General features: G+C 44.9%; 4 protein-coding genes across 6 annotated transcripts; all 4 read left to right on the forward strand.

Moving 5' to 3' along the window:
• The first annotated feature begins 1168 nt into the window (after window positions 1–1168).
• On the forward strand, window positions 1169–28878 carry LOC140218620 (cytochrome P450 3A8-like). 2 transcript variants are annotated; one of them, XR_011894824.1, is made up of 15 exons: window positions 1169–1439; window positions 6757–6853; window positions 8253–8305; window positions 9467–9563; window positions 10079–10195; window positions 11933–12021; window positions 15885–16030; window positions 17852–17967; window positions 19648–19792; window positions 22057–22217; window positions 23582–23673; window positions 25653–25796; window positions 26363–26525; window positions 28420–28677; window positions 28763–28878. XR_011894824.1 is itself a non-coding variant. In XM_072288447.1 (14 exons), exons 1-14 carry the CDS (start codon window positions 1372–1374, stop codon window positions 28495–28497), a joined length of 1566 nt encoding a protein of 521 aa, XP_072144548.1. In that variant the 5' UTR covers window positions 1169–1371; the 3' UTR covers window positions 28498–28878. The 2 variants fall into 2 exon arrangements, 1 of the variants encoding a protein (XP_072144548.1); XM_072288447.1 differs by having other exon boundaries at window positions 28420–28878.
• Window positions 28879–42537: 13659 nt separating this feature from the next.
• Window positions 42538–56608, forward strand: LOC129385121 (putative cytochrome P450 CYP13A10). Of its 2 annotated transcripts, XR_008612700.1 has the most exons (5): window positions 42538–42762; window positions 47997–48093; window positions 51605–51721; window positions 53437–53525; window positions 56497–56608. XR_008612700.1 is itself a non-coding variant. In XM_055071198.2 (4 exons), exons 1-4 carry the CDS (start codon window positions 48085–48087, stop codon window positions 56540–56542), a joined length of 261 nt encoding a protein of 86 aa, XP_054927173.1. In that variant the 5' UTR covers window positions 47764–48084; the 3' UTR covers window positions 56543–56608. The 2 variants fall into 2 exon arrangements, 1 of the variants encoding a protein (XP_054927173.1); XM_055071198.2 differs by lacking the exon at window positions 42538–42762 and having other exon boundaries at window positions 47764–48093.
• Window positions 56609–63619: 7011 nt separating this feature from the next.
• LOC126532158 (cytochrome P450 3A8-like) lies at window positions 63620–103163 on the forward strand. Its single transcript, XM_072288448.1, has 19 exons — window positions 63620–65243; window positions 66481–66572; window positions 67301–67419; window positions 67537–67699; window positions 72056–74034; window positions 78474–78543; window positions 79027–79123; window positions 80494–80546; window positions 81698–81794; window positions 82387–82503; window positions 84233–84321; window positions 88176–88321; window positions 93472–93587; window positions 94463–94607; window positions 96842–97002; window positions 97999–98090; window positions 100055–100198; window positions 100761–100923; window positions 102822–103163. Exons 9-19 carry the CDS (start codon window positions 81759–81761, stop codon window positions 102897–102899), a joined length of 1287 nt encoding a protein of 428 aa, XP_072144549.1. The 5' UTR covers window positions 63620–65243; window positions 66481–66572; window positions 67301–67419; window positions 67537–67699; window positions 72056–74034; window positions 78474–78543; window positions 79027–79123; window positions 80494–80546; window positions 81698–81758; the 3' UTR covers window positions 102900–103163.
• Window positions 65103–67762, forward strand: LOC140218579 (cytochrome P450 3A19-like). The gene is made up of 3 exons (XM_072288378.1): window positions 65103–65243; window positions 66481–66554; window positions 67537–67762. Exons 1-3 carry the CDS (start codon window positions 65103–65105, stop codon window positions 67760–67762), a joined length of 441 nt encoding a protein of 146 aa, XP_072144479.1.
• Window positions 103164–111238: the final 8075 nt, after the last annotated feature.

A 111238-nucleotide genomic window follows, 5' to 3' on the forward strand; every position in this document is an offset into this window, starting at 1 on the left:
CCGTTGCAGAAGTGAAGTTACCCAATGCACAAAACGTATCGATCTTATAGAAGTCTTGCGTCTACCATTAGTCTTTAAAAGTACGTGTAGAAGACGCGCAGCGAAATCCAGATTTAGATTTCGTTTGGCATTATGCCTCGCTGCGTAATATTTTTCGGTAAAGGATTCGTTGACGGGAACACCAAAATGAATTTGGCCCCACTTTATTACTCGTAACGGCTATTAGACGCAGGATCTCTCCAGAATGTATTGTATAGGCTTTACGCATGCACTGAAGGCTTACTTGCTCTACAGCTACCGTATTATGCACAAAGTCAATAAAACAGCCAATCTGCGAATTTTGGTTATGTAATTCACTATTAGTGATTATCAGAGAGATCTTCACGTTTGCCACAGGGACTAAAGTTCTACAGAAAAACTTGCATCCTAATTCATGGTTCTTTGTGTTTAATAATCGCTACGAATCTTCCATGAGACATCCGATATAGGTAAGCCCAAAATAAGAAAAAGAAATCCTTGTAATTTAACAAAGGAAATGAGAAGCGAAAAGAATGTCAGTGTGTTAACCACATACTACAGATGTACATAGGTGAGGGCTACAGTAAGACTTCATTTGTACGCTATTTTATCACACCAGTTCCTTTTGGACCATGCTATAGGTTGCTCTAGATAAATGAAGACCTGCCTTATAACAAAGGTCTGTCCTGTCCTAGGAGATTCTAACGTATTATCCCACGGTATAATACTATAGCTTTAACTGCCCAAAAGTATCCCTACTTTTTTTTTTTATTAGAAAGGCTTTAAAATCTACTGTCACTGTCGTCAGTTCTTTCGTGCGATCGTATTTGCTTGTGTTTTCGACCTGCTTCGATACCCGTCGGAAGTAAAGGCTGTCGAAAGAGAGAATGGGTCAATATGGAAAGAAGAAGGTATAAATCAAGGATATTTCGACATGTTGCATGCAGCGCGCGTTTCACCCAGTGGCACGTAAACATTAGGCACGTGCCGATTCAACTGTAGGCGGCAGGCGACCTTGACAACTCGACTTTCGCATTATACGGGCTCCACTCGTTCACCCGCGATTCCCCCTCCCTTCTGTTTCCTCTTGCCAGAGAGAGAGAGAGACAGAGAGAGTTGCGTACCCAAGGCAACCCACACGCTCTCCGGCCGACGTTGCCTTCGCTGCCACTCTACGTAGCAGCGAGCGCAGCTGAACCAACGCGTCGCGAATTCTGAGCTCGGCCGTCGACGAGCGGCAACGACGCGACTTCCACCGGACAGCGAGCGGATCGTTCGGCGTGCAGGGGGCGCTGGGAACACCCCTGTGTATGGTAGTGCGCTCCCTGAGGCATCACGAATAGCGGATTGACCATGGCGACCTTCCTGGGATTACCGGATTGGATTATCTTCGCGGCGACGGTCTGTGTCCTCTTATATCTGTGAGTATATTCTTTCACTTTGCGAACTGTGACGTGCTACGCATCCTCTTGGCAGCCAGAGGAAGCTGCGAGCCAAGTGGCGGGTAGCTAATTAAATTAAGGATAGATAAAAGGAGGGCACAAGAAAGGGCACAAACGTACGCAGCGCATTCAATGGTTGTGTGTTCGAGGTGCATGCGCACATATACGTCCGTATAGGAATGCATGCTAAAAAAATTGGAAATCATCCTTTCAGTTAAACATAACTCTCTCTCTCTCTCTTGCGTCGCTGACAGAAGGCGTCTTTAAATGGAAATGGTTTCCACTGGCATTGCAGAAGTCTCCGGGTGAATTTTTTCGTCGCGACCAGAAATTAATTTTTTAAGGCGAAAGCCTTAAGTTGCTCATAGCCTCGATCGCCTTAAAAAAAAAAAAGAAAAAAAAACGCGTCGTCTGGTCCAATGTTACAAAAATTATCATCAGCAATGAGTCGTATCCCCTAAGCAAGCCAAAAACGCAATGGGTTATCCGTCTGGTAATGTTGAGGCTACAAGCACGCATCAAAACGAAGTGTACAGTGCATACATTCATTGAATCCCGCATAAAACGTTGGGAAACGCGGCGTCTAGTCGAGTGACAGTGACAAGAACTTTATTGGAGTGTCCTGAGGAACTTAATTGGGTGGAACCGAAGGCTCCCCAATCAAGCTGGTGGCTCCGCCCACGACAGGAATGGGAGGTGGTTACTCTCCGCCACGTCGCGGGCCCTCTGGACGGCCTGTAGCTGGTTCGTGAAATCCGAGCTCTTCAGCAAGGCCTCCCAGTTCGATATGTATTGAAGGTCGGAGCCCGCGTTGTACGGCCACAGTCAGAGCATATGGTCGAAAGAGGAGCATGCGTGACCGCACTTGGAACACGACTACGGGAAGTTGGGGTCTATCCAACTAAGCACTCTGTGGGTGAAGTAGGATCTAGTCTGTAATAGCCTGAAAATACCAGCCTGAGTCCCGTTCAATTTCGGGCTGTGGGGAAGAGAATTTGCTCCTGCTGTGTCTGTAATGCGACGTAATTTAGTGAAATGTGGGAAGAGGATCTTTGAAGGGGCAATCCTGTGGGAGAGCTGAACCGTTAGCTTGGGCGCGGTTCGTGAATTCGCGCGCCAGGCAGTTGGCCCGCTCGTTAGGGTTTCAACCCGCTTGGTTAGTTATATCGTTCAGGTGGGCTGGCAACCACGTTGTGACCTCCAGTTTCTTCGCCCGTAGTATTACGAAAGGATCTGTTGACGATGCCGACTGCGTGTTTAGAAACTAGAGCAGACGAGAAAGCCCTGACCGCCGTGCGCGAGTCAGAGAAAATGGTTGTCGGGCCTTTTGCGGCTTGAAGAGACAAGGCTATCGCGGTTACCCCCGCTTTGTTCGTATGTGTGGTGTAGATTGACGCGTCGCTGATAAGTGTTCCGCGCACGTCAACGACCGATATTGCAAACCTGTCTGGTCGAGTGGCAAAAGAAAAAAAAAAAACCGCGTGATCTTCTCAATGGCGCATACACCTGTAAGCAATGGCCACGGCTCATACCCCCGAAGAGTTTTGCGAAGCAATATTGACAAAAAGAAAGACAATGGAAAGCAGAAAAGTATAAGGTCACTATACAAGGTGTCCCAGAGTTCAATATGTGCCGATGCACTACTCGCCGTGGTTGCTCAGTGGCTATGGTGTTGGGCTACTGAACACGAGGTCGCGGGATCGAATCCCGGCCACTCCGGCCGCATTTCGGTGGGGGCGAAATGTGAAAGCAACCGTGTATTTAGATTTATGTGCGCGTTAAACAACCCCAGGGGGTCGAAATTTTCAGAGTCATCCACTACGGCATGCCTCATAATCAGAACGTGGTTTTGGCACGTAAAACACCATAATTTAATTTTCTTTAATACCGATGCACTCTAAGACGACGCGACCAAATGCATGTTGCTGACTACTGTATGTAGTAAGCCACACTATCTTTTTCTATTCTGCCTAATTACATAATTGGCCAAGATTAATTTAATTATCCAACTTCTGAAGCAACGAAATTAGGCAAAAAATTCCAACTAGAAAGTTTTGGAGCGCTTTGCAAAGCGTCCGATTAAACAGTGTCTAACTTTCTATCAGGTATAAGTGTTTTCCCGCTTATTGCACATGCCCGAGAAAAAGAATACCACGTGACATGCCCACTCGAGCGTCGCGATTGCAGCGCAGCGAACATACCATATAGCAGGGCGTACTGCCGCTTAAAAGGCGACAGGGCAGAGGCGTAAGCGTTGGCGGTGCGATTTACGCCACCGATGTGATTCCCCCGTGGCGGTTCATGATAGCGATAAGCAGGCGACGCGGCAGCACACAAGACTAACTGCTTTGTTCGTTTGTACGCGGAGCGTTTGGCAGCGCTGAAATCACCGCGCGCAAGCGGGCGTCTCACGTGGTATTCTTTAAAAATTTATTTTGCGGGCATCTGCAGCAAGAAGAAAAATCACTAATGCCTAATAGACAGAAAGTTGGGAAATGTTTAATCGGACGTTTCGCAAAGCGCTCTACAACTTTCCAATCCGGTTTTTCTGCCTCACTTTGTTGCTTCCGAAGTTGCAGTGGTTACTTAGTCTTGGCTAATTATTCAATCAAGCAGAATATAAAAGAATAGTGTGACTTACTCCGTACAATAGTAAACGGCACGCATTTGTTCGCGTCGTCTCAGAGTGCATCGGCATATTTTTAAGCTCTCCATGGCTAAAGTTAGCTCGGACATCCTGTATAGGTAGTGCAAGTAAAACAAAGAAAGCAAAGAGGACTAGAGATATCGCAAGCCTAACATGAATTAACGCAAGATATAGCTATTGAAGCCGACCAAATTCAATATTAGAAAAAGAAATAGGATTGGAGGATGCTTAAGCTTGGCCTTTTAGAGTGGAATGCGATAGGACTTAAAGATCCCTGACTGCTTCGCATGGTTCCCGGCAAGTGCAACTTACGTAACCTTAACGTATACCGGGAAACGCTGGCGGCGAACGCTATGTACGAAGGCTAGCTTTCTGGTAGAAGCACGGCCTCTTGCGTGGGCCGATTCTGGAGGTTTTAATACTTTTAATACTTAAGTCTGGGAAGGATTTAACATAAAAGGCATGCGCTGTCGATGTCTCGTTTCACGACATTTGTTTGTCGGCTGTCATTATACAAATTCCGAGGAATAACTTTGTCAAGACTGTAAGACATGGTCTGAGCAACTTTAGTGACAGAATGGCGTGGCAGTATAGCCGGCATATACCGCATGTACATAACCTAAGTATATACGGCACTTTACGCTCACGGACAACTCCGTCGACGCTGACACCGGATTTGCTGCGACGTGGGGCTTTTAACGCTGTCAAGTTAAAATATCGCCCCTTATCAACTAGCTTAAATGCGCAGTTTACTCGTGAGGAAGATCGATCGAAAGGTCCGACTCAGCCCTTAATCTATTTATTCCAAAACGTGTCCTATGCGCGACATCTAAACGGCCGCGGCTCCTCATTGGCTGTATTGTCGTGCTACTGAAAACGACGTAATGGGTTCGGTACCCGACTGCAGCTGCTAAATTCTGTTAAGGCCAACCCCAACAATCTTTACTCACGCACGCCTTCAGAGCCAACTCATCTGCCACTACCTCTATACTGTGCTCGTCCTGTGTTTCCTTCACACCGTCCGCCATTTTTTTTCGCGCTGTTACCACTACGAATGCTTACCAACCTGCCCACTTTCTACTTTATTACCTCTACTACACGCCCTGCTAAACAGATTCTCCAAAAGAGGAAATGAAAGGGTGTCTTTTCACACAATATATGCTTCGAGTTATCGACGAATTCGACTTCGCTCTGCCATTTGCTAGCCGCCTGGTTAGCTCACATGGTAGAGCGGCGGCCCTCGAAAAGCGGTGGTCCCGGGTTTGAATCCCGGGCCAGGACGAATTTTTCTTCAACTGCGAGGCTTTTCTTTCGAGGAACCCGTATGGGTTTCCTTTTTCGCAATTGCTGCGATTGGGCGGCTGTCTCATTTTCCTTTAATTAATACAATAAACGTATTTCGCTCGGCATTGAGAGACTGGCGCGGCAGCCACAGCTGTGTGTCTTACCAAACCGTGACTGCTTGATGACGTCATTAACCTGCGCCTATTCCGTCACGCAAACGTCAGCTTTGCCGTCGCATGACGTGGACAATCAACAATAAGGTGGTTCCCACGAATCAGCAATTTTGTCCCTCGTTTCATAAACACGCTGCTTCAAACTACTAACGGCGTTTCCCTGATGTGCCAATGTGGCCACTGTCTAAGCCTCCAAATTGTTAACACAAACATCTGGGGCCAAAATCACAAAGTTTATTGTTTGTAAGTGCTCTTTGTCATTGGCAGGCCGCCTTCGCTAATATATTGTCCTGCTCCTGGATTGGCCGGAATTGGTTCTTAGGAACAATTAGAGTTTAAGAGCTCTTTATGAATACCGGCCCTGATGAAGAGAGCGCTTTCTGCACTATTTGTTACTGCTCAGTTCATTGATGGAATTTCTGTGCAAGCTGCAATAAGGTTTCACGATACACCTTTCAGGTTAATATACCTATCGTAGAAAAGAGTTTAATTAAAGGTAACTGTAATAATATTTTCGAAATATTTGAATTACGGTGGCCGACAGTGAGTTATTAGCAAGCTGATGCGTTATAAAAATGATTTGTGTACATTTGCTTGACAGTCGATAAGTTCCACAAAGACAATACCACAACATGTCGGTAAGAGCAGCTCATAAGGACGGACTACAAGGTTCTCTCATTTTAAAGATCGTTTACCAGCTGTCACCAATGTCTTTACAGCATGTTATAAAAACGCCTAATGACAGTTAATAAACTCCATGCTCACTATCAATTGGTTCTACAAACGTAAATCTGTCTTGCAATTTACTGTTCACTAGAAATTTCAATTTAAATTTTGTCCTTCTAAAGCCCTGAAGCAGGAGTTCTTATGGATGCTTTGACGAGAGAAAAAAATAAATGCCGCTTGTCGATGACGTCACAATTAGCGATGTGTGCGTGCGGCTGTGCATGTACTGCATGCGCATGTGTGGAATGAGCACACATGCGATGCCAGTTGGTTGTACATACTTCTTGCAGATATCAGCGGAGTGCGACATCCTGCATTAGTTCTGCAGTTCGCAAGCGATTCCGTGGCACGTGAATAATAATAAAACAAGAAAACAGTGTCAATGTAAAGACGTCGTTTTTGAGGTTGCTCCCTTTACGCAAACAAACCAAACGCCCGACAACGGTTATTTGTGCAATCTTCGCAGGTATGCATACCGGAATCGCAACTACTGGAAGAACCAAAATGTCACGTCGGAGCCATTTTCCCTCATATTTGGCCCCACGTTGAAGCTCATGTTCCAAGTAAGCTATTATTTACAATTATTACAAGTTATTGTTACAACTTTGCCATGTACCGACGTGGTAAAATAAATAAACTTCATAGTTCCAATTTCGAAATGCTCATAGCTGCCCGAAAATTTTTTTTTGCTTCAGCTGGTCGCATACCCGGCAGCTCATTTACCTTTCAGACCGCATACATTACAACACACGAAGCATTATGACTTGAGGCAAGGCTTCATCGCGAAAAAAAAAAAAGAAAAGAAGAAATGAAAGAAAACAGAAAAGGAACAAAAAAGAAAATGTGTTTAGTAGCTATCAATTAATAGGCTCTTTCAATAAAACGTTGATATTATAGGCCATTTTTTGTTTTGTACAATACTTGTTTGTTCTTTATACCAACACTTCACAATGTTAAGACTAGTTACACAGCTGGCCGTTTGATGTTTCATCTGACTGCAGTTTGTTTATAAACAAATATGTGCATGAATTATAGCATAATGATGACTTATTCTATATATGCTTGAGCCGCATCATAAGGTGTGTTTCTGAGACGTGTGTCGAAAAATACTTTTTTTCTCATAATATCGTTGCCACGAAGTTGCGCTCGTGAATAAATAGCTTGTGACCTCCACTGCCCACAACCCCACCAAGTGTTGCACCTCACAGAACCCAGACTATACTATTATTCAATGGCACCTGTAGAAATACACTGGTTCCTATCCTCAGGCAGGATATAGTATTGCTGTCTTCTTACCAAAAGCTTAGCGCTTGACAACCGAGGCAACTTCGAGTAATCAAGATGGTTTCGCGTTCACACGTCGCCACTGCTATGCTGTGTAGTTTTACATAACAATATGATTTCATGGTTGCCTTCGTCGCATCGTCCTGATTGATGTGATCGTTCTCCTATTATTTCACTCTGCTGATCTAGGAAATGTTAGCGCCATTTGTCGTCTGACTTTCAAGCCATAACTCGTCGTCAGACGATGAAACGGAAACGACATGATGGAAAAAATAAAGCAGCAAGAGAACGAAAAAGTACAATTAACAAAAAGGGTGTCTAGAAAATATTGACATCACCCATAACGAAACAGTATAAAAATGGAAGGACTCGTATGTTTAATCTGGTGTACGAATTAACGGCGCAAGAATTATATAAAGCTTTGCAATAATCATTTTCCTAATAAACTACCGAGTGATATACCTGCGTTATGTGTAGCCATGCTACAGTGTTACGCAGGAGTGACGTTCGCTTTTGAAGGCAGTAATTGCCATGCTTAAAATAATCAAATATCCAGGTGATACGATGCGCCAGAGATCCACTCTTCATTTAAGTTTGTCGTACTGTATTTTCATTCATTACATCAATTCACGCATTCTATTTTGTTGATCTTGGCTTCAATGCCCTCTTACTTTACAGCCTATTCATTTGCTTGATACCACCCGGTACAAGAAGTATGGAAGATTATTCGGGTGAGTGCATGGGTCACAATTAGGTAATTGTCCAAAGCTAACCAAAAACATGTAGGGCACACATAATTTCAGGAGGTTTTTTTAGTTCATTGCATCGAACGCGAACAAGGGCTCGGGAATACTAGAAGTCACAGATATCTAAATGTAATGATCTTATTATGAAGCAGACGATAAAACAAGGGTTTTTTTAGGTTAGTCTGGTACACATGATATTGGCCGCTCGATACCTGGAAGTTCGATACCGGCAAATTCTGTTTTAAGCACTGGAAGCTTAAACTACCCTCAAAAGCAACGTTTTCGATGAGCTGAAGTGAGGTTTCAGTTGTGGACAGTTTAGCATGCCAATTACAAATTAATTACTATACTAATGAAGTTCTAGCGCAAAAAATATCATCGTCTTTCTTATATATGCCTTCTTATGTATCGTCTTATATCTATATATATATATATATATATATATATACAAATGTGTTCTCGGTGTGTGGAAATAAAGGTGAGCCAGTTGCCCGCAAACCATTTCACGTCAAAGTTCAAACTTGTTCACATTCATTTCTGGCGATGGAGGGTATTGCCGCTAAGAAAGCAGTGCAATGACAGTTGATTAAAAAAATTAACACACTAATTAATGAATTAGTAATTGATTTGCTGAGGTAACCACAACTTAAAACGCCCATCAGCACATCAAGAAAACTATTACTATAGGCACTACATTCGGTTTCATGCGCCTAAATTCAAGTTTTAAGCATCAATATCAGTGTATGAAAAACAATACGTAGGGTTTTGTGGGGTTAAGGAGAAAGGAAATGAACCCTGATTTCGTCCTCTGATTTATCGTGAGCGACACTGGGCGCTTAATTGGTTGTTCTGAGAGTGCAACTAAGAGCGGCCTCCGTCTATCTAAATTTCGTGAAGTATTCGTACTATAACACAAAAGTGGCTGTCAGTTACGCTCAGTCAGGTAACTGGAGAAACCGAAACTGTACTAGAACCTAACCATGGACTAACATGGCAAAGCTCCACAATATTATATTTCTTTATTGAGAGCGAAGGCATTTGGACAGCGTGGTGTTAGCAATCAGTTAAATACATGCCACCGAATGTAACTTTCCTCATTCTTATCACACGGTTACATACAAGGGACGACTGGTTAATTGCTTGCAGCACCTTTGAGACCGGCAAGAGCGTCCTGTTTGTCGCCGAACCCGAACTGGTGAAGCAAGTCATGGTCAAGGATTTTCCTGCACTGCCGAATCGAAGGGTACGTCGTGTAGTAGGGCTAAACCAACTTCCTCCTCAGTGGTGTAATCGAAATATGACGAAAAAAGAAGCTATGATGTGAATAAGATGATTGTTATTGCAACATATTTCACTTTTATTTCATAGAAACAACCACATTGCAAAACGAGACGTTCTGCGACAAACACACAAACAAACAAACAAACAAACAAACAAACAAACGAGCGAACGAACGAACGAACGAACGAACGAACGAACGAACGAACGAACGAACGAACGAACGAACGAACGAACGAACGAACGAACGAACGAACGAACGAACGAACGAACGAACAAAAAAGAATAGCTTAGCAGCGTTCGCTCACGCTATATACTGCTCCATTATTCACAATACGATGCCTTCATTTTGCGAAGCAACGGGTTACTGGTCTATTTAGTTTTGCTGAAAGTGCCCGAAATGACACGCAATCACTTTCTAAAGGGGACAGTGAAAAGGTCAATGATTCCCTCCTCGCTACCCGGTTTCTCCTGTTACAGACGTTCAACTTCTCCGACCCCATATTGGACAACATGATGAGCATCATTTCCGTCGATAGATGGCGAAAGATTCGACCGGCCTCGAGTCCTGCCTTTTCCACTGGAAGGCTGAGAAAGGTGATGAGCGTTGTTGCCTTCGTGATTTTTTTAAGCAGTAGATAGCCAGCACGTATTGACAGTGCCATATTATAGAACAGAGACGGTCATAGACAAGAAATATATTTTTTGAAGCTCCTGCATACTAAACGGAATGCTGAAGATGCATAGCCGGTGTGAAAGTAAAAACAAAACAAGGAGTTCACGAAAAGATGGAGGCGAAGTGTTGAGCCAATGGGCGAACCAAGAAAATATCAACCTGAGTCAATGTTTCATATACACGTCTCTTTGTCGAAACATTGGCTTTAAGCTTACACTTTTCTTTGTTCTGTCACTGGTTATCACATGAGTAACAAAATAAGAAATTGGAAACATCTTCTCTAAAGACAATCAATAAATGAGGGGTTCCTTAAACGAGAGTAGCTGCTTGTTTCAAATTAATGTTCTGCTGCATAGAGGTTTAGTGCTCTCGGAAGGAGTATGCTCACTTTTCTTTTGGTTACTAGCAGCGAACATAGCCCAGGAAGGAGGTAATTATTCCACGCCAAATAACATATAAGAAAGGAGTTGCAAGCTGCCTTTTTACTGCGAGATTATGTATCTGTACTGATCCTACTGCAGAAGGCTCGATGTCAAGAATATGTTCAGCAGTACAAAAAAAAAAAAATCGCTTTTAGTAGTTGAGAGAGGCTACATCGTTTACAAGTATTTGGGTATTATAACTTCTGTCTAGAGTGTTAAAAAGTAAAAAAAGAAAAAGAAAAAGGAAGATATTAAAAGGCAGGTATAGGAACACAGTAATGATCCATAAAATGTGGAAAAATACCTTTTTTGCTCTTCTGGAGGAAGAACTACAGAAGGCATTGAAATAGGAACCATCTTTTACAGTGACATATGGTATCAAAACATATAAGCTCGCCTTAAAATACCGATTATGATAAATACAAGAATAGGCAGGTGCGTAAGAAACAGCTTGGTGAACGGCATGATAACGAATGTTATTCCGTGAGAGCCCTTCCTTTGGGATTAAGGTGTCAGTCTTACACCGTAGTACAGATTTGACTGACCATGTCTGTTTCTTGGGGATGATTTCGAGGATAAACTTGTTTTTTTGTTCGACCATAGTAGCCAAAGAAATAGTTGGAAAGGCTGCAACACAGCGCAGTCGAGTTGAATTCTCAAGAAGTGCAGAGCCATGATAGACGTTGCGTGGAACTGCAATAATCGATCATGAACCCATGCTCAAATGTACCAGTGCCCTTACATTGTTGTATAAATTGTTTCCACCAATTACTGTCTTTTGTTCAGTAAGATAATTGTGTTTTATCTGTCTTTGTAACTTGTAAGAGGTAGTAATGCACAGAAAATCGTCAGAAAGTCGCAATATGACAGCTAAAGGGGTACTTATTAATGGGAAAATCCAGGTGCGCTACTTTAGTGGCTTGTACCAAGCAAATATTGCTAATGATAATTAGCGTTAAGAACACGCACGCACAGAAAAATAGTACGAACAAAAGTAAAGTATGCAGCAATATCACACGATGACGCTTGCACATCAAAGATGGCTGCCAAGCATTCACATTCAGAAGCATGCATTACAGCAGATGGCTCAAGTAAGCAGCATAATTATTTAGGGGTATTTTCCCTACACCGTTACACAACACAAACTAGCCCAAGTACTAGTACTGCTGGAGCAAATATTGCGTTTCAGTTGTCATAGAGACATGATGTATGATTGGCATCGACGAATTAACGCAGATGAATTCCTTGATTGAGGACTGCGCACTGGTGACAGCAGAACACCTGAAAGAGGCGGCTGCAAAGGAGGAGGACATCGACATCAAACAGTGAGTGCCCGTGCGTACTTTCCGAAAGAATGAATATCATTCCCAAAGTAGCTCCAACGCTCGTGTTCACAAAGACATCTGGGATATTGGCCAACGATTTTGCTTTCGGCAGCAAACAATATGGAAGCGAGCGAAATAGGATGGTTCATAATATCAACAGAAAGATTACCGAGTAATCGCTTTTGATAGCACCAGGAAAAGCGTAGAGAGTGTGGTAAAAGAGGCAATAACCAATTTACAGCGTTCATCACTTTCGTATGTGTCTTCTATCGTATCTATACGTGTCTCGCATCGTATCGTACGCACGCGTCTTGCCGGGCAGGCACTCGCTAGTGTGCATGGTTTTACAAGAAAGTGTCACGGTATACTGTGTTATTCTCTGGTTTTGCATAAGTGTACAGCTGTATACCTTCCTGCCTAAATCACACGTATATACACAGACCACTACCATGTTAGGTACAGGATTTCTATTTTCGACAATGAAACGGATGGACAATTTGTAGAATTATTGCTTCTGCTCATTTAAAACGTCTTGACAATCGAAGCAAGAAATCCTGTTCCTATCGCGGTAGCAGCCTGTGAGGGATGATGATGCTGAAGAGTAATCTATGTTATGAGGGTAGCATTGGTCCCGTTTTTTTTGTTGTTGCACCATGGTAAATATGTTTAACCATGTGCAGTGAACAATCAGTCGTTAGTAGCGCCGTGTCTTATTCCCCTTCTGTCGTCCTGCGTGCTCTCTTTCGCTTTACCTCAAGTTACGCACTACCAGATCTAACCAGTCTGTCCTTATGAACGTACGGTAACAATGCTTCGTCCGATGCGCACTACAAGAAGAATAAGATTACTTGCTTTTGAAGTTTCCGCGCTGTTAGTCGCGCCTGATGCCTAAAGAGGTCTGAAAATAGTCACTCGAACGGAAGTGATGTCCCAGAAGTGAAGCCATACTGCCGCCGTCTCAGGGGGCACTGGATAAAACATTGGCTTATAGTGAAGGAAGAGAAGCGCTTTTCTCACATTCCCCACAAGTTTAACATGGCTTATTTAGTCTTACACAGACACTTCCCCTCTTCCGATAAGAAGCTGCGGGAACTTCACTCCAGCAATTTTGTAAAGCCTGCTTGAAAATTTGCGGGCCACTAAGTCCCTCGTTGTCTTATGCATTGCGACGAAGTCGAAGTGTCTGCGAGCCATGACGCTATTCCTCTAGCTCACCTGTTTTCCACTGATTTCTGCGCACATCTTTGGAGAGCCGCCATGGTTCGTGGCGCGGATGCAAGTTGACGTTCCCGTGCCTCTGCCGGGGATGGCGACTTCAGCGATGGCAGCGTCTAGAAAGCGTACCGGCCTCCAGAGAGATACCGACGGCGATAACACCAGTGTCTACTCGCTCAGCAGTGAGGACTTCTGCAATGACGCATTCGAGCTTGTGCGGAGCCGCAAGGCAAAACCGAAGAAACACCACCAGGGCATCCATGTCTTCGAGCACATCAGCGGTAAGACCAACTCGGCATACCGCAGTCATTACCATTCTATATGTACCAGAACCCGATACCGACAACCTGAGGCAACTCAACAGACAGTCAGTCTTCGTGCAACTTGAAACAGTGGCACCATATCAAATCACAGACGTTACAGTCAACCCACGAAAATATGTGTTCGCTAATGATGTCAAAGATGAGACTACGCTGAGAAATTTGAGTAAATTTACAGAACTTTGCGGAATGAAGGTCCGCTTGTATATTTCCCTGGACAGTGAAACCACTGTTGGTGTCATCTACGAAGTGGACGTCGGTACCTCCAGCGCTCACTTGCCGATTCTAGTGAAGCCTGCCGTTCATGGCGCCGGCATAATCCTTGTGTATCGCCTAGACACATCCCACTGTGTGAAAATAATTTTCAAGGGCAAGACTCTCCATTCGCATGTTAAGGTGGGTCCCTTTAGGTACCCTGTGCGGCCATTCATTTAAAAGCCACTCCAATGTCGCAATTGTATGAGGCTGGGACACGTGAGCGCCGTGTGCGAGAACACGAGAGTGTGCTCACGTTGCAGCGAGTGCCACGCTGCAGACCCTTGTGCGACCACGGTTCTCAAATGAACGATTGCCTTGGCACCATGATGCTTCCTCGAAAAACTGCCCCAAACCGAAGAAGGAACAGGTGGCCTTGAAGCAGATGGCGAGAGGCCGCTCGTCTCGAAGGGAAGCTGTTGCGGTCGTTAGAAATCGACGCTCCCGGCGCCGTCGCACTTCAAAGAATGCTGATGCCTCTGTGAAAAGTACGCGCCATCCGACAACACATCCTCCTTTACCCCCGAAGCCTGGTGGAATCGAATTTAAATCTGACAAGGTCATAGTGGAGATCAATGCAACTTGGTCCGTACTAATAAAGCCACAGTCAAAGTCAGAGCCACAGCGGAAGTCATGACCGAAGCCACAGCCGATGCCGCAGCAGATACCGTAGCCGATACCACAGCCGATAGCACAGCCGATGCCACAGCCGATGCCACAGATGAAGCCGAAGCCATGGCAAGTGACACAGCAGCGCACCGCTGTAGAGTGCACAGCACCGGTTCCTGACGAATTGCCCAAAGAAGACCGGCAAGTGGTTATGACGATCCGGTCTCTGATGAATACATTTCGAAGTCTCTCGAATAACCTGCACACTCCGTCAGCGCGAAGTGCAATGGAAGTGCTGGATGCTCTGAATTCAGTACTCGCAAGTCTTGAGCAGGCATCGTAGCTCACCCGCAGCATTCTATTCGCACTGAAGACAAAAAGGCTGGGTTTTACTTTAACGATCTAATTCCACGTACTGCAACGTACTGCTGACGAGCAGTGGCTCCTTGGTCTTCACAGGTGGCTTCAACGGGCATCACCAGCTATAGGGAAGCGCCAAGATCAGCTTTAGGCAGCAGAATGACGGCAGCGTATTGTATCGGCGGGGCACTTGCTTCGACTTGACGGATCTGAAGGCGCTTTCTTGCGTGCACACAGCGTTCAATCTATCCCACTCTCCTCTTTCTGTTCCCCCTTTGTCGTCCCCCATTGCAAACCTGACGCTCGTCTAAATGACATACTTGCCTTTCCTCTCCATGCTCTCGCTCTCTTTCTCTCTCTCTCTTTGCGCATTGCGTCATGTTTATATCTCATATATAGCATACATTACAAAACAGGTGACCTGTAAGACTCGCCGCGCAACGTTACCTTTTTACGGCAGCCTTGAACAAGTGCATACGGAACACCGATGCACCTTTAACATCATGTTGTGCCAGCCGAGCCTTATATTGTCGAGTTTCGTGTTTATGAAACATAGCTGCTATAAAATATGCAGGACTTCAAAGCGCAAATAGAGAGGTTTGTGTCACTTCAGACGTAGGGCAATACAATTTGCTCTAAATATAGAAGTGTTTATAGTATCATCGAATTGTGCCTTTATTATTATATCTACGCTCTAAACTCATCGCTGTGCTTCACTCGATTTATTTAATTTGGATCTGCATGCACGTGGATGTTGCGTCCTCCTCATATAGCTCGAAGGAATGAGAAACTACAGAATAGCATCGACTGCTTCCTTTGGAAATTAACGGTCACACTCCCGTCAACGACATTTGGGGGAAGGCTGAACTAATAAAGAGACTATTTGTTATAACTTATATCTTCGTGCTGCTGGCTGGGACAGCATGAAATGGAACGAACATTGCGGCTGCTTGCGAGGTAGTCAATAGCTACAGTAAATCTAAAGTACTGCATTGACCTCAGCCATTCTCAATTTTCAACAACTACGAAGGGCCTTCATCACTTTTAATGTGATCATTTTATTACCTACAATGTACGGCCTACTTAATGGTTCCTGCCGTACAGGTTCTTCGGCAACTATGCAGTGGACGTAATTGCAAGATGCGCATTTGGCACGAAGTTGGACTCTCACTCGGACCAGACCAATGAGTTTGTCACCAGGTCACGACAGGCCTTCTCGGGACGTGTCACACCACGCATTTTTCTCTTTTGTGAGTATTCCAACGTGGTCATATCATTTTTTTTTCTGAGCTGGTTACTTAATCTTTTCATGAAGGTGATAATGTGTGTTATTTACAAGAAGCGTTATTTCCTTGCGCCTTATTCTATTTGTTTGTTCGTTGCTTCCGTTCTTTCACTACTGTGGCTTAGTGGCTACTGCATAAAGGCGAGGTTAAGGTCCCGCTGCGGCCGCCGCATTGGCGAAGATGGAATGTATGAACTTTACAGTGCTTTGGGTGCATCTTAAAGAACCATAGGTGGTCAAAATCAACCCGCAGTCCTTTGTCCCTCATAAAACACTATCCAGCTTCGTGATGTTAAGCCAACTAATCTAATGAGTTCATTCCATGTGTAGCGCGTAGTGTCTTTTTTTTAGCATTGTAGACACAACGAACGTTCCCGTTTGCCTCACAGAAACTGGTGCTTTCGAAAGTCAATAAATAAAATAAAATAAAGCTCGGTCTCTACTCCACAAATATTTCCTTATTTTCCCGAACAGCCTATTAGCATTCAGGGTGGAAACATTTCGAGAGCGTCTCCGTTATCTTGGAGTGGCTACGCCCAGTGTGGTCGTGCATTTTCGAGAATCATTTATTGCCGAACCTCTCTGATACTTATAGCTGGACTGCGGGCATAGCTGCAGTCATCGCGGTGTGTGCATAAAACATCCTGGAGCCTTAGCGCGTTATCAGATTTAATATGTGGATGGCTCATGCATTCTGACATAGTGTTGTGGTCGGCTGCATTTTTTTAAGAGGAAGATTTAGCTGGGGCCCAACTGCGATTCCGGCTTTTTAAATACATGTAAAACGCAGAAACGCTTTCCTGAGATAAACTTTGGGCCCATTTTAGTGAAATGTGCTGCATTTGGGAGAGAATGTTAAATTACAGTGACCGCTGGCAGCGCATTTCTCATTTAGGAACCGATTTCTTAAAGGGAACATTACAAAAATTGGTAAGATTAAAAAAAAATTGAAGCACGAAGTTTACAAATTCGAAGCTCTGCACTAAGAACAGATATCAAAGTTCTGTCAATTGCACTCGTTAGATCGTCCAAGGCGTACGAATTTCATTTAACAATTTTCAGATTACGCGAATTTGTTACATGGTTTGCAGGGGTTTTCCAAAAGTCTTACTCAAATAATAGTGATATATCTGAAAGTCATATATAATACATCAATTTTGTGAACTTTAGATGAACTGTTAGATACAATTTACAGAATTGTGATATTGCTTTCATTGCTGAGTGAGATTTGTAAACTTCATAGTTTCGTTTTCTTAAGATTTCTGAGTTTTAACAATTGCTATTAAAAGACTGGCGACGTAAATCGAAAATTTGATACCAACAGTAAATATATTTTAACTTTTTCTTTCCAATGCAACAAACCTCATCAAACTTAGTGCAGTGGTTGCAGGGAAAAACGATTTCCCCTTTTCATGTATTTAGATAAGAGCCCCCGCGCTAAAACTTCCTCTTAATGGCGGGGTGGTTAGCCCGTGCATCTTCCTCAGTATCAAAGAATACTCACAGAAAACTTATTTGCATGCATGTGCATGTGGCGAGTAGTAATAAACAGACTAAGTACGTTACGTTAAGATGTACCCAGTGTACGAAGCGTTGTAGCACTTAGCGCGGGCTTGGGCAAGTTAAGATATATTGTAAGAAAAAATTGGTGCTTGTTTTCATACGGATGCTGCGGATAGCTTTGACACTTTGCGTAAAGGCCGCAATTGACTTTATTTTCTTCCTTGGATAGATAAATGATGCGCTGAAATAGCGATGTCTTCAATAAATAATTTCTCAATTTCAGTTGTATTCCCAGCCATCTCAAGATTACTTGGGCTGCGACCATTTAATACGGACATATTTCTCTACTTCAAGGAGATATGCCTCAACATCATCAAGGGCCGACAGGACAAACAATTTGTGAGTAATGATGTGGCCGTTTTGTAAACGTTAATTGAAGATTAATACAGAAGCAAAGCTTGCGCACACCGATGCCGACACGGTCACCACATTCTTTTCCAGACATGACATTACGGCACTGCTCTCCTATGCAACAAGGAGAGTCTGCAGCATGCACTCCCTTACAATTTTTTATAGAAAGTCTATAGACAGTCAATAGACACTTGTCTATGAAGTCTGTATACTCTCTATAGACATTTCTTTATACTAGTCTATAGTCAGTCTATAGACTTATGGCCATACACTTTTTACAGGCTAGTCTACAAAAAGTCTGAGTCTATAGACTTCCTATAGATTGTCTATAGACTTATGGCTGTACGCTTTTTATAGACTAGTCTCTAAATGTCTGAGTCTATAGACTGTCTATATACTGTCTATAGACTGTCTAGAGAATAATGAAAATTCATGTTTGTAGACAAGTGTTTGCAGAATGGTCTATAGACAACTGTATAGGCTTATAGTTCTACATTTGTAGACTGAAGTCTATAGAATGTCTATAGACTATTCCAATAGACCAGTCTGTAGACAGTCTATAGGCTTACGGCCATACACTTTTTATAGACTAGTCTATAAAATGTCTGAGTCTATAGACTGTCTATAGGGTGTCTATAGCTTAATGAAAATTCACGTTTGTAGACAAGTGTCCGCAGAATGTTTATAGACAAAAGTGGATAAACTTATACAGTTCTATATTTGTAGACTGAAGTCAATAGTATGCCTATAAACAAGTGTCTATAGACTACCTATAGACATTTGTCTATAAACATTTTATAGACTTCCGTCTACAAAAGTATAAATATATATACAGTTCTATTTTTGTAAACTGAAGTCTATAATATGTGTATAGACAAATGTCTATATATAGTCTATAGACATTTGTCGATAGACATTCCATAGGCTTCAGTCTACAAAAATAGAACTATATACAGTTCTGCTTTTGTAGACAGACGCGGACAGCGTCACCATCGCCTCATCCAGACATGACATTACGGCACTGCTCTCCTGTACAACAAGGAGAACATAGAGTATGAACTGGGCCAATTCTAACTATCGCCAACGTTACCTTTTTACGCCAGACCTAGAACTGTGATTCAGTATTCCAATCTAAGCAACGCAAGTTCATACAGCTTTACCTCAGACTCAAGATGGCGTTTATTCGATCTTTAACTTCATAAGATGGGCCGCAAAAGTGACTCAGACGGTCACAGCCAAAGCCAGAGATGATCTCGCACATCCTCCGCGACGGCCCTCATTGCAGTAGAGAATGTTGGGCGCTTAATGCCGGAGTGTCTGGTTTGGATGACAGACCACTTTTTGAGCTGAAGATTATGGCGCCGTCGAAAAGCACAAAAAGTTCGTGGCGAACAAGAGCACCCTAAACTTTTTTAACGCAGAGCGGCCTCACCTCCGGGCTTTAGAACTGCATGACAGGCGCATGCGCATTGTGACGTGTTGTGTGCTGAACATATTTACAAATCGCATGCATAGGTAGTTCGCTATGGACTTCATGGCACACTGTCTCAATTGCCTCCCTTTCTCCCTTTCCGCTAAATATAATACCAGGCCAGAGAGCTCTTCCGGCAATACTCTTGGTTTTTGACATAAAAGATACTTATATATATATATCTATATATATCTTAGCGGCAGGAAGACTTTCTTCAACTGATGATGGACGCCAAGGAAGGAAAGCTTGCACCCGCAGTAGAAAATGCTTCTGAACGCGACAATCAACTCTTCAACCTTGGTTCCGACCTGAAGCCCGACACGTCGTTTTCGTCGAACAAAAGTATGGCTATCATTTACTAAATGTTTTTTTCAGGCTTAGTAAATGGAAAAGGTGTCTAGGTGTGATCGAGTGACACGTACAGCCACGAAGCTGAATATACATCAAGTGATGTTAAAGACCTCAGTGCAGCTTAAATATATCATTGTTAGCGCTTTCTGTACAGTGTGTTGCTCTTCAAGGTGCAGAAAAATGTGGCTGCTTCATTGAAAACAGGAGGGAACAGACGTGAATTACTTTAAATGAGCATTGTGTCATTCTGCTGCCGTAACCATACGTCGCTTACATTAGCCCATGCTTGGAAATTGAGAATATCCCACTAGTAGACGCGTTTTTTTTTTCGTTTGTTTCTACGTGTACACAAGAGCATTGGCCTTTTACACGTTGAACACAAGAATGATTCGGCACCAAGATTATTGTCGACAAGAGATTCTTCCTAACGTATGCAATGCGCGATTAAGCTCTCAACGAAGGAGAAAGAAATTGATGCTTTGCGCACCGCAAATGCTAAGCAAGCTAAATGTGAGTGTCTGTCGTAAACTTTTCTGGACGTTTGCAGGTAGCCATGGCAGAGCATATTCTCGATTGTAGTTGGTTTTCCGAAGTGATATTGGGGCAGTGTTCCCGATGGCGGCCGTCACGATTTTGTGTCTTCATTATTTCCCACTTGATTTCAGATTAGTTCAGCGCTACGTTTCAAAGCCAGAGGATCACTAAATGCAATTTCACAGTAGCGCATACAAAAATTCATTATGCAGCGTAAGTTCACACGGTAACAATTGCACGAAATCTTCAAAGCAACTCTTACGAATTCGAAGACTTTAATGTGAATAAGTTTAATGTCATGTGGTCCTGAACCCGGCATTGGTCTTTTTAATATAGCCGTTGTCAATGCTGTAGGTTTCTTGTAACTACCTCTTTGAGCCCAATGCACGGCAACAGACTTGTGTGTCACAACAAAGTACGGTACCTGCACAGAAAAAAAAAGTTTCCCACTAAAAGCATCAAAAATAACGATATAGGGACCGTAACACCTTTGCTCGGTCACCCCTTGTCGTCGCCGTGCCTTGTATTATACATGTTATGCATGATTATGTGTGAACGCATAGTAACGAATTTAAATGGTGCTGCATTGTCTCTTCGCGACGCTCTTCTTTTTTGCGTTCGCTACAGTGCGATTCTATTCTTCACAGCCTTACAGTCTCGTTGAACAGTCTTATGATATTATTAGTCTACAGAAAGTATGACTGTCATGCGCGATTACCATAGCACTTGGAACTTCAGTGGTACCATAGCTCAATCGTATGCGGTGACATCTTGCCTTTTTGTCATTCAAGAGCCGTTCCTGCAACTCGTTCGTCCTTTGGAGCGCGGAAAAATTGTCAATTCTGTAACAGAAAACGTATGCGCCAACCAGCACTGGAGTTAGCGCTTGCCTAGTGTCGTTCTCCCCACTTGTGATCGTCTTCGTTGGCGCTGTTCCTTCCTAACACAAACCGACGCTGCTAGCTTCGATATCACTTCTAAATTGTCCTACGCGGTGCCTTCCTTGAAACTGGAGATCTCAGAGGCATATGTCGCTGATCTAGGATGAATCTCGCTTCGTTCGATGGGGGTCCCGGAATGCGCTACACGAGATGACCGAGCAGTAAGGTTCATAGCCAGACCGTCGCCGTCATCTTCGCGATCTGTCGATCACATTTAGAAATTAAGGAGCTGGTAAGGATACTAAGGACGATAATGAAAGTTTGCATATTTTCTATAGCAATACAAGGAAAGGGGTCTCAGATGGAAAAGCTACAAGAGGTAGCTTCAAATCGTTTGACGCTAGGCAAAAAACGCCACAACTGGCAGCTGACCATCCAGGAAACGTTTCTTTACCCAGATGACGGGCAAGCAATAAAGTAAGAAAAAGCCGATTCTGGTTCATATGTACCCCACAAAGACGTCATAGAACGGCAATAAATCTACAGAGAAGAGAGGGTGCGCTGCCTAATGCGTTCAGTTAGCTACAAGTGCACTTCGCAAAGACAGCGGCGCATTAAAATCCAACTATGGGAACTTTCTATTTTAGCTACGTATTTAAGTCCAGCCTGACGAAGCTCATCTTCGTAACAATTACTAAAGAATTGAACTGGGAAAGAGTTAGAAGTTGTGTTTCAAGCTTGTTGTAAGGGCCAGGTTAAGCAGTTTTTACATAAAGGAGAGCAGATAGCGTAAAGCTGGTGCTGCGACGATATTTATAACCACCGATGTGCATTTTGCAGCACTGACTGAGGATGAAGCAATGGCCCAATGCGTGCTCTTCTTCTTCGCTGGCCAGGACACGACCTCGAGTGTGATCTCGTACACGCTTTACCAGCTGGCAATTAACCCCGAGGTGCAGGAAAAGCTGAGGGAAGAAGTGGACGAATGCTTCACTATGCACGTAAGCTGTCCAAGTCCATGCTTGAGTAATGCAGCTTGGTGGGTATAGTAGGTTGATGTTATAAAATCTACGTGCTTTCTTATATGAAAGTGTCCGAAGCAGTAACATTCAACAATCTGTTACTGCCTGTCACTTCCATAGCGTCTATATGCACTGCAGAAAGAAGGTCATTCTTCTTTCTGAAGACCTTCTTGAAGACCCTTTCGTCTGACGTTCCCTTCTTAGTAAAACTCGAGTGATGGTTCTCGGCGCCTTGACACTGATGCAGCACTGTTCCTACAACACATTTATTTATTTAAAGATACCTTACAGGCCCTTAGAGGCATCGTATAATGGGGGAAAGTACTCATAGTAGAATATTTTTGAGCGCACAATTGACGAGGGCACAGTGAAGGGGACACACACGAGCGCTTACTCACAAGTATTTTATTTTCGGAAAGATATAGAACGTATATACCCCAGCTATCAGCGCTGAGCATGTGCTGAGCATGTCAGTAAAACAGAAACAGATTAAAAAACAGATTAAGAAGGTTCAACCAGTATTTAAAAAAGCGAATTCATTTTCAGTGATTACAACCGATGGTTGGCTTATGCATCTTTCAGCGCACATTTTTATATGAAATGCTGCTGTGATTTCACGTGTTCGTTTATTTTTATCTGAAAACAAAATGTCAGTGTTAAAAAATACTGGATCACAGTGGCATAGATTGCAGTGGTTTGACAAGTGCGAATGATTTTCTTTACCAAGAGAACGTTCATGTTCTTTTACACGGGTGTTTATGCACCGACCGGTTTGCCCTATGTACATGTTGCCACATGTCAATGGAAGCCGGTACACAACACTTATTCTGCATTTGGTGAATTTTTGATAGTCTTTTAGACCGCAGTTACATTTTTTTACCCTATTGTCTAATTTGTTGGAAATAGCTTGGCACAGTTTTTTGCACATTGTTAGGAGCGCTGAAAACCACTTCAACGCCATACCGGCTGGCAACATTCTTTAGCCCATGGGGAAAATAACGTACGTAAGGTACAACTGCCAGGGGTTTTTGTTCGTGCTAAGCCTGTTTCTTGAATGTGTGGGTTGTACACCCTTCACTATTTTTATTACCTTTTCGGCCGCTCTGACTAATGTGTTCCGGGAATCTCACCTAAGCTAGTCTTGTTACCTGATTAGCAAAGCTTTCTTTTAGTCGGTGGCAACAAGATTTTAATAAAATCTTGTTGCCACCGAATGATAGATAGATAGCGGACATGACGAAACGCTCGAGGAAAAAAAAATAGTAGGTACCCCAGAGGCAGATGGGGTGGTTACTTTCCCAGAATATTGTCTAACATTTTGCCGTTTTCCATGTGCCACACAGGGAGAACATCCCGGCTTGGATGTGATTACTAAACTCAAATACCTACACGGTGTTGTCTCCGAGGCTCTTCGAATGTACCCTCCAGCTACACGGTAATGTCATTTTTTGTATGTGTTGCCGATATCACAGAGTATAAGCGGTACAAAAAGTTGCATTTTTCTCATCGAATACGAAGGCAGAGTTTTTAATCTGTTTGTCTCATCTTTGCGCAAATGGTTGTTTTATGCACGTTCAATATATTGTTGTTTAGTGTAGTACTGCATCTCTCTTTATTGTCTTCAGAAAAACTAAGGATTTTGGGTTGCTGCATTCTTGTTTTTCCGTGTTCCCTACTCTCATTGTTTTGTATTCGTGTGCCCTCGCACCAGTTCTTTAAACGCTTAATATGAGAGTTTTACTGCAGTGGCTTCACTTCAGGACCCCTTTCTGTACTTCCTTTGGCCAATCCAGTTTCTCCACAAATGTACAATTGCCGTACGATGTGTGCCTCTTTTTCCGTGGCCTTTCGAGAATGTATTATGGATGTGCCAAAATATTTACCTGTACGTACAAAAGAAAAAGAACCGAGGAACTCGATTATGTTAATCATACCCACATTAAGGCAACAGATAATGAAGCCAAGGAAAGCACCGGGTAAATTAACAGTGGTTGAAATTGGAATGTAGAAAATAATGAAGTAAAGGGAAATGAAGAAGGAAGAAACGATAGCTTGTCGCCGGTGGGAGCCATTACTTTATTATGTAGCATACGAGGGTTTATTAGCCAAGTGCCTGCTCTTCTAATATCAAGAGTTGCGTGACGCCATCGGGCAAAAAAGGATATTCCACGTCCGCCCACCCTGGCCCTGAGTGGCGCTGGCTAACACTCCTAGGGCTAGATCTTGTAAAACACAAATACCAAAGTTAGTGGACGAATTGATAGCCATGGCCGTAGCACAATTGGTTGTGCAATGCACGCGTAATACGGACGTTGTGGGCGCGGCTCCCAGCGGCGACAAGTGATATTTTCGTCAACTTTCATTTCCCTTGACTTTATTATTTCCTAAATTCCAATATCAACCACAGTTTATTTCCACGATGATTTCCTTGGCTTCATTGGCTGTTAGCTTTATGCGGTTATTACATGTATGCAGAATGTTAGGTTCATGCTCTTTTCAAGCTTCATTCAAGAAATCATAAGCACACGTCACCATTCACAAACCAGAAATATAAATATGATGCATGTGGCTAATCCAAGAAGCAATCTAATTTTACATATAAGTGCCACACTAAGTGGGTAGGAATAATGCATTTACTTCGCGATATATTTGCGTCAACTTTGCCTGATTAAGCAGTCACTGCTGCGACAGATCCTAACAGTTCACACAGGAAATTATTGCTTATTAGAAAGATGTTTCTGACTGAGTGAACTTACCATTCCGAACTAAAAGCAGCTAGTAGGTACGCACCACATTCACGGCGCCTTTTCACGTATGCACGCGATGCACTGAATGCTAGTACCCGGTAAATTCGGTCAAATGCCGCATTTTTCACGATACATGAATCATATAAATTCAAACCAAAGTCTTCCATTCCATTTTAAAGCATTGAATTATCACTAGACCCTTCGTTTCAATCGATATACTGAACATTTGAGCGTAATGTTGCTCAAATAATAAAAAGTAAGCACCGTAATATAGAAATATGCGGAGATATCGCTAATGTGCTCGCCTGCGTAAATCCGCATAATCTGAAATTTTATTTACCTTAAGTTTTCTCACCTTTGTAAAGTGGCACATAATAGTAACAATGGTACAGGTCAAAATGTCAAATTAGGTGGTAAGTTTCTGCTTCCAATGAAAGGCAGAGCGAGAGAGAGATGAAGAAGGAAATGTAAGGAGGTTATCCGTGTAGAAGAAGAAACGAAGACAGATTGGTAAAAAAAGGGGGGGAGTCAGTGCGAATATACTCATAAAGCCTATTGCATGAAAATGATAAATTTAGGAAGCGAGCTCAATGATATTTATAGGAAGCTAGCCTCAATCACAGTTATACGAATGACTGACATGCTACTGAACCTCTCATTGTGACAGAATTGAGCGATCGCCAGTCGAGGACTACGTTCTGGGAGACACTGGAATCAAAGTGAAGAAAGGGGATTTAATTGCAGTCCCCGTCTACTCCATGCATCACGACCCGCAGTACTTTCCTGATCCGTTCACATTCAACCCCGAGAGGTAAGCCAATAAAAAATGCATACGAAAATCTTGAATACTCTGTACTTAGAGGGCTGAAATGTGGGCATGTTGGTGTATCATGGTAAAGCGAGCTATAGTACGAAAAAAAAACGCCACATAAGGTCACCAGAAGACACAGAAGAAGAGACAGGCCTCTCATAAAGGCCGTGTGTATTGAGTGTAAAGGAGCAAGACACCGGGGACGTTGTCGACTGCAGGCTGATCTTACCTTAGAGGGCATGTCGGTAAGTGCTCTGCCCGAGCACTTTCTTTCAAACAGCTTTAGAAAACCCCAATGTTATAAGTATCTCTTAAAGTTCGTCATCGTTAAGAAGCGCAGTGCGAGAAAGCTGAACAAGACGACGCTCAGAGCGACACTTAGCTGGCCATAGTCACTGAGCTCCTGGCATTCCTCTCTCGTCGTGCTTCTTTTTTTTTATCCCCGGAGTTATGTGTAACTCGCCTTGACTGCATACTCCGCTGCCTCATGCTGGTACAGTCACCTAAGCTTAGTCTATTTTGAAATGAAGAAGGTCAGAGAGACACATTTGACCTACTTCTTGCAGGTTCAGCGACGAGAACATGGATTCCATCCAGCCGTACACGTACCTGCCGTTCGGTGCTGGGCCGCGCAACTGCATCGGCATGCGCTTTGCTCTGCAAGCAGTGAAGCTTTCTGTGCTCTACACTATTCGCAACGTCAAGGTGGTGCGCACGAAAAAAACGAAAGTGAGTTGAAGTGCTTGCGTCAACACCGTGCGTTTGTGTTTAACGGTTACAGAATACTAGGATCATGTGAAAGAAGCTACCAAGGTACCAAGGGAGGGGAGGGGGAGTAGTCAGAAGCGTTTGTGAGACACTCATTATAAACGAGAAGAAAGGGGGTTAACAGAGGGGCCCGATTTTTATTAGTAATATCATAAGAAGCCAACAAACACTGACACCAAGGACAACATAGGGGAAATTAGTCGTGCTTAATAAGGGAAATAAAGAAACGATAAATTAATGGAAATGAAAGTGGATGAAAAGACAACTTGTTGCAGGTGGGGAACAATCCCACAATCTTCACATTACGCTTGCGATGCTCTACCAATAGAGCTACCGCGGCGCCGTTTCCCCGTCCACTTTCTTGGGTATTTATGTTTTCCTAGTAGAGCCCTTGGAGTGTTAGCTGCAGCGCCACTACTCACAAACCTTGGCGGCGGAAGTGGAACATCCTTTCTACCGCAGGTGTCACGAGAACGTGATCTTATTTGGGTGAAGGCATCCGGTCAATAAACCCACACATGCTACCTGAAGGCATCAATGTTGCCGGATTCGAGACCATTGCTGATTCTAGACTCATCATAAAGTCACCTATTAGGTTTTAACACCACAAAATACCGCTCTGGAGCCTGTGAAAGCATCGCTTGGTGTCATCTTGTGTTACTGTGTTAAATGAGCTTATGTAGACATCGTATTGCATGCTGTGTGGCGTGCTTCGATGTTGCCATGTAAATGTGTACATTGAAGACGTGACACACAAAAATTGTAAGAAAGTGCAGAATGTGCATTTGTAGTCTCATCAAGAATCAGAAATAAGTAAATGATGCTGACTTTTATCGTTGAAATTGAATTTGTGGATACAATATTTTTTTTCTGCATTTGCGCATAATCGTTTTTCCGTGTTTTCTTTTGTTATCGTCTTCCCTTTGCTCTTGCGTAGAAATAACGGGGAACTAATGGGGAACAGCATTTATAGTTCAAAGCAACATTTTTGTTTTGAAAAATGGCTAAGAAATGTTTATGCGTATGTGTGTGATTTTGCGTTGTGCAAGTATACTCTGTCACTATAATTATTTCGGTATTCTTTGCTTCGAGTTCTTGCATCATTTCGTGCACATCTTTGAATTAAGACAACAGAAAGCCGGCGCTGTCTACTAGTTACACCATAAATTTGAAGATTAACAAATATATGGTTATCACAATAGAACATTGTAGCTAACTAAGGTTTAAACACTAATACTTAAACAAAATCCGCTTGAGAAACATGATGAAGTAAAATCAGTACCTAAAAAAAGAATGTTTTGGTGCATGAAAGCGTCAGATAGGTGCTGGAGACGACAAGGAGAGAAGCGTAGAAGTTAGGTTTATTTGCGTAGTGGAGGAGTATTTTACTGCAGGTTGTCGAGCTACAGGCACAGATAGACTTCAGTGCTGAGAACCGGTTGAGACAGAATTTCACATTTTGCTGATACTATCTGCGGATCGCTTCATTAACTTCGCCGAGAACTGCAGCCCGTTTGCGCACGCGCTTGACGGAGTGGAAGTGAAGTACCACCATAAGAAACAGTATGTTATGGTTCCATTTGTTTGCTTAAATCGATCACAATGTACTTCTTCATGATCAGCTAAGGCATGAAAACAGCAAGTAAGGAAAGCTTACCAAGTTTCGCTAACGGAGAGACCACTACGCCTTACATATTATGGCGCTCAGAATACCTTGCAATATGCTTACGGATCCTGGGCGGTATATAATATGTTTACCTGAACAAGGTCGCTAATTTTGACTACCTTGCATCCACGACCACATTCTTTTAGGGCTCGCAATACTATGGTAACTAAAATTATTTTTTATTTACAGGTGCCTTTGGAATTCCAAAACGGGTTCAGCGTCCTCACTGCCAAGGACATCACACTGGGAATCAGAAAACGGGACTAACAAGTGGGATGTTCTCTCAAGATATTAAACTCGTAATAACATCTAAAACTGGTTTCCACCTGACGAAAATTTCTGCCTAACCGAAACAAAGCGACACCAAGCTATTCTCTAGAAAGACAGCGTTATCAATGCAGGCGCAAGTTCCCTCCCGCATCGCAGTTCCTAATGTATATTAGCAACGTAAGTTATTATTAGGTTAACAGAATCAAGTACTGTCCAAAGAACAAAGGAGCACTGAATTTAGTAATTTGTTTTCTTTCCGCAGATACATGATGCGGAGTTGACGTACTTTTCATAAGATGCAGTTGCCAATTACTGCACGAACACAGACTGCATTGGAATGAAGAGTTTGCAAATAAAACATAGTATTTATTTTGCAAATTTCGAAAAGCGTTATTGAATTACCTAAGAGATCTTCACGATTTTCGCGTTGACACGTTACGTGTTAAGAGATCATCATCATCATCATCATCATCATCATCATCATCAGCCTGGTTACGCCCACTGCAGGGCAAAGGCCTCTCCCATACTTCTCCAAGAACCCCGGTCATGTACTAATTGTGGCCATGTTGTCCCTGCAAACTTCTTAATCTCATCCGCCCACCTAACTTTCTGCCGCCCTCTGCTACGCTTTCCTTCCCTTGGAATCCATTCCGTAACTCTTAATGACCATCGCTTATCTTCCCTCCTCATTACGTGTCCTGCCCATGCCCATTTCTTTTTCTTGATTTCAACTAAGATATCATTAACTCGCGTTTGTTCCCTCACCCAATCTGCTCTTTTCTTATCCCTTAACGTTACAGCTATCATTCTTCTTTCCATAGCTCGTTGCGCCGTCCTCACTTTAAGTAGAACTCTTTTCGTAAGCCTCCAGGTTTCTGCCCCGTACGTGAGTACTGGTAAGACACAGCAGTTATAAACTTTTCTCTTGAGGGATAATGGCAACCTGCTGTTCATGATCTGAGAATGCTTGCCAAACGCACCCCAACCCATTCTTATTCTTCTGATTATTTCTAACAGGCCTGGAGTGTGGCCTGATCCCGGTGACCAGAACCGGTAACACACTCCCTCACCAGAGCAGGATTGGCCACCCTGGTGCAGTACTTGGCCACAAGCTCCTATATGAACGCAACAATCAAACCTCCTAAGAGAGCAAATGTGTAATACTGGATAAGTGGGCCTCTTATACATCACTCTCAGATTTAATAAAGATGCTGAAATGATACAAAGAACAACATTATATCATTGTTTCAAGGCTGTGCTGCAGAGATGTTCTCCACCCGTGTTTTATTTTAAGTATACTATTTTTGTGTGCGTGGCTGTGTGTGTACGTGCGTGCGTGTTCTCACGCCACCTAATGCTGTTGAATACAGGTGAGAGAAAGTGGGTTGAGCGGTTAGGGTCATTTGGCTGCGTAGCCGTAAGGTATGGTGCAACGCAGAATGCGTTATGAATGGGTAAATATTGCCTTCTTGGTCGCCCTCACCAGATCAGCGCTGCAGTAGAAGGATTCGCAAAAATACTGCGCACCAGACGGCAGTTGCATAGAAATCGCTCTAAAGGAATGCATAGCCTATAACTGGAGCGTCGATCAGGCAGTAACAAAGTGTGTGATATTTATGTCGAAGACATCACACTTGGAAGATCAGCTTGGAAACCCAGTCAAATTGCTAAAGCGTAGCAAAGAGTTCGTGGCTATGACCTGAACTTATATTGACACCTTACAGATTGGGCACCTTCCGGCTAAGAATCGTTGTCAAGTATAAGATGCTGTCGCACTGTAGAAGGTGTCTGTCAAAGATGAAAATACTAACCTTTAACATGCAATACATGAATACGATCATTTGTTACTTAATAATTACGAACACGCTCTTTCGCATGACGCACCTTCCGAACAAGACACTGTCAGTCAAGAAGATTTTCAGAGCTAGTTTAAGTTGCTATCTGAAACTGAATGGTTTCTTGCCTCTATTTATATTGAAATAGTGTAATAGAACAGGTTCTTTAGATGGCACCAGCTATGTCTCGTCGATTGGCAAAGTCAAAATGTTATGACAAAATGTGTCCCGCAATGTATCACGCAGGCTTTTGAAGTGCTCGATTTCATTAGTTACTTCGCCCACTTTGAATGTTTACACGATTCCGAAAAATAAAGAGCGTAACATATGCAGCGACCCTAATTGTGTATATACTAATTCGCGTCACAAAGTTTGTACTGGCTCCTGTTTTGTCGAGAAGACAGCATGTGCCACTGTCTATGTGCCAGTGGGCGTGTCGGCACATACAACTTCGTAGCAACGTCGGCAATGCGTATGCGATATTGGTGTGTACCTATTATTTGACAATCCTCGAGAATGGATGTGCCAAGGCGATACAGGGGGTCATTCTTGGCCTTAGAGATTGGTCAGGCAATGAAGGGTGTCACAACAAAGTGTTTATTAAAGCTCAGAGAGAGCCAGAAGAACGCGCGTGAGTAGTAAGATAATTTTAAAATTGTCGCTCTGATACCATATTGAGATATATTCAGCGGAAATTTTTACAGTTGTAGTTCAGGTCATATATACGCACTGCTGCATGCGTTAAACGTTGGTTTCTTTTAGGGTTGGAAAACGTTAATCTCGGAGCGTGATTTGCAAGAATGCGCGCTTTCATGGTCGGTGACCCCGGAAACCGCTTCTCTGAGGGAGAATCACATGCTCCGCTGATGCCGGTGGATCCGCGGTAGCGCTTTGGTTGGCGTTCGGGAAAGTACGCATGTGACAGCAGAGGCGACATCACCAGTAAGATTTAGTATAGCGTATTGCAGCCAACGTAGCGACTTAGCGTCAGCGTTGCTCGACACACAACTGCGCATGCCCAGAATACACTGGGACGCTGGGGCTTTTCACAGCATACAGTGTTTACGGACGGGGGTCCGGTAGGGAGAAACATGGGGGGCTAGCATAAAATTGACTAAAATGCGCTTCGGATCTGTCGCCGTCCTGCACTCTTTAGCACATTCTATCTGAAATGATGCATGGATTTGCTTTAGATTTGCGTCATGATGCTTCGAGCAAAATATTAGGGACAATTGGGCGATATTTCGAAGATTAGTTTTTGATTTTTAGGTGATTTAAGCTTAACAGGAGCTGCGTGTGGCATCCCAGATTTTGCGCCACACGTCATAAACCACGCGTAAGGCTCCCTCCACGACGTTTACCGCCAACCCGCAACCACGTCGGTCAAGGGGCACTAGGCACGCGCACTGCAAAATCTCAGAGGCAACGCATTACCAGTTTCTTGCATATATGCTGTCATAACCTAAATTTATGTGAGCTGCTCCACGCTACTGACGTCGGTACTGTGCAGGTAATACGGATACAGCGTGTGATGAAGTTGATATTTGGTGCGTATTTGATTTGCGTGCTCGTAGCGAACCATTAAATCTATGTGGCGTGGCAGCTGTTTGCAGTCGCATTAGCCTTCCACTCGGTGCCACTGCACTAAAAAAAAAAAAAAAGCTTATTCTCACCGTGCTCTGCAGCATACGATAGCGTTACGTCACCCGCCAACGCACGAATTTTGTGCTATGTTCAAACAGTCTATAATGTTGCGATCCCGTCACACGAAACCACACGAACTTGTGCCAGCCTAAGCGGCCGTGAGAAATCGGTGTGTACAATTGAAAATTTTCAGGCATCGTAGAGTTTCCTGCAAACATTACTAGAGGGAACTTTAGCGCTGCAATCGTTCGATGGGTAGCAAATACATATATTCGCCTAAGCTTCGTGCTTCTGGTTTCAGACGGTCGCGGGGTGTTATTTTTACGTTGTTATTTTTCGATCAATCAATCAATCAATCAATCAATCAATCAATCAATCAATCAATCAATCAATCAATCAATCAATCAATCAATCAATCAATCAATCAATCAATCAATCAATTATAGTTTTTTAAACACTGCAGGTAATTATGTATGCATGCACGTGCGTAATGATTCCGAATGATTTCATTTATAACGCGACACTTCAACCATCAGTCGCATGCTGACTCAAGTGCCATGGCTGCAGCTCCTATAGATCGTACTGCCAGAGCATCTTCTTCTATGTTTTGATGGAAGCTCCTTCAAGAATATAATCTGATGAAAATGGCAGCAAGATTTAAAAGATGTAAGTTCTTTTTTTTTTTTTTTGCGGGAGCACGGTGCACTTCAAGGATTAAAATGCCCTATAAAATTGGTTTGTAACGGAGGCACACAGTTTCCGATGGAAACGGGCTGAGATTTCAATTCGTACAGTACACGTCCCGTCGGTGGTAAAAAAGTGAGCGCTTCGAAAAGAATTTCGTGGCACTCACGAATATTCGTCGCGTTGTTTATTTTTGATTAACAACTTTACGTGCAGGACCTTCGAGTTGAACAAGTTCATTCTGTTTGTCGCCGAGGCCGAATTGGTCAAGCAGGTTTTAGTAAAGGATTTCCCATCACTCCCAAAGAGAAGGGTAAGTATTTCTTCGGAAAGATGGTAAGCAAGTTTCTCGCTGAGCTTTCTGAATAACACCGCCTGAGAAAAAAAAATTACGAGGCAGCTTTAGCTCCGCCCCACCTCGAATGCCGTCTATTCAAATACATGTAAAACGCAGAAATGATTTTCTGAGACAACCCCTAGGGTTATGTTAATAATATTTGGTGTACTTGAGAGGGAAAGACAACATATTGCCGCCAGCATTGCAAGAAGAAAAAAGACGACCGACATATCCCAACTGCGTAGCCGCCACACCGCGAGCGTCAAGCAAAGCACCGCAAGGCAACGCTCGGCCGGTGCTGACAGGCCGGTGGCTCGTGCGCGAGAATCGGACGATTTGCACGCGACAGGAGGCGACAAAGAGGAGGATGACGTTCGAAGGAGGGAAGCTCGAGGGACGCTTTTGTTGTTGTTGAGTGCTCAGTCGATTTTTGTTGACAGGCACAGGTTCGCCCAGCATAAATCAGTTTTCGGTGAAACGGCTGTTGGAACTGTTGGTTACATATCTGGTGGAGGTGCTGGGTATGATTCCAAGCCCCACACATGCCAGCGAAGGTAGCCCGGATCCCCGAAGTTTGGAGCCAACAGAATTAACGCCTGTCCACCAACGCACGATTCGCCGCTTACGAGGTGAGGCCCCCGAGTTTGGTCCTCTCGCCGATTCACCAAGGGCAGTGGCGGCAGCCAGCCGAGGTACCAGTGCGATGGCTACTCAAGTAACCCCTTCTCACGTCGTCGTTGACTCACCCCGGACGCCAGAATCCTTCCACGGAGACACATTAGAGGATGCCGAGGACTGGCTCGAAAACTTCGAGCGTGTCGCCAGGTGTAACGGTTTGGACGAGACAAAGAAACTCCGGTATGTGTACTTCGCGCTGGAGGAATCTGCACGCACGTGGTTTCAAAACCACGAAGCGTCGTTATCATCGTGGAACGACTTCCGACGAGAGCTGCTAGCTACGTACCCGAGCACGGACCGCAGAGAGAGGGCAGAAGCCGGTCTTCAGGCGAGGAACCAGCGGAATAATGAAAGTGTGACCATGTACATTGAAGACATGACCCACCTCTTCCGCCAAGCCGACCCAAACATGGCTGAGGACAAGAAATTGCGGCACCTAATGCGCGGTGTGAAACAGGAACTCTTTGCCGGCCTGGTTCGTAATCCGCCCCGCTCTGTAGCCGAATTTCGATCAGAGGCGACGACGATGGAGAAGACGCTGCAGCAGCGTGCGCGGCAGTACAACAGAGATGTATGCGTCGCATCATTTGAAGTTGGGTCAGGAGCCCTCCCCAACAACATGGATATCCTACGCGAAATGGTGAGGTCCGTCGTAAGGGAAGAGCTGCAGGAACTGCAGCTGGCCCACAGCCCTCCTACGGTGTCCTCACTTGCTGATGTCATACGCGAAGAAGTCCGGCAAGTAATTTCTGAGCCAGAGCCTCAGGTACGGCCCCACGCACAGCCAGAGCGTCAGCCGCGGATATCGTACGCCCAAGCTTTACGTCAGGACCTAGGACGCGCCGACTTTGGACGAACGGCCACAATATATACCCCAGGTACTTCCTCGCAATGTGCAGCCCATGCCAGAAGGAAGCCCACGTAAAAGCGATGTATGGCGCACTGCAGACCGGCGTCCCCTCTGCTACCACTGTGGAGAGGCTGGTCACCTATACCGGGAATGCCAGTATCGCCGAGTAGGACTGCGTGGCTTCTCTGTGAATGCGCCTTGCCCTCGAAACGGTGAGCGTCCTTATGAGATTGAGGCATATTTATCTACACGCCAAACTGTTCGGAACCCCCAGCAACATGAACCTCGATCAGCAGCGCCTATGCGTTATAGGTCGCCCAGTCCGCGTCCCGCTTCCATTTCACCGAGGCGTCGCTCCCAAAGTCCGCGACGGGAAAACTAGAGCCAGCGACCTGTGGAGGCAAGGCCGCTGACGCCAGGAACACCGAAGGCCCTCCATCGCAATCCGACAAGACGACGGCAGTGACGAAACGACGGACAAGTGCAGTGATGACACCGTTACTTCCGAGTTGCGCGTCATCATCGACGACTTCGAAGTGACTGCGTAGGTAGACACTGGTGCGGACTATTCAGTTATTAGCAGTGTACTCGCCAGAAAATTGAAAAAGGTATTGACCCATTGGACCGGATCTCCAATACGTACAGCGGGGGGACACTTAGTCGACCCCGTAGGAATGTGCACAGCAAGAATCGGAATTAGAGGCTTTACATACGTCTGCACCTTTATTGTTATCCCTGAGTGTTCCCGTGATCTGATACTGGGCATGGACTTTTTGCGAACGAATGGCGCAATTATCGACTTGCAAGAATCACGCGTGTTGTTTTCCACAGAAAATGCTGTTACCATTTCTGATACAGAACAGCCACATATCTCCTCTCTCCGTATTGTGGATGAAGACGTGACGGTGCCGGCACGGTGCAGTATGACTGTCGTTGTAAGGAGCGACATGTTTCGTGACTATGAGGGACTTGCAGGCGGAAATATCGGGCTGCTACTAGAAAAGCAAATATGCGTGGCAAGAGGCCTAGTTCACCTGCGTAACGGGTATGCGGACGTCCTTTTGACTAACTTTGGCAATGAGGCACAACAAGTGGCGAAGGGAACAGCCATAGCGTCTCTTCATGACTATACACAATTTGCGGATGTGTCAACCCTCGATGCAGCATCACCAGCTTCTGCCACCTTAGACAGTGTCCTTACCTCTATCGACATTGACCGAGAGCTGTCATCACTACAAAGAGATGAGATTGTGAACTTGGTCACAGAGTTTGCAGAATGCTTTTCGACTTCATCGAAAGTCCGTCGTACTCCGGTCGCAAAACACCGCATTGTGGTCGAAGAACCTGCAAGACCAGTTCGCCTACACCCGTACTGAGTAGCTCCAAAGGAAAGAGAAGCGATAACAAGTCAAGTACAGGAAATGCTCAAGGACGATGTAATACAACCATCCAATAGTCCGTGGGCATCTCCGGTAGTCCTAGTCAAAAAGAAGGATAACACCCTACGATTTTGTGTTGACTACAGGAAACTCAACCTCGTCACGAAGCGGGATGTTTATCCACTCCCCCGCATCGACGACACCTTGGACAAACTACGCAATGCTTACTTCTTCTCTTCTCTGGATCTCAAAAGCGGATACTGACAGATAGAAGTGGACGAGCGAGATCGCGAAAAAACGGCATTTGTGACACCGGATGGTTTATACGAGTTTAAGGTGCTTCCATTTGGTCTGTGTTCTGCGCCAGCTACATTCCAGCGGATGATGGACACTGTTCTCTCCAGACTGAAATGGCAGTCGTGCCTCATCTACCTTGATGATGTGGTGGTCTTCTCCACTACATTCGAGCAGCACGTGCAGCGACTGAGAGCAGTTCTGGATGCTATTCGCACGGCGGGATTGACCATAAAACTCGAAAAATGCCACTTCGGCTTTCGCGAGCTCCGCTTTCTCGGACACATTGTCAGTGCTGAAGGCGTCCGCCCCGATCCTGAGAAGATCACTGCAGTAAAAATGTTTCCGAAGCCAAGAGACAAAAAAGCTATTAGACGTTTCCTGGGACTGTGTGCCTACTACAGGCGTTTCGTAGAAAATTTTTCTAAGATTGCCGAACCACTCACGCGACTGACAAAAGAAGATGTCCCTTTTGTGTGGGAGAAAGAACAAGAAGACGCCTTCTCTGAACTACGACGGCGTTTGCAGAGTCCTCCTATACTCGCCCATTTTGATGAAAATGCCGAAACGGACATCCACACCGACGCGAGTAACGTCGGTCTCGGTGCCATACTTATTCAGTGGCAGAATGGAGAAGAAAAAGTCATTGCATACGCAAGCCGTACCTTATCGAAAGCCGAGACAAATTACTCAGCTACAGAAAAGGAATGCCTGGCGGTTATATGCGCCATCAGTAAGTTCCGGCCTTACTTATATGGCAGACCGTTTCGAGCCATAAGCGACCATCACTCATTGTGCTGGCTGGCGAACCTCAAGGACCCTTCTGGAAGACTCGCTATATGGAGTTTGCGTCTACAGGAGTATGACATCACGATCGTTTACAAGACCGGTCTCAAGCACAATGATGCTGACTTCTTATCACGCGCACCAATCGAAGCTACGTCACCTGAATACGAGCAAGATTTCCCATTTCTTGGGGCTGTGAACACGACGGAAATGGCTCATCATCAGCGTACTGATCCGGAATTACTCCTGCTCATCGAGTACCTGGAGGGTCGACAAGTGAAAGTGCCTCGAGTTTTCGTTCGCGGATTGTGTTCGTATGTCCTCCGGAACAACGTCCTCTACAAACGAAACTTCGAGCACAGTGGTGAGACGTTTCTACTTCTCGTACCATCATCTCTGCGAGCTGAAATCTTAGAAGCTTGCCATGATGACCCTGCAGCTGGCCACTTAGGCGTTAGTAGGACTCTGGCGAGAATCCGCCAGAAATATTACTGGCCGAAGTTAATGAATTCAGTGCAGCACTATGTCAAATCGTGCCGAGATTGTCAAAGACGCAAAACACCGCCACTCAAACCAGCAGGTTTTCTGCAACCGATACAGCCACCAACAGCGCCATTTGAACAAATAGGAGTGGATTTACTTGGACCACTTCCCGTTTCAACCTCAGGAAAGCGGTGGATTGTGGTAGCAACCGATTATCTAACCCGGTATGCTGAGACCTCTTCTCTTACAAAAGGAACCGCCATTGAAGTGGCTCAGTTTTTTGTCACACACATAGTATTACGACATGGCGCACCTAAGGTACTCATAACTGACAAAGGAACAGCTTTTGTGGCCCGTTTGATGCAGTCTGTTATGAAACTAACACATACTGCTCATAGAAAAACCACAGCGTACCATCCACAAACAAACGGCCTGACTGAACGGCTCAATAGAACGCTCGCTGACATGATCTCAATGTACGTGGACGTCGAGCATCGGACATGGGACAGTATTCTACCATATGCCACCTTTGCGTATAATACTGCAGTACAAGAAACGACACATTTCACGCCATTTGAACTTGTTTACGGTCGGACAGTAACAACGACACTAGACGCGATGTTACCTGTAGACAACAGCACCGAAGACGACCCTGACGTTAGCGAGTACATAGAAAGGGCAGAAGAAGTTGGCAAGGCACCTGAACATACAACAGCAATACGTGGACGCAAACCGGTACAACCTATAGGGCGAAGAGAGGTACAGTACAACCCCGGAGACAAAGTGTGGGTATGGACGCCTATACGTACGCCCGGTCTTTCGGAGAAGTTACTGCGCCGTTGCTTTGGCCCCTACAAAGTACTCTGCCGGTTAAGTCCCTTAAACTACGAGGTAACTCCTGAAGGCCAAGTCTGCTCCACACGACGCAGGACTCGCCCAGAGGTCGTACACGTAGTACGAACGAAGCCATACTATGAAAGACATTGATGAACAGAAGTTGCACATACGATCAAGCCTAGCACCGGCCATCCTCTGACCACTGTCCTTCTAAAGCAGTTGGCCTCTCTAGGCCTTTCCTTCGCATCGGGACGATGCTTCTTGGGAGGGGGCTAATGCCGCCAGCATTGCAAGAAGAAAAAAGAGGACCGACATACCCCAACTGCGTAGCCGCCACACCGCGAGCGTCAAGCAAAGCACCGCAAGGCAACGCTCGGCCGGTGCTGACAGGCCGGTGGCTCGTGCACGAGAATCGGACGATTGGCACGCGACAGGAGGCGACAAAGAGGAGGACGACGTTCGAAGGAGCGAAGCTCGAGGGACGCTTTTGTTGTTGTTGAGTGCTCAGTCGATTTTTGTTGACGGGCACAGGTTCGCCCAGCATAAATCAGTTTTCGGAGAAACGGCTGTTGTAACTGTTGGTTACAATATAGTGACTGAAGAATGTGAAACATTGATTTAGGGCCTGAATTCTTTACAATAATTTCCGAAAATTGATAACTCTGGAAAAAAAGAAAACAGAGATACGAAGTTTACAAATCCATCGCTCTGCGACAAAAGCAGATATCGCAGTTCTAAAATGGACAAACTAGCTTTAATAATGTACAGCTTACGCAGAGTTTTCGCCATGCTTGCAAGAGCTTTGCAAAAGCAGTATTCACAAACAATAAATATATATTGCCGGGGCGGTATAATATTTCGATTTTGTCCACGTTTGATTTATTAATTAATGCAGGCTTCAGAATTGTGATACCCTTCTTAATTATTCAGCTGTAGAGTTGTAAATTAGATAGTTTCGTTTTCCTAAATATTATATTTATCAATTTCCATAAGAAGACTGATTGCATAAAGCAAAATTCCACTTCCAGGGACCACAAGAGTTTCACTTTCTCTTTTAAGTGCAACAAGCCTCATCTAATTCATTGCAGTGGCGGCCGACAAGAACGATTTCTCCTTTCCATGTATTTAGATAGGAGGCATGGAGCTAGAGCTTCCTCTTAAGTTCATTCTTCTCGAGCAGCGACAGAAAACGACGAGAAAAGAAGCATAAAGGTGCCGTTACAGGTAAAAGAAACAACTGACAAGAAAATTAACGTATAACCGAGGCAAACTTAAATATTATAAAGATAGGTAAGAAGCTGTCACTACGCCATCGTAAGAAGGACACAAGCTAAGAGAGAGAGACAGAGAGAGAAAGGCAGGGAGGTTAACCAAAGGCGAGTATGCGGTTTGCTACCCTGCACTGTGGCGGGTGATATAGAGGTTGTAAAGGCCACAAAAAGTCAGAGGAGAAAAAAAAGGAACAAGCAAAAAGAAAAGCAAAAAGATAAAGCAAAGACAGAAAAAAAAACGGTAACAGAAAAGGCGTTCCAATTACAGGCGCTCACACAGGTCGGTCAATCTCAAGAAACGCAGTAGCGCTTACACGCCCTCCTGATGCGATGTTAAGCTTTATCATTATGAGTTTAGCCTTTGTGCAATACAACACTTTTCGAACGGGGTAAGAAAACGTTAGCGATCTGTGTACAATGCTGCTATGAGCATGCGAGACAAGTACTATTCGGGGGCATGCAGCGGGGAGCCCGCAACCTCGGATAATCAATCGCTCAATCTCACCTGAAGTTTTCAAGGCCCCCTAATATGCCTTGCCTCAGACGCCACATACTAGAGCGCAACAGCCCATAGACGCCAGCCATTGATCAATTGTTCATGGTCACCAGTTATTCCGAAATCCTTCAACCCTCTATCTAGCAAACAGGAAAGTGGCGTCGTTGTCACGTCCCATCCGCCCCGTCGCCGCTCCTGTGTAGCACTGCGGCACTTTTGTCAGATGCCAAGATTGAAGGCTCACCATGGGTGCAAGGCGTAAAGAAGACAACATAAGAATGACGAAATAGGCAGGACATTGCTATTGTTGGTGCCCGAGCTAAGGGAAACGTTGGGTTGAAGAAGAACGGCAAATTGGGAAGAACTGCGCTCTGTATACATTTCCATTTTCATAAGGTAAAATTATGCGGGAATGTAGGCATTTATCAAAATGCATCGAATTCACTTTTGTGTGTACTCAGTTTTGTAGAGACGGTGTCGCGAGACCGATTTTAAGTGTAGACGGCAAGAAGGTCAGCTTTTCTATTCCAGGCTATCAAGTTTTACGACCCTTTGCTGGAAAACATGATGGGAGTCACTCCTGTTGAACAGTGGAGGAAGATTCGACCTGTTGCGAGTCCAGCATTCTCCACTGGAAAGAGCTGAAAGGTGATTGGTGTTGTCCCTCTCGTGTCGTGACATTGCGCATGCCGAGGTTTTATGTCGACGACGTCGGAATTGATTCTGCATGCGTGTACTCGAATACTGGCCGGCATTGAAGACAACTTCCATTGAATGCTATATAAGATGACAGTTTCTATAGAAAGTAAAGGAACGCACTTGAAAGACGTCTCTGCGAGTTGAAGCTCTCTTGCGTGGGCAAAAAAAAAAGTTTATGTTATCCCTATGTGTACGCTTTGCGAGCTCGAACCTATGAAAAACACAACATAATGTGACGCTCTTAGGTGCATAGTGGGTTCACGAATGTGACGCGCTTAGGTGCATAGTGGGTTCACGCCTCAACAAACAGTATGCGGGGGGCACCGAAGGGTAGTGAACGAGGACGACAACGTGTGGCTGGCTGGCTGAAGCTCGACATGTTCTTTTTGCAGTGCACCTGAAACGATCGAACATTATTTTCTCTCCTGCCACCGCTTTATAAGACAAAGAAAATTATTAGTACACTCATTCACCAAACTTGGGCTATCGCTAACCTCACCAACCATTCTTTCTTTTGGTGCGACCTCACTGGGATCAAGCCACAGGGATGCTTTTCTTGCAATTTACAATTTTATTAGAGATACAAAAAGAGTACCTTGCTGACTTTCTAAAATTATCAATATTTTCTATTATTTCATTTATTTACGTTAACTTACTTTATCAAAATTCACAATATTTTCATCATACGTCTAAATTACTGTTCTAGTCTCATGCTCCACAATTTAAATCTAGTTTGGCTTTACTACTAAGCATACGAAAAACCGCCTGCTTCTTGGCCAATCCCCCATAGTGGGTATGCGCCATTGTCTGGGACACAAGACAAGACAAGCTCGACATGCGCTCAGTTGACCAAGGCCATCGCTTCTAACTCTACCCGGCTTCAAAGTAACGCCTTTTGTGGGCGTAACAGAGTGGTGGAGGTGCGTAACAATATGTTACATGCAGCGCATAAGATAGCGTGGCTACGTCTTTTGGGCGCAGACGACCTTCTCGGCGAGTTTCGAAGCGATCTGCTCAGTCGCCATTTTGTCTGGACAGCAAAACCGAGGAGAGTCGCTCTCAGCCTCTTTTGTGGTTCCAACATTGTGCGGTTTCTATCGCCTCAAGCGTGCGGAAAGCTCCGCCGCTGTCGTTTTGTATTTGTGTTTGCGGTTGCTGTTGCTGCTTGTTGGTATTGTATTATAAGGTGAATAAACACCTTAAGTCCAAATCTCACAATGTCCCCCTGGCCTGGACCAGCCGTGGTCGCAACTCACTGCGAACCGCGGGTTAGTAGTCACAGCTCTGACTCTTAGGGCTGCTGCGAAAGTGCTAGCGAGCGACTGCCGCTCCGCCGGTGCTGTGCGATCCAGAGAAAGATCAGGTGCGCACGCGGGAACTTGAGTAATACCACTGTATTTGGCGCCCAACATGGGGCCGTCATGTGATTAAAGGCTTTCATGTGATTGAAAAAGGGAATGAGATAATATGGAAAGAAGAAGGTATGGTTGAAGGACATTTCGACATGCAAATATCGATATTTCGATATTTCCATGCAGCGCGCGTTTCATCCAGCGGCACGTTAAGCAAGTGCCGATTAGACTGTAGTCAGGAGGTGACCTTGACAACTCGACTTCCGCATTATACGGGTTCCACTCGTTCACCCGGGAATCCCCGTCCCTTCTGGTTCCTCTTGCCAGAGAGAGAGAGAGAGACAGAGATAGTTTCGTACCCAAGACAACCCACACGCATTCTCCGGCCGGCGTTGCCTTCACTGCAAATCTACGTAGCCGCGAGCGCTGCTGAACCAACGCCTCGCGAATGCGGAGCTTGGCCGTCGACGAGCGGCAACGACGCGCCTTCACCGGACAGCGAGCGGATCGTTCGGCGTGCAGGGGGCGCTGGGAACACCCCTGTGTATGATCGTGCGCTCAGTAAGACATCACGAATTGCGGATTGGCCATGGCGACCTTCCTGGGATTACCGGATTGGATTATCTTCGCGGCGACGGTCTGTGTCCTCTTATATCTGTGAGAATATTATTTCACTTTGAGAACCCTGACGTGCTACGCATCCTCTTGGCAGCCAGAGGAAGCTGCGTGCCAAGTGGCGGGTAGCTAAATAAATTAAGGATAGATAAAAGGAAGGCACAAGAAAGAGTGCAAACGTACGCAGCGCATTCAATGGTTGTGTGTTCCAGGTGCATGCGTACATGTATATCCCTGTAGGAACGCATGCTAAAAAAATTGGAAATGGTCCTCTCAGTTAAACATAACTCTCTCTCCCTTGCGTCGCTGACAGAAGGCGTCTTTAAATGGCAAGGTTCCCAGTGCTGTTCCAGAACTCGCCGGGCGCTTTTTTCGTCGTGACGAGAAATTGGATTTTTAAGGCGAAAGCCTTAAGTTACTCATATCCCCGATGGGTTTGAAGAAAGCCCGTCGTCTTGTCCAATGTTACAAAAAGTATCATCATCAGCAATGACTCGTATCGCCTAAGCAAGCAAAGAATGCACTGGCTCATCCCTTTCGTAATGCTGAGGCTACAAGTACGCATCAAAGCGAAGTGAACAGTGAATACATTCATTGAATCCCGCATAAAACGTAGAGAAACGCGGCGTCTTGTTGAGTGGTACGAAAAACCGCCTGACTTTCCTAATGGCTCACACACCTGTAAGCAATGGCTCATGCCCCGGAAGCAAGCAAAACATGCAATGACTCATACCCCCGTAAGGCTGAGGCTCCTAGAGCTCAGCAATGTGAAGCCACACCATTGAACTTTTGAATAACCTTCAAGTGTCCTTAAGGGAATTGTCTCATGGTCAATTTGTTGTTCAATTGCCCAATTATGTTTGCTAATCTTTCTTTGTTTTCAAGATATGTATTCACTCCTGCGAGTTCTTGCTTAAGGAAGATGGCAGTAATTGTAAATAATATAAACAAATAATAACTGAACAGGACGTACATTCATTGAAATCACACCTACAACATAGGGAACAGCATACGTTTCAATCCCCTACTGAGAGGATGCAACGTAAAGTCGAAGAGAAACGTCGTTGGCCAGAGTCTGACTCCGCTGTACGCACACGCAAAGCCGCAGCTAAGCGTCGAAAGCGAGCCGAAGAAGGTGAACGGCGAAATCAGCAACGCGACGATGCGAGTCTTGCGCATTGCCAAGTGGGCGGCAAGATTTCGCCTTCACGTGTTACAGGAGTTTAGCATGCTGCCGAATTTTGTTTGTTTCGTTGTAGTTGCTCTGCTATTTATTCGCTGGAAAACGAAAGCCAAAAATCTTTTTTTTCCACAACTCCTCCTGTGTAAGTGGCAAGCAGAGGCATCAAGAGGTAACCTGAGGTTACAATAAAGCGGGCGGCGTTGTATCTCCCGGGCACCTAAGCAGCAGCGGAGGAAGCAGAGTGATCCATCGGTTCGGGCCGCCGAGGCGGGATCGTGCCATATAATGTTGCGCCTTACTTCTCTGCCGATAGGTTGTACATTCTGGAGAGTCTTGCGAAGCAATATTCACAAAAAGTAAGACAATGGAAAAGCAGAAGAATATAAGGTCGCTATGGCAGGGTGTCCCAGAGTTAAAAATATGCCGATGCAATCTTAACACGACGCGACGAAACGCCTGTCACTGAATATTGTATGTAGTAAGCCAATCTATTTTTTTATATTCTGCCTAATTACAAAAGTGGACAAGGTTAACTTCATTAACCAACTTCTGAAGCAACGAAGTTAGGCAAAAAATTCCAATTATCAAGTTGTGGAGCGCTTTGCAACATGTCCGATTAAACAGTTTCTAACTTCTTATCTATCAGGCATTAGTGCTTTTCCGCTTATTGCAGATGCCTGCGAAATACAAAAAAAGGAGAAATACCACGTGACAAGCCCACTCACGCGTCGCGATTGCAGCGCAACGAACATAGCATCTAGCAGGGCGTGCTACCGCTTAAAAGGCGACAGGGCAGTGGCGTAAGCGTCGGCGGTGCGATTTACGCCCCCGATGTGATTCCCCCACGGCGGTTCATGATAGCGAGAAGCCGGCGACGCGGCAGCACTCAAGGTTAAATCCATTGTTCGTTTGTACGCGGAGCGTTTGGCAACGCGGAAATCACGGCGCGCAAGCGGGCATTTCACCTGGTACATTTTTTATCTATTTTGTGGGTATCTGTAGTAAGAGGAAAAAAATCACTAATGCGTAATAGATAGAACGTTGGGAACTGTTTAACCAGACGTTTCGCAAAGCGTTCTACAACTTCCTAACCCGTTTTTTTTTTTTTTGCCTAACTTCGTTGCTTCCGAAGTCGCAATGTTTAGTTAGCCTTGACTAATGATGCAGTTAAGCAGAATACAAAGAATAGTGTGAAAATTAAACCTGAACACCCTGTAATTTATGGGGTTTTACGTGCCAAAACCACTTTCTGATTATGAGGCACGCTGTAGTGCAGGACTCCGGAAATTTCGACCACCTGAGGTTCTTGAACGAGCACCTAAACCTAAGCACACGGGTGTTTTCGCCCCCATCGAAATGCGGCCGCCGTGGCCGGGATTCGATCCCGCGACCTCGTGCTCAGCAGCTCAACACCATAGCCACTGAGCAACCACGGCATGTATATGTAGTGCAAGCAATGAGAACAGAAAGAACAAGTGAAACAAAAAAAAGCAAAGAAGGCTAGAGATATCGCAAGCATAACATGACCCAACGCAAGACATTGCTATTGAAGCCGACCAAATTCAAAACTAGGAAGAAAAAAGATTGGAGGACGCTTAAGCTTCACTTTTAAGAGTGGAATGCGGTATGATTTAAAGATCCCTGACTGCTTCTCACGTTTCCCAGCAAGTGCAGCTTATGCAACCTTAACGTGTACCGGGAAACGCTGACGGCGAACGGTATGTACGCAGGCGAGCTTTCTTGTAGAAACGCGGCCTCTTGTGTAGGCCCATCCTGAAGGTTGTGCACAGAAGCGCCAAAATATTTACATCATTTCGAAGTTTCTGTTATTGTTTCGCACTTTTAATGCTTAAGTCTGGGAAGATTTAACCTGAAAGGCATGCGCTGTCGGTATTTCGTTTCGTGACAGTGGTTTGCGGGCTCTCATTCTCCAAATTCGGAGGAATAACTTTCTCAAGAATGCAAGACATAGTATGAGCAACTTTAGTGACAGAATGGCGTGGCAATATAGACTGCATATACCGCATGTGCATATACCTAAATATATATGGCACTTTTCGCTCACGGACAACTCTGTCGCCGCCGACACCGTATTTGCTGCGACGTGGGGCTTTTAACGCTATCAAGTTAAAATATCGCCCCTTACCAACTCGCCTAAATGCGCAGTTTACTTGTGAAGATGGACGGAAAGGTACGACTCACCCCTTAGTCTATTTATTCCAAAACCTGTCCTATGCACGACACCTAAACCGCATCGGCTCCTCATGGGCTGCATTGTCGTGCTACTGAAAACGAGGTAACGGGTTCGGAAGCCGGCTGCGGCTGTTAAATTCTGGTAAGGCCAACCCCAACAATCTTTCCACACGCACGCCTTGAGAGCCAACTCATGCGCCACTATCGCTATGCTGTGCTCGTCCTGTGTTTCCTTCACACAGTCGACCATTCTTTTTCTGCTGTTACCACTACGAATGCTTACCAACTTGCTCACCTTTCTACTTTATTACTTCTATTACTCTCCCGTACCGCCCCCCCCCCCCCCCCCCATACTGAGTCTTCAAAAGAAAAAATGAAAGGTGTCCTTTCACACAATATTTTATTCGAGATGTCGACAAATTCGTCTTAGCTCGGCCATCTGCCAGCGGCATGGATAACTAATATGGCAGAGCGGCGGCCCCGGAAAGGCGGTGGTCCCAGGTTCGAGCCCCGGACCACTTTTTCTTCAACTGCGAGGTTTTTCTTTCGAGTAACCCGTATGGTTTTCCTTTGTAGCAATTGTCACGATTGGGTGGATGTCTCATTTTCCCTTAATAATACAATATAGGAATTTCGCTCGGTCTTGAGTGACTGGCGCGGCGGCCACAGCTGTGTGTCTTACCAAACCGTAACTGCTTGATGACGTCATTAACCTGTGCCTATTTCGTCACGCAAACATCAGCTTTGCCGTCACGTGACGTGAAGAATGAACAATAAGGCGGTTCCTACGAATCAGCAATTTTGTCGCTCGTTTCATAAACACGCTGCTTCAAACTCCCAGTGGCGTTTCACTGATGTGCCAATGTGGCCCCTGCCTAAGCCTCAAAATTGGTATAACAAACATCTGGGGCCGAGTCCACAAAGCTTATCGTTCGTAAGTGCTCTCATTGGCAGGTCGCCTTTGCTAATGAAATGTCCTGCACCAGGATGGGCTGGAATTGGTTCTTAGGAACAATTCTAGTTTAAGAGCTTTATACGAATACCGGCCCTGATGAAGAGAGCGCTTTCTGCACTTTTTGTTACTGCCCAGTTCATTGATGCACTTTCTGTGCAAGCTGCAGTAAGATGTCGCGATACACCTTTCAACTTAGTATATACCTGTCGTAGAAAAAGGTTTAATTAAAGGTGACGCTAGTAATATTTTCGAATTATTTCGATTATGGTGGCTGACAGTCGGCAGTAAGTTATTAGCAAGCTGATGTATTATAAATATTAGTTATATACATTTGCTTGACAGTCGATAGGTTCTACAAAGATGATACCATAACATGTCGGTAAGAGCAGCTCATAAGGATGGACTATGTGGTTCTTTGATTTTAAAAATCGTTTACCAACTGTCACCAATATCTTTACAGCATGTTATTAAAACGCCTAATGACAGTTAATAAACTCGGTTCTACAATTGGTTCTACAAACATTAATCTGTTTTGCAATGTACTTTTCGCTAGAAATTTCAATTTCGATTTTGTGCTTCTGAAGCCCTGAAGCAGGAGTTTTTATGAGGGCTGAGACCAGAGAAAAAATAAATGGCGTTTGTCGATGACGTCGCAATTAGCGATGTATGCGTGAGGCTGTGCGTGTACTGCATGGGCATGTGTGGGATGAGTACGCATGCGATGCCAGTGGGTTGTAAGTACTTCTTGCATATATCTCCGGAGTGCGACATCCTATATTAGTTCAGTGGTTCGCCAACATTTCTGTGGCACGTGAATAATGAAAAAGAAGAAAACCGTGTCAATCTAAAGACGTCGTTTTTCAGGTTGCGCACAACACGCAAAAACAAAACGCACGAGCAACGGTTATTTGTGCAATCTTCGCAGGTATGCGTATCGGAATCGCAACTACTGGAAGAACCAAAATGTCACGCCGGAGCCATTTGCCCTCATATTTGGCCCCACGTTGAAGCTCATGTTCCAAGTAAGCTATTATTTACAATTATTAGTAGTTATTGTTACAAGTCTGCCATGTACCGACGCCGTAAAATAAGTAAACTTCAGAGTTTGAAATTCGAAATGCTTACATCTGCCCGGTCATTCTTCGTTTCAAGAGGTCGCATACGGGGCAGCTCACTAACCATTCAGATCACATACAGTACAACTCACGAAGCATTATGACTTTGGGGCGACCCTTCATTGAGAAAACGAAAAAAAAAAAAAAAGAAAAGGAAGAAAGAATAGTTCAGTGGCTATCAATTATAATGATCTTCCAAGAATATGTTGTCATTATTGGCCATTTTCTTGTTTTGTATAATACGTGTTTGTTCTTTATACCAACACTTCACAATGTTAAGACCAGTATGTACCTGCCTGCTTGATATTTAAACTGCTTGCAGTTTGTTTGTAAATAAATAGGTGCATAAATTCAAGCAGAATGATGACTTATATGCTTAAGCAGCATCATGAGGCGTGTTCCTGAAACGTGTCTCAAAAATTAGTTCTTTTTTTCTGTAATAGCCTTACTACGAGTTTGCGCACGGGAATGAATAGCTTGTGGCCTCCACTTCCCGTAACCTCACAAAGTGTTGCACCTCATGGAACCCAGACTATTCGATTATTCAATGGCGCCTGTAGAAATACGCTGGTTCCTATCCTCTGGCAGATTGTAGTAAGGCACATTGGCGATGCAAGTATTGCTGTCTTCTTACCGAAAGCTTAGGGCTTGACAACTGAGGCGAATTCGAGTTATGAAGATAGCTTCGCGTTCACACGTCGCCACTACTATGCTGTGTAGTTTTACATAACAAAATGATTTCATGGTTGCCTTCCTCGCGTCGTCGTGATTGATGTGATCGTTGTTTTATTATTTCACTCAACTGATCTAGGAAATGTTAGCGCCATTTGTCGTCTGGCTTTCAAGCCATAACTCGTCGTCAGACGAGGAAACGGAAACGACATGATGGAAAAAATAAAGCAGCAAGAGAACGAAAAAATACGCTTAACACAAAGGGTGTCTGGAAAGTAATGACATCATCCATAACGAAAGAGTATAAGGATTGAAGGACTCATATTTAATGCGGTGTACGAATTCAGGCCGCAAAAATGATATAAAGCTTTGCATAATCATTTTCCTAATAAACTACCGAGTCATATACCTGCGTGATGAGTAGCTATGCTACAGTTATGCGCAGGAGTGAGGTTCGCTTTTGAAGGCAGTAATTACCATGCTTAAAATAATCAAATATCCAGGCGATATTGTGCGCCAGAGATCCACTCTTCACTTAAGTTTGCTGCACTGTATTTTCATTCATTACATGAACGCACGCGTTCTGTTTCGTTGAATTTGGCTTCAATGCCCTCTTACTTTACATCCTATGCATTTCCTCGATACCAACCGGTACAACAAGTATGGAAAATTATTCGGGTGAGTGCACTAGTCACAGTTAAGTAATTGTCTCTGGCTAAGCAAAAACATGTAGGACACACAAAATTTTAGGAGGTTTATTTGGTTCATTGCATCGAACGCGAACCAGGGCTCTTGAATACTAGACGCCACAGAAATCTAAATGTAGTTATCTCATAATGACGCAGACGATAAAACAAGTGTTTTTTTTAGCTTAGTATGGTAGACATGTTATTGGCCGCTCGATACCTGGAAGTTCGATACCGGCAAATTCTTTTTTAAGCACTGAAAGCTTAAACCATACTCAAAAGCAGCGCTTTCGATGAGCTGAAGTGAGATTTCAGTTGTGGACAGTTTAGCACGCCAGTCGCTAATTAATTATTTACTGTACTAATCAAGTTCTAGAAGAAACAAAATATCACCGCCTTTTTTTATATATACAAATCTGCTCTCCGTTGTTGGGAAAGAAAGGTGAGCCAGTCGCCTATTTTTCCTTCATGTGGAAAATTCGCAAACCATTTTACATCAAAGAAAGTTCAAACTTGTTCACATTCATTTCTGGCTATGGAGGGTATTCCCGATAAGAAAACAGTGAAATAAATTGACAGTTGATGAAAGATTATTACGCTAATTATTGAATTAGTAATTGATTTGCTGAGGTCATTTGATGAGGCCTTCGGGTGTGGGATTAGTACCATAAGGTGACAATCGGGAGTTTCCTGGTGTCAGGACTCAGGCCTCCTGTCACTGACATGGGAGGCCCTCTTGAGAAAGGGCCGGCGGTCAACCCATCCGCTATAAAAATGTGGCGAGAGATGGCTTCGCTTCGGCGCCTGGCAGAGGTGCCTTTCACGCGGGGCATTCGGGGAGTTATCGCCCCCGCCTACTCGAGTACGTGGGTTGCCCACAACACGACCATCGAGGTGACAGTAGTAGGGTGGGCCGTCACGCTCGAAGGTAGGACTTCGGTCCGACGATGACCCAACGTTAATGGGCACAGGACGTATAGCTCTGGCTAGCGACCCGGCCCTGGAATGTGGCTCGGTACGCCGAGCGGCACCAGTATAAGCAGTATTTCTGCGTGAGCAAAGGTCCTGGGAAGGGTGCCCGGCCCTGACCGAACCGTGTAAGGTCGGGGGGATACTGTTTGGCGGGCCAATACTTCTTTGAGGCGCTGTGGCTTGGTACTTCCATGCTACGAGCGGGACGTCCAGCGTCGTCCTGTAATCCAAGCGGAGCTCGGGTGGTTGGTCCAGTCACAGGTGGATCTCCACCCGTCCAAATGGATGGGGCATCACGGTGTGTGTGCATAAACCGTGTGACATTTGTTGTCACACATGTCAGGCATTTAGGATGGGTTCTCATGAGCGTCCCGACTCGGGCGCCTTACCCCGGCGTTTGGTTCATCCCACAGCGCCAGTTCTGCTTACCAAAAGTGGCCCACTTGGTACTCTCATCGCAGTGGGAGGCCTCAAGCCAGAAGGCCTCCCGTGCACCCATTGATAGTTTGAGAATAGATTGAGGACGTTTCGACACCAATGCCTCTAATCATTCGCTTTACCAGGTGTGACTGCTCTCCCATCGAGCGCCAGCTATCCTGAGGGAAACTTCGGAGGGAACCAGCTACTAGATGGTTCGATTGGTCTTTCGCCCCTATACCCAGGTCGGACGATCGATTTGCACGTCAGAATCGCTTCGGACCTCCACCAGAGTTTCCTCTGGCCTCGTCCTGCCCGGGCATAGTTCACCATCTTTCGGGTGCCAACGTGTGCGCTCTCGCTCCGCCCCGGCGACGAGTGAGCGCCTGGGACGGGCCGTTGCTGCTCCCTTTTTCGGACCCCTGTGCGGTCCGGGATCGCAACGCAGCCCACAAGGGGCCTTCACGTTTCATTGCGCCATTGGGTTTCGAGAGACCCATTGACTCGAGCACATGTTAGACTCCTAAAATGTCAGACATTTTAGGATGCAACGGTTACTTTGTCTATTTATTTTTGCTGAAATTGCCGGAAGTGACATGCGGACCTTTTCTAAAGGGGACAGTGAACAGGTCAATGAGTCTTTCCTAGCCACCCAATTTCTCCTGTTACAGACGTTCAAGTTCTCCGACCCCATATTGGACAACATGATGAACATCACTCCCGTGGATAGATGGCGTAAGATTCGACCGGCCTCGAGTCCTGCATTTTCCACTGGAAGGCTAAGAAAGGTGATGATAGTTGTTGCCTTCGTTATTTTTAGCAGTATATAGCCAGTACGTAGCGACAGCGCCATATTATAGAACAGAGACGGTCGAGGACAAGAAATATATTTTTTAAAGCACATGCATGCTTAAGGGAACGCTGAAGATGCATAGCCGGTGGGAAAGTAAAAACGAAACAAGGAGTTCACGAAAAGATGGAGTCGAACTGCTGAGCCAACGGGCGGACCAGGAAAATATCAGACTGAGTCAATGTTTCAAAGACACGTCTCTTTGTCGAAACATTAGCTTCAAGCTTACACTTTTCTTTGTTCTGTCGCTGGTTATCACGTGAATAACAAAATAAGAAATTGGAAACGTGATCTGTAAAGACAAGGAATGATTGAGACGTTCTTTAAACGAGCGTAGCTGCTTGTTTCCTATTCATGTTCAATGCATAGAGTTTTATTGCTCCCTGAAGGAATATGCTCACATTTCTTTAGGTTAATACGAGTGAACATAGCCCAGCGGGGAAGTAATTATTGAACGCCAAATAACATATCAGAAAGAAGTCGCAAGCAGTCCTTTTACTGCGACATTATGGAAGTGTACTGATCATTCTGCAGAAGGCTCGATGTCAAGTATATGTTCAGCAGTAGAAAAAAAATTTTTTTATTATTTAAGAGAGGCTACATTGTTTACGAGTACTTGGGTACTATAACTTCTATCTAGCGCGTTAAAAAGTTATAAAAGGGGGATATTAAAAGGCCTCTGTAAGAAGACAGTAATGATCCATAACAGTGTGGGAAAACGCTTTTTTCGCGCTTCTGGAAGAAGAAAAACAGGAGGCATTGAAACAAAAACCATCTTTTACTGTAACAATGGTATCGAAAGATAGTAGCTTGCCTTGAAATACCCATGATGATAAATACAAGAATTGGCAGGTGCGTAGGAAACAGCTTGGTGAACGGCATGATAACGAATGTTAAGCCGTGAGAACCCTGGCTTTGGGATGGACGTGTCGGTCTTACACCGCAGTACAGATTTTACTGACTATGTCTGTTTCTTAGGGATCATTTCGAACACAAACTTGTTTTAATGTTCGGGCATAATAGGCAAAAAATAGTTGGAAGAGGGTGCAACACAGCGCAGTCGAGAAGAATTCTCAAGAAGTGCACAACTATGAAAGACGTTGCGTGGAACGGCAATATTCCATTATGAAGCCATGCGGTAATGTACCAGTGCACTCACATTGCTGCATAAATTGTTTGCACATATTACTGTCTTTTGTTCAGTAACATAGTTATGTTTTATTTGTTTTTGTAGCTTGTAAGAGGTTTTAAGGCACAGAAAATCGTCCGGAAGTCGCAATGATAGTTAAAAGGGTTTATTCGTGGGAACATCCAGGTGTGCTACTTTAGTGGCATGTAGCAAGCAAATATTGCTAAAGATAATTAGCGCTAAGAACACGCACGCACAGAAAAATAGTACGAACACAAGTAAAGGATGCAGCAATATCACACGATGACGCTTGCAAATCAAACACGGCTGCTGAGCATTCACATTCAGAAGCATGCCTTACAAACAGCGGCTCAAGTATGCAGCTTAATTATCTAGGGCTATTATCCCTCCACCGTTAAGCAACACAAACTAGCGCAAGGACTAGTACTGCTTGAGCAAATATTCCGTTTAAGTTGCCATAGTCAGAGACATGATGTATAATTGGCATCTACAAATAAACGCAGATGAATTTCTTGATTGAGGACTGCGCAGTGGTGACAGCACAACACCTGAAAGAGGAGGCGGCAAAGGAGGAGGACATCGACATCAAACAGTGAGTGCCCGCGCCTAATTTTCGAAATAAATAATATCATTAAAGAAGTAGCTCCAACGCTCGTATTCTCAAGGAGATCCGGGATATCGGCCAAGGATTTTACTTTCAGGAGCAAATAATAGGGAAGCCAACGAAATAGCATTGTTCATAAAACTGTTACGGGAGCATAAAGAAGAGAGAGGAGGAAGAAGATCGCGAGAAGCTTGCTGCAGCGTGGTGTTAGTAGTCAGCCATCTTAACTCCATTGACTCTGCTTGTATATACATTGTGAATACAGTCTTATACTCTCAACATACCCCTAGCATATTGGTGGGAGGTGCGGGGAACCGCGGCTTAAAACAGAGCTCTGCAGTGGACGTCACATCACCGTCCTCACCATGAATGACGGTGAGAACTTGAAATCAACGTCGCTGCCACCTTTTCACCATCGCCCACTACGCCGCTGTCCTCTTCGGTTGTATTCGTCCCACCCAAGGGTCCTGGAACTTTCTTCTGACTGATGACGCCGACGTTGAAGAGTGGGTGGCTATGTACGAACGTGTGAGTGGAATCAAGAGATGGAAGCCTACGCTTATGCTAGCTAGCCTGTTGTTGTTCCTAAGAGGCACGGCAAAGGTGTGGTTTCCAAACCATGAAGGGGAGCTGACTAGCTGGGACCTGTGCAAATAGAAGTTCACAGAGTTCTTTGGCAAACCAGCGGGCCGTAATATTGCCGCAAAGCAGGAACTGGCCTCTCGTGCCCAATCCCCCACGTAGTCCTATGTCTCGTATATCCAGGACGTGCTGGCGCTTTGGCGTGAAGCCGATCACGACATGACAGAAGTTGAGAAGGTAGGGCATGCGCTCAAGGACATTGCTGACGACGCCTTTAATCTGCTCATGTGCGAAAGCTGCTCTAGAGTTTATGCTATCATCAAAGAGTGCCGACAATTCGAGCAGGCCAAAAGCCGACGCGTCTTGCAACCATTCGCCAGACTTCCCAATACTGCCGCAACGTCGACGTGTGAAGATCAGCCCGCACAGCTGCATGCGTCACCATCAGAGGACGTGGTGCGAATCGTTCGACATGAACTGGACGCGATGGCGCCCGCAGCTTTCTGTGCGCGCAGCCTTCATGCTACCCCTTTTTCACTTGCCGTCATGCAAGCCATCGCTCGACAGGAACTTGAAAACACTGGCCTACATCCTGTCTGTGCTATCGACCACCTCACAACCAACGAACGCCTTTCTAGTATTTTCGCTCCACCCCGACGCTTCTCTGCGCGTTATCGCTACGCGTTCCCTTTTTCCACCACTACGACTTAGTGGTTGTTGCATAAAGGCGAGTTTAAGGTCCCTCTGCGGCCGCCGCTTTGACGGGGATGGAGTGTATAAACTTTCGCGTACAGTGCTTGGGTGCATGTTACACAACCATAGGTGGTCAAAATCAACCCGCAGTCCAGTGTCCCTAATAAACCACTACACAGCTTCGAAATGCTCAGCCAACGTATCTAATGCGTTCATTCCATTTCTTGCGTGTACTGCTTGGTTCTTTCTTGCTTTAAGCATTGTTCCAGTTTGCCTCACATAAACTGGTGCTATCGAATGTCAATCAATAAAATAAAACGGAGCTTCGCCTGTACTTCACCAATATTGCCTTGTTTTCTCGAACAGCCCATTAACATTCAGAGAGGAAACATTTCGAGAGCGTCTCCGTTATCTTATAGTGGCTCCTCCAAGTGTCATGTGCATTTTCAAAAATAATTTATTGCCGACGAACCTCTCCAAGACTGCATAGCTGTACTGCAAGCATAGCTGCAGATCATCGGAGTGCGTGCATGAAACATCCTGGAGCATGAACGCGTTATCAGATTGAATTTACCGATGCTCATGCTTTCTGACATAGTTTTGTACTCGGCCGAATTTTCTTAAGAGGAAGCTTTATCTCAGGCCCAATTAACTCCGATTAAATACATTCAAAACGCAGAAACGCTTTACTGGGATAACCTTCAGGCCCATTTTAATGAAATGTGTTGCATTTGGGAGATGATGTTAAATTATAGTGACTGTTTGAAGCGGATTATTCATTTAAGTCCCGAATTTTTTAAAAGAAACTTTAAAAAATTGGTGAGATTGAAAAAAAAAATTGAAGCACGAATTTTTCGAATACGCAGCCCTACACTAAGAACAAATATCGAGGTTCTGTCCACTCCATCAGTTAGATCATCCAAGGCGAATAAGTTTGATTTATCAATTTCCATATTACGTGAATTTGTTACACTGCTTGCAAGTGTATTCCAAAAGTAATACTCACACAATAGGGGTCTATCTAAAAGCTACATAAGATATATAAATTTTGTCCGCATTAGATGTACTGTTAGATACAATTTACAGAATTGTGAAATTGTTTTTCATTGCTGAGTTACAGTTGCAAACTTCATACTTTCCTTTTCTGAGAATTTGTGATATTGCTATTGTGAACTGCTATTAAAATTTGCGACGTAAATTAAAACTATGCTGCCTATAGTAACTAGCCTTTCCCTTTTTCTTTCAAATGCAACAAACGTTTTCAAACTTGGTGGAGTGGTTGCGGAGAAAAACGATTTCTCCTTTCCTATGTATTTTAATAGGAACCCCCGAACTAAAGCTTCCTCTTAATGCCGGGGTTGTTAGCCCGTGCATCTTCCTCATTATCAAAGAATACTCATATAAAAGTTATTTGCATGCATGTGCATGGGGCGAGTAGTAATGAACAGACTAAGTACGTTACGTTAAGATGTACCCAAGGTACGAAACGTTGTAGCATTTACCATTGGCTTGGGCAAGTTAAGATATATTGAAAGAAAAAACGTGGTGCTTGTTTTCATACACATGCTGCGGATAGCTCTGACACTTTGGGTTAAAGGCCGAAATTGACTTTAGTTTCTTCCTTGGATAGATAAATGAGGCGCTGAAATGGCGAAGCCTGCAATAAATAATTTCTACATTTCAGTTGTATTCCCAACCATCTCAAGATTACTTGGGCTGCGACCATTTAATATGGACATATTTCTCTACTTCAAGGAGATATGCCTCAGCATCATCAAGGAGCAGCAGTACAAACAATCTGTAAGTAACGTTGTGGCTGTTTTGTAAACGTTAATTGACGATTAATACAGAAGCAAAGCTTGCGGCTACCGACGCCGATACCGTCACCACCGCCTTATCCAGACATGACTTTACGGCACTGCTCTCCTGTGCAACAAGGAGAACCTTCAGTATGCACTGGGCCATTTATAACTATCGCCAACATTACCTTTTTACGCCAGACCTAGAACTGAGTTTCAGTATTCCTACTTAAGCAAAGAAAGTTCATACAACTTTACTGGAGACTCAAGGTGGCGTTTATCGGACGTTAACTTCATAAGATGGGCTGTAAAAGTGATTCCGACTGTCACAGCCAAAGAAAGAGACAATCTCGCACATCCTCTGCGACGGCCCTCATCGCAGTAAAGAATGTTGGACGCTTAATGCCGGAGTGTCTGGCTTGGACGACAGACGGCTTACGCAGCTGAAGATTCTGGCGCCATCGAAAAACACCAAAGGTGCATGGCGAACAAGAGCCCCCTTGAACTTCTTTAACGCAGAGCGGGCTCACCTCCGAGATTTAGAACTGCATGACAGGCGCATGCGTATCGTGACGTGTTATGCGATGAACATATTTACGAGTCGCACGCATAGGTAGTTCACTATAGCCACTATAGCCTTCATTGCGCACTGTCTCAATTGCCTTCCCTTTCTCCTTATCCGCTAAATGTAATAGCAGGCCAGAGAGCTCTTCCGGCCAATCCCATTGGTTTTTGGCATAATCTATATATATATATATATATATATCTTAGCGGCACGAAGACTTTCTTCAACTCATGATGGACGCCAAGGAAGGCAACCTTGCATCCGCAGTAGAAAAGGCTTCCGAACGCGACAATCAACTCTTCAACCTTGGTTCAGACCTGAAGCCCGACACGTCGTTTTCATCAAACAAAAGTATGGCTATCATTTACTAAATGTTATTTTTTTAGGATCTAGTAAATGGAAAAGGTGACTAGGTGTGATCGAGTGACACGTACAGACACGAGGCTGAATATACATCAAGTGATGTTGAAGACCTCAGTGCCGCTGAAATATATCATTGTTAGTGCTTTCTGTACAGTTGTAGATGAATAATAGCATAAGGCCGTTCAACAAGACTGTAAGGCTGGGAAGAAAAGAATCGCACTATAGCCAACGCAAAAATAGGAGAGCTTCGCGAAGAGACAATGCAGTACCATTTAAAGCTGTTACTACGCGTTCACGCGTAATCATACATTACATGTATAATACAAGGCACGCTGATGACAAGGGGTGAGCGAGCAAAAATGTTACAGTGCTCTTCAAGGTGCGGACAAATGTGGCTGATTCATTGAAAACAGGAGGAATCAGGCGTGAATCCGTTTAAATGAGCATTCTGTCAATACGCTACCGTAACCATACCTCGCTTACATTAGCCCATGCTTGGGCATCGAGAATATCCCACGAGCAGACGTGTTTTTCTGCCTCTACCTGTATCCACAGCGTTGGCCTTTTACACGTTGAAAAAAAGAATTATCTTGGGCCAAGATGATTGTCGACAAGTGATTCTTCCTAACGTATGCAATGTGCGATTAACATATCAACGAAGGAAAAAGAACTTGATGCTTTGCACGCCGGAAAGGCCAAGCAAGCTAAATGTGAGCATCTCTGGTTAACTTTTCTGGACATTAGCAGGTATAGCCATGGCAGAGCATATTCTCGATTGTTGTTGATTTTTCAAAGTGATATTAGGGCAGTATTCCCGATGGTGGCCATCACGGTTTTGTGTCTTCATTATTTCCCACTTGGTTTTAGATTAGTTCAGCGCTATGTTTCAAAACCAGAGGATAACTAAATGCACTTTCACAGTAGCGCATACAAAAACTCAATATGCAGCGTAAGTTGACAGCGTAACAATTACATGAAATATTCAAAGCAACTCTTACGAGTTTGAAAGCTTAATGTGAAGAAGGTTGATGCCATGTGGTCTTGAACCCGGCATTGATCTTTTCAATATAGCCGTTGCCAATGCTGTAGGTTTCTCGGAACTACCTCTTTGAGCCCAATTCACGGTGACAGTCTTGTGTGTCACAACAAAATACGGTACCTGCGCACAAAAAAAAAAAACATAGTTTCACACTGAAAGCATAAAAAATAGCAACGATATAGGCACTGTAACATTTTTGCTCGCTCACCCCTTGTCATCAGCGTGCCTTGTATTATACATGTAATGTATGATTACGCGTGAACGCGTAGTAACAGCTTTAAATGGTACTGCATTGTCTCTTCGCGAAGCTCTCTTATTTTTGCGTTGGCTATAGTGCGATTCTTTTCTTCCCAGCCTTACAGTCTTGTTGAACGGCCTTATGCTATTATTCATCTACAAAAAGTATGGCTGTCATGAGCGCTTGCCATAGCAGTGGGAACTTCAGTGGTACCATAGCTCAATCGCATGCGAGGACAGTTGGTCTTTTTGACATTCAAGAGCCGTTCCTGCAACTGGTTAGTGTTTTAGAGCTAGAGCACGGAAAAATTGGCTAGGCGCACCGTAACACAAAAATTATGCGCCAACCAGGACTCGAACATGGAAAGTAGGCAACACACAAACCGAAGCTGCTAGCTTCGACATCACTTGTAAACCATCCTACGTGGTGCCTTCCTTCATACTGGAGATCCAAGAGGCATATGTCGCTTATCTAGGATGAATCTCGCTTAGTTCGGTGGGGGCCCAGGAATGCGCTAAACGAGATGACCGAGCAGCAACGTACTTAGCCAGAAGATCGTCGTCGTCGCTGCCATCTGTAGATCACATTTAGAAATTAAGGAGCGGGTAAGGTTACTAAAGAAGATAGTGAATGTTTGCCTCTTTTCAATAACAATATAGGGAAAGGGGCGTCAGATCGAAAAGCTGCAAGAGGCAGCTTCAAATCTTTTGATGCTAGGTAACAAACGCCACAACTAGCAGCTCATCATCTAGGAAATATTTCTGTATCCAGACTAATGGCAAACAATAAAATAAGAAAAAGCCTATACTGGTTCATATGTACCACACAAAGACGTCATAAAACGGCATTAAATCTATAGAGAAGAGTGCGTGCGCGGTCTAATACGTTCAGTTAGCTACAAGTGCAGTTCGCAAAGAAAGCGGCGCTTTAAAATCTAACTATGGGAACTTTCTCTTATAGCTACATATTTAGGTGCAGCTTGGCGAAGCTGATCTTCGTAACAGTTACTAAAGAATAATATTGGAAGAGGATTAGGAGCCGGGTTTCAACGTTGCTATAAGGGTAAGGTTAAACCGTATTTACATAACTGAGAGCAGAAAGCGTGGAGCTAGTGCTGCGACGATCTTTATAACCATCGATGTGCATTTTGCAGCACTGACTGAGGATGAAGCAATGGCCCATTGCGTGCTCTTCTTCTTCGCTGGCCAGGACATGACCTCAAGTGTGATCTCGTACACGCTTTACCAGCTGGCAATTAACCCCGAGGTGCAGGAAAAGCTGAGGGAAGAAGTGGACGAATGCTTCACTATGCACGTACGCTAAGTCCATGCTTATATATTGTAGCTTCGCATGTTACAAAATATACGCCCTTTCTTATATGAAAGTATTCGAAGCAGTAACATTCAACAATCTGTTACTGTCCGTCGTTTCCATAGCGGCTATATGCACTACAGAAAGAAGAGTCATTCTTCTTAAGACCCTTTTGAAGACCCTTTTTTGCTGACGTTCCCTTGTTAGTAAAACTACAATGATGCTGCTCGCCGCATCGACGCTGAGGGCAGCACTGCTCCAACACGTGCGATGCTATTCGTTTTAGTTAATTGAGAGGAAACATGGTAGCCACAGTAACGATACCAAACGTAGATCTGCGAACATGTGGCACATAAACGCGATGTACTTCACAATCCCCTTTTCATCACGGAGGTGGGGGGGGGGGGTGCACCTCTCTCCAACGCCCCCCCCCCCCGTCTCGCTCTCCGTCTCTCTCCATTCTTTTTATTCCACGTCACCCAGCGTGGGGTAGAAAACCCGAGTCTTGACTGGTTAAGATCCCTGTCATCCTTATATATATATATATATAGTTCGTGTTTATTACACACGACGCGTACAATTGAGGGAGATAGCATAAACAAATCAATGTTACGGTAACTTGGTTGGCGGTGCCCTCCTGTTGATTGTTCTCTGTCAGGTATTCCCCTTTGGTGGCGAAGATAATCCTTTGGCCACTCCCCATTAAACGCATTAAAAAGTTCTGCGGGGCGAGCAGTGGCGAAAAACAAAGAAAACGAAGATGAATGAGCCGCGGCTTTATATAATTTCCTCTCTATAGCTAGCTCTCTTTAACGCTTTTCTGTCTACTAATGTGCACTACATTGCTCTAAATCCTTGCTAGCAGCCCCTTGATATAGTGAAAGTATGTTTAAGTACAACATCATGTAGTTTTTTTCTTCTTTTGTTCCTTTCTCGGATCAGATATAGTTATCCCAACTGTATATAGTAACCCAGAATATTTATACCTCCATTTCAGTCCTACGTCAGGCCATTGCAAAAATGCTAAAACTTCGACCATTCAACGCAGACATCTTTCTGTACCTCAAGCAGATATGTCAGAACATCATTAAGGCCCGGCAGGACAATCAATCCGTAAGTGACATTTCCTCGGCGTTTACGAAGCAGCTGTTTCATGCTTGTCTACTACCTCCTTTCTGGCCACTAGCGCCACGAAGACTTTTTGCAGCTTATAATGGATGCTCAGGAAGGAAAACTTGGGTCTACGGCAGAAAATATCACTGAGCGGGACAACCAGCTCTTCAACCTTGGCTAAGATGTCAAGCCAGATAGTTCATTTTCGTCGAACAAGAGTAAGACGATTTTAATTTGTTTGAACTGTTGAAAACAACGCGCCTTTTTAATATGGGGTCATGCGCAAAAAAAAAAAAAAGAGTGTGGCCATTACAAGAGAAAAAAGTCACTGCAGGATAGCATGAGAAGCAAAAGTGACCACCAGTAAAGATATAGGTTTGCATGATTCGTTTGGAGCGCGTGATTAACACGCCTAGCTTCAAGGTTTTCGCATCTGTGTTGTTCAACCCAGTGCTAACTCGCATTGAGTACCTGGCATTAAAGGGGGCTAAAGAATTAAATAAGTTGAACTGTATAAGCAAATTGACATTTATGCAATTATAAATACGCCACTTTTATCGCGAGGCGGAGCTTGATGACCCAGAAATTGCGCAAAGTTTAAAGAAGGATCGTGACGCGGACTTGAAGCTCCCGTGCAAATTCGCCAAGACGTCAGAGATATTGACGGCGTCCACTGGGGCCTAACTTGTTTTTTTTTTATCAGCAGAGACGGAATACACTGTATTGTAAGCAAGCCAAGCACAAAATTGGCATGTTTATTTTAACTTGGCAAAAATAAATTTCATCTATAACCGTACGTGTAATTAGTTTTACAGCGAAGCTGGTTATGGCTCGGGTTCCATGAATTTTTGCTCTGCGTCAACAACAATCTGGGCTGATCGATCCTGGTGATAGTGCACAAAGTGTCCAAGCGCAATGGCACATAGCCTTGTGGACTCCGGGTAGTAGGCCCCAGAACCTGTAACGTGCCCTTCAACTACCCTTGTCACACCTGGGACCGAAAAATGGCACAAGGATAAGAACAGAGGCATTCGAAAATGCTGTTTACATTTTCCACGCGATCAAAATAACTTTGCGTCTTATTTGTAACTTTCCTTCATTCAAGGCAAGCCTGTGCGAGCGTGTTTCTGTGTAGATTTTTGTTTGTTTATTGAAGTCTTACGCGATGTCAGGCGACAACGACAGGGGAACGTGTTCCCCTCACTTGGATGCCACGTGCGACGATTGGACCTTAGCCCAGAAGGCCCACCCGCGGCGACCATGTCTACGTTCGCACCGCCCTCTCTTTGTCGGCGTTCCAAGCGCTTCCCTATCTAACCTTTCCTACCGCTCTCCCGCAGTGGCGGTGCCGTCGAAACGTCACGCATGTCTAATTTCCTCCGGATTCTTCGGGCGGTGGTCCCGTCGTCGGCCCAAATGTATATGCCAGAAAGACAAGCTGCCGTTCTCCATTTTGAATTTCACTTATCTTCTGTCGTGGTAATGGGAAGCCGCGTATTGTCTGGGCTCCCGAGGAGCAAGGTGCCTGCGAAGAGCGACGTACCGCATGAGCTTGGCATTTTGTGGACTATCTTCATCGACTACCTTCATTGTGGACTTATCTTGCCGCCCGTCGGCGACGATCGCATTATCGTTTTTGTTCCTGCCCTCGCTCTTTATAGGAGCGTTGCTCCTCGACAGTCCGGACTTTACGCGAGTATGGTAGAATTCATATAATAATAACAGAGGTGATACGAGTTAGTGGGTGAATAAACTTTTATTGGGTCCAGCAAAACGCGATAAAACGCGCACACGGCTAATCCCACGACGGGAATGACAGGTCTAGCCTGCCGGCCCGATCGCGGGCGTGCTGGACGGCCAGGATTTGGTCCTCAAAGGCGGGACTTCGCAGGAGCGCGTCCCACCCTTCCTTAGTGAACTTCGGGCCCAGTGACCCACACTCCCAGAGCATATGAGACAAAGTAGCAACCTCACCACAGGCCACGCAAAACAATTCGGATAAATTTCGGGATATATGCTGTTAAAGGACGCGTGATTTAGGTAGTAGTTCGTTTGCAAGAGTCTGAGCGTGACCGCCTGCGGCCTGCTAAGCTTGGAGTGAGGCGGCGGGAAAACCATTCTCTCTAATTAAAAGAATTTAGTAAGTTCATTGTGCGTGACAGGAGTGCCTCTGTGTCCGGGGAGAGAGGCGCCCGATCCGAGAGCAGTGCGGTCGATAAAGCCACGCACAGCCTCGTGGGCAGACTCGTTGAGGTTCAGAGGAACCCCCTCACTCGTCCCGAAGTAGGAAGGGAACCAAAGGATGGAGTGTTTGGAGGTGCAGCCATGTTAGGCGCCTTTCAGAATTTGAATTACCTGCCGGGCTACGCGGCCTTTCTGGAATTTTTCGAATGAGGGCATTAAGCTTTTCCCGCTAGGATCTGCGCCAGTTGTGCGTGGTGCTAGATACGGGACCTTTTCCTGAGCCTCCTTCGAGTTCACCAGACCACATCGCATCGCGCCACACCTAAGTAAGGAACGCTGAAGCAGATCTACGCCGTTCCCGAGGCTTGGCACGTGCAAACGAGTTGGCGTCCCCCACCTCGTGCGCCGCAGGTAGAGCTATTCACTGCTTGACTCTTACCGAAAGTGTAGCGAGAGCCTGGCACTGTTCCAGGTAACATGGGTCCCGAGGCAAGACGGCTGTAATGCACCGTGAAGCCCTGGCAGCAATCCCCCCATCCGCCTTTGTGAAGGCAGTTGCAGACCGGGAAGGCAATAGCGCTGAGAGAAGTAAGCTTCGGACAATTGGGGCCCAAGGTGCCACCCTCTGCGCCGGGTGTAACAGAATTGCACGGGCGCCTATACCATTGGCCGAAAATGACGACACCTGAGCGGGCTCGCCGTTTGGCCGAACGTGACGTGACTTCAAGACGCCGAAGGGCTTAAAAGCCAGAGACCGGGAGCAGCAAGGGAGCATTCCTTAATTCATCTCTTTCGAGCTTCTTGCCACGGGCCGCAGCGTCCGAGTTGCTGCCGGCCTGTAATGACTTTATGACTGTTAATTTCTTTGTACTCTCAATGTAAATAATGTAAGTAAACCTCCAGTTTTTCATCTCAAAGTCCTCCTCAACCTCGGCCAACTCCCGCATCCAACGACAAGGTCCAAAATCTGGGGCACAGAAATTGCGATTGTCCTCCAAATCCTGACAATGGCCACGATGTAGGTGAAGTGACACAGCACAAAGGCGTTGATCAGCCGAAGCAGGTTGTCCTCCTTGAGGCCACGATGTGTGTTCATGACCCTTCGCACGAGGCGAAATGCATTGTCGGTCTTCGCAATGATCTTGCGCAACGCAGTGCCGTTGCCGCCACCTGATTCGATGAACATGTCCAGGACTCTGATGGTGTCGACCGTGGGTATCGGGTCACCGCTCCGAGTGAACAGGTGAATGTCACTTTCCGAGAACGGTTTTCAGCCCTTGTGTCTGCCGGCTTTTTCTTTTATATAAAGCAGAAGATCAGATTTGGTCGGGGAGCATCTGAGTCCGGTGAGTAGCAGGTGCCCCGTGCCGTCTACCGCATCTTGCATGGCGTTTTCCACTTGCCCTTCGCTACCGCCGATGCACCAGATCGTGGTGATACGAGAATGTGTGTGCTTACCTTTCATTATGATGACCACCGATCGAGACATTGAATGCGTTCGTACCTTTCTTGAGAATTCTGTGCCACCTCTGTGTAGAGTGCTAAACAGCTTCGCTGGCCATCCACCTGCGCAGAGTGCAATGGCTCATTATGTATTTAATTCTGGTTAATCGCGATAGCATGCTTCTGACACTGTAGACGTAAAGGTTTGCTTGCAGCCCTGACTGAGGACGAGTCCATGGCGCAGTGCGTACTGTTCTTCCTCGCTGGTCATGACACAACCTCAACAGTGATCTCGTTCACGCTGTACTTGCTCGCGATTCACCCTGACGCGCAGGAGAAGCTGAGAGAGGAAGTCGACGAGTGTTTCAAGGTTCACGTACGCAGTCCCTGTTGTTTATTTTTTATTGAATCGGGCATACTAACGCTTTCGCGTGCTGACATCGCCAATGGATTATTGTACAATAGCTGAAATATCATAATGTCGGGAGTTTTTCGCCAGCTGTATGACAATCAAAGCACAACTCATACCTTGTGCAGGTTGGGTTCGGTTACCGGCCGATGTTTGCGGAATTCAAGGACACTTGTGTTCTTATATTTAGGAACACGTTGGCAATCCGCAGGTAGTGCAAACTACCCTTACCTTCCTATAGCGGACTCTCTCGTACTCCATATGTTACTGTGAGTCGCTTAACTCAGTGAACAAACCGATAAAACATACTGAAATTCACGATTCCATTCTAAATGGAACGACTTCGGTCATAACTTCGAGACTGGAGTATAGTTCACTCTCTATGTTTACGTTCAGCTTCAATGACATCCGTAATGTAGGGACTGAGAGACCGGATACAAAGTTTTGCGTTTTACGCTTCTGAAGTTAAGGAAGCTTTCGTGAAGAATTCCCATTAATGACGATATCGCAGCGTCCCCCGCTTCTTAAAACTCGCTCACAACGGGAAAAGCTGGAAAGTGCAGCAGCTTATGCGAATGCTCTATAAGAGCGCTGCGTGTAGTCCATTGTTCCACCTGAGCCGCTTTCAGGATAACCATCCACGAAAAATGAAAACGAGAAATATCTGAAGCTCTATGCAGCAGTCTGAAGCGCGTTATGTAATACTAATACAATGTGCGAACAGGATTAGATAAGACGCTATGTCAGAGGAAGGCAAAATTCTACGCCTGGGGGTGTTGTAGTGTAGCTATTGACATATTAGGTGCATTTAGTGTAGCTGAGCTACAGGGAGCTTTTAGAGCCATGTGGTGTATCGCTAATGTTGCTATCGCACCATTCATCAAGCGAGAAAATAGTTATAAGACAGTAGTTTAAGCGTCGAGGTTTTATTACGATGTTAGCTACACGGCTTGTTCAGAGTGGTTAAAGTTTAAAGAGGAACATGACAGAGTGGCATGCAACATTAAAGCGAACAGAAAACGAAACCATTACACGACGCGCCCTAAATTGTAGGCTAGTATATCTAAAATACTGAAGTAAAAGTTTTCGACATCATTGTGAGTGCAACGCTAAAGATTTGAAAATGAGATTAGGAAAATTTGAAAGTGACAGTGCCTCTGGCTTGGCTTCACGGACATGCCGTTCTGCTCTATGTTGTATCCAGGGAGAACATCCGAGCTTGGATGTTGTCACAAAACTCAAGTACCTAGACTGCGTCGTCTCCGAGTCTCTTCGAATGTATCCTCCAGCGACGCGGTAACACCATTCGTTACGCTTTCTCAGTGCAGATAAAATTCTCTGTAGTCAATGTGCCAACGGCATGAAGAATGTAAAATGGGTGCCTTTAAAGGGACACTAAAGAAAAGCAATAAATCAGTTTAGGCTAATCAAGTACTCCTGTAAAACTGTATTTTCTACAATTTCGATGAAATGCGTTAATTATTAGAGGAGAAAAAGAAGGTAAAACTTCCATGTCTTGAACTTCGCGCCAAAACACCTGCACTGGTACGTCAGTGTGAAGTCGCCGACTTAAATGTATATTACCGTGTTTGGGCCCTTGTGGCTCACTAAAAGTTGTTCCAACATGCTAAGTTCTGTGTTCGGGTCTTTTAGAATACAGTGCAGTATATTTTAAAATGAACAAGAAGAATAAACTAGTCTTACAGAGACGCCGCCACGGTAGGTTGTTGCGGGAACTTCAAGATGACGTCGCCACCCTCCTTCCGTTCCGGCGCCTTTTCTGGCTTACTAAATCTCTCACTGTAGAAGTGGCCTTTGGGTAGTGTAGAAATGTGGTGTGCTGGCATGGCACAAATTATTTCTTCTCTTTAGTGTCTCTTTAATGCGGAGCGTTTCTTTACCAACCGAAGCCCCGTTTTCAAATAGATGCCGGGCAACCAATTAGAAAAATAATTATAATAAAAGCAGGTTTTTAGCGTCCATCGGACTTAGCGATCAATTCTTTTTTGCGCGCTCATTTTCAGTATTGAGCGATCACCCTATGAAGACTACGTTCTCGGAGATACGGTAGTGAAGGTGAAGAAGGGCGAGTTGGTGGCCGTCCCTGTATACTCGATGCACTACGGATTACCTATCCAAAAAGGTAAACAGAGAAAACGGTAACCTTAGAGTAGCGCAGCTGTGCTAGTTACCAATGGCGTCATATGTTTGCATTTTTTTTTAGTTGACGAGAGTAATACGACTGGCCAATTTCGTGCAGGTTCACTGACGAGAATGTCGAGTCCATACAACCGTACCCGTACCTGCCATTTGGAGCCGGGCCTCGCAACTGCATCGGCATGCGGTTCGCCCTGCAAATCGTGAAGCTGTCTATCCTGCACACAATCCGGAACGTGAAGGTGGTTCGGACGGAAAAGACAAAAGTGAGTTCGAGTGTTTGCGCCAACTCTGGCATCTTGTGCGTTGCGGTGTATGAGCGGCTCTGATGAGTACACACGCATCACAGCGAAGTATAATAGAGCGAGGAGGAGCATTGCTTGCTGCAGGCGGACCTATTGCCAAGCAGAAACTGCCGCCGATTGCTCCGACTGAGCGCTATTTATCAAGCGCGACACTCTTAAACGCGTCGCCATATGTCTGGTAACACTGGGACATCTAGTAAGAAAAGTGAATGGTGGGCAAGGATTGGAGCCGAGGAGCCACAGGCTGCACGCCATCCACACGGCGCCACGAATGCTGTCGCACCCAGGTGGTTCGCCATTCGCAGCCCAGCTATGCATCATGGAAATTTACAAAGAATAGGCTTTGGATACTCGTGAAACATGCACATATACTCATACGCTAAGTTGCATTGCAGGTTGCAATTTGTTCATTTACGTATGAGTAAGTTTCTGTGCATCGTAGCACCCTCTTACCGTCAATATACAAATTAGCATATAGGAGTGTGAAATGATGTTTTACTTGGGCACATTTCAGTTTTGTTATTTCTCTGTAGCCGCTCCTGCGCAAGGGAATTTTTTTAGAAAAGTAAGGGCTTACTCTGCCCCTTATTTCAGGTGCCCCTGGAATTCAAAAACGTATTCAGCGTCCTGACAGGCAAAGACATCACATTAGGAATTGCGAAAAGGGGTTAGCAATTTTCCTTTATTTCTTCTTCTACAAGTCGTTGAGATTTTGTGGACTAGGTGAACCTGACCGTGCGAACGGCTTTGTCTATTTGTATAGTAAAATACGGACATTTATAGCTTTACAGTTGCAAAGCGACTTCGAGTTCAACAACTTGATACCACCCGGCTAACACCGAGACATTCTTAGAAGACCTGTCGCACGTGTCTGAGCTTTTGGGTGAATCTTCAGTTTTATTCTTTACCTCTTCCTCTACATCTCGTAACTTTCAATGGCTTTACATACCCCACCCCTTAATTGAGAGCAGGACAGCCAGCCGGAGAATGCACTGGCTAACCTGCACGTCACTCCTCCCAATTTTTGCCTTTTACCCTCCTGGATGTATGCGCTTTGTTAAGACGAACGACACTGTACGAAGATGTGCCCAATGCGCAATAAATATAAGAATGGTGTCCTGCGTCTGTTGTAATTATTTCTAAAGAGTCATTCACATAACATTGAAGGAGTGTTCATACCATACCTCGTGCTTCCCCAACCGTGCCACACCTCGTGCATTTACCCCAACATGTTTCGAAGGTTTGTTCTTATATAGCTTACACACTAGCCTTACAACGTACGTAAGAGTCATCTTCCTGTGCAGAGAGTGAGAAAACCACGTTGCCTCTGTCGAGTAGTGGCCGTATTCGTACGTTGGTACGTCTCTTTGTACAGGCCGTCATTATTATTCTTAGTTCTCACAATTACGTAAGTAATTCAATTTGATAAAAATATACATAGCTATTTATTGCTTTATAATGAAGCTGTGTGAGCAAAAATTAATTCTCTAGGCAAAGGAAACTTAGCGCCTTAATTTTTGCGCTAACCATACTCTATATTGTCACGCGAAATATAGCAAAAACTAGTACAACATGCTTATAGTACAGGAATTTAAAGCTACTTGCTAGTTAAGTATTGTAGACATGAGTAAAACAAATAAACAGCGAATGTGAGATATATTTAATGCAAATCGGGAATTTAACAAACGAACAGAACAAGCAACCAACAACCAAAAACGACTTCCAACTTGAGTTTAGCCTAAGAAAACACCGGAGGATGCGATTTTTGGAGGATTTATCCGACATCGTCTTTATCGTTTTGGTAGGATATTTTCTTGTATTAGGCGAAGATGGGTGCTGGTCGCTAGTTTGGTGCTCACCGAGTAGGCCGTAGTTCATTCTATGTGACCAGTGAGCGGAACGGTGAAACGAGATTCACTTAGATGTTTGTTGTACTCTACGTCTGTGTTCGTTAAGTTGGTATAGCAACGCAACAACAGTGATCGTAATAAGTTTGTCTGTCTTGTTCTGTTTCGTTCTTAATACGCCATGATGGCTCAACAGCTATGGAGCCCACGCTAAGGAATGTTATTAAACAAGACCTGTCTCTCTAGAGATATCTTTAAACATGATGCCATCATAAGTGTGAGTCAGAAAAAAGAAAGTTTTTTAAAAGCCGTGTACCAAACACGAAGTTTAATTTAGCGGCACAAGGCTTTTCAACGGGTTTGTCACCATGACATTTACCGACGGAACCTTAGGAGTACACCACGGGAATAAACAGGACGTTCCCCGACATGTGACTAAGTCATTCCACTGCATGCACGTACGTCGCACTCTCCATTATAGACCCTCTTCTCGAGACACCATTAGTGGGTACATCGTTATGTGTCCGCTCTCCTAGTGTCACGAGGCTATCTCGTATTATAGGCTGCAGGCTGCACTAGTGCTAAAGCCGTCAAGGTAACATCCTTCAAAAGCCGCTGACGGTGAAACGCACGAAGGGTAAACAACCTAGAAAGGACCTTCCAGCCCAGTGCGCTCGTGCCTGCTTCAGCACATGTTTTCATTCAAGCGTAAGCGGTAGTGAGCGGTAGAGGACGTGAGCAACATTTCAAATTAAACCAAGACGCATTTCAGAGTCGCGAGGAGAGCCATCGGCTTACAGGATCTTTACCTTCTTTAGTAGCATCAAATACTGTCAATTGAAAAGTACAGGGCTCAGCGAATGAAACGCGATACTCTGAGCGGATGGCGGTAAGCGTTTCGCACCGCCGATGAGCGTTGGCGGATCGCTCGGCGGTTGAATACAGTGAAAATCCCCCCCCCCCCCCCCCGTTTTCTACAGATTTTTATTAATTGTACAGTTCTTCCTCCTACCCATCGCACTCAAAGGCGCTCGCACTATATGGAGTGCACGCATCCCTTGCATTTGCCATACACATTCGATCGTCAGTGCCAGTTTTGAATATTGACTTGCTGGTGGAGCGTCAAATAAGGAATTTTATTGAGTTGTGGCTTCAGTGGGAAAGGCATAAACGACAAAGCGAGTGTTAGAGCTGAAGCTGGAGGTGCACGTGCTGGACGGAGGGATCAGATGCAGACATAGAATGCAGTTCATTTTGAGCGATTCCATTTTACTTGGAAGCCGCAATAGAAATTCTGCTCCCAGCATTGAGCACCACCCGATAAAGCTACACGACGTAAAACGGAGGCGGTAAGAGAGAGAGAGAGAGAGAGAGCGAGAGAGAAAGGCAAAGGTATGTCAGGGAGGTTAACCAAACGAATATCTCCGGATGGCTGCCCGGCATTGGGGAGGGGGGGAAAGGGGTGCGAAAGATGAGAGAAAATAATGAAGAAAAAATAATACAGAACTTTCTCGGTGGGCTTTGCCGCACAGTCTGCAAAGGCGTTACGTGGTTATACACAGTATCAACGTCCCACTAGTACATACCACGTAACACAGTGCACAGTCAAGTTGCCACACAGTTCACTATCTCATAACGCACCAGCGACTTCATTGCGACTCGCGCTGATTCTCGTGTAGGCAAGTTTCGAAGATAACTTAAAAGATTACAGTATGAATGATGCGAAGTACGTACTTTACGTAACTAAGTGTATTCGGTCTTTGTAAACTCGTCTGCAAAACTGCGAAATTCCATACGTATTCTCGAATAATTCTCAGTACATTTCTTTAATTATCCAACTAAACATGTTTGTATTTTGTGGCTTACTATCTGGTCATCTTCTCTGGCTTCCGGCACTGATGTGCAGAACGTTGCCGTTCGTGCTCTCTGACCACAAAGAGTGTTTTTCAGCACATATTCTGATTTCAGTTTGTTCACTATTTGTTGAGTAGCTGGCACCGCCTAAACGCGCCAAGATCTCCCTCAAAACAATGCCATTCTAACAAACAGAAATATGGAGCCGTATCAAAATATCAAAACATAAGCTAAACTAAGAAAGAAAAAAGGAAGGAGGGACCAGTGGGTGCTGTATAGACAAAGACTTCAAACAGAGAATGAGACATCAAATCATCGCTCAGAAGTCATATCAAACTCAGCAAGTGCTATGCATAGTTCCATTCCAAACTTCATAGTAAAGACGACATTGAACAATGAACATAAATGTGCGCACTATTACAACAAGAGGAATTTCGCTCAAGCTTAAATTGCTCCACGTTCATCCTCATGCGGTATTCTGACGCACTTCTATTTCATCTCACCCGTCCTTCTTCGATAGACCACACGCTGATACGCTGTTTGCTAAGTGCAAGAAATGGCATCATTTCGCTATTTACCTTATTTGTTGGATTTTCTTTTTCTCTTGCCAACACAGGAAAGCGAGACGCCAGCTTGACTTCACTGAGGTGAACCACCACAGGGCTAGTGGATGGATACGTTTGCATAACTATTCGCTTACCCATCGTCCCGCAAATATCGCATTATTTCTTACTGGATGCAATCAAGAAGCCCGGATGCTTGAGTGCACAACGGGATGCTTACCGCACGGGTCATTAGACGACACGGACCTTGCAGAGATGCCCATTGCGCATCAATGCGCGGCAAAGATAAGTTGATCCGGCACTTCAGTAAATATGTTCTGTCGGTGGAAACGGTATATAGGAGGTTGTCTAGTTAAGAGGAAAGTGTCTTGCAGAAAGACAATATACTCTAGATACGCCACACAAGTTACGCGCTACAGGACTTTCAGGGCTTTGTCACTCAAGCGGAAAAAAAAAAATTCGGGGTTTTACGCGCCAAAACTACGATATAATTATGTGGCACGCCGTAGTCGGAGACTCGGGATTAATTTTGACCACCTGAGGTTCCTTAAGGGGCACACAAATTGTCCCCACCGAAATGGGGCCGCCGCGGCTGGGATTTGATCGCGCTCCTCGGGGCTTAGCATGGCAGCGCCGAAGCGACTATATATACGCCACCACGACGGGTTCGCTCGAGTCATAATGAATCGCGATGACAGCGCGGAAAATTGTGCATTACACGATGTGCTTTAGGAGCGACTGATTGATGATTAAGCACCATGCGCAGCAGGAACTAAGATAAGTTTTACAGCAATGCATAACTCTCAGCGGTGGAGCTTATGATATCCACGGTGATAATATGTGAATGGAAATAATGAGCTAAAATTCACTGTTTATATTCTCTATTTCCGCTTTTAAAAGGCTTGTCGCCGTTGCAAAAGTGAAGTTACGCAATGCTCAAGATGTATCGCTTTTATAAAAATTATTTTTTAAAAGTAAGTCTAGAAGACGTGCAGCGAAACACAGATTTAAGTTTCAGTATCCTAATTTGTGGTTGTGTGTGTTTAATAATTTCTATGAGTGTTCTATGAGACATCCGATATAGGTAAGCACTAAATAATAAAAAAAATTCTTGAAGTTTACCAAAGAAAATAGAAGCGAGAAGAATTTCAGTATGTTAACCACATAGTCCAGCTGTATGTAGGTGCGTGGTATAGCAACGCTTCATTTGTACGTTATTTCATCACACTCTTTGCTCTTTGACCATGATAGCTTGCGCTTGAAAAATGAAGACCTGCCTTTTAACAAAGGTATCTCCTGTCCTAGGCGATTCTCACGTAGTATCACACGGTACAGTACTATAGCTTCAACTGCCCGAAAGCACCCTTACTTTTTTTTTTATTAGAAAGGCATTAAAAATCCACTGCCTCTGTCCTCTGTTAACTGGTGCGATCATATTTGCTTGTGCTTTCAGCCTGCTTCGATACCCGTCGAAAGTAAAGGCTGTCATATGGTCGAAAAAGAGAACGAGACAATATGGAAAAAAGAAGGTGTAAATCAAGGATATTTCCACACGTTGCATGCCGCGCACGTTTCACCCAGTGGCACGTAAACATTAGGCACGTGCCGATTCCACTGTGGGCGGGAGGCGACCTTGACGACTCGACTTTCGCATTATACGGGCTCCACTCGTTCAGCCGCGATTCCCCCTCCCTTCTGGTTCCTCTCTCCAGAGAGACAGAGAGAGCTTCGTACCCAAGGCAACGCCCGCGCATTCTCCGGCCGACGTTGCCTTCGCTGCCACTTTACGTAGCAGCGAGCGCGGCTGAACTAACGCCTCGCGAAGACGGAGCTCGGCCGTCGACGAGCGACAACGACGCGCTTTCACCGGACAGCGAGCGGACCGTTCGGCGTGCAGGGGGCGCTGGGAACACCCCTGTGTATGGTAGTGCGCTCCCTGAGGCATCACGAATAGCGGATTGACCATGGCGACCTTCCTGGGATTACCGGATTGGATTATCTTCGCGGCGACGGTCTGTGTCCTCTTATATCTGTGAGTATATTCTTTCACTTTGCGATCCGTGACATGCTACGCATCGTCTTGGCAGTCAGAGGGGGCTGCGTGCCAAGGGGCGGGTAGCTAATTAAATTAAGGATAGATGAGAGGAAGGCACAAGAAAGGGTGCAAACGTACGCAGCACATTCAATGGTTGTGTGTTCGAGGTGCATGCGTACATGTATATCCGCATAGGAACGCATGATAAAAAAAATTTACATCGTCCTCTCAGTTAAACATAACTCGCTCTCTCTCTTTTGCGTCACTGACAGAAGGCGCCTTTAAATGGCAAGGTTTCCACTGGTGCTGCAGAAGTCGCCGGACGCTTTTTTTCTCGCCACGAGAAATTGGATTTAAGGCAAAAGTGTTAAGTTCCTCTTACCAGCGATGGCCTTGAAAAAAAAGAACGCGTCGTCTGGTCTAATGTTACAAAAGCTTTCATCAGAAGCAATGACTCATATCCCCTAAGGAAGCAAAAGATGCAATGGCTCATCCCTCTCGTAATACTGAGGCTATACAAGTACGCGTCAAAGCGAAGTGTACAGTGAGCACATTGATTTAATCCCGCACAAAACGTACAGAAACCCAGCGTCTAGTTGAGTGGTACAAAAAAAAAAAAACCACGTGACTTTCTCGATGGCTCATACCCCTGTAAGCAATGGCTCATACCCCCGAAGAAAGCGAAACATGCAATGGCTAATACCCTCGTAAGGCTGAGACTACAAGCGGTTGCTCAAGCGGTCAGCAAAGTGAAGCCACACCATCGAACTTTGGAATAACCTGAAAGTGTCCTTGCGTGAATGGCCTCATGGTCTATTTGCTATTCAGTTGACCAATTATGTTTGCTAAACTTTATTTGTTTTTAAGGCCTACGTACTCACTCATGCGAGGTCTTGCTTACTAAAGATGGCAGTATTTCTAAATAAACAAATGATAAGCGAACAGCGCGTACCTCCATTGAAATCACCCATATAACACACAGAACAGCATACGTTTCAATCACCTATAACGAGAGGACGCAACGTAAAGCCGAAGAGAGACGTCGTTGGCAACAGTCTGACTCCGCTGTACGCGCGCGCAAAGCCGCAGCTAAGCGTCGAAAGCGAGCCGAAGAAGGTGAACGGCGAAATCAGCAACACGACGATGCGAGTCTTGCGCATTGCCAAGTGGGCAGCAAGATTTCGCCTTCACGTGTTACAGGAGTTTAGCATGCTGCCGAATTTTGTTTGTTTCGTTGTAGTTGCTCTGCTATTTATTCGCTGGAAAACGAAAGCCAAAAATCTTTTTTTTTCCACAACTCCTCCTGTGTAAGTGGCAAGCAGAGGCATCAAGAGGTAACCTGAGGTTACAATGAAGCGGGCGCGGGCGGCGTTGTATCTCCCGGGCATCCAAGCGGCAGCGGGGGAAGCAGAGTGATCCATCGGTTCGGGCCGCCGAGGCCGGATCGTGCCATATAACGTTACGCCTCACTTCCCTGCCGATAGGTTGTACATTCTGGAGAGTCTTGCGAAGCAATATTGACAAAAAAGTAAGGTAATGGAAAAGCAGAAGAATATAAGGTCGCTATCCAGGGTGTCCCAGAGTTCAAAATATGCTGACGCAATCTTAAGACGACGCGACGAAACGCATGTGGCTGACTATTGCATGTAGTAAGTCCCGCTATTTTTTATATTCTGCCTGATTACATAAGTGATGAAGATTAATTAACCAACGTCTGAAGCAACGAAGTTAGGAAAGAAATTCCAATTAGAAAGTTAAAGAGCGCTTTGCAAAACGTGCGATTAAGCAGTTTCTAACTTTCTATCTATTAGGCATTAGTGTTTTCCCGCTTTTTTCAGATGCCCGAAAAGTGCAAAAAAGAAAAAAAAATCTATACCACGTGACATGAATGCTCACGCGTAGGGATCGCAGCGCAACGAACATAGCATCTAGCAGGGCGTGCTGACGCTTAAAAGGCCACAGGGCAGCGACATAGGCGTTGGCTGTGCTTCCCTAGCGGCGGCTCATGATAGCGATAAGCAGGCGACGCGGCAGCAAATCCGGCTAAATCCTTTGCGCGCTTGTACGCGGAGCGTTTAGCAGCGCTGAAGTCACGGTGCGCAAGCGGGCATGTCACGTGGTATCTTTATTTTTATTTTGCGGGCATCTGCAGTAAGAGGAAAAAAACACTAATGCCTAATAGATGGAAAGTTCGGAACTGTTTAGGTGAACGTTTCTCAAAGCGCTCTACAACTTTCTAATATGGTTTCTTTGCCTAACTTCGTTGCTTCCGAAGTTGCAATGGTTAGTTAGTCCTGACTAATTATGCAATTAAGCAGAATAAAAAACAATGTGTGAATTACTCCGTACCATAGTCAGCGGCTTGTATTTGGTCGCGTCGTCTCAGAGTGGATCGGCATATTTTTAAGCTCTCCATGGCTAAAGTTAGCCTGGACACCCTGTATACGTAGTACAAGTAATGAGAACAGGAAGAACAAGTGAAACAAAAAAGCAAGGAGGCCTGGAGAAATCAGAAGCCTAACATGACTTTACTTAAGATATCGCTATTGAAGCCGACCAAATTCAAAACTAGGAAAAAAAAAGATTGGAGGACGCTTAAGCTTCGATCGTCCTTAAGAGTGCAATGCGATAGGATTTAAAGATCCCTGACCGCTTCTCGCGGTTCCCGGTAAGTGCAGCTTATGTAACATTAACGTATACCGCGAAGCACTGACGGCGAACGGTATGTTCGCAGGCGAGCTTTCTGGCAGAAACGCGGCTTCTTGCGTGGGCCGATCCTGGAGGTTGTGCACAGAAGCGCCAAAATAATATCATCATTTCGAGGTTTCTGCTATTGTTTCGCACTTTTAATGCTTAATTCTGGAAAGGTTTTACATGAAAGGCATGCGCTGTCGGTGTGTAGTTTCATGACAGTTGTTCGTGGGCTGTCATTCTCCAAATTCCGAGAAATAACTTTGTCAAGAATGTAAGACATGGTATGAGCAACTTTAGTGACAGAATGGCGTGGCAATAAAGCCTGAATATACCGCATGTACATATACCTAAATATATACGGCACTTTTCGCTCACGGACAACTCCGTCTACGCCGACACCGGATTTGCTGCGACATGGGGCTTTTAACGCTATCAATTTCAAATATCGCCCCTTACCAACTCGCCTAAATGCGTAGTTTACTCGAAAAGAAGGTGCACGGAAAGGTACGACTCACCCCTTAATCTATTTATTCCAAAACGTGTCCTATGCGCGAGACCTAAACCGCATCGACTCCTCATTGGCTGTATTGTCGTGCTACTGAAAACAAGGTAACGGGTTTGCTACCCAGCAACGGCTGTTAAATTCTGGTAAGGCCAACCCCAACAATATTTACCCACGTACGCCTTGAGAGCCCACCCATGTGAGACTACCTCTGTACTGTGCTCGTACTGTGTTTCCTTCACACCGTCCGCCGTTGTTTTTCTCGCCTGTTACCACTATGAATGCTCACCAACTTGCCCACCTTTCTACTTTATTACTTCTACTACTCTCCCGGCCCATACCGAGTCTTCGAAAGAGGAAATAAAAGGTGTCCTTTCACACAATAAATGCTTCGGGTAGTCGACAAATTCGACTTCGCTCTGCCATCTGCTAGCCGTTTGGTTAGGTCAAATGGTAGAGCGGCTGCCTCCGAAAGGCGGTGGTGCCCGGTTCAAGTCCCGGATCAATTTTTCTTCAACTACGAAGCTTTTCTTTGTAGCAATTGCTGCGATTGGGTGGATACAATACACGTATTTCGCTCGGCCTTGAGTGATTGGCAAGGCGGCCACAGCTGCGTGTCTTACCAAACCGTGACTGCTTGATGACGCCGTTAACCTGCTAACATTTCGTCACGCGAACGTCAGCTTTGCCGTCACATGACGCGGAGAATCAACAATAAGGTGGTTCCCACGAATCAGCAATTTTGTCCCTCGTTTCATAAACACACTGCTTCAAACTCCCAGCGGCGTTTCACTGATGTGCCAACGTGGCCACTGTCTAAACTTCCAAATTGTTAACACAAACTTCTGGGGCCAAAGTCACTAAGATTATTGTTCGTAAGTGCTCTTTGTCATTGGCAGGCCACCTTCGCTAATAAAATGTCCTGCTCCAGGATTGGCCGGAATTGGTTCTTAGGAACAATTACAGTTTAAGAGCTTTTTATGAATACCGGCCCTGATGAAGAGAGCGCTTTCTGCACGATTTGTTACTGCGCAGTTCATTTATGGAATTTCTGTGCTAGCTGCTGCAAGGTGTCATGATACACCTTTCAGCTTAATATACCTGTCGTAGAAAAGAGTTTACTTAAAGGTAACTCTAATAACATCTTCGAAATATATGAATTAAAGTGGTCGACAGTCGGCAGGGAGTTATTAGCCAGCTGATGCATTATAAAAATTATTTGTATACATTTGCTTGACAGTCGACAAGTTCTACATTGACGATACCATTACATGCCGGTATAAGAGCAGATCATCAGGACGGACTATAAGGTACTTTCATCTAAAAGGTCGTTTACCACCTGTCACCAGTGTCCTTACAGCATGTTATTAAAGCGCCTAATGACAGCTCATAAACTCAATGCTCACTATCAATTGGTTCTACAAACATTAATCTGTTTTGCAATGTACTTTTCGCTAGAAATTTCAAGTTATATATTGTGCTTCTAAAGCCCTGAAGCAGGAGTTATTATGGATGCTGAGACGAGAGAAAAATATAAATCGCGCTTGTGGACGACGTCGCTATTAGCGATGTATGCGTGAGGCTGTGCGTGTACTGCATGGGCATGTGTGGAATGAGTACGCATGCGATGCCAGTAGGTTGTAAATACTTCTTGCAAGCAATTCTGTGGCACGGGAATAATATTAAAACAAAAAAAAATAAACAGTCTCAGTGTAAAGACGTCATTTTTGAGGTTGCGCTCTTTACGCAAATACCAAACGCCAGAGCAACGGTTATTTGTCCAACCTTCGCAGGTATGCATATCGGAATCGCAACTACTGGAAGAACCAAAATGTCACGTCAGAGCCATTTGCCCTCATATTTGGTCCCACTTTGAAGCTCATGTTCCAGGTAAGCTATTATTTACAATTATTACATATTATTGTTACAACTCTGCCATGTAACTACGTAGTAAAATAAATAAACTTCAGAGTTCGAACTTCGATATGCTCATATCTGCCCGGAAATTCTTTGTTTCAAGAAGTCGCATACCCGGCAGCTCATTAAGCTTTCAGATCACATACAGTACAACTCACCAAGCATTATGACTTGAGGCAACCCTTCATTGCGAAAAAGAAAAAAAAAAAGAAAAATAGAAGAGAAAAGCTCAGTGGCTATCAAATATAATGATGTTCCAACAAAACGTTGTTATTATTGGCCATTTTCTTGTTTTGTATAATACGTGTTTGTTCTTCATAGCGACACTTCACAATGTTACAGTATGTACCGGCCTGCTTGATATTTAAACTGCTTGCAGTTTGTTTGTAAAGAAATAAGTGCATAAATTCAAGCATAATGATAACTTATATGCTTAAGCAGCATCATGAAGTGTGCTCCTGAAACCTGTGACGAAAGATTTTTTTTCTGTAATAGCCTTACCACGAATTTGCGCACCGGAATGAATAGCTTGTGGCCTCCACTTCCCACAACCCCACAAAGTGTTGCACCTCATGGAACCCAGACTATCCTGTTATTCAATGGTGCCTGTAGAAATACGCTGGTTCCTAACCTCAGGCAGAATATAGTTAGGCACATTGGCGATGCAAGTATTGTTGTCTTCTTACCACAGGCTTAGCGCCTGACAACCTAGGCAACTTCGAGTTATGAAGATGGTTTCGCGTTCACACGTCGCCACTACTATTCTGTGTAGTTTTGCATAACAATATGATTTCATGGTTGCCTTCGTCGCATCGTCCTGATTGATGTGATCGTTGTTTCATTATTTTACTCTGGTGATCTAGGAAATGTTAGCGCCATTTGTCGTCGGGCCTTCAAGTCATAACTGGTCGTCAGACTATGAAACGGAAACGAGATGATAGAAAAGATCAAGCAGCAAGAGAACGAAAAAATACCCTTAACGAAAAGGGTGTCTGGAAAATAATCACATAGACCATAACGAAAGAGTATAAAGATTGAGGGACTCATATTTAATGCGGTGTATGAATTCACGGTGCTAAAATTATATCAAGCTTTGAAAGATTCATTTTCCGAATAAAGTACCGAGTGATATAGCTGAGTTATGAGCAGCCATGCTACAGTTATACGGAGGAGTGACGTTTGCTTTTGAAGGCCACAATTGCCGTGATTAAAATAATCCATGTGATATGATGCGCCACAAATCCATTCTTCATTTAAGTTTGTCGTGCTGTATTTTCATTCATTACATGAACTGACGCATTCTATATTGTTGACCTGGGCTTCAATGCCTTCTTACTTTACAGCCTATTCATACGCTTGATGCCACCCGGTACAACAAGTATGGAAGATTATTCGGGTGAGTGCACTAGTCACAGTTAGGTAATTACCTCTGTCTAGCCAAAAACATGTAGGGCACACGACATTTCAGGAGGCTTATTTGCTTCATTGTATCCAACGTGAACCAGGGCTCGGTAATATTAGAAGCCACAGAAATCTGAATGTAATGATCGTATTATGAAGCAGACGATAGAACAAGTCTTTATTTTTTTAGCTCAGTATGGTAAATGCGCTATTGGCCTCTCAATACCTGGAAGTTCGGTACCGGTAAAACTACTTTAAGCACTGGAAGCTTTAACCACCGTCAGAAGCAGTGTTTCCGATGGGCTGGAGTGCGGTTTCAGTTGTGGACAGTTTAGCGCACCAGTTTGTGATCAATTATTTACTATACTCATGAAGTTCTAGCACAAACAAAATATCATGGTCCTTTTCTACATATACAAATGTGATCTCGGTGTTGGGAAAGAAAGGTGAACCCAGTTGCCTAATTTTCCTTCATGTGGAAAGCCCGCAAGCCATTTCACATCAAAGAAAGTTGAAACTAGTTTACATTCATTTCCGGCTATGGAGAGTATTGCTGCGAAAAAAAACAGTGAAGTTATAGCTGATTAAAAACTTATTGCGGTGATTAGTGAATTAGTAAGTAAATTGCTGAGGTAGACACAACTGAAAACTCTCATCAGCGCATCAAAAAAGCTAGTACTATAGGCTGTACATTCGGTTTCCTGCGCTTAAATTCAAGTTTTTAAGCATGAATATCAGCGTATCAAAAATGATACGTAGGGTTTTGTGGAGCTACGGAGAAAAGTAACGAACCCTGATTTCGTGCTCTGATTGAGCGTGAGAGACGCTTGGCCCTTAATTGTGTGTGCTGACAGGGCAACTAAGAGCGGCCTCCCTCCATCTAAATTTCGTGAAGTATTCGTACTATAACGCAAAAGCGGCTGTCAATTACGCTCAGTCAGGTAACTGACGAAACCGAAACTGCACTATAACCTAACCATGGGCTAAAATGGCAAAGCTCCACAATATTTTTTTTTTTTATTGAGAGCCTAGACATTTGGACAGCTTGGTGCACTAGCATTCAGTTAAATAGACACCCCTGAATAGAACTTTCCTCATTCTGCTCGCGCGATTACATACAAGGGACGACTGGTTAATTGCACGCAGCACCTTTTAGACCGGCAAGAGCATCCTGTTTGTCGCCGAACCCGAACTGGTGAAGCAAGTCATGGTCAAGGATTTTCCTGCACTGCCCAATAGAAGGGTACGTCATGTAGCAGGGCTAAACACACTTCCTCATGAGTGGTGTGATGGAAATATGACGAAAGAAGCTGTGATGTGAATAAGATGATTGCTATTGCAACATAGTTCTCTTTTAAATTGTAGAAACAACCACGTTGCAAAACTGGACATTCTGCGACAAACAAACAAACAAACAAACAAACAAACAAACGGACTGACGGACAGACAGACAGACAGACAGACAGACAGACAGGCAGGCAGACAGACAGACAGACAGACAGACAGACAGACAGACAGACAGACAGACAGACAGACAGACAGACAGACAGACAGACAGACAGACAGACAGACAGACAGACAGAAAAATAAGAAAATAAACAAACAGAAAAAACAAACAAACCAACGAACGAACAAGAAAGAAGAGCTTAGCAGTGTTCGCTCACGGTATATACTGCTCCATTATTCACAATACGATGCCTTCATTTAGGATGCAACGGTTTACTGGTCTATTTACTTTTGCTAAAATTGCCGAAAGTGACACGTGCTCACTTTCTAAAGGGGACAACGAGCAGGCCAAGGAGCCCCTCCTCGCTACCTAATATCTCCTGTTACAGACGTTCAAGTTCACCGACCCCATATTGGACAACATGATGAACATCATTACCGTGGATAGATGGCGAAAGATTCGACCGGCCTCGAGTCCTGCCTTTTCTACTGGAAGGCTGAGAAAGGTGATGAGCGTTGTTGCCTTCGTTATTTTTTTTTAAGCTGTAGATAGACAGCACGTGGTGACAGTGCCATATTATAGAACAGAGACGGTCGAAGACAAGAAATGCGTTTTTTTAAAGCTCCTGCGTACTTAGCGGGACGCTTAAGATGCATAGCCGATGGGAAAGTAAAAACAAAAGAAAAAGTTCACGAAAGGATGGAGACGAAGTGTTCGGCCAATGGGCGAACCAAGAAAATATCACCCTGAGTCAAAGTTTCAAACACATATCTCTTTGTCGAAACATTGGCTTCAAGCTAACACTTTTCTTTGTTCGGTTCGGTTGTTTGGATCACATGAATAAAAAGATAAGAAATTGGAAGCGTGTGCTCACAACGAATGATTGAGAGGTTGGTTAAAGGAGAGTAGCTGCTTGTTTCATATTAATGTTCATTGCATAGAGTTTTATTGCTCCCTGAAGGAATATGCTCGCTTTTCTTTTGGTTAATAGCAGCAAGCCAAGTAATTATTCAACGCCAAATAACATATAAGAAAGTAGTCGCAAGCAGTCTTTTTTACTGCGAGAGTGTGGATCTGTACTGATCATACTGCACAAGGCTCGATGTCAAGAATGTGTTCAGCAGTAGAAAAAAAGAACTGCTTTTAGTGGTTAAGGGAGGCTACATCGTTTACGAATATTTGGGTATTATAACTTCTGTCTATAGTGTTGAAAATTAAAAAAGGAAAAGAAAGAAAAGAAAAGGGAACACATTAAAAGGCATGTTAGGAAGACAGTAATGATCCATAAAGTGTGGAAAAATACTTTGTTTGTTCTTCTGGAGGTAGAAAAACAAGAGGCATTGAAACAGCAACCATCTTTTACAGTGGCATATGGTATCAAAACATAGTAGCTCGCCTTAAAATATCGATTATGATAAATACAATAATAGGCAGGTGCATGAGAAACAGCTTGGTGAACGGCACGATAACGAATGTTAAGCCGTGAGAACCCTTGCTTTGGGATTAACGTGTCCATCTTTCACCATAGTATAGATTTGACTGACCATGTCTGTTTCTTGGGGATGATTTCGAAGACACACTCATTTTATTGTTCGAGCATACTAGCCATAAAGATAGTTGGAAGAGGCTGCAACACAGCACAGTCGAGATAAATTCTGAAGAAGTGCGGAGCCATGATCGATGTTGCGTGGAACTGCAATAGTACATCATGAAGCCGTGCTCAAATGTACCAGTGCACTCACATTGTCGTACAAACATTTTCCACCAATTACTGTCTTTTTTTTTCAGTAAGATAATTGTGTTTTATCTGTTTTTGTACCTTTTAAGAGGTATTAAGGCACAGAACATCGTCAGAAAATAGCAACATGATAGTTAAAGGTGTATGCATTCGTTGGAAAACGCAGGTGTCCTACTTTAGTGGCTTGTAGCAAGAAAATATTCCTAAGCATAATTAGCGCTAAGAACACACACACACAGGAAAATAGTACGAACACAAGTAACGTATGCAGCAATATCACACGATGACGCTTGCACATCAAAGACGGTTGCTAAGTATTCCCATTCAGAAGCGTGCCTTAAAACAGACGGCGCAAGTGAGCAGCGTATTGAGGGGTATTTTCCCTCCACCATTACGCAACACAAAGTAGCCCAAGAACTAGTACTCCTTGAGCAAATATGGCGCCTAAGTTGTCATAGAGACATGATGTATGATTGGCATCGACAAATTAACGCAGATGAATTGCTTGATTGAGGACTGCGCAGCGGTGACAGCAGAACACCTGAAAGAGGCGGCGGCAAAGGAGGAGGACATCGACATCAAACAGTGAGTGCCCGCGTGTGCTTTCCGAAAGAAGGAATATCATTCACAAAGTAGCTCCTATACGCTCGTTTTCTCAAAGACATCGGGAATATCGGCCAAGGATTTTACTTTCGGCAGGAAACAACAGGGAAGCCAGCGAAATAGGATGGTTCATAATATCAACAGAAAGGTTACCGAGTAATCGCTCTTGATAACACCAGGAAAAGCGTAGAGAGTGTGGTAAAAGATGCGATAGACAATTTACAACGTTCACCACTTTCGTACGTGTCTCGCCTCGTATCGTACGTACGTGTCTTGCCATACAGGTTCTCGTTAATGTGCGTTGTTTTACAAGAAAGTGTCATGGTACACTGTGTGATTATCTGGTTTGGCATAAGTGTACAGCTGTGTATCTTCCCGCCTAAATCACACGTATATACACAGACCACTACCATGGTAGGTACTGCATTTCTTTTTCCGACAGTGAAACAGATGGACAACCTTTAGAATTATTGCTTCTGCTCATTTAAAACGACTCTTCAATCGAAGCAAGAAATCCTGTTCCTATCGCGGTAGCAGCCTGTGACGGATGATGATGCTGAAGAGTAATCTATGTTATGACGGTAGCTCTGTTTTCCAGCTTTTTTTTTTTTGTTGCACTATCGTAAATATGTTTAACCATGTGCAGTGAACAATCAGTTGTTAGTAGCGCTGTGTCTTAGTCCCCTTCTGTCGTCCTGCATGCTCTCTTTCGCTTTACCTCAAATTACGCAGTACCAAATCCAACCAGTCTGTCCTTTTGAACGTACGGTAACAATGCTTCGTCCGATGCGCACTTCAAGAAAAATAAGATTGCTAGCTTTTGAAATTTCCGCGCTGTTAGTCGCGCGTGGTGCCTAAGGAGGTCTGAAATAAATCACTGGAACGGAAGTAATGTCCCGGAAGTGAAGCCATACCGCCGCCGTCTGAGGAGGCACTGGATAAAACATTGGCTTATAGTGAAGGAAAAGAAGCGCTTTTCTCACATTCATCGCAAGCTTAACATGGCTCATTTTGTCTTACACACACACTTCCCCTCTTCCGATAAGAAACTGCGGGAACTTCCCTCCAGCAATTTTTTAAAACATCCTTGTAAACTTGCCGGCCTCAAAGTCACTCGTTTTATTCATTGCGACGAATTCGAAGTGTCTGCGATCAAGGACGCTATTTTCTAGCTCAGCTACTTTCCACTGATTTCTGCGCACATATTTGGAGAGCTGCCGTGGTTCGTGGCGCGCATGCAAGTTGACGTTCCCGTGCCTCTGCCGGTGATGGCGACTTCAGCGACGGCAGCGTCTAGGAAGCGTACCGGCCTCCAGAGCAATACCGACGGCGATAACACCAGTGTCTACTCGCTCAGCAGTGAGGACTTCTCCAATGACGCCTTCGAGCTTATGCGCAGCCGCAAGGCGAAACCGAAGACACACCACCAGGGCATCCATGTCTTCGAGCACATCAACGGTAAGACCAACTCGGAATGCCGCAGGCATTACTATTCTATATGTACCAGAACTCGATACCGACAACCTGAGGCAACTCAACAGACAGTTTGTCTTGGTGCAACTTGAAGCAGTGACACCATATGAAATCACAGACGTTGCAGTCAACCCACGAAAAAAATGTGTTCGCTAGTGACGTCAAAGATGAGGCTGCGCTGAGAAATTTGAGTAAAGTTACAGAACTTTACGGAGTGAAGGTCCGCTCGTATATTTGGACAGTGAAACCACTGCTGGGGTGATGTACGAAGTGGACGTCTGCACCTCCAGCGTTCACTTGCCGATTCTAGTGAAGCCTGCCGTTCATGGCGTCGCCATAATCCATGTGTATCGTCTAGGCACGTCCCGCTGTGTGAAAATAATTATCAAGGGCGAGACTCTCCATTCGCATGTCAAGGTGGTTCACTTTAGGCGCTCTTTGTGTACATTCATTTCAAAGCCACTCCAATGCCGCAATTGTATGAGGCTGGGACACGTGCGCGCCGTGTGCGAGAACACGATCTGAAGTAGTAGCTTAGCGCGAATAAAACCACAGAAACAAGAAAGACGGACAACGCGAGAGTGTACTCACGTTGCAGCGAGTTTCACGCTGCAGACTCTTGTGCAGCCACAGTTCTCAAATGAACAGTTGTGTTGGGTACCATGATGCTTCCTCGAGAAACTGCTCCAAAATGAAGAAGGAAAAGGTGGTCTCGAAGCAGATGGCGAGAGGCCGCTCGTCTCGAAGGGAAGCTGTTGCGGTCGTTAGAAAGCGACGCTCCCGGCGCCGTCGGACTTCAAAGAACGCTGATGCCTCTGTGAAAAGTACGCGCCATCCGACAACACCTCCTCCTTTGCCCCCTAGGACTGGCGGAATCGAATCCAAATCTGACAAGGTCATGGCGGAGATCAATACAACTTAGTCCGTACTACTACACCTACAGTCAAAGTCAGAGCCACAGCGGAAGTCACTAAGAAAGCCGCAGCCGATGCCACAGCCAATGCCACAGATGGAGCCGGAGCCAAGTCAAGTGATACAGCTGCGCACCGCTGGAGAGTGCACAGCACGGGTTCCTGACAAATTGCCCGAAGAAGACCGGCAAGTGGTTATGACGCTCCGGTTTCTGATGAATACTTTTCGAAAGCTGTTGGATAACCTGCACACTCCGTCAGCGCGAAGTGCAGTGCAAGTGTTGGATGCTCTCAATTGAGTACTTGCAAGTCTTGAGCAGGCATCATAGCTCACCCGCAGCATTCTATTCGCACTGAAGACAAAAAGGCTGGGTTTTACCTTAACGATATAATGCCACCTACTGCAACGTGGTGCTGACGACCAGTGGCTCCTCGGTCTTCACAGGTGACTTAAACGTGCATCACCAGCTATGAGGAAGCACTAAGATTGGCCTCAGACCGCAGAATGACGGCAGCCAAATGTATCGGCGGGGCCCTTGCTTGCAGTTGAATGATTTCAAGGCGCTTTGTTGCGTGCACACAGTGTTTCCTCTATCCCGCTTTCCTCTTTCCGTTCTTCCTTTCCCTTCCCGAAGTGGAGGGTAGCAAACCGGACGCTCGTCCGGTCGACCTCCCTGTCTTTCCTCTCTTTGCTTTCTTTCTCTACGCATTGTGTCATGTTTATATCTCGTATATTAACATACATTACAAAACAGATGACTTGTAAAACTCACCGCCCAACGTTACCTCTTTGCGGCAGCCTTGTACAAGTGCATACGGAACACCGATGCACCTTTAACCTTATATTGTGCCACCCGAGCCTTAGGGTGTCTAGTTTCATATTCAAGATACATAGTTGCTATAAAATATGCAGTACTTCATCAACGCAAAAACAGATAGATGTGTGTTAGTTCAGACGTAGGGGATTACAATTTGCTCTAAATCTAGAAGTGTTTATAGTATGATCGGATTGTTCCTTTATAATATATCTACGCTCTAGCCTCATCGCTGCGCCTCACTCAATTGTTTTTTATTTGGATCTGCACGCATGTGCATGTGGCGTCCTTCTAATATAGCTCGAAGGAATGGGAAACAACAGAATAGCATCTACTGCTTACTTTTGAAATTAAAGATCGCACTCCCGTCAACGACATTTGGCGGAAGGCTGAACTAATAAAGAAACTGTTTGTTATAACTTATAAAATATCTTCGTGCCGCCGGCTGCGGGCAGCCTAAAATGAAAAGAACATTGCAGCTGCTTGCGAGATAGTCAATAGCTTCAGTAAGTCTAAACCACTGCATCGACCTCAGCCTTTCCCCATTTTCAACAACTACGAAGGGCCTTCGCCACTTTTAATGTGATCAATTTATTACCTGTAATGTATGGCCTACTTAATGGTTTCTGCCACACAGGTTCTTCGGCAACTATGCAGTGGACGTGATTGCCAGATGCGCATTCGGCACGAAGTTGGACTCTCACTCGGACCAGACCAATGAGTTCGTCACCAGATCGCGACAGGCCCTCTCGGGACGTGTCACACCACGCATTTTTATCTTTTGTGAGTAGTCGAACGTGGCCATATAATTCTTTTTTTTACTTAGCTCGTTACTTGATCTTTTCATGAAAGTGGTAATGACTGTTATTTACAATACGCGTTATTTCTTCCCGCCTTATACTATTTGTTTATTCGTTGCTTCCGTTCCAGCACCAACGTGGTTTAGTGGGTACTGCATAAAGGCGAGGTTAAGGTCCCGCTGCGGCCGCCGCATTGGCGAAGATGGAATGTATATAGTATCGCGTACAGTGCATTGCGCGCATCTTAAAGCACCGTAGTTGGTCAAAATCAACCCGCAGTCCTTTGTCCCTCATAAAACACTATCCAGCTTCGTGATGTTAAGCCAACTAATCTAATGAGTTCATTCCATGTGTAGCGCGTAGTGTCTTTTTTTAGCATTGTCGACACAACGAACGTTCCCGTTTGCCTCACAGAAACTGGTGCTTTCGAACGTCAATAAATAAAATAAAATAAAGCTCGGTCTCTACTCCACAAATATTGCCTTATTTTCCCGAACAGCCTATTAGTATTCAGGGAGGAAACATTTCGAGAGCGTCTCCGTTATCTTAGAGTGGCTACGCAGTGTGGTCGTGCATTTTCGAGAATCATTTATTGCGGAACCTCTCTGGTACTTATAGCTGGGCTGCAAGCATAGCTGCAGTCATCGCGGTGTGTGCATGAAACATCCTGGAGCCTTAGCGCGTTATCAGATTTTATTTATGGATGCTCATGCATACTGACAAAGTTTTGTATTCTGCCGCATTTCCTGAAGAGGAAGCTTTAGCTGGGGACCCACTACGATTCCGCCTTTTTAAATACATGTAGAACGCAGAAACGCTTTTCTGAGATAACCTTCGGTCCCATTTTTAAGAAATGTGCTGCATTTGGCAGAGAATGTTAAATTACAGTGACTGTTGGCAGTAGACTTCTCATTTAGGACCCGATTTTTTAAAGGGAACTTTAAAAAATATGGTAAGATTGAAAAAAAATGGAAGCACGAAGTTTACTAATTCGTAGCTCTGCACTAAGAACAGATATCGAAGTTCTGTCAATTGCACCCGTTAGATCATCCAAGGCGTACAAATTTCATTTAACAATATACAGATTACGTAAATTTGTTACATTGTTTGCAGGGGTACTCCAAAAGTCCTACTGAAATAATAGTGATCTATCTGAAAGCCATATATAATACATTAATTTTTTCCGCTTTATATGTACTGTTAGATACAATTTACAGAATTGTGATATTGTTTTTTATTGTTGAGTTAGAGTTGCAAACTTCATAGTTTCGTTTTCTGAAATATTGTGATAGTTAACAATTCCTATTAAAATTAGCGGCATCAATCAAAAATATGCTGCCAACAGTAACTAGGCTTTCACTTTTTCTTTCAAATGCAACAAACCTCATCTAACTTGGTGCAGTGGTTGAGGAGAAAAGCGATTTCTCCTTTCCCCTTTATTTAAATAGGAAACCCGAACTAAAGCTTCCTCATAATGCCGGGGTGGTTAGCCCGTGCATCTTCCTCACTATCAAAGAATACTCACAGATAAGTTATTTGCATGAATGTGCATGTGACGAATAGTAATAAACAGACTATTGGATTGGATTGGAGACAACTTTATTTATGCCTGCAGTTGGGCGCGCGCGCGCCCCGACGAGGGCCTACGGCATCCTCGAAGTCGCCTTACTCGGTGCGGGTCTCCGCTCGCCGTTGCCGGCTCGCTGGGTGCGTGCCTTTCAAGCGCCTCGAGGACCTGCTGGACGGCCCAGAGCTGATCGTCTCGGTCGTAGCTCTTCGCGGCTGCCTCGAGCCGCGGTGGGACTGTTCTTGATTTTGAATCTTCTGGATTTTGACGCAGTCCCACAAGATGTGCGAGTAGTGTGCGGTCTCCCTCCGGCAGACTCTGCACATATATGTCGGATATGTCTCGGGGTACATACGATTCATCAGTCTCGGGCTCGGTAGCGATCCAGTCTGGAGCTGTCTCAGTACTACCGCCTCCGCTCCACTCAGTCTCGGGTGCGGGTGTGGGAGAGTCCTGCGAGCCAGGCGGTAGGCCTTCGTGATTTCACTGTAATCTGTCATGCGGTCCTTGGTTCCGAACCACGTCGGACGGTCTGTCGCCGGGGCGCGGTTGGTTAGCGCTCGCGCCGCTGCGTGTGCCGTCTCATTATGGTTCTCATTGCGTCCCGATGAGTCGCCCGCGTGCGCCGGGAACCACTTGAGTCGTACTTTTCGTTCTTTTAGTTTGACCGCTCGCAGTACGCGCTCAGCCTCCCTGCAGATTTGGCCTTTGGCGAAGTCTCGCTAGGGTGGCTAGAAGGGCAGGTGTGAATACCGGCGGCGAAAATGTGACCCCACAGCGCACCGATGCCGCGGGGCGGCGCTGTTGACCGAGGCGCGGGAAGCAGGCAGCCGAAATGAGCGCCTCGCCAGCCTCGCGTCGGCTGCATCTCTAGCACCCAAGTGAAAGTGAGCCCGTTTCGAGTATCGCGCGCTTTCTGCGAGCGTCAAAGAATGAATCTTTATCATGAAAACAATGTTATGTCAGCCCACATCATTACTCCTGTGAAATTTTACGGGTCCAGTTCACACTGATTCGAGATTCAATAATGATAATAATATTTGGGTTTTACGTGCCAAAACCACTTTCTGATTATGAGGCACGCCGTAGTGGAGGACTCCGGAAATTTTGACCGCCTGGGGTTCTTTAACGTGCACCTAAATCTAAGCACACGGGTGTTTTCGCATTTCGCCCCCATCGAAATGCGGCCGCCGTGGCCGGGATTTGATCCCGCGACCTCGTGCTCAGCAGCCCAACACAGAGATTCAAACGCATTTCGATGGGGGCGAAATGCGGCCGCCGTGGCCGGGATTTGATCCCGCGACCTCGTGCTCAGCAGCCCAACACAGAGATTCAAACGCGTTTTGTCTGTGCACATTTCGTGAAGGGGCTCAGGGTGTTAGGGGCTAGCGGGGGGCTTCGAAATAATTTCGACCACTTCGGGTTCTTTAACGCGCACTTACATAATACGGCACACGGGCGCCTTGCATTTCGCCGCTCTGAAAATACGACCGTCGTCCTCGATATCAGCAGTCAATCACCCTATGCGTGACGCACGCATAGTAGTCAATCACCCTAAGCAATCACCCTATGACGTAGTCACGTACAGTATTCAATCACCCTATGCGTATCAGGTAATGTCTGCAGATTAAGAGACATTACCTGACAATTCGTCTCGACGTATTTACAAACCACTTTCTGTCTGCACTTGACCTGTAGCATGTAATTTTGATGCTAATTTAAGCAATTTCCCATGATTGCAGACAGTGAAGCAACAGATCTGGTCATGAACTCGTTTATTTACAAGTGAGGGAAAAAATTGTCATAACTTTACAACACGCAAAATTTCAGTGTTTTCCATTTCTTCTCCTACCCTGCTGACTGACACCTTTAAGCAAAAAGTAAATCCTTGTGAGGCGATAAAAACGTATAACTGAGGCTGTCAGGGTAACAGAACGGTCCAGGCAACCAATTTTTGGCACGTCACGAATTGACTGCAACATTTCGGCCACAGCTTTGGCATGCAAGTGTATTACACTGAATGAACAAGTGAGTTTCTTTTCAGGGGCATTGACCAGCTTATAGAATTTTTCTGAGGGATATAAAATGACATGCCTTATGACTAGAATGAATTGAGTTGTTTGCCCCACTCGCTTGTCTCCCAACGCCAAAACATTGCTCTAGGCGGTCTTGGCTCAGTTTCGAAGTCATCATGTACATGAAGTCAGCGTTTTCTGCAAGGTACTTTAGAAGGTGTTTTGTTGAATGGATGTTCATCCTGAGCCCTTCAGAAGTACTGCTACTAAAAAAGCCGAGCCCTTTGGAGTGAGCCTCACATTATCAAGAAACGGAAGAGTTTCAAGGGTGGCCTCTTTCTTGCTGCCCCGTCTAAAATACCAAAGACAACAATCATGCACCATTTTGAGCGAAAAACCATGTTAAAATAACCTCATGACTTCTGCAGTGAACCTCGATGTCATAGCTTCAATGAGCCTGACCCTTGGTATCGCTCGATCCCGTTCGGCAAACGTTTGTTTGCAGGCAGGGGAACGGAAGAGATACTTTTTCTGAGGTTTTCCTGCACCCAGGATCACATCCGGGCACAAAGCGCCAACGCTCCGTCTTCTTTTTCGCTGCCGACTGCATCTCGCCCTCGAATGACAGGTTGTCTCAAGGAACCCTCTAAAAGAGGCGACGAGACCAAGTGACAGCGGAGGCACGGAGGCGCAGGCCAGCGAGGCTACGAGTACCCCGCCGCGAGCGGCAGCGCCACATTCCTCCTGGTGGCATCGGTGCGCAATGGGGTCGCGCGCGCCCGAAGGAAAGCGCCGCCGGTATTCACACGTCCCCTTCTAGCCACCCTAGTCTCGCACCGCCTGTCTTGAGTCGCTCAGCACCATGTGGCAGTCTCCGACGGCGATGGCCAGGGCGATGGCTACCTCCTCCGCATGTTCCGCTCCGGCGCTTCTCACGCTCGCTGCCGTCCTCCTGGCGCCGGTTGACGCCTCTATGACGACCGCTGCGAAGGCGTTCCGTTGGTATTTGGCCGCGTCCACGTACCGCGCGTGTTCGTCGTTGGCATGCTGGTCAATGAGAGCCTTGGCCCTCGCCGCTCTTCTTCCCTTGTTGAACTCGGGATTCATGTTCCTCGGTATGGGGTCGACTCTGGTCTGGTGTCGGACCTCTTCGGGGACGGGGAGCTTCATCTCCACCTCGTTCGAGCGTCTGATTCCCAGATCGTCCAGTATCTTCCTCCCGGCTTTAGTCATGGACATCCGCTCCAGTTGAGAAGTCCGTTGCGCTTCGTCTATTTCTTCGAGCGTATTGTGTAATCCGAGTTGTAACAAGCGGACACACTAAATATGTTACCTTAAGATGTGCTCAAGGTACGAAACATTGTAGCACTTAGCGTGGGCTTGGGCAAGTTAACATATATTGTGAGAAAAAACATGGTGGTTGTTTTCGTACAGATGCTGTAGAAAGCTCTGACACTTTGCGTAAAAGGCTGCAATTGACTGTATTTTCTTCCTTGGAGAGATGAGGCGCTGACATAGTGAAGTCTGCAATTATTTATTTCTCAATTTCAGTTGTATTCCCAGCCATCGCAAGATTGGTTGGGATACGACCATTTAACACGGATATATTTCTCTACTTCAAGGAGATATGCCTCAACATCATCAAGGGCCGGCAGGACAAACAATCTGTAAGTAACGTTGTGGCTGTTTTGGAAACGTTATTTGACGATGAATACAGAAGCAAACCCTGCGCATACCAAGAGAGAGAGAAAGAGAGAGAGCTCTTCATTAGAAAAACAGAGAATTTTGCCGGCGTGTATATAACCGCTGGCATGCTACTCTGTATAGGGATGGGGAATGGGATTAAAAGATACCAACGCCAACACCATCACCATAGCCTTATCCAGACATGACATTGCGGCACTCCTCTCCTGCGTAATACGCACAGCATACAGTATGCACTGAAGCAATTCTAACCATCGCCAACGTTACCTTTTCACGCCAGACCTAGAACTGAGATTCAGTGTTACAACCTAAGCAAAGCAAGTTCATACAGCTTTACCTGAGACTCAAGGTGGCGCTTATCCGACGTTAGCTTCATAAGATGGGCCGCAAGAATGACTCCGACTGTCGCAGGCAAACCCAGAGACGATCTCGCACATCCTCTGCGACGGCCCTCATTGCAGTAACGAATGTTGGACGCTTAATGCCAGAGTGTCTGGTTTGGATGACAGACCACTTCTTGAGCTGAAGATTCTGGCACCGTCGAAAAGCACAAAAAGTGCATGGCGAACAAGAGCACCCTTGAACTTTTTTAACGCAGAGCGGCCTCACCTCCGGGCTTTGTAACTGCATGACAGACGCATGCGTATTGTGACGTGTTGCGCGCTTAAGATATTTACAAATCGCATGCATAGGTGCGCCACTATGGACTTCATGGCGCACTGTCTCAATTGCCTCCCTTTCTCCCTTTCCGCTAAATATAATAGCAGGCCAGAGAGCTCTTCCGGCCAATCCTCTTGGTTTTTTACATAAAAGATCTTTCTCTCTCTCTCTCTCTTAGCGGCATGCGGACTTTCTTCAACTGATGATGGACGCCAAGGAAGGAAAACTTGCACCTGCAGTAGAAAATGCTTCTGAACGCGACAACCAACTCTTCAACCTTGGTTCAGACCTGAAGCCCGACACGTCATTTTCATCAAACAAAAGTATGGCTATCATTTACTAAATGTTTCTTTAGACCTAGTAAATGGAAAAGGTGACTAGGTGTGGTTGAGTGACACATACAGCCACGAAGCTGAATATACATCAAATGATGTTCAAGACTTCAGTGCACCTGAAATATATCATTGTTAGTGTTGTCGGTACAGTGTGTTGCTCTTCAAGATGCAGACAAATGTGGCTGCTTCATTGCAAACAGGAGGGATCAGGCGTGAATCCATATAAATGAGCATTGTGTCATTCTGCTACCCTAACCATACCTCACTTATATTAGCCCATGCTTGGGCATAGAGAATATCCTATGAGCAGACGTTTTTTTGTGTCTGTACTTGTACACAACAGCGTTGGTCTTTTACACGTTGAACACAAGAATTATTCGGCGCCAAGAAGATTGTCGAAAAGAGATTCTTCCTAACGTATGCAATGCGCATGCGCAATAAAGTCTCAACGAAAGAGAAAGACCTTGATGCTTTGCGCATCGCAAATGCCAAGCAAGCTAAATGTGAGCGTCTGTGCTAAACGTTTCTGTACATTTGCAGGTAGCCATGGCAGAGCAAATTCTCGATTGCTGTTGGTTTTTCGAAGTGATATTAGGGCAGTGTTCCCGATAGTGGCCGTCACGATTTTGTGTCTTCCTTATTTGCCACTTTATTTCAGATTAGCTCAGCGCTACGTTTCAAAGCCAGAGGATCACTAAATGCTCTTTCACAGCAGCGCATACAAAAATTCATTATGCAGCGTAAGTTCGCACGGTAACAATTACACGAAATCTTCAAAGCAACTCTTACGAATGTGAAAGCTTTAATGTGAATAAGTTTGATGTCATGTGGTTCTGAACCAGGCATTGATCTTTTTAATATAGACGTTGCTAATGTTGTAGGTTTCTCGGAACTACCTCTTTGAGCCCAATGCAGGGTGACAGACTTGTGTGTCACAGGAAAATACGGTACCTGCACAGAAAAAAAAAAAAAAAAACATTTTCACACTGAAAGCATTAAAAGTAACAACAATATAGGGACTGTAACATCCTTGCTCGGTCACCCCTTGTCGTCGCCGTGCCTTGTATTATACATGTAATCTATGATTACGTGTCAACGCGTAGTAACAAACTTAAATGGTACTGCACTGTCTCTTCGGGACGCTCTTTTTTTTTTTTTTGCATTCGCTACAGTGCGATTCTATTCTTCACAGCTTTACAGTCTTGTTGAACAGTCTTATGCTATTATTAGTCTACATAAGGTATACTGTCATGCGTGATTGCCATAACACTGGGAATTTCAGTGGTACCATTGCTCAATCGCATGCGAGGACAGCTGGTCTTATTGACATTCAAGAGCCATTCCTGCAACTAGTTTGTCCCTTAGAGAACGGGAAAATTGCCTAGGTGCACCTTAACAGAAAACTTATGCGCCAACGAGCACTCGAACATGTAAAGTAGGTGACACACAAGCCAACACTGCTAGCTTCCATATCACTTCTAAATCACCCTACGTTGTGTCTTTTTTTTAAACTGGAGATCTCGGAGGCATATGTCCCTTACTTCGTATGAATTTGGCTTGGTTCGATGGACGTCCGGGAATGCGCTACACGAGGTGACCGAGTAGTCAGGTGTATAACCAGACCATCGCCGTCATGGTCGCCATCTGTCGATCCCATTTAGAAATTAAGGAGCGTGTAAGGATACTAAGGATGATAATGAAAGTTTGCCTGTTTTCAATAGCAATACAGGGAAAGGGGACTCAGACAGTAAAGCTGCAAGAGGTAGCTTCAAATCGTTCGACGCTAGGTAACAACCGCCACAACTGGCAGCTCACTATCCAGGAACCGTTTCTGTACCCAGACTAACATTATGCAATAAAGTAAGAAAAAACCGATTCTGGTTCATATGTACCACACAAAGACGTCATAAAACGGCATTAAATTTACGGAGAAGAGGGCATCTGCTGTCTAACGCATTCAGTTAGCTACAAGTGCAGTTCGCAAAGAACGGGGCTCTTTAATATCCAACTACGGAACTTTCTATGTTAGGTACATATTTAAGTGCAGCATGGGAAAGCCGATCTTCGTAACCGTTACTAAAGAATAATATTGGAAAAGGGTTAGAAGTTGTATTTCAAGCTTGGCGTAAGGGAAAGGTGAAACCGTGTTTACATAAATGAGAGCAGAGAGCGTGGAGCTAGTGCTGCGACGATCTTTTTAACCACCGATGTGCGTTTTGCAGCACTGACTGAGGATGAAGCAATGGCCCAATGCGTGCTCTTCTTCTTCGCTGGCCAGGACACGACCTCGAGTGTGATCTCGTACACGCTTTACCAGCTGGCAATTAACCCCGAGGTGCAGGAAAAGTTGAGGGAGGAAGTGGACGAATGCTTCAATATGCACGTAAGTTGTCTAAGTCCATGCTTTAGTAATGTAGCTTGGTGGGTATTGTAGATTGATGTTATAAAATGTACGTCCTTTCTTATATGAAATTGTTCGAAGCAGTAAGGTTCAACAATCTGTTACTCCCTGCCATTTCCATAGTGGCTATATGCACTGCAGAAAGACGAGTCATTCTTGTTTCTGAAAACCTTTTTATGACCCTTTCTTCTCACGTTCCCTTCTTAGTAAAACTGGAGCGAAGGTACTCGGCGCTTTCATGCTGAGGCAGCACTCTTCCTACAGCACATTTATTTCTTCATTTAAACAAAGGCCTCTAGTGGCATTGTGTAAGGGGGGAGAGTACACTCAAAGATTATACAATTATCAGAATACATATGTGATACAAATACAAAAAATACAGTGTCTGAAATGCGCTAACGTACAGTAATGTGGTGTTAAAATTGTACAAAGGACAAACCGAATGCTTTTGAGCACGAGAGGTCAGTGAACAAGAAACGTTCACAAAGTAAAATATAGTCAATAGAATTACAGAGCGAGCAGGACATATTTGGCTATATCAAAACAGCATTTGAGGGATAGTAGCACAATATTAACGGGAAAGTCAAGAAGAAATAACACTTTAGGTTATGTAGAGTTTGAAAAAATGCGTTGTGATCTGATGCTATTTATTTCAGTTAGTTGAGAGGAAACATGGTAGCTCCAACAACGGTACCAAACGGAAATCTGCGAACACGTAACAGATAAACGCGACGTAGTTCACAATCCCCTTTTTATCACGGGCTTCGTGTAGCGCTTTAAAAGCAGTGCCACAAAAGTGTTCATGATGCTAAAATAAAGAAAATAGTAATAAGGAAAACACTGCGAAAAAGACAGCTGGGTTATGTAACATGATACCGCTTGCGAAAAAAAAAAATAGTTGGTATACCAGAGGCAAAATGGGTGATCACTTTCTCAGAATATTGTCTAACATTTTCTCGTATTCCGTGTGCCACACAGGGAGAACATCCCGGCTTGGATGTGATTACTAAACTCAAATACCTACACGGTGTTGTCTCCGAGGCTCTTCGAATGTACCCTCCAGCTACACGGTAATGTCATTTGTTGCATATGTTGCCGATATCACAGAATATAAGCGGCATGAAAAGTTCCGTTTTTCCCGTCGAATACGAAGGCAGAGTCTTTAATCTGTTTGTCTCATCTTTGCGCAAATGGTTCTTTTATGCACGTTTGATATATTCTTGTTTAGTGTAGTACTGCATCTCTTTGTATTGTGTGCCTTGAGAAAAACTGAGAATTTTAAGTTGCTGCATTCTTGTTTTTCCGTGTTCGCTACTTCTCATTGTTTTGTATTCGTGTGCCCTCGCATCAGTTCTTTAAACGGCTTTTACTACAGTGGCTTCCCTTGAGGACTCCTTTCTGCACTTCCGTTGGCTAATTCAGTTTTTCCACAAATGTACAATCGCCATACGATGTGTGCCTATTTTTCCGTTGCCTTTCGAACATGCACTATTGGCGTGCCAAAATACTTTCTTGTATGTACAAAAGAAGAAGAGGAACCGTGGGGCTTACTTATGTTAATCATGACGACATAAAGCTCACAGACAATGAAGCCAACGAAAGCATCGGGGAAGTTAACTGTGGTTGAAATTGGATTGTAGAAAGTAATGAAGTAAAGGGAAATGACGGAGGAAGAAACGATAACTTGTCGCCGGTGGGAGCCATTATGTTATTTGGTAGCATACGATGGTTTATTAGCCAAGTGCCTGCTCTCCTAATATCACGTATTACGTGACGCCATCGGGCAAAATAAAGGATTTTCCACGTCCGCCCACCATGGCTCTGAGTAGTGCTGCATAACACTCCCAGGACTACATCTTGCAAAAGATAAATACCCAAGTTAGTGGACGAATTGATGGCCGTGGCTGTAGCACAGTTAGTAGTGCAAAGCACGCGTAATGCGGACATTCTGGGCTCTGCTCCCAGTGGTGACAAGTTATCTTTGCGAGAACTTTCATTTCCCCTTGACTTCATTATTTCCTACATTCCAATTTCAACCACAGTTATTTTGCACGATGATTTCCTTGCCTTGATGGTGTGTTTGCTTTATGTGGTCATTACTTGCATGCAGCAGGTTAAGTTCATGCTCTTTTCAAGCTGCATTCATGAAACCATAAGTACTCATCACCATTCACGCACCAGGAATGTAAATATCGCGCATGTGGCTAATCCAGGAAGCAATCTAATTTTACATATAAGTGCCATGCTAAGTGGTTAGGAATAATTAATTTACTCCGCGATATATTTGCGTCGATATTGCCTGATGAAGCAGGCACTGCTGCAGCAGATCTTTACAGTTCACATAGGAAATTATTGCTTACTAGCGAAATATTTCTGAATTAATGAGCTTAGCATCCCGAACTTGAGGCAGCTAGTAGTTGCGCACCACATTCACGGCGCCTTTTCACGTATGCGCACGATTCATTGAATGCTAATACCCGGTAAATTCGGTCAAATACCGAATTTTTCATGATAGCCGACTGATAGAAATTGAAACCAAAGTATTTCATTGTATTTTCAAGCATTGAATGATCACTAGACCCTTCGCTTTAGTTCAGATGCAGAACATGTCAGCGTAAAGTTGCTCGAAAAGTACAAAGTAAGCACCGTAATATAGGAATATGCGGAAATATTGCTAATGTATTCGCCTGCGTATATCCGCATTATCTGAAATTTCATTTACCTTTAGATTTATTGCTTCTGTAAACTGGCAGATAATAGTAACAGTGCTTCAGGTCAAAATGCCAAATTAGGCGGTAAGTCAAATGCTTCCAAAGAAAGGCAGAGCGAGAGAGAGATGAAGAAGGGAATGTAAGGAGGTTATCCGTGTGGAAGAAGAAACAAAGACAGATTGGAAAAAAAAGAAAGAGGGAGTCAGTGCGAATATACTCCCAAAGCCCATCGCAAGAAAATACTAACTTTAGGATGCGAGCTTCAAACCTCAATGACGGTTATACAAACGACTGATTTGCTACTGCACCTCTCATTGTGACAGAATTGAGCGATCGCCACTCGAGGACTACGTCCTGGGAGACACTGGAATCAAAGTGAAGAAAGGAGAGTTAATTGCAGTCCCCGTCTACTCCATGCATCACGACCCGCAGTACTTTCCTGATCCGTTCACGTTCAACCCCGAGAGGTAAGCCAATAAAACCTGAATACGGAAATCTGGAACACTCCGCACTTAGGTGGTTGAAATGTGGGCTTGTTGGTTAGTTAGGGTAAAGTGAGTTATAGCAGGAAAAAAAAAAACCGCCATACAAGGACACAAGAAGACACGTAAAAAGACGCAGGCCCTTCATAAAGGCCCTGTGTATCGAGTGTAAAGCAGGAGGACACTGGGGGCGTTGTTGGCTGCAGGCGGATCTTACCTTAGAGGACATGTCGGTAAGTGCTCTGCCCGAGCACTTTCTTTCAAAAAGCTTTAGAAGACGCAAATGTTATAAGTATCTCTTAATGTTCGTCATCGTTAGAAGCACAGTGCGAGAAAGCTGAACAAGACAACGCTCAGAGCGAGACGGAACAGGCCATAATCCTTGAGCTCCTGGCCTTCTTCTTACGTCGCGTTTATTTTTCACCTCCGGAGTTATGTGTAACTCGCCTTGACTCCACACTTCGCTGCCTCATTCTAGTACAGCTGTCTAAGATTAGTCTATTTTGAGGTGAAGATCAGAGTGACACAGATGACGTACTTCTTGCAGGTTCAGCGACGAGAACGTGGATTCCATCCAGCCGTACACGTACCTGCCGTTCGGTGCCGGGCCGCGCAACTGCATCGGCATGCGCTTCGCTCTGCAAGCAGTGAAGCTTTCTGTGCTCTACACTATTCGTAACGTCAAGGTGGTGCGCACGAAAAAAACGAAAGTGAGTTTAAATGCTTGCGCCAACACCGTGCGTTTGCCTTTAACAGTTACAGAATACTTGGATCATGTGAAAGAAGCTAGCAAGGTTCCAAGGGAGGGGAGGTGGGGAGTAGTCAGGAGCGTTTGTGAAACACTCATTATAAACGAGAAGAAAGCGCGTTAACCCAGGGGCCCGATTTTTATGAGTGATAAGAAGCCAACAAACATTGACACCAAGGACAACATAGGGGGAATTACTCGTGCTTAATAAATGAAATAAAGAAGCGAAAAATAATGGAAATGAAAGTGGATGAAAAAAGAACTTGCAGCAGGAGGGGCACAATCCCACAAACTTCCCATTACGCGTGCGATGCTCTACCAATTCAGCTACCGCGGCGCCGTTTCCCCATCCACTTTCTTGGGTATTTATGTTTTCCTAGTAAAGCCCTTGGAATGTTAGCCAGCGCCACCACTCACAAATCTTGGTGGCGGATGTGGAACATCCTTTGTGCCACAGGCCTCACGAGAACGTGATCTTGTTGGGGTGAAGGGGAACCGGTCAACAAACCAACACATACAACCTGAAGGCATCAATGTTGCCGGATTCGAGACCATTGCGGATTGTAGACTCATTATAAGTCCCTATTAGGTTTTAACAGGACAAAATACCGCGCTGGAGCCTCGGAAAGCATCGCTTAGTGTCATCTTGTGTCACTGTGTTAAATAAGCTGATGTAGACATCGCGTTGCATTGTGTGGAGGCGTGCTTCGATGTAACCGGTTAAATGTGTAGATTGAAGACGTGCCACACAAAAATTGTAACAGAGTGCAGAATGTGCATTTGTACAGTTTCATCAAGAATCATGAATTACTAAATCATGATGCCTTTTATCATTGAAACTGTATTTGTGGATACAATATTTTTTTTCTGCATTTGCGCATAACCGCTTTTCCATGTTCTCTTAATATGCCGTCTTCCCTTAGCTCTTGTGTGGAAATAAAGCGAAGCTCATGCGGAACATCATTTATACTTCCAAAGCAACATCTTTGTTTTGGAAAATGGCTAAGAAAAGCTTTTGCGTATGTGTGTGATTTTACGTTGTGCAAGTATACTTTGTCACTATAGTTATTTCGCTATTCTTTGCTTCAAGTTCTTGCATCATTTCGTGCACATCTTTGAATTAAGTCAACAGGTAGCCGGCGCTGTGCACCAGTGACACCATCAATTAAAAGATTAACAAATATATAATTTTCACATCAGAACACTGTTGCTTAGTCTATGGTTTAAACACTAATACATAAACAAAATCCGCTTGAGAAACATGATGAAGTAAAATCAGTACCTAAAAAAAGAATGTTTTGGTGCATGAAAGCGGAAGATAGGTGCTGGAGACAACAAGGAGAAAAGCGTAGAAGCTAGGTTTATTTGCGCAGTGGAGGAGTGTTTTACTGCAGGTTGTCGAGCTACAGGGGCAGATGGACTTGAGGGCTCAGAACCGGGTGAGACAGAATTTCACATTTTGCCGATACTATCTGCGGATCGCTTCATTAACCTCGCCGAGAACTGCAGCCCGTTTGCGCACGCGCTTGACGCAGTGGAAGTGAAGTACGATCATATGAAACTGGACGTTGTGGTTCCATTTGTTAGCCTAAATCGATCACAATGTACTTCTTCACGATCAGCCATCGGAATGAAAACAGCAAGTGCAGAAAACTTACCACGTTTCGCTCACGGAGAAATCACTACGCCTTACATATTATGGCGCTCAGAATACCTTGCAATATGCTTACGGATCCTGGGCGGTATATAATATGTTTACCTGAACAAGGTCGCTAATTTTTACTACCTTGTATCCATGACCACGTCTCTTTTAGGGCTCGCGATACTATGGTAAGTAACTAAAATTATTTTTATTTACAGGTGCCTCTGGAATTCCAAAATGGGTTCAACATCCTCACTGCTAAGGACATCACACTGGGAATCAGGAAACGAGGCTAACACGCGGGATTCTTTTTCAAGTTATTAAACGTGTAATAACATCAAAAACTGGTTTCCACCTGACCACCTGACGAAAATTTCCGCCACACCGAAACAAAGCGACACCAAGCTATTCTCTAGAAAGACAGCGTTATCAATGCAGGCGCAAGTTCCCTCCCGCATCGTAGTTCTTAATCTATAGTAGCAACGGAAGTTATTATTAGGTTAACAGAATCAAGCACTGTCCGAAGAACAAAGATGCAATAAATTTAATTTGTTTTCTTTCCTCAGATACATGTAGCGCAGTTGACGTAGTTTTCATAAGAAGCAGTTGCCAATTACTGCACGAACACAGACTGCATTGCAATGAAGAGTTTGCAAATAAAACGTAGTATTTATTTTGCAAATTTCGAAAAGCGTTATTGAATTACCTAAGAGATCTTCACGCTTTTCACGTTGAGACGTTACGCGCTAAGAGAGCAAATGTGTAATACTGAATAAGTGGGCTTCTTATACATCACTCTCAGATTTAATAAAGGTGCTGAAATGATACAGAGAACAACATTATATCATTGTTTCAATGCTGTGCTGCAGAGGTGTTCTCCACCCGTGTTTTATTTTAAGTATACTATTTCTGTGTGCGTGGGTGTGTGTGTGTACGCGGGTGGGTGTTCTCACGCTGGTTAATGCTGAAGAATACACGTGAGAGAAAGCCGGTTGAACGCTTAGGGTCATTTGACTGCGTAGCCGTAAGGTTTGGTGCTAGGCAAAATGCGTTATGAATGGGTAAATATTCGCTTCTTGGGCGCCCTCACCAGATCAGTGCTCCAGAAGAAAAATTCGCAAGAAGACTGCGCACCAGACGGCAGTTGCATAGGAATCACTCCAAAAGAATGTATATCCTGTAACTGGATCGTTGATCAGGCAGTAAGAAAGTGTGTGATGTTTGTTTGGAAGACGTTACACTTGGAAGATGAGCTTGGAAAGCCAGTCAAAGTGCTAAAGTGTAGAAAAGTGTTCGTGGCTATGACCTGAACGTATGTTGCCACCTTAAAAATTGGGCACCCTCCAGGTCAGAAGCGTTGTCAAGTATATGATGCTGTCGCACTGTAGAAGGTATCTGTCAAAGATGAAAATACTAACCTTTAACATGAAATACATGATTCCGATCATTTGTTACTTAATAATTACGAACACGCTCTTTCGCAAGAAGCACCTTCCGAACAAGACACTGTCTGCCAAGATTTTCAGAGCTAGTTTAAGTTGCTATCGGAAACTTTAATGGTTTCTTGCCCCCATATTTATTGAAATGGTGTAATAGAACAGGTTCTTTAGATGGCACCAGCTGCACCTCGTCGATTGGCAAAGCTAAAAAGTTATGAGAAAATGTGTCCTGCAGTGTATCACGCAGGCTTCTGAAGTGCTCGATTTCATTAGTTACATCGCCCACTTTGAATGTTTAGACGATCCCGAAAAATAAAGAGCGTAACATATGCAGCGACCCTAATTGTGTATATACTAATTCGCGTCACAAAGTTTGTACTGGCTCCTGTTTTGTCGAGGAGACAGCATGTGCCACTGTCTATGTGCCAGTGGGCGTGTCGGCACATAAAATTCGTAGCAACGTCGGCAATGCGTATGCGATATTGGTGTGTACCTATTATTTGAAAATCCTCCAGAATTGGTGTGCCAAGGTGACACAGGGGGTCATTCTTGGCCTTAGAGATTGGTCAGGCAATCAAGGGTGTCACAACAAAGTGTTTATTAAATAAAGCTCAGAGAGAGCTAGAAGAACGGCCGTGAGTGGTCAGATAATTTTAATATTGTCTCTGTGATACCATATTCAGATATATTCAGTGGAAATTTTTTACACTCGTAGTTCAGGTCATATATACGCACTGAGGCATGCGTTAAGCGTTGGTTTCAATTAGGGTTAGAAAACGTTAATCTCGGAGGGTCATTTGCAAGAATGCGCGCTGCCATGGTCGATGACCCCGGAAACCGCTGTTCTGATGGAGAATCACATGCTCCGCTGGTGCCGGTGGATCCGCGGCAGCGCTTTGCTTGGCGTTCGGAAAAGCACGCATGTGACAGCAGAGGCGACGTCACCAGTAAGATTTAGTATAGCGTGTTGCAGCCAATGTAGCGACTTAGCGTCAGAGTTGCTCGACACACAACTGCGCATGCCCAGTATACACTGCGACGCTGGGGCTTTTCACAGCATACAGTGTTTACGGACGGGGGTCCGGTAGGGAGAAACATGGGGGCTACCATAAAATTGACTAAAATGCGCTTCGGATCTGTCGCCGTCCTGCACTCTTTAGCACATTCTATCTGAAATGATGCATGGATTTGCTTTAGATTTGCGTCATGATGCTTCGAGCAAAATAGGAACAATTGGGCGATGCTTCGAAGATTAGTTTTTGATTTTTAGGTGATTTAAGCTTAACAGGAGCTGCGTGTGGCATCCCAAATTTTGCGCCACACGTGATAAACCACACGTAAGGCTCCCTCCACGACGTTTACCGCCAACCCGCAATCACGTCGGTCAAGGGGCACTAGGCACGCGCACTGCAAATCTCAGAGGCAACGCATTACCAGTTTCTCGCATATATGCTGTCATAACCTAAATTTATGTGAGCTGCTCCACGCTACTGACGTCGGTACTGTGCAGGTAATACGGATACAGCGTGTGATGAAGTTGATATTTGGTGCGTATTTGATTTCTCTGCTCGTAGCGAGCCTTTAAATTCAGGTGGCGTCGAAGCTGTTTGCATTCGTATTAGCCTTTCACTCAGTGCCACTGTTCTAAAAAAAAAACTTATTCGCACCGTGCTCTGCAGCATACGATAGCGTTACGTCACCCGTCAACGCAGGAATTTTGTGCTATGTTCAAACAGTCTATAATGTTGCACTCCCGTCACACGAAACCACACGAACTTGTGCCGGCTTAAGTATCCGTGAGAAATCGGTGGGTACAATTAAAAATTTTCAGGCATCGTAGAGTTTCCTGCAAAAATTACTAGAGGGAACTTTAGCGCTGCAATCGTTCGATGGGTAGCAAATACATAACTTCACCTAAGCTTCGTGCTTTTGGTTTCAGACGTTCGCGGGGTATTATCTTTTACGCGGTTCTTTCTCGATCGATCGATCGATGAATAAATAAATAAATAAATAAATAAATAAATAAATAAATAAATAGATTAGAGTTTTCTAAACACTGCAAGTAATTATGTATCCGTGCACATGCATAATCATTCCGAATGATTTCAGTTATAACGCAACACTTCACCCATCAATCGCATGCTCACTCAAGTGCCATAGTTGCAGCTCCTCTAGACATTAGCGCTAGAGCAGCTTCTTCTAAGTTTTGATGGAGACTCCTTCAAGAATATAATCTGATAAACATGGCAGCAAGATTTCAAAGATGTAAGTTTTTTTTGCAGGAGCACGCTGCACTTTAAGGATTAAAATGCCCTTTAAGATTGGTTTGGAACGGAGGCACGCAGTTACCGATGGAAACGCGCTCAGATTTCAGTTGGTACAGTACACGTCTCGTCGTTGGTAAAAAAGTGAGCGCTTCGAAAGGAATTTCGTGGCACTCACGAATATTCGTCGCGTTGTTTATTTTTGATTAACAACTTTACGTGCAGGACCTTCCAGTCGAACGAGCTCATTCTGTTTGTCACCGAGCCCGAATTGGTGAAGCAGGTTTTAGTAAAAGATTTCCCATCACTCTCAAACAGAATGGTAAGTATCTTTTCGGAAAGATGGCAAGAAAGTTTCTCGCTGGCCAGTCTTAATAACACTGCCTGAGAAAAAATAGATTTTACGAGGCAGCTTTAGCTCGGCCCAACTCCGATGCCGTCTATTCAAATACATGTAAAACACAGAAATGATTTTCTGAGACAACCCCTCGGGTTGTTTTAATAATATTTGGCGTACTTGAGCAGGAAAGATAACATATAGTGACTGAAGAATGTGATACATTGATTTAGGGCCTAAATTCGTTACAATAATTTCTGAAGCTTGATAACTCTGAAAAAAAAAGAAAGACAAAGCTTACTAATCCGCCGCTCTGCAACAAAAGCAGATATCGCAGTTCGAAAATGGACAAACTTGGTTTAATAAGGTACAACTTACGCAGACTTTTCACAATGCTTGCAAGAGCTTTGCGAAAGCCGTACTCACAAACAATAAATATATATTGCCGGGGGGTGTATAATACTTCGATTTTGTCCACATTTGATGTATTAACCAATGCAGGCTTCAGAATTGTGATACCCTTCTTAATTCTTGAGCTGCAGCGTTGTAAACTAGATAGGTTTGTTTTTCTAAATTTTATACTCATCAATTACCATAAAAAGACTGATTGCATAAAGCAAAATTCCACTTCCAACGACCACTAGAGCTTCATTTTCTCTTTTAAGTGTAACAAGCCTCATCTAATTCGTTGCAGTGACGGCCGACAAAAACGATGTCTCCTTTCCATGTATTTAGATAGAAGGCATGGCGCTAGAGCTTCCTCTTAAGTTCATTGTTCTCGAGCAGCGACAGAAAACGACGAGAAAAGAAGCATGAAGGTGCCGTTACATGTAAAAGAAACAACTGACAAAAAATTAACGTATAACCGAGGCAAACTTAATTATTATAAAGATAGGTAAGAAGCAGTCACTACGCCATCGTAGGAACGACACAAACTAAGAGAGAGAGAGAGAGAGAAAGGCAGGAAGGTTAACCAAAGGCGAGTATGCGGTTTGCTACGCTGCACTGTGGTGGGGGATATAGGGGTTGTAAAGACGACAAAGAGCGAGAGGAGAAAAAATAGGCACAAGCAAAAAGAAAAGGAATGAGGTAAAGGAAAAAAGAAAGAAAAAAGGAAAACCGGTAACAGAAAAGGCGCTCCAATTGCATGCGCTCGCACAGGTCGGTCAATCTCAAGAAACGCAGTAGCGCTTACACGCCCTCCTGATGCGATGTTACGCTAAGCATCGCTTTATGATTGTGAGTTTAGCGTTTGGGCAATGCAACACTTTTCGAACGGGGTAAGAAAACCTTAGCGATCTGTGTACAATGCTGCTATGAGCATGCGGGCCAAGTACTATTCGGGTGCATGCAGCGGGGAGCCCGCAACCTCGGATACTCAATCGCTCAATCTCACCTGAAGTTTTCAAGGCCCCCTAATATGCCTTGCCTGAGACGCCACAGACCAGAGCCCAACAACCCATAGACGCCAGCCATTGATCAATTGTTCATGGTCACCAGTTATTCCGAAATCCTTCAACCCTCTATCTAGCAAACAGGAAAGTGCCGTCGTTGTCGCGTCCCATTCGCCCCGTCGCCGCTCCTGTGTAGCACTGTGGCACTTTTGTCACATGCCGAGATTGAAGGCTCACCATGGGTGCAAGGCGTAAAGAAGACAACATAATAATGACGAAATAGGCAGGACATTGCTATTGTTGGTGCCCGAGCTAAGGGAAACGTTGGGTTGAGGAAGAACGGGAAATTGGGAAGAACTGTGCTCTGTATACATTTCCATTTTCATAAGGTAAAATTATGCGGGAATGTAGGCATTTATCAAAATGCATCGAATTCACTTTTGTGTGTACTCAGTTTTGTAGAGACGGTGTCGCGAGACCGATTTTAAATGTAGACGGCAAGAAGGTCAGTTTTTCTATTCCAGGCTATCAAGTTTTACGACCCTTTGCTGGACAACATGATGGGAATCACCCCTGTTGAACAGTGGAGGAAGATTCGACCTGCGGCGAGTACAGCATTCTCCACTGGATAGCTGTGAAAGGTGATCGGTGTTGTCCCTCTCGTGTCGAGACATTGCGCATGCCGAGGTTTTATGTCGACGACGCCGGAACTGATTCTGCAAGCGTGTACTCGAATACTGGCCAGCATTGAAGACAACTTCCTTTGAATGCTATATAAGATGACAGTTTCTATAGAAAGTAAAGGAACGCACTTGAAAGACGTCTCTGCGAGTTGAAGCTCTCTTGCGTTGGCAAAAAAAAAAAGGTTAATGTTATCCCTATGTGTACGCTTTGCGAGCTCGAACCTATGAAAAACACAACATATGTTACATGCAGCGCATAAGATTGCGTGGCTACGTCGTTTGGGCGCAGACAACCTTCTCGGCGAGTTTCGAAGCGATCTGCTCAGTCGTCATTTTGTCTGGACAGCAAAACCGAGCAGAGTCCCTCTCCACCGCTCGGGGAGAAGCGCCATTCACCCGATGCACCTTTGTCTTTCGGCTGAGGAGCTTGCGACTGGCCGCATCTCAATTCAGCCACCGAGACCGCCGAACACCGTCCCGCTGCTGCGCTCGGCCTTCGTGAGCGACTGACTGCCCCAGGGCCCGAGCGCGGATCCACTCTGGGTGAGCTGACGTCTTATCAGCCTCTTTTGTGGTTCCAACATTGTGCGGTTTCTATCGCCTCAGGCGCGCGGAAAGCTCCGCCGCTGTCGTTTTGTATTTGTGTTTGCGGTTGCTGTTGCTGCTTGTTGGTATTGTATTATAACGTGAATAAACACCTTAAGTCCAAATCTCACAATGTCCCCCTGGCCTGGACCAGCCGTGGTCGCAACTCACTGCGAACCGCGGGTTAGTAGTCACAGCTCTGACTCTTAGGGCTGCTGCGAAAGTGCTAGCGAGCGACTGCCGCTCCGCCGGTGCTGTGCGATCCAGAGAAGGGTCAGGTGCGCACGCGGGAACTTGAGTAATACCCCTATATTTGGCGCCCAACATGGGGCCAGAGGTGTGACAGGTTGAGTCTGTTTGTGTGAATGACTGCCACCACACTAACGAATCACGGCAGCATACGGGCTCACTTACATCCGTTGTAGACGCTGTCACAGGCGGCTACCAACAGGCAACAATTTGAAGCGGCGGTAACTGCTACCGCTCAATCATACCCTGCGGCGAACATTAGCCGTAAGAATTTGATCAGCTTCGAAGAGGGCAGCGCTGCACATGAGGCGCTCTCTCCGGCAGGACGTACCGTTGAAGGCAGTAAACACATTATACCGAGCCATTCGCCAGAGTTTGCGGAGAGCATGGAGCCACAGCGGCACACTTGCTCAACGCGTCCCGTTGCTGTGCCAGACTTTACTGGCTAGCGCGAGCCTCAGCAGGTGCTGCTGCGTGATGCGATGCGCCTGATTGAGAGGTTGACAGGTGCCGTGCAGAACACTCTGCTGACATATACCGCAGCTGCTAGACCGAGAGTGAGGGTGGACTTACCCACCTACAGCGGGTATCATGATTCAGTTAGCGTCAACGAATACCTTGATCTTGTGCTGACTTACGAGCGCGCAACGGGGCTGTCCGATGGCGAGATGCTGGGTCGCGTCGTAATAGTGTCGATGGCTGATAACGCTGCCCCCTGGTTCCGGCTTACTGGCTACCGGTCTAGCACGCTGGCCGAGTTCCGAGCGACCTTACGCGAGGAATTCCTTCCCGCAGATTACCAGCGTCGTCTGCGGCGCGAGTTGGGGCTACGCACTCCGCATCCGGACGAATCCTTGCTCGAGTATATAAGGGCGATGGACGAACTTTATCGTACCACTGACCCTTCTGCTCCGAACTGCGATAAGGTCGAGAGAGTCACGCGACAAGGTCATGCCACCTTCGCAGCGTATAAGAGGGATTCAGGGATTTGGATGAGCTGGCCTCGGAGGCAAATCGCATACAGGCGGACATACTCGCCTCGCGCTCATACCGACCTCCACCCCCAGCGTCCCAGGCACTTGAGCCGCGATGCGCGTGGAACGGGGACACTTTTCGCACTCGTTGCCAGGGAGATGGTGGTGTTGCTTTCAGTGACAGACCCCTGAGAAGTGGTTGGGACTCATGTGACTGGGCTTTCGACCCGTACACTTATGCCATGCGTGCAGCACGCCCTGCTGATGGCCGAGGTATGCAGAATCTTGGTCGACATGCCGGCCTGAGGAGGCTCTTGAAGAAGGAAGACCTGCCTTATAACAAACGTCTGTCCAGTCCTAGGAGATTCTAACGTAGTATCACACGCTATAGTACTATAGCATCAACTGCCCCAAAGCATCCCTACTTTTTTTTATTCGAAAGGCATTTTAAATGCACTGTCTCCGTCCTCTGTTCTCTAGTGCGGTCATATTTGATTTCGTTGTCAGCCTGGTTCGATGCCCGTCTAAATTAAAGGCTGTGATATGATTGAAAAAGAGAAAGAGATAATATGGAAAGAAGAAGGTATGGTTGAAGGACATTTCGACATGCAAATATCGATATTTCCACATTTCCATGCAGCGCGCGTTTCATCCAGCGGCACGTAAACGTTAAGCACGTGCAGATAAAACTGTAGGCGGGGGGTGACCTT

This window comes from Dermacentor andersoni, chromosome 5 (assembly GCF_023375885.2).
Source record: "Dermacentor andersoni chromosome 5, qqDerAnde1_hic_scaffold, whole genome shotgun sequence".
Classification (NCBI taxonomy): domain Eukaryota; kingdom Metazoa; phylum Arthropoda; class Arachnida; order Ixodida; family Ixodidae; genus Dermacentor; species Dermacentor andersoni.

What these genes read in the sequence shown, in the direction of transcription:
- LOC126532158 (XM_072288448.1), top strand. Translation starts at nt 81,759, where the DNA reads ATGGTCAAGGATTTTCCTGCACTGCCCAATAGAAGG. An exon ending in CTACTGGAAGGCTGAGAAAG is followed by an intron (nt 82,504 to 84,232) that starts GTGATGAGCGTT and finishes AAATTAACGCAG; the next exon opens with ATGAATTGCTTGATTGAGGA. An exon ending in GAGGACATCGACATCAAACA is followed by an intron (nt 84,322 to 88,175) that starts GTGAGTGCCCGC and finishes TCTGCCACACAG; the next exon opens with GTTCTTCGGCAACTATGCAG.
- LOC140218620 (XM_072288447.1), top strand. Translation starts at nt 1,372, where the DNA reads ATGGCGACCTTCCTGGGATTACCGGATTGGATTATCTTCGCGGCGACG. An exon ending in CGTTGAAGCTCATGTTCCAA is followed by an intron (nt 6,854 to 8,252) that starts GTAAGCTATTAT and finishes CTTACTTTACAG; the next exon opens with CCTATTCATTTGCTTGATAC. An exon ending in GAGGACATCGACATCAAACA is followed by an intron (nt 12,022 to 15,884) that starts GTGAGTGCCCGT and finishes CCTGCCGTACAG; the next exon opens with GTTCTTCGGCAACTATGCAG.
- LOC129385121 (XM_055071198.2), top strand. An exon ending in CCACTGGAAGGCTAAGAAAG is followed by an intron (nt 51,722 to 53,436) that starts GTGATGATAGTT and finishes AAATAAACGCAG; the next exon opens with ATGAATTTCTTGATTGAGGA. An exon ending in GAGGACATCGACATCAAACA is followed by an intron (nt 53,526 to 56,496) that starts GTGAGTGCCCGC and finishes TCTACATTTCAG; the next exon opens with TTGTATTCCCAACCATCTCA.
- LOC140218579 (XM_072288378.1), top strand. Translation starts at nt 65,103, where the DNA reads ATGGCGCAGTGCGTACTGTTCTTCCTCGCTGGTCATGACACAACCTCA. An exon ending in ACGAGTGTTTCAAGGTTCAC is followed by an intron (nt 65,244 to 66,480) that starts GTACGCAGTCCC and finishes TGTTGTATCCAG; the next exon opens with GGAGAACATCCGAGCTTGGA. An exon ending in GTCTCCGAGTCTCTTCGAAT is followed by an intron (nt 66,555 to 67,536) that starts GTATCCTCCAGC and finishes AATTTCGTGCAG; the next exon opens with GTTCACTGACGAGAATGTCG.